At 35.7% G+C, this 144,179-nt stretch overlaps 1 protein-coding gene across 5 annotated transcripts; it reads right to left on the bottom strand.

Moving 5' to 3' along the window:
• Positions 1 to 32,743: 32,743 nt before the first annotated feature.
• LOC132559929 (fibroblast growth factor receptor-like 1) lies at positions 32,744 to 124,166 on the bottom strand. 5 transcript variants are annotated; one of them, XM_060224562.1, is made up of 10 exons: positions 124,129 to 124,166; positions 116,727 to 117,323; positions 115,300 to 115,332; positions 61,267 to 61,394; positions 46,395 to 46,614; positions 45,748 to 45,771; positions 41,916 to 41,954; positions 38,879 to 39,184; positions 38,167 to 38,208; positions 32,744 to 37,194 (listed from the first exon to the last, which is right to left on the bottom strand). In XM_060224562.1, the coding sequence occupies exons 2-10, from the start codon at positions 116,800 to 116,802 to the stop codon at positions 37,070 to 37,072; spliced, it is 993 nt and encodes a 330-aa protein (XP_060080545.1). In that variant the 5' UTR covers positions 116,803 to 117,323; positions 124,129 to 124,166; the 3' UTR covers positions 32,744 to 37,069. The 5 variants fall into 5 exon arrangements, with proteins under 5 accessions (XP_060080545.1, XP_060080544.1, XP_060080546.1 ...); XM_060224561.1 differs by lacking the exon at positions 124,129 to 124,166 and having other exon boundaries at positions 116,727 to 117,474; XM_060224563.1 differs by lacking the exon at positions 124,129 to 124,166 and having other exon boundaries at positions 38,167 to 38,205; positions 116,727 to 117,474.
• Positions 124,167 to 144,179: the final 20,013 nt, after the last annotated feature.

The raw sequence follows: 144,179 nt of genomic DNA, 5'->3' as shown, positions 1-144,179 counted from the left end.
TTGGCTGTGTTCAGGATATACAAACTTTATCAAAGATTTTTGTATACCTTGTGCACTTTTCATTCATATCGATACAGTCATCTTGAAATTGACGTTTTCATGATGAAAGTACATTTACAAATAACTCAACATTTCCGTAAATAAGATATTTATTGCATGACATATATATATAGAAAGGTTAACTAAAATAAAAACCACATTTCAAACTTCCGTGTCAGTCAAGAAACACGTTTTATTGTAAAAATAATTTGTTAAAACGTTGGGAAAAAATCGGATGTTTTTACCAGTGGATGTCGTGAAACCTCCTATATACATGTGACCGTACATGTATACACGTTCTGTAATTGTGTGTTTTTTCCGTTTCACATCCGAACGATGGTTTTAATTAACATTAATCACAAAGTGACACATGTTGAATCGTTCACGATGGCGTACGTGTTGGAGGAAGTACGTAATTATAATGGGTTTCTCCATCATTACTGGTACTGCAGAAAGCTTAAAAGGCCATAAATTGTCAGCACGAGCCCCGTCTTGACCAGACGAGCGTCTATTTCAAGAATTAATTGTAACTAATTAATGATCTCTAAAGCATACATATTCAAAGCTTATAAACGAAGAATGCTGATGTGCTGGAGGAAACTGCAAAAGTAATTGAGAAAACCATAAGGTTAAAGGTTTAATTACAGACAGCATAGTTTCGGAATGCGTATATATATTCAATATACGAGTCAAAAAGTACTCAGCACCGGCGTCACAGGATTGGTGGTAAACGAAAACACCAACACAGCAGCGACGGCAGCGACGATGACAACAACAACAACAACAACAACAACAACAACAACAACAACAACAACAACAACAACAACAACAACAACAACAACAACAACAAAAACAACAACAACAATAACAACGGTTGATATCAGAAAAACTAAGTTATAGAATCCTTATAATTACATAACATGAAATAGATACTGCCTAGAAGCGAGCGCAAGTTGGTCAACAAGATGCACATTTTAAACAAAACATCGGCACATACAAATGTACCAATGTACCAATGTATCATCATCATCATCATCATCATCATCATCATCATCATCATCATCAACACATCCTCTTCTTCTTGAAAACGATGCATTATCATGATCAGGCGGTGGTTTGGTGGCACAGTTGTAACACACTTGTCTTTCACCTAGCCGTCTGGGGTTCGGTTCACCGAAGGTGTACGCATTTCCTCCCAGTTAGACTCATTGCATGCTTACAACAAGTGTGGTTTTTACAAGTTGAAATAATAACGTTTTCATATGTAAGTAAATCATGCACATACAATCATACAACATGAAGGCAGACAAAGAAAAGCAAAACAAAAGTCGACAAGATAATGCAAGGAGTGACGTTATCTCCGCGCCCCGCTGTTTAAAAGGAAGACACACAATCATACACACACACATATATATATATGTTAATATTACAACAAGTTTAATTTCTGTTTGTTGTCTTTAACTGTTCTATACAGAGTACAGGTATTGAAATTGAGAACTTCTGCTAGAGTACTAGCTTGATGCATGTGCAAAATTTTGAGTAACGGGTAATTACCTTGAATGATTTAAGAGAACTTGTGTGAAAAAAACTGAACTTTGTAATTTGGCCTATCTGTTTCATGGTAACAGAAAAAAGTATTTAAATGGTGAACCCATAACACACGATAGTACTCTGGCATAATAAGTGTAAAATGTTTTGAGCAATTATCTTGAATGGGTTTAGAGCATTGGCCCAGAAAAAAAACTTGAATTTATGATGAAGGTTACCTGTTTCCATGGTAACAGTAAATGTATCAATAACGTCTTTGTCAACATATCTAGACTATAAAAACTGATAAAAAAATCTTCAAAATAAACGTGCAAGAGTTTCCGTTTCAGAGTAACAGACATTGCAGAGAGGACTATTTATCACCTTTGCTTTAAAAAGGAAATGTATATAGTCAAAATACATTCTTTATGATTAAATTCAGAAGGTTCTCACCCAACTTTTCCCATTCTCTTTGCTATTGAGAGTTTTCGTTCTGTTAACTAACAAATCATAAAATGCTTTCGAGCGTTCAGTTCTTAAGTAATGTTGACTTGTCTTAGAAGCAAAAAGAGGGTGAAGTTATAAACACTGTTGAAACTATTCTGTTATACATATGTAATTCAGAAAATCAATATAGATATGTATATTTAAACGAAATTAAATGAAAAGTCACAATAGATTTCATAAACTACATTTTTTGGAAAAAAACCTCACCACTAATATTTATCGTATCATTGTGCCTTAAAGTATTTGCCGGAAAATTTCAAAGTTTTTAAATACTTGATAATGATTAATTTCAAACAGTTGTCGAAAGAACATCCACATCTTGCAGAATTAATGTAGTTAGGAGAGGACAGGTTTTTCGCCTAATCAGGACGTTTCGGCTGCTTCCGTGTAAGAGATGACGCATTTCTCGTTTACGAAACGAAAGTAAAACCAGAAATCATGTACATCGGAGAACAAACGTGCTCTAATCTTGAATGGTCAAAATCGCAATTTTTCAACGAGATATTTGTTATATGCGTAACAAACCATTTAAGTATATGTTTGTTCAATTCATTTTAATTATTTAAGACTTTTAGTACGATTTCATTTCCACATGAAATCTTAAAAAGCTATTTTGTCGATCAAAATAATTTTTAATCCATTCATCTGGTCGGTAGTTTTCATTGTGTTACGGTATGTGCATTGTGGGTAGTGAAGTAATATGGCAGACGAAAGAAATACACATGTTAAACTAACCATCATTTATTTCCATGCGATGACAAATAGTTTTTCGATTTTGTTTAAATGTTTGATATCTCATTTCACAATAGTTTACCTTTAAGTGTTTAGGTTATATTTTGAGCCAGGATAATAGAATATGACAACTCAAGGTCATGTAGCATGAACGTTTCCACACGGTCCACATAACATCTTTACAAAATTACAAAATACTGTTTTTCAAAGGTTTCCTGTGTCTCGGAGCACAGAAATAGAGCTTTGCAGTTTTTATATAATGATCTGTAATTGACAATGTGCATTTAGGTATGAATTTAAGTGTCGTCTGTATAACTAATTTGACCCTTTCAGGCACAAAGTGAGCGAGGAAATACCGTATCGGAAGTGAGTGCGACCTCCGGCAGAAAGGGAACGCATATATACACAACCGGAAGTCTGTGCTACCTCAGGCAGACAACCTTGTTTCCTCATCGATCCTCTTCCGTTTCTCATTTCAATGGATTTAGAACGACAGTCGTTAAAATCACAGGGCGGAACCAGTCATTTGTCTTGTTAATATCGCCTTAGTTCCGAATGATGGCGGGGAGAAATATGTCAGATACTTCTTCCAAATAAAGTCCTTTATACATCGATAAAGGCATACCTTTCCGAACCAATATTTCAGGTTTACCACTCAGATACGGAACCATTGTCTCAGGGTACGGAACAACGATCGGCAATAAAGTTAATTTGTCATGTTAATCTTTACCTCGTTCAAGGTTATGGCAACTGTAGTAGCCGCTAACACAATCAAAGCTTCGGACCAAAACAATATATCTCTCTTTCACTTCCAACGTTTATTGTAAATCAATAGAAATGTTAGCGATAAAAAGTAACTTCATTCTCATTTCAATGCTTTAGCAGCTTGTGGGGACTGAAATGGAAGCTTTTTAGTTTACGCCAGAGCTTTGTGTAAAATACAATAACACAATCCAGCCGTCGCGAAGTGGACTTTTTTTCTCCTGATGAATAATTGAGACACCAAAGCGTGTCACAATATCATGTGAACAAAACCGACATATCTTATTTACACAAGATATTCATCAGTAAAACACAGTTTCAAATAAACCAGTGGTTTACGGATGTTTCAGACTGTCTTCTTAAACGTGGATAAGTGCAATTGTAGTATTGGGGTTGATGGAAGGCAGAAACATAAAGAAAACATTCAGAAATCGTATAAATGTCACGTGTCTTCGTCAAAACATATTCATCGAGGGTGTGTAGTGGTTTTTAATTCTATTGTAACTGGAATGTGTCATTAAAATACATACGTAATGACGTCTCCCAATATATATAACACTATCACTGATACATAAATGACATTTTAGTTCATTTCTTGGGAGTGAGACCGTTATTCCTGTAACTTTCCATCAGACCAGACTGATACGTAGCACCACGTGGTAATATTTACACGGAATAAACCTAAACTTAATTCATTTCACTAGGACAAATCTGTTCATTTCCGCGTGTTCACACCTGTGTTTGTCTTTGACAAGTGACATGCCCCGCCACTAACTACACACATCACTCAAACAGTTCCAAGTTAGCTTCGGATGCTTACAATGTATGTAATCTGATCTATTTAAATATGTGGATTTTACGAAAAAGGGAATTAATCACATACATGTAAAGGATGTAAATATTGCAGGCATTTGTTTGTTTGTTTTTTTTGTTTGTTTGTTTTCCGCTGTTTGCATTACAACGTTACTTTCAATCAATTCCCTGCTGTGTACCAACGACAGTCCCTCAAGGCAGAGTCTCTACTACGTGTATCGACGGAAGAGTAACGGATATGAAAATCTCTCGAAAGCAAAACCACGTCGGCCAAGAATATTGATGGTGTGTTGGTAAGTTTAAAATCGAAATACACAAAGTTACCAGGATTCAATTGTACAGTTCGTCCTGAGTTAAATCCGAAAAAGGAAAGTAATAATGAAATTAAGAAATGATGGATTTTTCGATATAAAGATCTGTGCAGAAAAACGTACAAGTTAATTACTGATATCATGAACTGTATTGAACATAAAAAATCGTTACCACAGAGACGAGAAGTTTTGGTACTGCATATCAAATTGTTAGTCTATTAAAGCATATAGGACGCAGACATCTTAATTCAAATAAAAGTCAAACGATGTCTAAGAGATATATATAGCAAACTGGCCACAAACTGTGGAGGAGCTTCCGGAAGGTGGGAAGTAAAGCGCCGGAGACGGCTGAGAGATCGGAATGGTCTATGACTGCTGTCTTTAAAAACACGGCGTAGTGATAGATGTTTCCGGCAAGTCGGACAGCATGTAGTCGCGTGCAGCAGATTTCTAGTGCCACCTTTACATACGGGTATGTTGTCACTATTGCTAGTGAATATGTTGCTTTATTTCCAGGACTCAACACGCGACTCGTTTTCACTAAATAACGAAATTTCACCCACGTTCCGATGAGAAGGACACATATTTGCCGTTTTCTTGTTGCATTATTTACAAAACACATTTCACATTATCATAGGTGATTTACGAGATACACTGACAAAGACACATTATCATAAAGATGAACCTTATACACCACAGAGACACATTATCATTCAGATGAACATTATCAATCACAGAGACACATTATCATAGAGATTTACCTTATACACCACAGAGACACATTATCATAGAGATTTACCTTATACACCACAGAGACACATTATCATAGAGATTTACCTTATACACCACACAGACACATTATCATAGAGATTTACCTTATACACCACAGAGACACATTATCATAGAGATTTACCTTATACACCACAGAGACACATTATCATAGAGATTTACCTTATACACCACAGAGACACATTATCATAGAGATTTACCTTATACACCACAGAGACACATTATCACACATTTATCATAGAGATTTACCTTATACACCACAGAGACACATTATCATAGAGATTTACCTTATACACCACAGAGACACATTATCATAGAGATTTACCTTATACACCACAGAGACACATTATCATAGAGATTTACCTTATACACCACAGAGACACATTATCATAGAGATTTACCTTATACACCACAGAGACACATTATCATAACACCACAGAGACACATTATATAGAGATTTACATACACAGAGACACATTATCATAGAGATTTACCTTATACACCACAGAGACACATTATCATAGAGATTTACCTTATACACCACAGAGACACATTATCATAAAGATTTACCTTATACACCACAGAGACACATTATCATAAAGATTTACCTTATACACCACAGAGACACATTATCATAGAGATTTACCTTATACACCACAGAGACACATTATCATAGAGATTTACCTTATACACCACAGAGACACATTATCATAAAGATTTACCTTATACACCACAGAGACACATTATCATAAAGATTTACCTTATACACCACAGAGACACATTATCATAAAGATTTACCTTATACACCACAGAGACACATTATCATAGAGATTTACCTTATACACCACAGAGACACATTATCATAGAGATTTACCTTATACACCACAGAGACACATTATTACAACAATGAACGTTATACACCACAGAGACACATTATCATAGAGATTTACCTTATACACCACAGAGACACATTATCATAGAGATTTACCTTATACACCACAGAGACACATTATCATAACAATGAACGTTATACACCACAGAGACACATTATCATAAAGATTTACCTTATACACCACAGAGACACATTATCATAGAGATTTACCTTATACACCACAGAGACACATTATCATAGAGATTTACCTTATACACCACAGAGACACATTATCATAGAGATTTACCTTATACACCACAGAGACACATTATCATAGAGATTTACCTTATACACCACAGAGACACATTATCATAGAGATTTACCTTATACACCACAGAGACACATTATCATAGAGATTTACCTTATACACCACAGAGACACATTATCATAGAGATTTACCTTATACACCACAGAGACACATTATCATAAAGATTTACACTTATACACCACAGAGACACATTATCACAGAGATTTACCTTATACACCACAGAGACACATTATCATAGAGATTTACCTTATACACCACAGAGACACATTATCATAGAGATTTACCTTATACACCACAGAGACACATTATTATAACAATGAACGTTATACACCACAGAGACACATTATTATAACAATGAACGTTATACACCACAGAGACACATTATCATAGAGATTTACCTTATACACCACACAGACACATTATCATAGAGATTTACCTTATACACCACAGAGACACATTATCATAGAGATTTACCTTATACACCACAGAGACACATTATCATAGAGATTTACCTTATACACCACAGAGACACATTATCATAGAGATTTACCTTATACACCACAGAGACACATTATCATAGAGATTTACCTTATACACCACAGAGACACATTATCATAACAATGAACGTTATACACCACAGAGACACATTATCATAACAATGAACGTTATACACCACAGAGACACATTATCATAACAATGAACGTTATACACCACAGAGACACATTATCATAACAATGAACGTTATACACCACAGAGACACATTATCATAGAGATTTACCTTATACACCACAGAGACACATTATCATAGAGATTTACCTTATACACCACAGAGACACATTATCATAGAGCTGTCCAATCACTTTTTCACTAAAGGATACGGAGTCTCTGACTACATATTTTTTCCTACACACGCATCTTGATTTGATAAAGCGACAGGAGAGTCAGATACTGAGATAGGACATGATATATCTGTGACAGTGGCATAATTGTTCATGGTGGCATTCTTTATGGCATACGGTTTATATGGGTATCTAAGTATTTTATCATTTAGTAGGATTACTCAGGTTTCGTTCCTTAAAAGGACCATTATAATACATAGCGGTATATTAACCTCTCTCTGAATAGAATAAAAAAGAGGATCAAACACATCTAGCAGGCAATGTTTATAGAAAAGATATCCAAGATATGAATCTGTCTATCTCAGGATGAAATGTTCTGTACAAATAGCTTAATTTTCGCTCCATATTTTGCAAAGTTGTATTTAAAGATAAAAGTATTTGCGTTTTTTTGATAACCTGAGTGTATCTCAATACCTATACACCATACATCAGACATGGAGATGGAATTATTGTGTGTATCTCACTACACCATACATCAGACCGGGAGATGGAATTATTGTGTGTGTATCTCACTACCTATACACCATACATCAGACATGGAGATGGAATTATTGTGTGTGTATCTCACTTCAACATACATCAGACATGGAGATGGAATTATTGTGTGTGTATCTCACTACACCATACATTAGACATAGAGATGGAATTTTTATGTGTGTATCTCACTACACCATACATCAGACAGGGAGATGGAATTATTGTGTGTGTATCTCACTACCTATACACCATACATCAGACATAGAGATGAAATTATTGTGTGTGTATCTCACTACCTATATACTATACATCAGACATGGAGATGGAATTATTGGGTGGGTATCACACTACACTATATATCAGACATAGAGATGGAATTATTGTGTGAGTATCTCACTACACCATATATCAGAAAGGGACATCAAATTATTGTGTGTGTATCTCACTACCTATACACCATACATCAGACATGGAGATGGAATTATTGTGTGTGTATCTCACTACACCATACATCAGAAATGGAGATGGAATTATTGTGTGTATCTCACTACCTATACACCATACATGTGTGTGTATCTCACTACACCATACATCAGACAGGGAGATGGAATTATTGTGTGTGTCTCACTACACCATACATCAAATATGGAGAATGAATTATTGCGTGTGTATCTCACTACCTATACACCATACATCAGACATGGAGATGGAATTATTGTGTGTGTATCTCACTACCTATACACTATACATCAGACATGGAGATGGAACTATTGTGTTTGTATCTCACTTCACCATACATCAGACATGGAGATGGAATTATTATGTGTGTATCTCACTACCTATACACCATACATCAGACATGGAGATGGAATTATTATGTGTGTATCTTACTACCTATACATAATACTTCAGACATGGAGATGGAATTATTGTGTGTGTATCTCACTACACCATACCGCAGACATGGAGATGATATTAGTGTGTGTGTATCTCACTTCAACATACATCAGACATGGAGATGAAATTTAATGTGTGTGTATCTCACTACACCATACATCAGACAAAGAGATGGAATTATTGTGTGTGTATCTCACTACCTATACACCATACATCTGACATAGAGATGAAATTATTGTCTGTGTATCTCACTACCTATACCATATACATCAGACATGGAGATGGGATTATTGTGTGTGTATCTCACTACACCATACATCAGACATGGAGAGGAAATTATTGCGTGTATCTCACTACACCATACATCAGACATGGAGATGGAATTATTGTGTGTGTATCTCACTTTAACATACATCAGACATGGAGATGGAATTATTGTGTGTGTATCTCACTACACAATACATCAGACATGGAGATGGAATTATTGTGTGTGTATCTCACTACACCATACCGCAGACATGGGGATGGAATTATTGTGTGAGTATCTCACTACACCATATATCAGACATGGAGATGGAATTATTGTGTGTGTATCTCACTACACAATACATCAGACATGGAGATGGAATTATTGTGTGTGTATCTCACTACCTATACACCATACATCAGACATGGAGATGGAATTATTGTGTGAGTATCTCACTACACCATATATCAGACATAGAGATGGAATTATTGTGTGTGTATCTCACTACACCATACATCAGACAAAGAGATGGAATTATTGTGTGTGTATCTCACTACACCATACATCAGACATGGAGATGGAATTATTGTGTGTGTATCTCACTACCTATACACCATACATCAGACATGGAGATGGAATTATTGTGTTTGTATCTCACTACCTACACTCTACACCATACATCAGACAGGGAGATGGAATAATTGTGTGTGTCTCACTACAACATACATCCAACATGGAGAATGAATTATTGCGTGTGTATCTCACTACCTATACACATCATACATCAGACATGGAGATGGAATTATTATGTGTGTATCATACTACCTATACACCATACATCAGACATGGAGATATAAATTATTGTGTGTGTATCTCACTACCTATACACAATACTTCAGACATGGAGATGGAATTATTGTGTGTGTATCTCACTACCTATACACCATACATCAGACATAGAGATGGAAATATTGTGTGTGTATCTTACTACCTATACACCATACATCAGACATGGAGATGGAATTATTGTGTGAGTATCTCACTTCAACATACACCATACATGGAGACATTGTGTGTGTGGAAATTATTGTGTGTGTATCTCACTACACCATACATCAGACAGGGAGATGGAATTATTGTGTGTGTATATCACTACCTATACCATATACATCAGACATGGAGATGGGATTATTGTGTGTGTATCTCACTACACCATATACATCAGACATGGAGATGGAATTATTGTGTGTGTATCTCACTACACCATAAATCAGTCATGGAGATTGAATTATTGTGTGTGTATTTCACCTATACAACATACAACAGGAATGGAGATGGAATTATTGTGTGTGTATCTCACTACACCATACATCAGACATGGAGATGGAATTATTGTGTGTGTATTTCACCTATACACCATACATCAGGCATGGAGATGGAATTATTGTGTGTGTATCTCACTACACCATACATCAGACATGGAGATGGAATTATTGTGTGTGTATCTCACTACACCATACATCAGACATAGAGATGGAATTATTGTGTGTGTATCTCACTACCTATACACCATACATCAGACATGGAGATGGAATTATTGTGTGTGTATCTCACTACACCATATATCAGACATGGAGATGGAATTATTGTGTGTGTATCTCACTACACTATATATCAGACATAGATCATACACCATACATCAGACAGAGATGGAATTATTGTGTGTGTATACATCACATACACTTATTGTATACCTATACACCATACACCAGACATGGTGATGGAATTATTGTGTGTGTATCTCACTACACCACACATCAGACATGGAGATGGAATTGTGTGAGTAATATATGTGTGTGTATCTCACTACACCATACATCAGACATGGAGATGGAATTATTGTGTGTGTATCTCACTACACTATATATCAGACATAGAGATGGAATTATTGTGTGAATATCTCACTACACCATATATCAGACATAGAGATGGACTTATTGTGCGTGTATCTCACTACCTATACACCATACATCAGAAATGGAGGTGGAATTATTGTGTGTATCTCACTACCTATACACCATACATGTGTGTGTATCTCACTACACCATACATCAGACAGGAAGATGGAATAATTGTGTGTGTCTCACTACAACAAACATCAAACATGGAGAATAAATTATTTTGTGTGTATCTCAATACCTATACACATCATACATCAGACATGGAGATGGAATTATTATGTGTGTATCTCACTCCCTACTCACCATAAATAACACCCGGATATATTACTTATTGTGTGTGTATCTCACTACCTATACACCATACATTAGACAGGGAGATGGAATTCTTCTGTGTGTATCTCACTACCTATACACAATACTTCAGACATGGACATTAATTATTGTGTGTGGATCTCATTACCTATACACTATTCATCAGACATGGAGATGGAACTATTGTGTTTGTATCTCACTGCACCATACATCAGACATGGAGATGGAATTATTGTGTGTGTATCTCACTACACAATACATCAGACATGGAGATGGAATTATTGTGTGTGTATCTCACTACATCATACCGCAGACATGGAGATGGAATTATTATGTGAGTATCTCACTACATCATACATCAGACATGGAGATGGAATTATTGTGTGTGTATCTCACTACACCATACATCAGACATGGGGATGGAATTATTGTGTGTGTATCTCACTACACCATAAATCAGACATGGAGATGGAATTATTGTGTGTGTATCTCACTACACCATAAATCAGTCATGGAGATGGAATTATTTTGTGTGTATTTCACCTATACAACATACATCAGGCATGGAGATGGAATTATTGTGTGTGTATCTCACTACACCATACATCAGACATGGAGATGGAATTATTGTGTGAGTATCTCACTACACTATATATCAGACATAGAGATGGAATTATTGTGTGAGTATCTCACTACACCATATATCAGACATAGAGATGGATTTATTGTGTGTGTATCTCACTACACCATACATCAGACAGGGAGATGGAATTATTGTGTGTGTCTCTCTACACCATACATCAAACATGGAGAATGAATTATTGCGTGTGTATCTCACTACCTATACACCATACATCAGACATGGAGATGAAATTATTGTGTGTTTCTCACTACACCATATATCAGACATGGAGATGGACTTATTGTGTGTGTATCTCACTACCTATACACCATACATCAGAAATGGAGGTGGAATTATTGTGGATATCTCACTACCTATACACAATACAAGTGTGTGTATCTCACTACACCATACATCAGACAGGGAGATGGAATTATTGTTTGTGTCTCACTACAACATACATCCAACATGGAGAATGAATTATTGCGTGTGTATCTCACTACCTATACACATCATCCATCAGACATGGAGATGGAATTATTATGTGTGTATCATACTACCTATACACCATACATCAGACATGGAGATATAAATTATTGTGTGTGTATCTCACTACCTATACACCATACATTAGACATGGAGATGGAATTATTGTGTGTGTATCTCACTACACCATACTGCAGACATGGAGATGGAATTAGTGTGTGTGTATCTCACTTCAACATACATCAGACATGGAGATGGAATTATTGTGTGTGTATCTCACTACACCATACATGAGACAAAGAGATTGAATTATTATGGGTGTATCTCACTACACCATACATCAGACAGGGAGATGGAAATATTGTGTGTGTATCTCACTACCTATACACCATACATCAGACATAGAGATGAAATTATTGTGTGTGTATATCACTACCTATACCATATACATCAGACATGGAGATGGGATTATTGTGTGTGTATCTCACAACACCATACATCAGACATGGAGATGGAATTATTGTGTGTGTATTTCACCTATACACCATACATCAGGCATGGAGATGGAATTATTGTGTGTGTATCTCACTACACCATACATCAGACATGGAGATGGAATTATTGTGTGTGTATTTCACCTATACACCATACATCAGGCATGGAGATGGAATTATTGTGTGAGTATCTCGCTACACTATATATCAGAAATAGAGATGGAATTATTGTGTGAATATCTCACTACCCCATATATCAGACATAGAGATGGACTTATTGTGTGTGTATCTCACTACCTATACACCATACATCAGACATAGAGATGGATCTATTGTGTGTGTATCTCACTACACCATACATCAGACAGGGAGATGGAATTATTGTGTGTGTATCTCACTACACCATATATCAGACATGGAGATGGAATTATTGTGTGTGTATCTTACTACCTATACACCATACATCAGACATGGAGATGGAATTATTGTGTGTGTATCTCACTACACCATACATCAGACATGCGGATGGAATTATTGTGTGTGTATCTCACTACACCAACACATCAGACATGGAGATGGAATTATTGTGTGTGTATCTCACTACCTATACACTATACATCAGACAGGGAGATGGAATTATTGTTGGTGTATCTCAATACACCATATATCAGACATGGAGATGGAATTATTGTGTGTGTATCTCACTACACCCTACATTAGACATGGAGATGGAATTATTGTGTGTGTATCTCACTTTAACATACATCAGACATGGAGATGGAATTATTGTGTGTGTATCTCACTACACATACACTACATATATCAGACATGGAGATGGAATTATTGTGTGTGTATCTCACTACACCATACATCAGACATACACCATACATCAGACATGGAGATGGAATTATTGTGTGTGTATCTCACTACACCATACATCAGACATGGAGATGGAATTATTGTGTGTGTATCTCACTACACCATATACTACTATACACCATACATCAGACATGGAGATGGAATTATTGTGTGTGTATCTCACTAAAAAAACACATCAGACATGGAGATGGAATTATTGTGTGTGTATCTCACTACACCATACATCAAACATGGAGATGGAATTATTGTGTGGGTATCTCACTACACCATAAATCAATCATGGAGATGGAATTATTGTGTGTGTATTTCACCTATACAACATACATCAGGCATGGAGATGGAATTATTGTGTGTGTATCTCACTACACCATACATCAGATATGGAGATGGAATTATTGTGTGAGTATCTCACTACACATGGAGATGGAATTATTGTGTGTGTATCTCACTACACCATACATCAGACATGGAGATGGAATTATTGTGTGTGTATCTCACTACACTACACACCATACATACATCAGACATGGAGATGGAATTATTGTGTGTGTATCTCACTACACCATACATCAGACATGGAGATGGAATTATTATGTGTGTATCTCACTACACCATATACATCAGACATGGAGATGGGATTATTGTGTGTGTATCTCACTACACCTTACATCAGACATGGAGAGGAAATTATTCCGTGTATCTCACTACACCATACATCAGACATGGAGATGGAATTCCTGTGTGTGTATCTCACTACCTATACACCATACATCAGACATGGAGATGGAATTATTGTGTGTGTATCTCACTACACCATACATCAGACATGGAGATGGAATTATTGTGTGTGTATCTCACTACACCATACATCAGACATGGACATGGAATTATTGTGTGAGTATCTCACTACACCATATATCAGACAGGGAGATGGAATTATTGTGTGTGTATCTCACTACACCATACATCAGACATGGAGATGGAATTATTGTGTGTGTATCTCACTACACCATACATCAGACATGGGGATGGAATTATTGTGTGTGTATCTCACTACACCATACATCAGACATGGGGATGGAATTATTGTGTGTGTATCTCACTACACCATACATCAGACATGGGGATGGAATTATTGTGTGTGTATCTCACTACACCATACAACAGACATGGAGAGGAAATTATTGCGTGTATCTCACTACACCATACATCAGAGAGGGAGATGGAATTATTGTGTGTGTATCTCACTACACCATATATCAGTCAGGGACATGAAATTGTTATGTGTGTATCTCACTACACCATAGATCAGATATGGAGATGGAGTTATTGTGTGGGTATCTCACTACACCAGAAATCAGACATGGAGATGGAATTATTGTGTGTGTCTCACTACACCATACATCAAATATGGAGAATGAATTATTGCGTGTGTATCTCACTACCTATACACCATACATCAGACATGGAGATGGAATTATTGCGTGTATCTCACTACACCATACATCAGACATGGAGATAATTATTGTGTGTGTATCTCACTGCAGACATGGAGATGGAATTAGTGTGTGTGTATCTCACTTCAACATACATCAGACATGGAGATGGAATTTAATTTGTGTGTATCTCACTACACCATACATCAGACAAAGAGATGGAATTATTGTGTGTGTATCTCACTACCTATACCATATACATCAGACATGGAGATGGAATTATTGTGTGTGTATCTCACTACACCATACATCAGACAGGGAGATGGAATTATTGTGTGTGTATCTCACTACACCATACATCACACAAAGAGATGGAATTATTGTGTGTGTATCTCACTACACCATACATCAGACATGGGGATGGAATTATTGTGTGAGTATCTCACTACACCATATATCAGACAGGGACATGAAATTATTGTGTGTGTATCTCACTACACCATACATCACACAAAGAGATGGAATTATTGTGTGTGTATCTCACTACACCATACATCAGACATGGGGATGGAATTATTGTGTGTGTATCTCACTACACCATACATCAGACATGGGGATGGAATTATTGTGTGTGTATCTCATACATACAGACATGGAGATGGAATTATTGTGTGTGTATCTCACTACACCATACATCAGACATTGAGACGATATTATTGTGTGTATCTCACTACATCATACCGCAGACATGGAGATGGAATTAGTGTGTGTGTATCTCACTACACCATACATCAGGCATGGAGATGGAATTATTATGTGAGTATCTCACTACATCATACATCAGACATGGAGATGGAATTATTGTGTGTGTATCTCACTACACCATACATCAAACATGGAGATGGAATTATTGTGTGTGTATCTCACTACACCATACATCAGACATGGATGAATTATTGTGTGTGTATTACTTGTGTGTGTGTATCTCACTACACCATACATCAGACATGGAGATGGAATTATTGTGTGTGTATCTCACTACACTATATCATCACACTACATCAGACATGTGTGTGTATCTCACTACACCATACAGACATCAGATGGAGATGGAATTATTGTGTGTGTATCTCACTACACCATACATCAGACATAGATGGAATTATTGTGTGTGTATCTCACTACACCATACATCAGACATGGAGATGGAATTATTGTGTGTGTATCTCACTACCTATACACCATACATCAGAAATGGAGGTGGAATTATTGTGTGTGTATCTCACTACACCATACATCAGACATGGAGATGGAATTATTGTGTGTGTATCTCACTACACCATACATCAGACATGGAGATGGAATTATTGTGTGTGTATCTCACTACACCATACATCAGACATGGAGAGGAAATTATTGCGTGTATCTCACTACACCATACATCAGACAGGGAGATGGAATTATTGTGTGAGTATCTCACTACACTATATATCAGACATGGAGATGGAATTATTTTGTGTGTATCTCACTACACCATACATCAGACATGGAGATGGAATTATTGTGTGTGTATCTCACTACACCATATATCAGTCAGGGACATGAAATTGTTATGTGTGTATCTCACTACACCATCACTACACCATACATCAGACATGGAGATGGAATTATTGTGTGTGTATCTCACTACACCATACATCAGACATGGAGATGGAATTATTGTGTGTGTATCTCACTACACCATACATCAGACATGGAGATGGAATTATTGTGTGTGTATCTCACTACACCATACATCAGACAGGGAGATGGAATTATTGTGTGTGTATCTCACTACACCATACATCAGACATGGAGATGGAATTATTGTGTGTGTATCTCACTACACCATACATCAGACATGGAGATGGAATTATTGTGTGTGTATCTCACCATATATCAGACATGGAGATGGAATACACTACACCATACATCAGACATGGAGATGGAATTATTGTGTGTGAATCTCACTACACCATACATCAGACATGGTGATGGAATTATTGTGTGTGTATCTCACTACACAATACATCAGACATGGAGATGGAATTATTGTGTGTGTATCTCACTACACAATACTTCAGACATGGAGATGGAATTATTGTGTGTGTATCTCACTACACCATATATCAGACATAGAGATGAAATTAGTGTGTGTGTATCTCACTTCAACATACATCAGACATGGAGATGGAATTATTATGTGTGTATCTCACTACACCATATACATCAGACATGGAGATGGGATTATTGTGTGTGTATCTCACTACACCATACATCAGACAGGGAGATGGAATTATTGTTGGTGTATCTCAATACACCATATATCAGACATGGAGATGGAATTATTGTGTGTGTATCTCACTTTAACATACATCAGACATGGAGATGGAATTATTGTGTGTGTATCTCACTACACCATACATCAGACATGGAGAGGAAATTATTGCGTGTATCTCACTACACCATACATCAGACAGGGAGATGGAATTATTGTGTGTGTATCTCACTACATATACACCATACATGAGACATAGAGATGGAATTATTGTGTGTGTATCTCACTACACCATACATCAGACATGGAGATGGAATTATTGTGTGTGTATCTCACTACACCATACATCAGACATGGAGATGGAATTATTGTGTGAGTATCTCACTACACTATATATCAGACATAGAGATGGATCTGTTGTGTGTGTATCTCACTACACCATACATCAGAGAGGGAGATGGAAGATGGAATTATTGTGTGTGTATCTCACTACACTATATATCAGACATAGAGATGGAATTATTGTGTGAGTATCTCACTACACCATATATCAGACATAGAGATGAAATTAGTGTGTGTGTATCTCACTTCAACATACATCAGACATGGAGATGGAATTATTGTGTGTGTATCTCACTACACCTTACATCAGACATGGAGAGGAAATTATTCAGTGTATCTCACTACACCATACATCAGACATGGAGATGGAATTCTTGTGTGTGTATCTCACTACCTATACACAATACTTCAGACATGGAGATGGAATTATTGTGTGTGTATCTCACTACACCATACATCAGATAAAGAGATGAAATTATTGTGTGTGTATCTCACTGCCTATACACTATACATCAGACATGGAGATGGAATTATTGTGTGAGTATCTCACTACACTATATATCAGACATAGAGATGGAATTATTGTGTGTATCTCACTACACCATACATCAGACATGGAGATGATGGAATTATTGCGTGTGTATCTCACTACCTATACACCATACATCAGACATGGAGATGGAATTATTGTGTGTGTATCTCACTACACCATATATCAGACATGGAGATGGAATTATTATGTGTGTATCTCACTACCTATACACAATACTTCAGACATGGAGATGGAATTATTGTGTGTGTATCTCACTACACCATATATCAGACATGGAGATGGAATTATTGTGTGTGTATCTCACTACACCATACATCAGACATGGAGATGGAATTATTGTGTGTGTATCTCACTACACCATACATCAGACAGGGAGATGGAATTATTGTGTGTGTATGTCACTACCTATACACCATAATCAGACATAGAGATGGAATTATTGTGTGTGTATCTCACTACACCATATACATAATTATTGTGTGTGTATCTCACTACACCACACATCAGACATGGAGATGGAATTATTGTGTGAGTATCTCACTACACTGTATATCAGACATAGAGATGGAATTAGTGTGTGTGTATCTCACTTCAACATACATCAGACATGGAGATGGAATTATTGTGTGTGTATCTCACTACACCATACATCAGACATAGAGATGGAATTATTGTGTGTGTATCTCACTACCTATACACCATACATCAGACATGGAGATGGAATTATTGTGTGAGTATCTCACTACACTATATATCAGACATAGAGATGGAATTATTGTGTGAGTATCTCACTACACCATATATCAGAAAGGGACATCAAATTATTGTGTGTGTATCTCACTACCTATACACCCTACATCAGACATGGAGATGGAATTAATGTGTGTGTATCTCACTACCTATACACTATACATCAGGCATGGAGATGGAATTATTGTGTATGTATCTCACTACACCATACATTAGACATGGAGATGGAATTATTGTGTGTGTATCTCACTACCTATACACCATACATCAGACATGGAGATGAAATTATTTTATGTGTATCTCAATACACCATACATCAGACATGGAGATCGAATTATTGTGTGTGTATCTCACTACACCATACATCAGACATGGAGATGGAATTATTGTGTGTGTATCTCACTATACCCTACATCAGACATGGAGATCGAATTATTGTGTGTGTATCTCACTACCTATACACCCTACATCAGGCATGGAGATGGAATTAATGTGTGTGTATCTCACTACCTATACACTATACATCAGGCATGGAGATGGAATTATTGTGTGTGTATCTCACTACACCATACATTAGACATGGAGATGGAATTATTGTGTGTGTATCTCACTACACCATACATCAGACATGGAGATGGAATTATTGTGTGTGTATCTCACTACCGATACACTATACATCAGACATTGAAACGGAATTATTGTGACGGTATATCACTATATTTCTAGTTAATAGAAGAGAAATTGGAAGTATGAGAATTGGGTTCATCGATCGAGTGACGTTAATACACATATCAAAACTCCAGACCAAATTGCCATCCCGATAGGTTCACGTCTGATACCCCTAGCAATTCTTCATATACAGCTGCAATTTATGCCCGGTATAGTTGCAAACCAGTGTCTGTTTTATATGATCTGTATATGTCTGTAAAAGTTTTGATATGTGCCGTCATTCAGTACTGAAATTGATTTGTGAATATGGGTATAAGTGCAGTCGTCCTCTAGGTTTTAATAAATTACAGTTTCCAATAAATTTCTGATAAGATATGTTTTGAATCAGACACAAGTAATTAAATCCTATACAGTTTTATGATCTGGCAACACCAACATTCTCTCAAGTGAGTGAAAACACTGTCAGTCATAACTTCGACAGATCTTAGATCTTGGGAGTACATTATCTATCAACTTTATATTTTAAGACATATTTGCGAATCCATGATGACGCGAACGCTATTTACTAATGATAAAAAATGAAACAGTGAAAAAATGGGTAAAATAGATTTACACGGGTACTACCGAAAATGTCAAGGAGAATAAGAACTGTTCCGGAAGAATAAGCGTCTTCTGCTTAATCGACGACACCCGCCACCGCAAATCTTGGTAAATTCAAGTGTTCCTGTTATTGAAATTACATGTGTCGCTTCTTTTTTGTGTTTATGTAAGTTAACCTTGCGAACATGGCGATTGCCTTAATCTAGCTGGAAATAATATGATAATTTCATGCATTTAAAAATAAGTATAAATTATTAAGTTTTCAGGAAAACCAGATAAAATAGATTTGGTTGATATTTTTATACATAATTACATATACCTGATAAGACAGTTAGGAAACTGAATATTGAAACAGAACTTGTATAGTGCAGGAGCCATAACAATTCTGTCTTGACGGAAAAAAACAAAAAACACATTAATCACTGACCAACTCATGATTCAAAACAAAGATAGCACACTCTTACTTTACTTATTCATCATCTCAGTTAAACGTTTTAAAACCACTTTTACCAATAACTATCATGCCGGGCCGTATCTGATGCTGGAACCATGTGTCAAGCTAGCTTCATACATTCTAGCAATTGTTATTTCATTTTAGAAATTAAATGGTGTTGCTTACACTTTTGGGCCATTTTCGTCGTCGTGTAGCCCAGAATAACTACATATTTCAATTGCTCGTTCTCACACCTTATTCTTTGTCACGATGTGTTCATTGCTGGCCTAAGTGTGGTATTGAACAGTTATGAACATCACTGTGATAACAAGTCACATTTGTGTCTGCTCAAGTCGAGGACGGCTCCCATTTATAAGGTGTCTATTCTATTTCGATTTTATGTCTTTCCCAGTCCATTTTGTTATGTGGCTTACTTTCCAACATATGGCTCGCCAGATGAAACTGATCATTATCGTTTTGAAAAAAAAAACTATCAAATAAAATGGGTTTGGAGGAGCTGTACAGCTACAGCAGTTAGGTTTGTGACGGTGGAACCTGGAACACAATGTTATACCGTGCTGGAAGGTGGACGCGGTGATATATCGCCTCTATGCTGCTTAGACGGGTAAATTAGAAAGCAGTCAACCAGGATAAGATTCCAGTATGTTCTATAAATATAAAAAGTCAAATCCCTTGCCAAAAATTAAACCATTTGTCAGCTACCGCCAGCACTGCAAGAAGCCTGGAAAGGAAGACGATGAGGTTGAGTCAATTTCAATGTTATTACATTTACCGTTACATTTCTAGACAAAAACATTGATAAAATACACCACATATATATAATTTCAAAGTTAAATCTTCTGTATTGAATGATTCCTACAGGATTCGAAAACATATTGTTTAAACACAAATTTGATATCGGACCCGCAGCTTTCACGAACAATGGAGGATTTATACAAAAGTATTAATCTTATTACACCATTCTCTAGGCGTGAATGTTTGTAGAAAAAGATATGTATGAAGCAATGCCAATGAATAGAAATGCTCCTGATTAACCATGCAGCTGTAATCACCTGCATTCTGTCGGCTTTTTTAAGCTGTTGGCGTTTTAACCAATTGCTCGATAAGTGATACCGTGGAGGGTTGTAACAATAAAAAGCGACGTTCCTAAGCCCGCGGGGGTCCATCTTCCATTCCAGGCTGGATTTGTTCAGATAAAGCCTCCCATAAGAATTCGTGCCATTTGATTTTATTGTTGTGTTTGTTCATGCAACTGCAAGCAAATTGGGTAGTACAAAGACAGAAAACCTAGTTGATAGCCAAGTAGTATAATAAACACTGCTTCGGTGGGATCACGTTTTAATCCACAGGCAAAGCTTATATGGAAATGGCAGTTTACCGCTTCATAAACCCTGTCTACAGAATGGCGTAAATGTCGGGCTGCTGGACACAAACATGCTATCTGTTAGCCGAAGCATTCTGCCCAGCCCACTCTGTTAGACTGGTCACGACAGGAAGTCAAAGAATACATCTTGGCTTGCCATGTAAGATTTTTGGTTTAACAAGATAATTGAAGTAATAGTTATAATGGATTTCAGTTATTTTTAGGGAAACAATCCTACCCTATCAATGTATCGATGCCAATCTTTTTGTTTCATTGATTTTGAATGAAGATTTATTGTAGTTTAATATTCTATTTCAATTTTTTTTTTCTTTTTTTTTTTTTGGGGGGGGGGGGGGGGGGGGGGGGGGTTGGCATGAGGCTGTATATAGATGCCTACCTTATTTGTTGTTTGAAAACAAAAACAAAAACAACAAACAAACATCAAAACAAAATATACCGAAAAAACGCAAGCTATTTAAGTGTAATTAGTTTGATCTAAATATCGAAATCTTTCGAAGGGTCGTTAAAGATAAAGTGAATACCATGTAGAACGAATCCTGTGTTACCCTACATAATCGACTGTATTCATGCAATTAACCGTTCTAAAAGTTGAACACGACAATGTGATCAAGTCAGCATTCGATGGTGGAAGTGGGGCTTAAGGGGCCAAAACATCAAACTCTTTAAAAATGAATGATTACACACGTATCCCTCGTATAAACTATTTAATAACAGATTTATTGACTAAATGTGAAATATACAGAACAAGTTAAATAAAGAAATTCTAATGTTCTGATTATATTGATTATATTGATTAGAAAAGTCACGATTACGCTTAATTCTCCCAAGATGCTTACTGTTTACAAAAATATTCTCACGTCGACACGGTCACGTGGAAGGCGCATTTAATGCATCGTAACTAATAGGGAATACACGATCAGTGTCTTAAAATATAACCTGCATTTTGGCGAGAGCGAGCCTCAGACAAGCCATTTTTGTCTTTCTGTCCCGAGCCAAAATGCAGTTTATGTTTTAAGACACTGACCATGTATTCTATTTATCCTACAACGTTGATTAGATATTAGACTTTCGAAAAAAAGTTTTGTTGTTCAATCTGTGTTTACCTGAGTTTGACATTACGCTGATTTTTGCCTCATGGTGGACGACAAAATAATTGTTCCGCGCGGAAACATAGTTCAAAACGGATATAACAGTGGTTTTATGAATATTCATAAATCAACTTGTTCATTACAACATGTAAAATTGCTTATTTCAACAACCACTAAAATTTCTAAACGTAATATTTAAGTAAATTCTGAGAGTTGTCAATTAATATTATTGATTTCGTAATTCTGAACTGAGCTAGAGTTAGTAAATAATATTTGGCACATCCATAACAAGATCTGGTGCTGAAGAAAGAGATTTTTCTTACCGTGTCACAACTGTCGCTGTCATTTCTGCCTGCCATCATGTGTTCATTTCACGAAATAAAAAGCCTCGATTCGACTTTGAATTCAAGACATGTATTGACAACGTCCATCATTTATATCAAGAAAAATTGAGAATCAATGAATTAAAGTCTTTCTATAGCAGCTGCTTATCTCGTTTGTTTCCCATAATGAAACCAATATCGACATCTAACCACCAAGCTGTATGATAAGCGTGATGCTTGCAAGCTTCCCATCGTGAATTTTCCATTCCCCAACCTTTAGTGTTAACATGTCGCAGTTGATTCGCCCTCAATGACCTGGCCCCTCTATCGTGACTTGCCTGCATGGAGTCGTCAACTTGCGGGAAAAAATTCGTAACACAAGGTTTCAAAAGACACAGGTCGATGAAAATAATAAAAGTAATGAAAAGACATTACTTACCTGGATTTACCAAGATTTACATGGCGGGTGTTGTCGGTGAAGTATAAGACGCTTACTCTTCCGGAACACCTGGTATTTTTCTCCTTGTACATTTCTTTGTAGTCTACGCGTTTATTTTTCTTTTGTTCACATGTTGCCCTTGTTCTTTTTTATTATGAGTCTGGATTATGATTATGTTTGCTTGTTGGTATTTCTTTGTTTTTTGAGAATGAACTTGCCGAGAATTGTTGAGGATATATTACGACCTGAATAATTGTTAAAAAAAAATAAATAATGATAATAGATAAATAAGATAAAATATAACAATATGATAAATGTTACGAGGCTACTTACACCATCAATTTCGTTTTTTATTTGTTGATAATGAACCTAATATTTTTCGGAAAGAAATTTCTCCATGTATCTAAACAGTATATCAACTATTTACCAGTCAATGACAAACATTTTATTCTCGTAAACAAAGTAGTGTAGAGAATTTTAATACAAGTACAAGTAGGACATATGCAATACCACAATTACATCACATTAGTACAAATGACTTTAGTTTTCCAAGTTTAGCCGATCATTAATTATTTCCGAGTTTAGCCGATCATTAATTATCTTAATAAATTTTACGTGATATTAATTCATCATTAGTAACATGATTAAATAAAGTGTTAAATTAAAATGTACTTTCGAAATAATATTTGGATATTAATTTCTTTCTATTAACCAATATTTGTCGGTCACTATAATTAATTAAATAATAGAACTAATCTCCTATTTCGTGAATATTACAAAGGTTACAAATTCTGTTCTCCCTAGGTACATTATTCCATCTGCCGATTTCAACAGCTAATTTTAATATAAGCTCTACATTTACAATAAATCTTACACAATCTATAATTTGTTCCTTTTGGGGAATTGAAAACATCGATTACATCAAGTATAATAAGGTGTATGTACTGGTTCACACTCTAAATGATATTTTAACAGGTATTTTAGACCAGTATCAAAGTTCAAACTACCTTGTTAAGAAACAGTATAAAATTATTAATTCAATTATAAATTATAATATACATTTGTGTTTCTATTACAAAGAGACTCGGAAAATGAATGCAGCATCTAAAATAGGTGTGCCTTCATGTTAATAGTCTGGTTGTAAGGTGACTTGGCTGTAGCAGGTCGCCGAACGGACAGAGAGTTTAAAAACGATTCTGTAGATTTTAACTTTTAGCTCGAATGTCGATCAATAATGGTACTTTATAAATTTCCTGATCTGTTTGTTCCATTATCGTGCATCCATTTCTGTGCTAGCTGTTGACGCCTTAAAGAACTGAACACAGGCTCATCCTTCTTTGTGATTTAACTTAATATGTAATACCCACTTGTACGCTACTTTGTAAAACAACCTGACAATATATTCTTTGAATTATTTACCATATCGGGTCACTAATACATTCAATCCGACTCTGTGTTGTATGGCTACGTCAAGTGTTCTCGTTATTGCCTTCAGGGACTCTGCTAACAGAACAAGATGGTAATTTCAGTATCTATCAACTAAATCACTAAAAATGTGCGAGTCAATTTTCTTTTTTGTCATTATCGAGCCGTAATAACGAGATTTGTGAAGAATTCTGGAGCCGTTCTGAGCCCGCATGGTATTGCTATGGGATGTTCTGGTCCCACAGCTATTTCTATGCAACATAGTTTATAATAATTACACTTAGTATTTAAACACCAAATGTGGGCATGAATTCGCTACGTGTTATCGCCCTCTTTACGGGTCTTATCTCATATTCATTTAAAGATTATATGAAATACCAAATGCGAATTACGAGATAATGAAGATATAAGACGCCGCATTGCGATAGGTAAAAACCGACTTATCGCAGTCTCACTATCACCCAATTATACACGGTATGGCGCAAAATCTGCTTCAGTTTTAAAAACTTGTGAGAAAGTAAGGACATATATTGTCGGAGAAAAACACATATCTTTTCGTAAGCTGCCATTAATGTTTGGTTGTGTTGTAGATAATAAGTAATGAGTTTCGATTTTATATGAGATTTATTAAACCTTGTTTTTGATATCGAGCCTCTTGAGATTTTAACCGAAAAATTGGGAAACATTGTAATAATGTTCGTGACTCCCATATAAAATAGAAGCGAATAAAAGATAAGTATATACATTATCATTTTATTCCGACATAAATGAAAAAAAAAAAAAAAAAAAAACCAGAACATATCGACATATCTTATGATATGGATGTGAGATGACTGGTTGGTTTGACAACATCAGTAAGATTTCGGCTCTAACGTTGATTATATACATTCTGTATTATAACGGTATAGGACTTGTATGGAAGTTCCGCCATCTTGGATCTCGTTTCTTAAATTTTTGTTTACTTACCATATCTGTATCTTTTTCTGCAATAAGTTCTGTGTATTTCGACTGACGGGTTGATTTTGATGACGTCATTAACTTTTCGGGTGTTATATAAAGAGAATACATCTTTATTTATAACGGTATATGTGTGGCGGATTTTGGCGTGTATTGTAGGTTTTTGCATGCAAAAAATACACGTTTTTCAAGAGTCTTGGAACGGCGTAAGCAGTGCACATAGGTGTTATTGAGGTACCGCAATGCACTCTGGGGGAAATTGGATGATAATGTGTTGCTGAGAGTTACTAAGGCCGCCATCTAGATTTCAAGAAGACCGAACTTCCTTAACAACCCACCCCCATCCAAACTCATATAATCAATTGTCAACAAAAAATTAATTCAAAGTCAATAAAATTAATAATAAAAAAGAAAAGAAAACAAAAACAGAAAAAAAAAACAAGAAAATTACCACATCAACGAAAAGATCATCACATAAAAAAAGAAAAGACCAGATATTCGGGAAGAGTAAGCGTCTTCTGCTTCACTGACGACATACGCCATGTAAATGTTGATCAATCCATATAAGTAATGTCTCGATCCCAGATGAGAAAGCGGTTAACAAAACCGGAACTAATAGGTAAATTTCCATGCCTCAAACATGTCCATCTTATCATCTCACATGAAAATAAAGTATTTCAAATCATTCTATTATGACGACCGTTAAAATTCGCCAGTCCCATCAACCAGCATCCCGCGAAACCCTATGTTGTGAATTTGTCTGTCAGTTGTCGACATCTTGCTACTTCATTTCTACGTAAAACACATTAAGCACAATGAAATGTTTTCATTAAGTCAATTCTGGTATTATGTTTTTTCAATCTTACAATAAATTATATTGTAGATCGATTGAATTAAAACGAACCGATTTGTATAGCTATAACACAATACATTTTATACGGCAATGTCATATCAGGATTGAACTACACGTAACGAGTAAATATATGTCTCGTGGGTACAATAGAACAGATACTGTAATTGAGAGTGTACTTGTCCTGTCTACCATTAACCGTGAAATAATATTATAGCAATGTTTTATGCCTAGTTGACATTCATTTAATGAGGGACTTTGGTGCGACCTCGGTACATTATCACACGTTTGGGTATAGCACGTACAAATATCTTCTTAATGACTCCCCAATTACATAATAAAGACATAATTTCGACAAGTTTTTACTTCTTAAACTAACATTAAGAAACCGATTGGAAGTCTAAGAATTTCAACACTGAAATGCCGTTCAATGAATTAATCTAAGTTTCAACCGAAACGGCCACACTGTGATGTTAACTGATACGAAACACGCATATTGTCTTCTAGATTTATTTTGCCAGCATTTATAATATCAAAAACGATGTTTGATAATCAGTGTTCAGTGTCTGTACATCATCATTACGTTTGGAGACACCTGTCGTTCTTATTATTCTAGTCGCCCTGGCGCAATCAGTAAGAGTAATATACAGGATTCTATACTTTTTGTACTCTCGTTTAACATAGGACAAATCTCCACGTAACCATTTGCTTGGCACATCACTTAATTCTGTTATGTAATCAATATACACATATATAGACGTATGTATAGTAAAAGATTGTTTTTGTATGCTTGTTTGTTTTTTCAGCCTACATATACAACTCTCTATTTGGAGACTTACACATGATAACTCACTGATGACAGGTCTGAAACGGAAAGTTCGTAGTCACTCATTTTAATGTTATGAAAGTTCACATAGGAATTTGGTCCTCATTTTGTAATATGAACAATTATTCCTACCATAGGGATATGTACCTGTATATATAATTATGACTGTACTTTATGGTATTGATGGCAACATAATAATTTTTTAATACATAAACGATTATTACCGTCGTTTCATGCGTGATTGAAATATCATAAAATGAATTGAAACTTTGTTAATAGCCCGGTAACATTTTGACAGAATGTATCATGTATCCCATGCCTCATATAATTGCTCATTATTACTTCATCACGTTAGCAGGGCTAAAGTCTGCCTGCCCATGTATGTGAACTTATATTTACATGTATATAAGATTTTCGTAATTTGTTTTAAAACGAACTAGCACAAAAGTGTGACGTCATATGTTTAATCAAGGTTATAGTGCACTGGTAAAATTCACTGCTCAATCAATTTAGTGTTCTCTTTCCAAAAAAAACTGTCCAAAAATAAATACAGGAGATAATGATAATGTAGGAAACACAACCAAATCTCTGAAGTATATCGATGTACAGTCGATATAACACAACCAAATCTCTGAAGTATCTCGATGTACAGTAGATATAACACACAAATCTCTGATGTATCTCGATGTACTGTAGATATAACACACAAATCGCTGAAGTATCTCGATGTACCGTCGATATAACACAAACAAATCTCTGAAGTATCTTGATGTACAGTCGATATAACACACAAATCGCTGAAGTATCTCGATGTACAGTCGATATAACACAAATCTCTGAAGTATCTTGATGTACAGTCGATATAACACTTACAAATCTCTGAAGTATCTCGATGTCAAGTCGATATAATACAAATCTCTGAAGTATCTCGATGTATAGTAGATATAACACACAAATATCTGAAGTATCATGATGTACAGTCGATATAACACACAAATCTCTGAAGTATCATGATGTACAGTCGATATAACACACACAAATCTCTGTCGATATCGATATAACACACACCAATCTCTTAAGTATCTCGATGTACAGTCGATATAACACACAAATCTCTGAAGTATCTTGATGTACAGTCGATATAACACACACAAATCTCTGAAGTATCTCGATATACAGTCAATATAACACACACAAATCTCTGAAGTATCATGATGTACAGTATCATGATGTACAGTCGATATAACACACACAAATCTCTGAAGTATCTTGATGTTCAGTCAATATATCACATAAATTTCTGAAGTATCTCGATGTTTAGTCGATATAACACAAAGAAATCTCTGAAGTATCTCGATGTGCAGTCGATATAACACACACCAATCTCTTAAGTATCTTGATGTACAGTCGATATAACACGCAAATCTCTGAAGTATATCGATGTAACGTCTATATAACACACACAAATCTCTGACGTATCTCGATGTGCAGTCGATATACCACATACAAATCTCTGAAGTATCTTGATGTACAGTCGATATAACACACACAAATCTCAGAAGTATCTCGATGTACAGTAGATATAACACACAAATCTCTGAAATATCTCGATGTACAGTAGATATAACACACAAATGTCTGAAGTATCTCGATGCACAGTAGATATAACACACAAATCTCTGAAGTATCTTGATGTTCAGTCAATATAACACACACAAATTTCTGAAGTATCTCGATGTACCGTCGATATAACACACACAAATTTCTGAAGTATCTCGATGTACCGTCGATATAACACACACAAATATCTGAAGTATCTCGATGTGCAGTCGATATAACACGGACAAATATTTGAAGTATCATGATGTACAGTCGATATAACACACAAATCTTTGAAGTATCATGATGTACAGTCGATATAACACACACAAATCTCTGAAGTATCTCGATGTACCGTCGATATAACACACACAAATCTCTGAAGTATCTCGATGTACCGTCGATATAACACACACAAATATCTGAAGTATCTCGATGTACAGTCGATATAACACGGACAAATCTCTGAAGTCCCATGATGTACAGTCGATATAACACACACAAATCTCTGAAGTATCTCGATGTACCGTCGATATAACACACACAAATCTCTGAAGTATCTCGATGCACAGTCGATATAACACACACCAATCTCTGAAGTATCTTGATGTACAGTCGATATAACACACACAAATATCTGAAGTATCTCGATGTACAGTCAATATAACACACACAAATCTCTGAAGTATCTCGATGCACAGTCGATATAACACAAACAAATTTCTGAAGTATCTTGATGTTCAGTCACTACAACACACACATTTCTGAAGTATCTCGATGTACAGTCGATATAACACACACAAATTTCTGAAGTATCTCGATGTACAGTCGATATAACACGGACAAATCTTTGAAGTATCATGATGTACAGTCGATATAACACACAAATCTTTGAAGTATCATGATGTACAGTCGATATAACACACACAAATCTCTGAAGTATCTCGATGTACCGTCGATATAACACACACAAATATCTGAAGTATCTCGATGTACAGTCGATATAACACACACAAATATCTGAAGTATCTCGATGTACAGTCGATATAACACACACAAATCTCTGAAGCATCTCGATGTACAGTCGATATAACACGGACAAATCTCTGAAGTCCCATGATGTACCGTCGATATAACACACACAAATCTCTGAAGTATCTCGATGTACCGTCGATATAACACACACAAATATCTGAAGTATCTCGATGTACAGTCGATATAACACGGACAAATCTCTGAAGTCCCATGATGTACAGTCGATATAACACACACAAATCTCTGAAGTATCTCGATGTACAGTCGATATAACACACATCAATCTCTGAAGTATCTCGATGTACAGTCGATATAACACACATCAATCTCTGAAGTACCTCGATGTGCAGTCTATATAACACACACAAATCTCTGAAGTATCTCGATGTACAGTCGGTATAACATCCATGCATTGTAGATTTCCAAGTTAACATACAATTACACGCCATTTATGCACTACATAATTATTATTTTCAATGCATAGTGATTATAAATTCCGAACGTACTATGGCTGTCAATAGTGATTTATTGATAATTAGTGTCAATAATTGTTCTTGGATACAAATGAATATATGAACACATATGTTGTATAGTTTGTAGATGTAGACTTGTCACTACTTCTATTGTAGGCTTTCATACGATGACGTATGTAAGATTATAAATCACTTAAGTTTGAAACTATCAACAGCTTCCATTATAATATGGCTGTTTAATATAGCCTGTTGTTGTCCAAAATATATGTATAAAGTCTTCTGTTTAACCTTTGACAGGTATGCGTGGGTACAAAATGTAAAAATGGCAATTTTTCATACATTGATGTAACTATCTATGCTAATTGGTTCCCTAATGTGTATAAATATGAAATGATTCTGGCGTATGATAGAGTTCGATGCAGTGAGAAAAAAACCCTGTAAATCTCGAGGCATTGCGAGCAATGTGATGATGTTTGGTCATAATCCATTAGTGGAGTGCTGAAAAAACTCTCCAAATAGAAACAAAATGACATTGACCATAAAATTCGTACTTGCCCGAGATGCGTGTAAAATGATTTTTCATAAGTGTGTGAGATTTGATCAAACAATCTTTGCCAGAACACTCCAAATCGACCAAGATACAATTGCCTTTTTATAGAGTGTGAGGTTTGATCAAAATCCACGAAGAAATGAAACTACAAAATTATTGACAGGATAAGTGTCAAGTTTTGTGAGGGAATGACCCTACATTTTATCTCCGACATGCGTCGTACAGGGACAAAGAAGTATTGGAACAAATATGTAAATAGTAGGCCAGATAGAGACAGCCGAACATAATCAAACAAAAAACAAAAAACGAAAATTTGGTTTGGCGGCAGGTAGGACTAGTCAAATCTAAATCTGAATTGATCATTATATTCCATCAGGATATATAGACTGTTTATATACTTTGTTCCACTGGTAGATAATTCATTTACAGCCATTCCTATCTAGGTATATTTTGAGGGTGCTTTCAAAAAGGCAAGAAGACATCGGAAATGTATAACAAACAAACCAAAATAACAAAAAAGGGAAAACAAATAAAACAAACAGAAAAAAAAAAAAAAAAAAACAGAAAAAAACTTACACCTCCATTTTTTAAGAAACAGCATGAGATGTTGCAGTTATATTTGTCTTTGTATAAAAAATTTCCTGTAGGATATCAAGCAAATTTTATATCCATTTATACATTTGTTGAAGTTTAATTATGTACAGAAGGACAACGCTCTAGTAATGTCAACACTTGCTCTTTATTTTTCACAATAAACAATAAATAACTCTTTGATTTAAACAAATAAAATAAATGCGAAGTAATATTATATGACAATGATGAACGATATCATTGCCACATGCGTATACAACAGGATTGTAGCGTCACACAATCCAACCGTTCGGCAATGACGTCATCATGTCATGCTATTACAAACAGTGACGTCACCACTTAGGTGATGTAAATATCATGTAAGAAACACAACATCTGACTCATGTGATGATTTAGTGAAAATGAGAAACAATGTCATATCGATGGATCAATTTATACTGATAATACCAAGACTTAAATTAAATATACACCGACAGACTAATGCGATCCCGTGATACATGATAACTTTTAGATAACGATGCGACCATCGCTTAAAGTAAAGCTTGATGAGATTAAAATCGCATCAAATGATAGTTTATTGATCAACGTTCATGCAAATCGAGGGACTAAGAGAGATGGTCAAGACGAACGATTCATTAGGCAATTGAAATCATTTAAATGAAACTTGTTGTTTTCATGTCGAATTCTGTATATATTTACAATGAATGAACCACGAAAAATGTTGTTATATATTTAGGTGCATTGATGTTATGTAAATATATTTAGACTGATTCAAAATGTGAAAAAAAAATATTTACATTAAAATCTACTCGTTAATATGTTGATATTTATTTCAGTGTTAAAGATTATTTGACACATTACATATGGTATAAAGATTTCTTCTTTTTTTTTTGCATATATGTAAATAAACATTTGAGATATTACATTATTATTTCAGTGTTTAACAGAATCAGCGGATTTGTTATCTTTCCTATTTTTAATCAGATTGATATCTATAGAACGTTAAAAATCAAACATTTGTACAGTAGACTGATCTTTTAATGTTACTATATAGAGACTATGAATGTAAGCAAAACGATGTGTGTTGCGAAGGGCTACGTTACAGCATTACAAGTCGATACAAGTCGTGTGCCAAGTCGTTCATTGTCGAAAACCCGCAGACAGAAAATAATAATTTGAAAAATACATACCATGAATATTTTTACTATATGAGAATTACTTAGTTAAAGCCAACAAATATACACGAGTTTGCTTTAAAATGCGAGAGAGAAATTTTCGCGTAGCAATCGTAAATTTGCACCGCTGGTAATTATATTTTCTGTGCACAAAGAAACAAAAAGCAAATTTGTTTAGCAATTTTTACAATTTACACCGGCTTCTGTTTTCTACACAATGATACATTTTGGTATAAATACACGCCAAATATCCTAAACACTTGTTGTGTTTCCGCTCTTGTACTGTTGCATTTAAATGCAACTAGACGAAAGTGCAGCAACATTGGCGAAAAGAAATTAATTGAAATCTGTATCGTAAAAAGGAATACATGACACTATCTTGAAAACGAAGTTTTATGACGTAGTAACTAGCCGTAAAAAATAAGATATAACGGGTTTTACTTTCTGAAGGTTCGTTTTCTGTGAGCAAGAAATTGACTAAGATAATTTAAGAATTTGTCACAAAGACACGCTATTGGACATGGTAAAACAATATTTAATATGTGTTACGTACAGTAACACAGATCATAACACTATCCAGTTTGATATTCCTCACATACTCCTGATTACATTCTCCAAACACATTCAAAACAACTACCTATAACTCATACACATAACTATTTACCTTTCTTACAAACTTCTAAATTCGGATACTGCTGTCGACATGGAATGCTTCTTCAGTGACGTAAATAACATTGTACTACACACATTCATCTAACAGGGAAAACAATAAAATGACGTCATCTTCTTTAATGATGATGTAAATATCCGAACTCTTACAAACAAAAATGAAGTTTCTATATGAAACGAGTACGCACATATTTGCACGAATTAATTAAATATTTGTACAACGAATGGATTAATTCAAAGATTTACGAAGGAGATTCTGTGAAGGTCCGTAGTATGTATTGCAACATATTACTGATGTAGACGCTATACCTGCCATTTTTGAAAATGTATACTGAGTGATTCGGAGTTACTTGTCTCCTCCTCTGGAGACAGTTAAATCTTTTGGTGCTGGAGTACCTTTATTCACAACCAGGAAGTTTACTACTGTCAGAGAGGGGACCGATGACCTAAATAGATTTGACCATCCTTATCCAGCGTTTTAAAGACAGCAAGTAACATAAATAAACCCGTCGTTGTAAGATAGGATTTGGAATGGAATCGTAGATTTATAACAATGATTATGTCTGCATCGTACTCAGTGACACGTCACACTCAGTGACACGTCGCGCACTCAGTGACACGTTGCACTCAGCAACACGTCGCGCACTCATTGACACGTCGCACTCAGTAACACGTCGCACTCAGTGACACGTCGCGCACTCACTGACACGTCGCACCCAGTGACACGTCGCGCACTCAGTGACACGTCGCATGATACTGCTCTGATATCAGGTCTGTACATTTTATTGTATAAGTATTAAAACCATAAATGTACGCGAACGAGTATAAATGTTTCCAACCTAACATCGTCTGACCCTGGTGACGACATCGGTACGGGTGATGCCGACATCTGTACAGGTGACGACGACATCGGTTATATGATGACGACATCTGTACAGGTGATGACGACATCGGTAAAGGTGATGACGATATCCGTACAGGTAATGACGACATCGGTCCAGGTGACGACATCGGTACATATGATGACGACATCTGTACAGGTGACGACGACATCGGTACATATGATGACGACATCTGTACAGGTGATGACGACACCGGTAAAGGTGATGACGACATCGGCACAGGTGACGACGACATCGGTACATATGATGACGACATCTGTACAGGTGACGACGACATCGGTACATATGATGACGACATCTGTACAGGTGACGACGACATCGGTACATATGATGACGACATCTGTACAGGTGACGACAACATCGGTACAGGTGACGACAACATCGGTACAGGTGACGACGACATCGGTACATATGATGACGACATCTGTACATTTGACGACGACATCTGTACAGGTGATGGGCAAGGATTTTTACAGGATTGTTCCTAAATCTATCACAAAATGTCACTATAATATCGATGCTATAAACCACAGAACACTTAATTCACCGCCTGAGGCCCAGTTCTTCAGTAGCGATGCTTGTGATTTAGATGTTTCAAACTCTAAATGTATAAAATCGACAGATTTTGTTTTCTTATAAAATATATAAATCGTCGGCCAAATTCGTAGATAGATTCTGTATTGTACTTCACTAATCCATGCTTGAGTAAATAGTTCAGAAATCATTTCTTGGTTATTGATTTCTTTCTTTCTTTATTTTTGTTGTATGGATTTAAACGATTCCTTTCTTTGTTCTATTAAAACGTTGAAACGTTGTATCTGTAGCATATTACATTACGTCTGTGATACATTATGTCATATTTGTGATCTGTAACGTCACATCTGTGATCTATAACGTCATATCTGTGATCTATAACGTCATATCTGTGATACATTACGTCACATCTGTGATCTATAACGTCATATCTGTGATCTATAACGTCATATCTGTGATATATCACGTCACATCTGTGATACATTATGTCATATTTGTGACGTATAACGTTATATCTGTGACGTATAACGTTTCATCTGTGATCTCTCGCTTTATATCTGTGATCTATCACGTTATGTGATCTTAAATTTATCACTGTGATCTATGACGTCATATCTGTGGTCTATAGACACTTTAATTGGTACGTACACATACTGTGTCGTGGATTTCACTCGTATATATATAATATTTATATATATATATTTAACGTAAATAAATATAACTATATACAAATGTACATCTTTACCAAGTATGTCTTGTCTACCACATATCTACATCCTCCATGTTTCTCCACAGACAGAAGATTTCTATACAATTTTATATTACACTATATACAGGTATTGACGAAAATTTCTTTGACCTAGCAGTTTGTTGGAGGTGATGTTGCAAAGAACATATACGATGTACATGTCAAACTACAGTGTAAGTTGTATCACTTGCGTTGTCCATAGCAACAATAACACAACTTCAGTCCGCGGTCCGTTCCAGGTCCGTCCTAACATGCCTGTTCATTGGTGACGTCACACCAACAGCTTGTCGTTACATCATAAAAACAGGCAGATTCGTGGATTTGATGTCGTTAAGGCACAGTTGTATCAGAATTTGTCGCTAAAATCCAAGGTTATTTCCCGCGTTAAATCTAATGCGCGTGGGATTCTATCAAATGATCTTATCTGTCACGTAATAGCCGATATAACACTTATTAATAATGTCACTAAGAAAACAGAAGTAGAATGTAATTGGCGCGTGCCGCTGTTCCCTCTCGCTCTAGTTTGCTGCAATACGGGATCTTTCTCCAAATCTGAAAAAGAAGATAGAGTCTTTGTTACCCGGTTGCAAGTTACGTATCGTGTCATCAATATGGTGTGAAATGTGCTGTTAACTTGATAAACATACGCCAACATATTTTTAAACAATCTGATATCAATCATATCGCATTTATTTTCCATCTTCACATCAAGCTTTATCGATCAAGATATAAGTTAAATGTTTGTTACTTTAAAACATTTTGTTATTTGTCATATGTTTACTTTTCCTTACTATCTGAAGTTGCATCAATTATACCGTGATTTTTGTAGTTATATGATAAATAAGAAAGAGGTAAGCAAATACAAAAATATCGTGATTGATGGTGACAACAAAAATACAACATAAAGAAATAGAAATTAGGTAGAAAGACGAAATCCTTATTGTTCAAAGCCATGTCAACAGTACTGCAAAAATTCCATCTAGTTATCACATAAAATTTCAAAGAGTAAACGTTGTATAGAACTTCAAATACCATTCCAGACCACTGCAAGTATACGGTAAATCGGAATTTATTTGCTATTCAAATATAGATATATATGTATATGAAAATTGCTCGAGCGCTAGCTATGTTGAGGTGACTTTGAGCAACCCAGGTTAGGTGGAAATCACTATGAGGTTACCACATTAAAAATAACAATATTTTCTCAAACATAATTTAGAGGGGTCGAAAGGAGCGCAATGTGGATTTTTTTATACGTCAACAATTTTGATAAAATGAATAAACGTATCAGCTATTTGGTACGAATTATTTTGTTTCTGTGAAAATGAAATACAGAAAAAAATCGATTGGTTGTTCATAAAGATGTTCTAATTGTTTTAATGTTAAAGTATAAATGCTTATATCGCCATTTGTCGTTTTAAGATCCACATACTTTACAATAACAAGGATCAGGAAATATGTTACCATGGTAACCAAGAAGGGATTGCCTACCGTCCTTAGGGTTGTCTCCGGCGATTGTCTTACCCTTTTTATCATCATTACGCTTTGCTACATTCTTTTCCACTGCTTCAGCAAAAGGAAAAATGAAAAAAGACCATTAATTCACAAAAAATATACATATATAACGAAAACAAATACATTTCAATTTGAAACATGAATATGCTATCTGCCTTGAACATTTGTATTAATATCACTCTGCCTCTTATATACGCGTTTGTTTATAACGGTAGTGTAAGACTTAAACAATAGTACATGTTTGGTATATGTTATAATTTATTATCGGAAATAACATAATTTTACTATCACATATCTGTTGTCGGCAGAATGGGTGACTGGATGTGTCAGTTCATCAGATGCACAACGACATAGTCAGTAGGTATATATATGTATAAATGTGTAATTCCAATTCTGTACATTGATCAGGGAGGAGAGTCTAAATCTGAATATCTACATTGGCTGTCTGCTTGTTCCATCATACTATATACAAACACGACAAAGCTAGAAAGCGTGAGTTCCGCAAATAAAGAGAGCAAACGGACAAACGGTGTTCACGAAAGGTACAGATTATCACAATGTACGAGATATGAAAAACAAAACACAACAATATATATATACATATTTATAAAGGTAAATCGTGGTGAAAACGTAGAGGAAACGTGATTATTTTATAAATAAAAACAAAGCAGTAATTCCATCAGTTTTATTTTAGAAGAAATGTTATTAATCAGATATTTACCGCTTAAAATATGTACGGTTTTACTGGTTGTGTCCAGGTCCGAGCTGCGACACACATAACTGCCCTTGTCGGCATCCGTGCAGCGTTCTATGATAAGTGTGCTAATGAGTGACCTCCCGGGAACCTCGGGGACCTTGTTCAATATCATCAGTCGGTTGGCATATTTTTTATCGCTTGAGTTGATTATGTGACCGTCATGGAACCAATCGACCGCCGCCGGCGCCCTTGTCATGCCCGTGGCATTACATGTCAAGTTCAGCTTCTGGTATATATTGATAAAGACGGCACCGGTTATCTCTATAGCTGCTGAAAGGAAAGACATGAAACAAAGTTGACTCTCATGCAATGAAATGGCGAACAAAATTCATAAAACAATTGTCAATTTCAATTTTCAGAAATGATATAAATCAGAGTAAAGATAGATAATAGCAATGCCAAGATACATTTGCTGTTGTTGGTGATTGTAGTGACGTAATGTAGACTGTATCATTGTATTTTCTGTTATCCTGTTGTTGATGATTGTAATGACGTAATGTAGACAGTGACTGTATCATTGTATTTTCTGTTATCCTGTTGTTGGTGATTGTAGTGACGTAATGTAGACAGTGACTGTATCATTGTATTTTCTGTTATCCTGTTGTTGATGATTGTAGTGACGTAATGTAGACAGTATCATTGTATTTTCTGTTATCCTGTTGTTGGTGATTGTAATGACGTAATGTAGACAGTGACTGTATCATTGTATTTTCTGTTATCCTGTTGTTGGTGATTGTAGTGACGTAATGTCGACAGTGACTGTATCATTGTATTTTCTGTTATCCTGTTGTTGGTGATTGTAATGACGTAATGTAGACAGTATCATTGTATTTTCTGTTATCCTGTTGTTGGTGATTGTAGTGACGTAATGTAGACAGTATCATTGTATTTTCTGTTATCCTGTTGTTGGTGATTGTAATGACGTAATGTAGACAGTGACTGTATCATTGTATTTTCTGTTATCCTGTTGTTGGTGATTGTAGTGACGTAATGTAGACAGTATCATTGTATTTTCTGTTATCCTGTTGTTGGTGATTGTAATGACGTAATGTAGACAGTGACTGTATCATTGTATTTTCTGTTATCCTGTTGTTGATGATTGTAGTGACGTAATGTAGACAGTGACTGTATCATTGTATTTTCTGTTATCCTGTTGTTGATGATTGTAATGACGTAATGTAGACAGTATCATTGTATTTTCTGTTATCCTGTTGTTGGTGATTGTAGTGACGTAATGTCGACAGTGACTGTATCATTGTATTTTCTGTTATCCTGTTGTTGGTGATTGTAATGACGTAATGTAGACAGTGACTGTATCATTGTATTTTCTGTTATCCTGTTGTTGGTGATTGTAGTGACGTAATGTCGACAGTGACTGTATCATTGTATTTTCTGTTATCCTGTTGTTGATGATTGTAGTGACGTAATGTAGACAGTGACTGTATCATTGTATTTTCTGTTATCCTGTTGTTGATGATTGTAGTGACGTAATGTAGACAGTATCATTGTATTTTCTGTTATCCTGTTGTTGGTGATTGTAATGACGTAATGTAGACAGTATCATTGTATTTTCTGTTATCCTGTTGTTGGTGATTGTAATGACGTAATGTAGACAGTGACTGTATCATTGTATTTTCTGTTATCCTCCAAGATCGAGCTGTTTTCCTCTTTGATTTATTCATCAAAATAGGTGTTAACATTACATGAATTGACAAAAATATATCAAATAAGCGGTTTTGAATTTGTAGATGTAATCCGACAAACATTCTGATTAAAAACTTAAATCAGACAAAAGTGTTTACACTTGGTTCTATAGTTAGATCGGACAAATGTGTTTACACTCGGTTCTATAGCTGGATCAGACAAACGTGTTTACACTGGATTCTACAGTTGGATCAGACAGACGTGTTTGCACTCGGTTCTACGGTTGGATCAGACAAACGTGTTTACACTTGGTTCTACAGTTGGATCAGAAAAAACTTGTTTACACTTGGTTCTACAGTTGGATCAGACAAACGTGTTTACAATCAGTTCTACAGTTTGATCAGACAGACGTGTTTACAATAGATTCTACAGTAAGATCAGACAGACGTGTTTACACTTGGTTCTACAGTTGGATCAGAAAAAACTTGTTTAGACTTGGTTCTACGGTTGGATCAGACAAACGTGTTTACACTTGGTTCTACAGTTGGATAAGACAAACGTGTTTACACTCGGTTCTACAGTTGGATCAGACAAACGTGTTTACAATCAGTTCTACAGTTTGATCAGACAACAGTTAGATCAGACAGACGTGTTTACACTTGGTTCTACAGTTGGAACAGAAAAACGTGTTTACACTGGATTCAACAATTGGATAAGAAAAACGTGTTTACACTTGGTTCTACAGTTGGATAAGAAAAACGTGTTTACACTTTGTTCTATAGTTCGATCAGACAGACGTGTTAACAATGGATTCTACAGTTAGATCAGACAAAACGTGTTTACACTGGATTATACAGTTGGGTCATACAAACGTGTTTACACTTGGTTCTACAGTTAGATCAGACAAACGTGTTTACACTGAATTCTACAGTTGGATCAAAAAAACGTGTTTACACTTGGTTCTACAGTTGGATTAGACAAACGTGTTTACACTGGATTCTACAGTTGGACCAGTATGTAAATACGTCATCTCAAACGATACTTATCATTCGCATTTCTGGATGTTGGGATGACTTTACAAATTTGAGGTGAAGGTTTGTCTTTGTTTTCCCCTAACATTGCATATTTTAGATGGACACAATATTAATCTGCAAACTTTATATAAAAAATAACAGTTTGAAGTGGAAAACTGTGGTGACGGAATGCCATCCTTTCGGTGTAAGGTTTTATATGGCATTCCACGTGTTCTTGTTTCACCATATCTACGATGGTGAAGAATCAGGAGTTTTTATTTGATTATGGTCTTATTTATGTACATCTTACTATTTCATGTGTGGTCCGTCAAGACAAAGCTTACCTCTATTAGGAGGCTCCTCAAAAGAAGATCTTTCTTCTCCTGAAAACAGTAGCTTCATTTCAAAAAGAATGTTTGTTTTCCGAAACTGGTTTCTAGCTGGGCAATCTAATGGTCTCTCTCCAGTCAACAGTAGGTTATACATTATAGAATAATAAGCAACCGCAAATAAAACACATGCTAGTGCAATGCAAACTTAATATAGTGCAATAAGGAAAGCAAAGAATAAAAACAGCTACTTTTCATGCATTTTGACCTTTTTTAGACATGTTTTTACATGCAAATAGTCCATCTGATTGGTTTTAACATAGCTGGAACTTGTCATGATCAATACCATTAGAATCAAATGTACATACAATCGTATGATTCTGTTGCTTTCGTCAACAGCATATTTTCTTTATATATTTATATATTTATCATTTCCACATATTAAATCACTCCTTGTATCTAAATCTGGCGGCAACTGTCATGATAACTAGCAGTTAACTTCATTCAGGTAGACACTTTCTTGAATATCAAAGGAAAACAAAAAAAAAAAAGGTATGTTCTTTGATAAAGAGATGATAGACACTGTGAAGGTGTATTTATAAACGATTGATGTATATGTACTGGTTTAAAATTCTCTATAAAGACAACAGTTACTTATCGTGCTCTATTTGAAATAAATATATTGCGTCGCTAAAGTCTATGATACCATGTAATTTGTATATTATATTGGATTATTTTCAAAACAATTCTCAGGTAGAAAGATCTCTATACTTATCTACATAAACTTGTAAAAAATCGAATATCAAAAATGAAATATTTATAATGACTTTTTAGAAATTGAAATAATAGTATACGATTTGTTCAAACGTCCATGCATGAGAAAACACGTACATATATTTACACTAATTGATAGATAATAAAACATCAAACAGTCATTCTTTTTTTATTACAGCACATGTCCCATATCCGGAAATGATACATAGATAGTGTAAATGTTTTAGAAAGATAATAGCGATTTAAGAATCATGCTCAAAGTGATGAAGACATATGAATGCATCGCACCGTAATGTTCTGTGTGATTTGTACAGCAACGATTTTATGGTAAGGCAAAATGCAAAAAAAAAAAACCGTAAAGAGATTTTATGATAAAACAAGCAAACAGGTCTCTGTTTAAAAAAACAAATATTTGTATGAATCAGTAGCAAAGAAACGTGTGAAGTAAATGTATTCAGCTGTTGACTGGAGTTAGTGTTAATGGGAACAGACCATTCCGTTAGTATAGGTTAGTTACCATAGAAGCACTGATTGATTAAACTCGCACCATTTTTAAAATGATGTATGAGGCATGCCTGCAGAGCAACACTATACTTAGAATGTAGGAGTAGAACTTTGGAAATGTGTATCAAGATAATGAACTTCATTTATACACTGTTTATATTCCGAATTGGTACATTTAAAAACTTTTTTTGTATTCCGGATATGTATATTTAAGTTCTCTAATTGTAAAAAAAAATAACGGATATTTACATGTAACACAAGCTCATTGTGTACAAGTATTCCGGATATGTATATATGTATATAACAGCTGTATGATGTAATATCACTGACGAGTCCTAGAAGGACATAGCAGCTGTATGATGTAACATCACTGACAAGTCCTAGAAGGACGAAACAACTGTATGCTGTAAAACCACTGACATGTCTTAGAAGGACGAAACAATTGTATGATGTAACACCACTGACAAGTCCTAGAAGGACGAAACAGCTGTATGATGTAACATCACTGACGAGTCCCAGAAGGACTATACAGCTGTATGATATAACGTCACTGACAAGCCCTAGAAGGACTAAAAAGCCATATGATGTAACATCACTGACGAGTCCCAGAAGGACTATACAGCTGTATGATATAACGTCACTGACAAGCCCTAGAAGGACTAAAAAGTCATATGATGTAACATCAATGACAAGTCCTAGAAGGACGAAACAGTTGTATGCTGTAACATAACTGACAAGTCTTAAAAGGACTAAACAGCTGTATGATAGTGATAAATTCATTGTTTGGCTCTACTTTATCTTCCTAAAGTAGGATCCAAATGTGCTTTTCACTTGTGTGTTTTTGTACAATCTTTGAATTTGCAGCACAGACATACACTGCAGTGTGTTTCCGATAAATCAATCTGACCAAGACTATCCTGATTAGGGATTATGTATTATAATATAAACCTTATCTGTATTTGAGGTTAAGAATCATGAGAACAATATGTAGGCTCAGGACGTAAATCCAACATTAAATATCTATATTTGTATTTGTTCGCATCGTTTATCAGCATTCTTGGTCGCCTCAGTCACGTTTTGTCTCAGCGTTTATTAATAGTGTTCAGGTTTATTGCAAATTTGTAGTTATCAGTGGGTAATTGATGCCGACATCGCTGCTTTCAGCCTTGATACAAGTGTAATTGTACCACAAAGCGATAGAGGTGAAAGTATACTACTTCATACATATTGCTGACAACAATAAATGTTGTGACCGAGATAACACAAAAGGTGTAGAGCTTTATCTAAGATGTTTTATATGCATTGTCCTTGTGGCAAGGTCACGTACTTTGAATACCCATTCATTTATACGTTACATAATCTCTATGTCTCGGCCACATGCACAGGGAAACGTCAGAACGAACGCCTAATGAAAACTTATGACCGGCATCTTGAAAGCTTTTATCTTAGAAACGCACAACTTCTGATAGTTTATGAGAAACTATAGATTTTTTCGCGCTTGAAACCATATAAACTTGGTGTCTGTCGTTTATGATCGTTATTACAATACATCAAGTCAAGTCTATAACACTACACCCCAGTTCTAAATAGGATTTCAAGTTCCTATCCAAACATTACCGTCGCATTATATATTAATGATGCTTTCATCTTAAAACAAATTCAAAGTGTGAAAGACTAAAATATTGAATTTTGTTTTGAATCATAAATAATCGAGTCATGATTTACTCCAACGAATTCTTCTCCATATTGATTATGACGTCATGCTATTTAAAATCATTATTCTCTACAACAGTGAATCTTACCCTGAAATATTTAATGTCAAATATCACGATCGACCACATGTAGTAGTAGGGGAAGATGAAGGAGGGGGTGGGGTGGGTGGGCTGGGGTTGTACGTACGTATTTACTACAGAGCAGTAAAGCTAACATTACACTTTTGAAAATGCAGAAAAATGAAATCAGTTTCCATGTTCATGTCATTGATGTCAATGATGATTTTAAAATATCTTTAAAAGTATTTATCTGAGCTCTGAGGTTCGAATGTTAGTATTGGAAGGCATCACACTAGTCTATAGATATTACATATAACAGGAGTGAAACATATCAGGGACGTGCAAATAAGCTTCTGTTTACTCCTAATTACCCCCAAGACTGTCTATCTACGATGTGCTTTAATTAGAGGTTATATTAGGCAGCAAAAACGACACAAAGTAGATTATATGTGTCATATACAACAGTTATAATGAAACTACCTTACATATTTATATTCAAAGCTCAATTTAAAACAAACTTAACAAGAATAGTTGCACTTTTATAAAATAGAAGTCGTGTCTATGTATAATAAATTTGACATTTATCTAAAATGAATGAGAAATATCGTTCCAAGACCCCTGTTACAGGTTCATCCATATTCATCTTATAAATCTATATATTTGGTACAAATTCCAGCAATCCCGTATCATGTAGTAAGTGAACTTCCTTTTCTCACTGAAGATGCCACATATCCCTTGTAAATAAATCCCAGTTGTGTATAATAATAATTAACTTATATATAAGTAAATACACTTACCTGTCACTATTGGCTTTTCAGTAGCTGAAACAGAAAGATAACTTGTAAAATATGTGTGGAGGATCAGGTGTGTTTACACATCAAACAATCACCTCTTCACGACCTGGGCATTGGAACTATTAATGTGAAATATATGGAAGCTTATGAAAACTGTAAAACAGAATAATGATTACAAAATAACCAGCATAATATCAACATGGTATTAAAATTAATTTACAACATATGTGCACGATTAAGGCCCGATATGTTTAATTTGAAGCATCCCCATGCAGAAACTATAAACATTATATAGATATAATTAAAGACGTTACATCAATGTGTCTTATATGAGATTACAGATGTCTCAACATTACTGTTGATCATTTATTTAAAATGCTTCGAAATCATGTCACCATGATAAACATGATTCAATCAGCATTTGTCTAATATATAGTATAACAGAGGCTGACTAGGTCAGTTTCGGTCAATGGTACAAAAATTACAAAAGTAATCACCACAAAGTTTTATAGTTAGTCTTGAAAGTTTGGTGAAAATGGACTGATAATGTTTTCAATATTGTGTTCAATTAAAGGTATCTTGAATGTAGCATTTATAAAACAATTGAACTAGGAAGGCTGAAAGCTTTACCATTACTGAACTATACTTACATAAAACCACCAGATTAATGTGATATGTCTTTAATTCTTTTGAAACTATCTGACACTCGTATTTGCCCGAATGACTTGGTTTTGTACGTTTAATGATCAGATCCCAGCGCGTTCTATATTTGCCTGCACGTTTAAAATCTACGGACATCTCATCGACTGGAGCATACATATGAGTTCCTATGGAAAGGGGAAAGTCCTCTGACACCTTCCGCCATACAACCTGAAAGAAACAAACATTTAGAAATATTGCTGTATATATCCGGATATTGTGATAAGTTACACCAATAGCCACTAAAACAGCATAATATGTATATCTCTTTATTGTCATAGAATACACCAACAGTGTCACAAAACAGCAAAAATGTAAAAACCAGTAACACTAATTGACCATGTGTGGGTATAAGGTTTATCACACATGTATATTAACATTCAATAGACAAAATCCCACATGATTCTCGTCAGTACTAACATAATCATGACATTAGTAAAATAACTTTTTATAATCAAAATTAATACGTGAAATTATTCGTGCGCGCAGGTCATTAGTGGTTTAAAATGCGTTATTTTAGAGGATCACATGCGTGAGATCAGCGAGTTCTCAAACATGCTTTCCATCTGGATTGCGTAAAAACATTTACAGCGTGGATGGGAAATTTTTTACAGTTCTGGAGAAGAAACGACGACTGTTTATAACGCTCCACTGGACACAAACTATTTGATGAACGATGGAAACTTCCGAAGAGACTAGTAGGCGTTTTACTTGAGCGGTCGGTAGAGACCGATAAAGAAACATTCTTTTGTGTCGCCGACCATTTTATTAATATATTTTCGTTTTTTACAGCAGATGTTGATAACCTCTATATGTTGTGTCTGATGTGTGGAAAAGTCAATGAGTGTTAATATTGTGTATTTTCCTTATCTATACTTGCGGTAAATATAACATGGTTATAACTATTCTGAAAGTGAATAACATAAATTTGTTATCTGTACACGTGCAGCCAGTCCAGATGTAGTTTATTCCATTCAGAACCTTAAGTAATAATACTAAATTCCTATTTCCTGAACATAGGGATACTACCTGTCGTTATTGGGTGTATTTCTGTCATTTTTCTCTCTTTCGCTTTCTGATTCCTTCTGTGGGAATAATAATATTTAAGCTATCTTGTTCCGGATTTTTTCTAACATCGGAACACCTCGGGCCGGTAAGAAGCACAAGTTAGTGCTCTTGGTCCGAAGGGGTCAGGAATGATTTTTATTTCTATTAGTATTCTACTTCCGGTTTCCAGTTCCACTACCGATAAAGTTAAGAAGGTTCAGTACAGACATTAATTATATTGAAGAACAGGCGGATGGTATGATTTTACAGTCTCTTGCTATTTTACTTCTATTTCCTTCACTGTACTTACCTCCTTATTGGTAAATCTACTTTCCTGTGGCTTGGGATGGTAAGGCTAGACTGTAATACTGTTAGCTTGAAGGAAAAGTGTAGGGGTAACGATCATTTCGACTACAGGGAAATGGCAATATATTGTTAAATCTTACACCAATATAGATCTTCTTGCAAGCTGTGGCAGAGAGTATATTGATACTTGTATGAAGAACCGTAAAACGAATTTTGGAAAGATGAACTCAAATGATGTTATTTTTGAACACTTAATATGCTACAGTAATTTTGTTCCAGAGCAGATACTTAAAATTCCACTGTGGCGCTACAAGGATATAAACATTGGCGATTCGGTAGTTTTTTTATAAGGAATTTCATCACAAAAATATTTTTTGTAATTACTGATTTAATTAAGTCTGCAATTAATGATTTAATTAAATTTCGATGAATTCATTAATAAAATGATGTTGATACAAATTTGTATGTGTGTACGTGTGTGTGTGTGTGTGTGTGTGTGTGTGTGTGTGGGTGTGTGTGTGTGTGTGTGTGTGTGTGAGGGTGTGTGTGTGCGTGCGTACATGCAATGTACATGTCTATGTATAATATATGTATGTATGCTGGATTGTATAAATATGTACGTCTAATGCAAATTCCATAGATGCATCAATGAATATAGTGGTAATATTTGTGTGATTCTGTTATGAGATTGGAGATGTGCAAACATAATAGCATATCATAATTGGCAGTTGAAGTGCACATTGTCCCATTATGTATCCTTTGTTGTATTCAACTCGCTGTATAGCATGAAATAGTTACAAAAAATAAAATAATAATATTAAATACATGTATGTCATTATGAAATACAGGTGTGTCATTATAACATACATGTATGTCATTATAAAATACAGGTATGTCATTATAAGATACAAATGTGTCATTATAAAATACATGTATGTCATTATAAGATACATGTGTGTCATTATAAAATACAGGTGTGTCATTATAAAATACATGTATGTCATTATAAAATACAGGTATGTCATTATAAGATACATGTGTGTCATTATAAGTAAATGAATACGTATTAACGGTTAACAGGTACTTGATGACACTGGAACACAATACGTCACTGACAGATGGATAAATATTTGACGTGACTCAACATCCACATATAGAAATACCAGAATAATACACTCCTCAATATGACAACGAAGCTTTTAATTACAAATTAATTTAAAGGTTAAGTTAGGAAAAATAGTCTTCTGTTTGCATGTCATTACGTTTAATGATTTTAAAATACTCCCAAATAAAACCTCAGCTATCTGACCTCTTGGAGATAAATAATGTATTAACATACGCCGTGATAAACTCATGACAGCTTTCTGAATTAGTCTGACACCGATGTATTAGTGACTTACTTAGATCGTAACCTGTTAGATGACCGTCTTACGTAGATTAGACATAAACACTTCAATCCTGGTCAAAACTTTGCCATTCATAATACGGAATGTGACAGTAAAGTGAAAGGTCAGCCCAGATAATAGTGAATGGAGTGAGAAGCCCAATAAAGTAGCTACCTGGACCTCATCCAGCAGAGTTATCATACATCAACAGTCAAATCTAAACTGTTCAGAACCCAGATTATTAGCAGATTAAGTTATGTGAAATTAAAACAATCTAGACAGGTATGATACAAGGCAAACTAATAAATAAAAACGCGTGGATTAACCTGTCTTTTTCATCTTTACTGGAAAGGAAGAAAACCCTCAGTAGAGTCTTTCAACAATGCTGTAACGGGTTATCGAGCAATTTATTTGTGATATTTTATATTTGTTTGTGTCTGCTTTTTTTCGCAAAAATTGTACTGAAATAACCCAGCCAAAACAACAAAACAATAAAAGTACTTTAACGGTGACTTGTACGACAAGACGTTCAATTTACAAGTGTTTACCAAGTCTATCAGACAAAAATCACCATAAACTGTTTTAAATAAATATTGTATCCATATGAAAACTCCGAGAACATTCATGTGACGTAACGCGAACATTCCATTTGTGTAATGTACATTCTTAATGCTATCTGATGTTTAATCGGAAAGATTGAAGATTTATTTATAACATCAAATTAGAGAATGTTATATCAATCATATGTTAGTAGTAAAACGTATGTTCTTTGGAACGATTACAAAACGATACTGCACATATTAAAGATGACTCTATCATTCACAAATATTTACAAAATCAACACTTTTTATGTGTTGCCAAAATGAAGCACGCTACAATGGTTCTGAAATCTAATTTAAGATGCAGTGACGCTAGTTATGTCACTTGCTTTAGATTTGAAGTAAGTATGAATTTACTTATATCATCACTTAACTGATGTATCATGCCATAAGACCAGGCCCTAATCAAAGTACATTGTAATAACAATACGTCATAAATGAGACACGTTTTGGTGATATCTCATGATTGACTTAGTTTTGGAAAAACGAACAGTCAGCGTTGAAATTAGTCTCTTATAGGGAGATTAATTTGAATTTTCGATTATTTTATCACATAACTTGTATAAAAAAAAAAAAAAAAAAAAACAATTTACACAAGTGGTGATGTAAGATGGAATTTTAGACATTAATGTTCTTACAAGACACGTGAGTGACACAAAATAAAACATAAAAAAATTATACAGGTAAAATACATCTGAGTCTTTTGTCCAAAATGATGTTCAGAAATATGTATAATTGGGGGTATGAACACAATATTTTCTTAACATAAACTATTGTATTTCCAAAATAGCATAGTGAATACATACTTCACTTAACCAAATTATTGATGGTTAAACTACATTTACAATAATTTGCATTTACCAAACCAATTTCTTGTAATCATCTATGCATCGAAATGCGAATTATGATACATCATACTCAGGATCCATGTCAAACAATAATACTTCCTCGACTTTTTGAGTCCTTTATAGTAGCTCTCAGCGCCCCTTACAAAATTGTTCCTAAATTAAGTTAATCCTTAGACATGAAGTATTTTGAATGTTCGTGGTAAACAATTTATTGAGACAAAAGTTACTTGAACATTGCCAATATTGCGTTTACGGACCATCTTTCTTCAATTCCTGGTTATATACATATCTCTGTAGCTGTAACCCTAGTTGTACTATATTACCTCATTACGCAACTCACCAAGGACAGTGATTATCATTACTTTAACATCACATTTAATTGTGTGTTATTGCTACAAGCATATGACGATCGTTTACATTGTTGCCAGCTGCTGAGTGAGAGAGTATTTGTGGCAGAAAACTATAAGTATATCGATAAATCACCCTAAGAAATCTGCTCATAACACGTAAAAATATACACAAGACTGACTGGTTTGTGAATATCTGGCAGGACTAGCAGTCATACTGGCGACCCGTCCGCAAAAAACCATGAAATAGATTTCAACTGTAAATACATTAAAAGCAGCTTTCAAAACGACCTCCACGAAGAGGTGCTAGATTGGTATATTAGATGCACATCTGTGGCCTTTGATTATTGTCACAGATATTAACATTTTCAATTTAGGATTAAATACATCCCATTCTGTAGCTAAAGCAGATTGATCTCTGCATTTTTCACAAACTATCAGCAACAAATAGATACTTTCTATCGACTGTATCAACTCGGGATACCGACATGTATAGACATTCCATCCAGAGGTCGTTTGATCACTACTGAAACAGCTATGGTTTCTCCAACAAATCATCTTTAACATGTAGTTTCTATTTATGGGTTTGTGATCGACCGGTGACAAATGCAGTATACTTAGAAATATCAGGCTAATATTGATGTCATTCACAGATAATTGCAATATCAAACATTCAAGTAACAAAGATTTGTAAACATTTATCTCAATTGTAAAATTGCTGTAATTTCCAGTACCAGATACATTTTATGTCTGTCAAAATGGAAAATGATACCACGAGTAGTTATGAACACTATACCATTTAAATGTGGTTAATTATAATGGGAACCAATGGCAACAATGAAGGTTTGTGAGTAGGCGAAGTCTGAAGGAACGGAAGAAACCTACCGCAGTAATTAGTGGCTTGGGACTTGGATTGAAGCAAAACAGAGACTGGTGTTTAGTAAAAGCCAACACACGCACACAATGAACTGATGACGTCGGCATCTCCTCCATAGTGCTATATAGTGCTATAACTTACTGTTGATTTTATCAATAACGGATGGCCTCCTGACAGCTTGGCTTAACTGATCAGTACAGTACAATTCACTTCACATTTCTTCAGCTGTATACATTTATACAAATATCGACAAATCCCCGGTGTAATTCCACCTCCATTTATACTAGCTGTACAGTTTTAAAAGTACAGACTTATCAAAATAATTTCAAACTTCACGTGAAATGTATCCGTTATAGAGTATCTGTGAAAAAATACAATTTATTTACGATTAAACAGCACACACGGCCAACGCACTTCATACACGCACTTCCTAATCTGGATATACAACGGTAAGTGATCGAGAAAAAACGTTGCCAAAGGTATTTGAATAATGAAATTTGAAGGAAAGCGTGAAATACCATGGAGACCAATAAAACTCCATAACCAAATATACACTATCATTCTGTACCAGATCACACTTAAACTACTGACACTGGTATTTGAATAATGATATTTCAGAAAAAGGAAAGAAAGTCCCTTGGAGGTAAGACTGATGTACAGTAATGCGTTGAATTGTTAGATTGAAGTATATACTATTTATGTATAATAGTCTGGGACTCGGACTTGTACACATAAACGACCTGGTCCCGCAGTATAATCTACAATCTGGGGATACGAATTCTATAGAACAAAATTCCCTATTATGAAGTTCAGAGTGGTTTCAGCGCAGACATTTACGAAATATGTAGCTGAATTTTGAAAACATTTAAGGCCTCGCATATATATTAAATATCTAGAAAAATAATGTTGATATCTGCGCTTTAACTTAAATGCTTCTCACTCCCTTTGTCTCTCAGAAACATTTACACGATTTTACGTAATTCTAAAACAAGACGTCCAATTTTCTCTGACAAGGACAAACGATATCTGCAATAAAACAGCCATTTTATTTAAATAGTAAGACACTGCTAATGGTACAAGGAAATGTACTTTTGTGAAACTTGTAATATGCAGACATTAAAGCGGCGCTGACATGTACATTTTTTTTCTATATGATTACACACAAGTAAATCAATTGTCGCGAGATTCGGTAATGGTGTTTCATTGTAGTGGTCACATTATCGTTGAGCGTGCACGAGTCATTAACACAAAGTGTCCCTATCTATGTTGAGTACAGTCCCACGATACCGAGATATCTGTTATCACTAACTTGCCGTTTAATCATTCCCTATCTGACCAGTGATTGTATAGACAACATTACGCCTTCTTGGAGAACTTTGTGCATATGACTGTGAAAAGTATTAAACTACACAAACCGTATCGGAAAGCATGGCGTGTTTGTGTCATACATAACCGTCTGATGACACATGTACCTAAGTAGTGCGATGATGAAGTTTCTTTATGGATGTTAGGTTCGTTCAATGGCAATGTCGAACATTTGTGGGCTTTTTTCAATGTTACGTAACAAATGATGTGTTGTTAAGTAGGTCATACTTGGACCAGCCATTGATACTGAATATGTAGCATTCCTGGAATCGACAAGTAACTGGTTTGTATGAATAGTCTCCCTTGGCATGTACTAAATGTAGAAATGATTAAAAAGTATTGCGCGTTGCTTTCGCAAGAGGCGACACGTGTTTATCAAACATACACTCCCATTTCAAACAAATCCCACATGTGTTCAGGTCTGCTAATTTTCCTCACACCTAAACAAAAGGTCTTTTATTATATTGCTAGAACAACTCGCATGCAGTTCACTGGACGTTCCACTGCAAATATCCTCCGTTGTAACGTATAACTTTTCTGACTACCTTGGGCACCTTTGGTTATGATGGATATCTTCTGAATAACCATCCTCTGATGTGATAATTATGTTTTCCTGATTACTTCGGACCATCCTCTGTTGTGATATATATTTTATTAGTAACTTCGGACCATCCTCTGATGTGATAATTATGTTTTCCTGATTACTTCGGACCATCCTCTGTTGTGACATATATTTTATTGGTAACTTCGGACCATCCTCTGATGTGATAATTATGTTTTCCTGATTACTTCGGACCATCCTCTGTTGTGATATATATTTTATTGGTAACTTCGGACCATCCTCTGCAGTGGTATATATTTTCCTGACTACTTCGGACCATCCTCTGATGTGATATATATATTTTCCTGACTATATGGACATCCTTTGATGTGATATATATTTTCCTGACTACTTCGGACCATCCTCTGATTTGATATATATTTTCCTGACTACTTCGGACCATCCTCTGCCCTGATATATATTTTCCTGACTATATGGACATCCTTTGATGTGATATATATTTTCCTGACTACTTCGGACCATCCTCTGCCCTGATATATATTTTCCTGACTATATGGACATCCTCTGATTTGATATATATTTTCCTGACTACTTCGGACCATCCTCTGCCCTGATATATATTTTCCTGACTATATGGACATCCTTTGATGTGATATATATTTTATTGGTTACTTCGGACCATCCTCTGATGTGATATATATTTTCCTGACTACTTCGGACCATCCTCTGCCCTGATATATATATATATTTTCCTGACTACTTCTGACATCCTCTGATGTGTGATATATATTTTCCTGACTACTTCTCCTCTGCTGTGATATATATTTTATTGGTTACTTCTGACATCCTCTGCTGTGATATATATTTTCCTGACTACTTCTGACATCCTCTGCTGTGATATATATTTTCCTGACTACTTCTGACATCCTCTGCTGTGATATATATTTTCCTGACTACTTCGGACATCCTCTGCTGTGATATATGTTTTATTGGTTACTTCTGACATCCTCTGCTGTGATATATATTTTCCATCCTCTGCTGTGATATATATTTTCCTGACTACTTCGGACCATCCTCTGCTGTGATATATATTTTCCTGACTACTTCGGACCATCCTCTGCCCTGATATATATTTTCCTGACTACTTCGGACCATCCTCTGATGTGATATATATTTTCCTGACTACTTCTGACATCCTCTGCTGTGATATATATTTTCCTGACTACTTCTGCTGTGATATATATTTTCCTGACTTCCTCTGCTGTGATATATATTTTCCTGACTACTTCGGACCATCTGATGTGATATATATTTTATTGGTTACTTCGGACCATCCTCTGCTGTGATATATATTTTCCTGACTACTTCGGACCATCCTCTGTTGTGATATATATTTTATTGGTTACTTCGGACCATCCTCTGCTGTGATATATATTTTCCTGACTACTTCGGACCATCCTCTGATGTGATATATATTTTCCTGACTACTTCTGACATCCTCTGCTGTGATATATATTTTCCTGACTACTTCTGACATCCTCTGCTGTGATATATATTTTCCTGACTACTTCGGACATCCTCTGCTGTGATATATGTTTTATTGGTTACTTCGGACCATCCTCTGATGTAATATATATTTTACTGACTACTTCGGACCATCCTCTGATGTAATATATATTTTACTGACTACTTCGGACCATCCTCTACAGTGATATATATTTTATTGGTTACTTCGGACCATCCTCTGCTGTGATATATATTTTATTGGTTACTTCGGACCATCCTCTGCTGTGATATATATTTTCCTGATTACTTCGGACCATCCTCTGCTGCGATATATATTTTCCTGACTACTTCGGACCATCCTCTGCTGTGATATATATTTTCCTGACTACTTCGGACCATCCTCTGCTGTGATATATATTTTCCTGACTACTTCGGACCATCCTCTGATGTGATATATATTTTCCTGACTACTTCTGACATCCTCTGCTGTGATATATATTTTCCTGACTACTTCGGACCATCCTCTGCTGTGATATATATTTTCCTGACTACTTCGGACCATCCTCTGCTGTGATATATATTTTCCTGACTACTTCGGACCATCCTCTGCCCTGATATATATTTTCCTGACTACTTCTGACCATCCTCTGCTGTGATATATATTTTCCTGATTACTTCGGACCATCCTCTGCTGTGATATATATTTTCCTGACTACTTCGGACCATCCTCTGCTGTGATATATATTTTATTGGTTACTTCGGACCATCCTCTGCTGTGATATATATTTTCCTGACTACTTCGGACCATCCTCTGCCCTGATATATATTTTCCTGACTACTTCGGACCATCCTCTGATGTGATATATATTTTCCTGACTACTTCGGACCATCCTCTGCTGTGATATATATTTTCCTGACTACTTCGGACCATCCTCTGCTGTGATATATATTTTATTGGTTACTTCGGACCATCCTCTGCTGTGATATATATTTTCCTGATTACTTCGGACCATCCTCTGATGTGATATATATTTTCCTGACTACTTCGGACATCCTCTGCTGTGATATATATTTTATTGGTTACTTCGGACCATCCTCTGCTGTGATATATATTTTCCTGACTACTTCGGACCATCCTCTGCTGTGATATATATTTTCCTGACTACTTCGGACCATCCTCTGCTGTGATATATATTTTCCTGACTACTTCGGACCATCCTCTGCTGCTATATATATTTTCTTGACTACTTCGGACCATCCTCTGCTGTGATATATATTTTCCTGACTACTTCGGACCATCCTCTGATGTGATATATATTTTCCTGACTACTTCGGACCATCCTCTGTTGTGATATATATTTTCCTGACTACTTCGGACCATCCTCTGCTGTGATATATATTTTCCTGACTACTTCGGACCATCCTCTGCTGTGATATATATTTTCCTGACTACTTCGGACCATCCTCTGATGTGATATATATTTTCCTGACTACTTCGGACCATCCTCTGATGTGATATATATTTTCCTGACTACTTCGGACCATCCTCTGCTGTGATATATATTTTCCTGACTACTTCGGACCATCCTCTGCTGTGATATATATTTTCCTGACTACTACTTCGGACCATCCTCTGCTGTGATATATATTTTCCTGATACTTCGGACCATCCTCTGATGTGATATATATTTTACTGACTACTTCGGACCATCCTCTGATGTGATATATATTTTCCTGACTACTTCGGACCATCCTCTGCTGTGATATATATTTTCCTGACTACTTCGGACCATCCTCTGATGTGATATATATTTTCCTGACTACTTCGGACCATCCTCTGCTGTGATATATATTTTCCTGACTACTTCGGACCATCCTCTGATGTGATATATATTTTCCTGACTACTTCGGACCATCCTCTGCTGTGATATATATTTTCCTGACTACTTCGGACCATCCTCTGCTGTGATATATATTTTCCTGACTACTTCGGACCATCCTCTGCTGTGATATATATTTTCCTGACTACTTCGGACCATCCTCTGCCCTGACATATATTTTCCTGACTACTTCGGACCATCCTCTGCTCTGATATATGTTTTATTGGTTACTTTGGACCATCCTCTGATGTGATATATATTTTCCTGACTACTTCGGACCATCCTCTGCTGTGATATATATTTTCCTGACTACTTCGGACCATCCTCTGCTGTGATATATATTTTCCTGACTACTTCGGACCATCCTCTGATGTGATATATATTTTCCTGACTACTTCGGACCATCCTCTGCTGTGATATATATTTTCCTGACTACTTCGGACCATCCTCTGTGATATATATTTTCTGGACCATCCTCTGCTGTGATATATATTTTATTGGTTACTTCGGACCATCCTCTGCTGTGATATATATTTTCCTGACTACTTCGGACCGTCCTCTGATGTGATATATATTTTCCTGACTACTTCGGACCGTCCTCTGATGTGATATATATTTTACTGATTACTTCGGACCATCCTCTGCCCTGATATATATTTTCCTGACTACTTCGGACCATCCTCTGCCCTGATATATATTTTCCTGACTACTTCGGACCATCCTCTACAGTGATATATATTTTCCTGACTTCTTCGGACCATCCTCTAATGTGATATATATTTTCCTGACTACTTCGGACCATCATCTGATGTGATATATATTTTCCTGACTACTTCGGACCATCCTCTACAGTGATATATATTTTCCTTACTACTTCGGACCATCCTCTGATGTGATATATATTTTACTGACTACTTCGGACCATCCTCTGCTGTGATATATATTTTATTGGTTACTTTGGACCATCCTCTGATGTGATATATATTTTCCTGACTACTTCCTCTGCAGTGATATATATTTTCCTGGACCATCCTCTGATGTGATATATATTTTCCTGACTACTTCGGACCATCCTCTACAGTGATATATATTTTATTGGTTACTTTGGACCATCCTCTGCTGTGACATATATTTTCCTGATTACTTCGGACCATCCTCTGCTGTGATATATATTTTATTGGTTACTTTGGACCATCCTCTGATGTGATATATATTTTCCTGACTACTTCGGACCATCCTCTGCTCTGATATATGTTTTATTGGTTACTTTGGACCATCCTCTGCTGTGACATATATTTTCCTGATTACTTCGGACCATCCTCTGCTGTGATATATATTTTATTGGTTACTTCGGACCATCCTCTGATGTAATATATATTTTACTGACATGGAACATGTAATAATACACTTTGAAACAATGACACTCTAGTGTTGATTTACATATAATTACATTGTTCCGTTTCCTTGCTTAAACAACCTTGTTAACAGCGTAAAAATGATTTAATCGTTAATTATTAACGCTTTCTGTTGTAACAGATATCTGTTTGTACAACATTCTATTTTTTAATGTCCGCAGGTTAAAACTGCACGCGTCAGCAACAAATGTTGATTGTATGATAGTAATGATACAATCTACCCCAACGACCATATTCCTTAATGGCTGTGACATAGTTTTACATTCCACGTTTAACCTTGGATAAATGACATCAACATTAAAAGACATGGAGAACACAAGTGTATTGATAATATAAGGCACACTATGGAAAATTCGTAGAGCTCTTAGCAATAGGAGAAGTTCAAGGAGCGGACGATATTAACATTTTATACACTGATGATTTGGCTATGACGTTTCAGATCTTCTAGTGCGTGAGGATTGAGCCTAAGATATCTTGACTACGCAGTAGACCTGTTTCATTTCAACAATACATGTTGGGTCTAGATGAAATACATAAATGTCCAAACATCATATTATCTTTATCAGGCCTATCTGTTATGCTTGCATCATAACTAACCTGGATCTGATAACACTATCTGTTATGCTTGCATCATAACTAAACTTTATCTAATAATACTATCTGTTATGCTTGCATCATAACTAAACTTTATCTAATAACACTATCTGTTATGCTTGCATCATAAGTAAACTTTATCTAATAACACTATCTGTTATGCTTGCATCATAACTAAACTTTATCTAATAACACTATCTGTTATGCTTGCATCATAACTAAACTTTATCTAATAACACTATCTGTTATGCTTGCATCATAACTAAACTTTATCTGATAACACTATCTGTTATGCTTGCATCATAACTAAACTTTATCTGATAACACTATCTGTTATGTTATGTAGATGTCGGTAAATATGTTATGACCATCTCTGTGCAATACCACACACCACTGACGGCTATATATGCCAGTCTTTGAGTTATGTTTTGATCTAGAATTAATATAAGGGTTTTGAGGTAATATTAAGGTCTACAATTGATATTAGGGTCTAGAATTGTTATTAGGGTCTAACGGTGATATAAGGGTTTTCATTGGGCTTTCCAATCTATCAGGAGGTTTAGGTTGGCATAAACAAGAAAATGACAACATATATATAAGTGAGATTTGGTTTTAGCAGACATGTGTATATCAGACAGAAGTACATGTAGTATAGTGTATTCTTTTAGGAGACTATTTCTGTTCTATGATTTATTTATATTGCTAAATTCAGACCATATCGACTTACTGGCTAATTTTCGTACAAGTGTTGGCCTTTTGGCTCAAAACCCAGTACTATAATTTATAACTTGGAAATATCATGTCTTATTTTCCTTGCACATGCAGTTTCTGACTATACGACGTATCGTTAGAAGTACATATACAGCCTTCAATGATTTATTGTGTATAGTCTCATCAAGCTCACTACATATAAATTATCCGTGCCTAAAATAAGAATGGCCTGCCAAACAAATATCAGCGTATACCGCAATGTGAAATTGGTCCTTGAAATGAAGTCCTGTAACGATAAAACGAATATTTCTCTCCAAACAAACATTTAGAGCTAACTACCACTATCCATTCACGCTACAATAATACATGTTTGGCAATAATATTTCACGGCAATCATCGAATGGTGCCATTCAAAACAAATAAATAAGATTATGTAACTTATAGACTAAAATCTGGGTAATACATCTCCAGACAAAGAATTTACCTGCCACAAAGACACGATTTCTCTATCCTATAAATGTTAGAAAGTACAGATAGCTTTAGTATAGTGCGTCCATCATAAATACCAGACCAGATTGATGTTTTATTCATGTCGGATAATGTTTCTGAGTTTGACTTTTGGTTCTCTTGTCCTAACCCTAGTTTGGCAAAAAAGAATATTAATATAATTTCTTCAAACAAAATTTTACACAATTTGCTACTGGAGCATGACATTTTCTTCGTTTTTGAGACCCAAAGATTATACTCATATGTCATAATGATTGCAGTTAGAATAGGGACAGAGATATATTATCATCGACAAATTACCATTTCTGATTAGCGTTATTCTGAGATTTTTTGTCTTATTAATTCTGAAACAGAAATAGTGTTACAGTGCAAAACAATAACTATTAATATGTGTATATATGTAATGTTTCCTCTTTAACACACATTGTATCAATTTACTACAAATTAAACATTTCTACACACACTCCTGCTGTACCAAACTTGTATATCTTATTTTACCTTCGACCTCACCTATGTTGATTGGTTGTTGTATAAATTAGTTTCATTCCTGATATCGGAATTTGTGTAAAACGACTTATCTCGGTCCCTCAGGACTCGGGTTTCTTCAGTCAAATTTATTCAATAAATCATGGCTTGGTTTCGAAACTAGTATTACCTGGCTTCCAGTCTTAAAACAAAGACTTTTAACTTAATCTAAAAAACAATTGACAATTCAGTATGTTGACGTATTTTATGAATCCTTGATTTTGTACTTTGTGCTTTTCATTAGGCTTTGGCTCACATTTCTTGGCCAAGTTATGATATAATTTGACTGTTGGATCCTTTCTCCTTCCTTCAGTATTATCCGCATACAATTCTGTATGCCTGGACTCACCTCTCTTGGCCCCAGATTTTTGATGGTACACTTAAGGACAACCGTCTCCCCTTTATGGACCGTTATATTTCTCCGCCCTACTGGGACAAACTCTGTGATTGCCTGACGACGCACTGTTCGGCCGGCAGCTGCAACGAAGAGTTCAAACGTCAGACGAAAACATATATTTCATACAGTGGCCAGTGAAAAGCGCATATTTCATATAAAATAAGATTTATTGGGAAATCTTTCGCAACCGACCAATGCAGTTTTTCATACACATGATTATATGTACATGTACGAAGAAGAGAAAGAAAAAAGAAAGAAAAATGAAACTTTTTAAATACCAGTTCTGTTGATTATAAAACTGATGTAGTTGAATCAAACATCAAACAGAAAATACAGCAAATCATGTGAAAAAGACCTTCCGAGGCATGTAAGCAACTTCTTAAACATAACCTTTGACCTATATGCTGATAATTTGGGGTCGTTTTCGGCATGTGTCATGCTCGTATATTGTACATTGCATGTATTTAACCAAATGAAAGTGTGAACGATGATCACCGAAGGATTTCCCATCTAAGAAACTGATTCAATGATTAACTATACAACTACACGAACATTCAAAATCTGTACACGCATGATACACATAAGATGTGAAACACACACTTTATAGTGAAATGTCTTAAACACGCATGCCGAGGTCAAAAACACAAAACAATTTACCCAACTTAGGATTACAAAGATAAAAAATTCTGTATCATTAACTCTTCTATAAAAAATCACGGGTTTTTGATACGCGATTTTATTATAATTATACATTCTACTTCCGCTGTCAAGCACAGGTATGGCTGAAAATTAGATCTAATAACATTTTAGTCATGACAATAGTTCTGAGATTTAATTACCAATAAAAATTTGGAATTAGCCCTCTGTGATTTGAATGAATTGACAAGTTAGTCAGCCAGTTGATAATTAACACCGGGGACATTTTAACACAGTTTTCCAATCTTAACCAATCTAAGAGTTGATCAAGCTTAATGGATTTTCAGCAAATCCAATCCTGTAAAATTACGGTGTGAAGCATTTGTACGTGCATTAGTTTTCATAACACATTATATCCAATCTCGGTGTGTTACGGGGAGTCCAGTAAAAATAGGCCATGGCACAGATATTCCGTCATTAACCACCCAAAATAAGGTCACACAGCTTTGATAGATTAGATTCGTTTAATTACGCTAACATTTGCATTGTTTTTAAATAAAGTAGGGTAAAGAAATTAATCAACTGCGTTATAACGACACAATGATTTTACACTGTAATACCTAATGAATATCATTTACTATGAAATCTGAACTGCGTTGAACGTCATCATCAGTTCACCGTTATGTGACAAGTAACCAGACCGGCAGAATTTACGATACCAGAAATTGTAATGTTTCCTCCACATTTTTGTTCGTTAAGATATTATAAGGTGATATATTTTTAATTCATCCATCATTTTGATAGCAGTACAATATTGTATGGTATTCCAGGATTTATCATGGATTGTAAATGTTGCAATATGTTATTCTCAACAATTGTAATTTAATCAAATTAAACGTATTTATCTCATAATACAAAAACTCTAAAAGAAACCTTAAGCCAAAACACCGTTTAGGAACTGTTCGAATGTCATTACTCGACAGACGTGTATGGTACTCGTCAACGATGTATATCATTACGTTTATAGGTCATTTGTGGTTGATATAGGTAAACACTAATTTGATATAATTAGTATCAGTGAGCCACCTGCGTGCCATGTTTTAAACACCAGTTCTGTAATAGAATATGTACATAATGTGGTTCTGGGTAAAGCAATCAGTCACCAAAGACAACGAAGGAAATATATATTCTATGAAATGTAAACAACGTTTATTATTAAAATAACAGTTTTCTGTATTATTGATTAACCCGAGGTTTCCTGTTCTGACACATTGCTACGTCGGTGTGGTATACAACTGAATGTTACACGATTCAAGGGTATGCAGGTACTATGTACAATTGTATCTACGCCGACCCTAGGGTATGTAGGTATTGTGTAGAACTGAATCTACTCCGACCCTAGGGTATGTAGGTATTGTGTAGAACTGAATCTACTCCGACCCTAGGGTATGTAGGTATTGTGTAGAACTGAATCTACTCCGACCCTAGGGTATGTAGGTATTGTGTAGAACTGAATCTACTCCGACCCCAGGGTATGTAGGTATTGTGTAGAACTGAATCTACTCCGAAACTAGGGTATGTAGGTATTGTGTAGAACTGAATCTACTCCGACCCTAGGGTATGTAGGTATTGTGTAGAACTGAATCTACTCCGACCCCAGGGTATGTAGGTATTGTGTAGAACTGAATCTACTCCGACCCTAGGGTATGTAGGTATTGTGTAGAACTGAATCTACTCCGACCCTAGGGTATGTAGGTATTGTGTAGAACTGAATCTACTCCGAAACTAGGGTATGTAGGTATTGTGTAGAACTGGATCTACACCGAAACTAGGGTATGTAGGTATTGTGTAGAACTGAATCTACTTCGACCCTAGGGTATACACCGAAATTAGGGTATGTAGGTATTGTGTAGAACTGAATCTACTCCGAAACTAGGGTATGTAGGTATGTTGTAGAACTGAATCTACTCCGAAACTAGGGTATGTAGGTATTGTGTAGAACTGGATCTACACCGAAACTAGGGTATGTAGGTATTGTGTAGAACTGAATCTACTTTGACCCTAGGGTATACACCGAAATTAGGGTATGTAGGTATTGTGTAGAACTGGATCTACACCGAAACTAGGGTATGTAGGTATTGTGTAGAACTGGATCTACACCGAAACTAGGGTATGTAGGTATTGTGTAGAACTGAATCTACTCCGACCCTAGGGTATACACCGAAACTAGGGTATGTAGGTATTGTGTAGAACTGAATCTACTCCGACCCTAGGGTATGTAGGTATTGTGTAGAACTGAATCTACTCCGACCCTAGGGTATACACCGAAATTAGGGTATGTAGGTATTGTGTAGAACTGGGTCTACACCGAAACTAGGGTATGCAGGTATGTTGTAGAACTGAATCTACTCCGACCCTAGGGTATGTAGGTATTGTGTAGAACTGAATCTACTCCGACCCTAGGGTATGTAGGTATTGTGTAGATCTGATTCTACTCCGACCCTAGGGTATACACCGAAATTAGGGTATGTAGGTATTGTGTAGAACTGGATCTACACCGAAACTAGGGTATGTAGGTATGTTGTAGAACTGAATCTACTCCGACCCTAGGGTATGTAGGTATTGTGTAGAACTGAATCTACTCCGACCCTAGGGTATGTAGGTATTGTGTAGAACTGAATCTACTCCGACCCTAGGGTATGTAGGTATTGTGTAGAACTGAATCTACTCCGATGTAGGTATTGTGTAGAACCCTAGGGTATGTAGGTATTGTGTAGAACTGAATCTACTCCGACCCTAGGGTATGTAGGTATTGTGTAGAACTGAATCTACTCCGACCCTAGGGTATACACCGAAATTAGGGTATGTAGGTATTGTGTAGAACTGAATCTACTCCGAAACTAGGGTATGTAGGTATGTTGTAGAACTGAATCTACTCCGAAACTCAGATATGTAGGTTTTGTGTAAAACTGAATCTACTCCGAAACTAGGATACGTAGGTTTTGTGTAGAACTGAATCTACCCCGAAACTAGGATATGTAGGTTTTGTGTAGAACTGAATCAACTCCGAAACTAGGGTATGAAGTTATTGCGTAGAACTGAATTTTAGCCGTCCCTAAAGTATGCATGTGCATTGTAGAACTGAATGTTTAGTATAACTTAAGCTATGTCGACAATTAGTGTTGTCAAAGAAAAAGTTCTTATTCTCCGTTTGTCGCTGTTTAAACGTTTTGGTAATACAATGAGGTAGTAAACGGAGAATATGCCTATGGTCATTACAAAGTTGCTACATTTCGGCCTATCAACGCCTGTTTGTACGAGCTAATGTATCAGAGCAGGTATGTGTTGTTTGATTCTGGTAATTGTATTACAGATCTATTGAACTCACATTGTATTACATATGTGTTGAACTCACACTGTAATACAGATATGTTGAACTCACACTGTAATACAGATCTGTTGAACTCACATTGTAATATAGATCTGTTGAACTCACATTGTAATACAGACATGTTGAACTCACATTGTAATACAGACATGTTGAACTCACACTGTAATACAGATATGTTGAACTCACATTGTAATACAGACATGTTGAACTCACATTGTAATACAGACATGTTGAACTCACACTGTAATACAGATATGTTGAACTCACATTGTAATACAGATATGTTGAACTCACATTGTAATACAGATATGTTGAACTCACATTGTAATACAGATATGTTGAACTCACACTGTAATACAGATATGTTGAACTCACATTGTAATACAGACATGTTGAACTCACATTGTAATACAGACATGTTGAACTCACACTGTAATACAGATTTGTTGAACTCACATTGTAATACAGATATGTTGAACTCACATTGTAATACAGATATGTTGAACTTGCATTGTAATACAGATCTGTTGAACTCACACTGTAATACAGATATGTTGAATTCACACTGTAATACAGATTTTTGAACTCACACTAATACAGATATGTTGAACTCACATTGTAGTACAGATATGTTGAACTCACATTGTAATACAGATCTGTTGAACTCACATTGTAATATAGATATGTTGAACCCACATTGTAATACAGACATGTTGAACTCACATTGTAATACAAATATGTTGAATTCACACTGTAATACAGATATGTTGAACTCACACTGCAATACAGATATGTTGAACTCACACTGTAATACAGATATGTTGAACTCACATTGTAATACAGATCTGTTGAACTCACACTGTAATACAGATATGTTGAACTCACACTGTAATACAGATACGTTGAACTCACACTGTAACACATATCTGTTGAACTCACACTGTAATACAGATCTGTTGAAGTCACACTGTAATACAGATCTGTTGAACTCACATTGTAACACAGATCTGTTGAACTCACACTGTAATACAGATATGTTGAACACCACATTGTAATACAGATATGTTGAACTCACATTGTAATACAGACATGTTGAACTCACATTGTAATACAGATATGTTGAACTCACATTGTAATACAGATATGTTGAACTCACACTGTAATACAGATATGTTGAACTCACATTGTAATACAGACATGTTGAACTCACATTGTAATACAGACATGTTGAACTCACGCTGTAATACAGATATGTTGAACTCACATTGTAATACAGATATGTTGAACTCACATTGTAATACAGATATGTTGAACTTACATTGTAATACAGATCTGTTGAACTCACACTGCAATACAGATATGTTGAATTCACACTGTAATACAGATTTTTGAACTCACACTAATACAGATATGTTGAACTCACATTGTAGTACAGATATGTTGAATTCACACTGTAATACAGATATGTTGAACTCACACTGCAATACAGATATGTTGAACTCACACTGTAATACAGATATGTTGAACTCACATTGTAATACAGATCTGTTGAACTCACACTGTAATACAGATATGTTGAATTCACACTGTAATACAGATTTTTGAACTCACACTAATACAGATATGTTGAACTCACATTGTAGTACAGATATGTTGAACTCACACTGTAATACAGATATGTTGAACTCACACTGTAATACAGATATGTTGAACTCACATTGTAATACAGACATGTTGAACTCACATTGTAATACAGACATGTTGAACTCACACTGTAATACAGATATGTTGAACTCACATTGTAATACAGATGTTGAACTTACATAATACAGATCTGTTGAACTCACACTGTTACAGAATGTTGAATTCTCACACATTGTAATACAGATATGTTGAACTCACACTTGTAATACAGATTTTTGAACTCACACTGTAATACAGATATGTTGAACTCACACTGCAATACAGATATGTTGAACTCACACTGTAATACAGATATGTTGAACTCACATTGTAATACAGATCTTTTGAACTCACACTGTAATACAGATCTGTTGAACTCACACTGTAATACAGATCTGTTGAACTCACACTGTAATACAGATCTGTTGAACTCACATTGTAATACAGATCTGTTGAACTCACACTGTAATACAGATCTGTTGAACTCACACTGTAATACAGATCTGTTGAACTCACATTGTAATACAGATCTGTTGAACTCACACTGTAATACAGATCTGTTGAACTCACACTGTAATACAGATCTGTTGAACTCACATTGTAACACAGATCTGTTGAACTCACACTGTAATACAGATCTGTTGAACTCACATTGTAACACAGATATGTTGAACTCACACTGTAATACAGATATGTTGAACTCACATTGTAATACAGATATGTTGAACTCACATTGTAATACAGATCTGTTGAACTCACATTGTAATACAGATATGTTGAACTCACCTTGTATTACATATGTGTTGAACTCACATTGTAATACAACTTTCTTGTGACTTACCACAGAGTTTTCTACTAGAGAAATAATAAATACGTTGAAAATATTTTCCATCATTTATCGACAAAATGAATATCGTTCGGTACATGTTTTTACCGCTGTGTTGAGGCTGTTGTATATTTTGCTTCTGTAGATCATTTTTATATTTCGATAACAGTAACAAACTCACAACAGACATAGCAAGGGATGGTAATCTTGTAAAATTTATGACACTGTATCGCTAGAATCTACCCTTAAAAGCTAAAAAATGAATTATCCTAGAATAAGAAAACGCATTACACTAAGAGAGAGCATTTTTAATGGTAAGAAAACTTAGCATTATCAACGCAATTGCGCAAGCTTGGATTTGGTCAAATTGCCTTTATTTTCTCTATAGTATAGAGACTCGTAAAAAAAGTTAGAAACCAATGGAAAATTTCTGCTAAACAATGAGAGAAGAGTTCAACACTGAGCATTCAGCCAGGGTCGATACTAACTACATCAAGCACATTATCAGGCCTGGTTGCTCTCCCCCGAGTTCTGAACCTATCTCTATGTTGTCGGTATAAAACATTATATGTATACAAAATCTGGCGGCAAAGGTCACGCCATGTGACGTCCAATACATTGAAAACGTACACAGAATACTTTATACTACAGTAAAACCTTTCATTTGTTTAGGCAAGAAGGTGCAGCTAGGTTTCTTTATTTTACACAAAGAAAAATAAATGCGAAAATATATTGGTTTAAAGATAAGAAATGTGGTACATGAATCGATAGAAGTGTGATAGATATACCCGGAAAGAGTTTTAAGATCTCATCCATTTTATCTCTGCGTGCATCGTTGTTGAACTGATCGCGTGATTTTAGAAGTAGAAACATTCCATGAAGGAATCGTTTTCAACAATGACAGACTGTTCTATGTATAGGCTTTGCTGGAAAGAGCCGAGCAGGAAACACCCATTTAACTGTGACTCCACCGTACAACCCTACAATTTACACTGGCTTAAATGTAGGTTTTCAAAATGCTGCTTTCAGCTCCTAGCTAGTATCAGACATGGAATTCAAAACGGACTACTGGGAAGTAATATTGGAATTGTACTTTGATTGGCGTGACTGGGAATTCAGCAGAAGAAACATATAACAGAGATGAGATTTCCTTGATTAAATAAAGCATGCAAGAAACCGTTCTTTGGTACGTTTTCAAATGGAGCAGTGCTATGTAGTTTTAACAGAACCTGTGTTACCATGGAAATGAAATCGTATAGAACAGAGCTGAAATCGTTATATCATAAAGCTACCCAGAAATTATCAAAGGAATTTTAAAGCTCGTCAGTATATGTCTAGGATACTTTCGAATGGCTTATATGCTGACAGCCGAAACCATACCGATTGTACACAAGACACACAAGTGAAAAGCATCATTTCATAATTTAGAGTGAGATACAGTAGTGCTAAACAATGAATAAAACTTTATGAAATCTGATGTGAATATGTAGAGTAATGCATATGTACTTCAATAATAAGAATAACCAAATTGGACTTTGAAACTACGTACGTACCGGTTGACATCAAGACAATATTAATTTGTGAAGGCCATAACCAATGCAATGTTAGTAAGATGATTTTTATTTCATTACAACATCTTCCAATATCTACAATTTTTTCCAAACTTGTCAATCAAACTTCGTCGTTTCATTACAACACAAAGCAATGCAGCAGACGTTAAAACAGGAGAGAACCATGAACGTCTAAAATAGACTGAGGCTAATATAGACGTAATTAGTGCAGCCCAGTGATCTAAATAGATAGTAAACGAACAAATGAAAACCTCGTTTAGGCTGGTCTTATTCGAGACAATGTTGATTACTTCCGCTTATCACATTGAAAATGACAACGTACCAAACTCCGGCAAAGACATGATGATATATAGGGTTAACATTTTAGGTTTGATAGAGAACGTCAATTTTTCAGTTTGTTATAGTCGCCGTTTATTTACCATATCCCAAGGCCATAACGATCAATTTTGTTATAATTGCGTAAAGCCTATATACCTTTTCTAACATTTCGCAGTCAGGAAACCACTAAATTCACCGTTAAACAGCGAACAGAGAACATTGAGTAGAGATACAACAATAACAGTTGAAAGGAAGACCTTGTTTACACTATTGGTGACACAATTTCTCGGTATTTTTGTCTACCTATGTACACCGTTTGGACACGGAGTTTTAAAATGGTGTAAGTGTCCATATGTGATGGCCTTCGTATTCATGGAAATGTAGCCGATGATCAGATCCTGACAGTGAATTGTGTATCTTATTTACAATTCAGCGTGCACAGAGGGAACTCTGGTAGACATCCTTGACTACATAAGACAGAAAATTGTGATAATCAGACTTCGAACTTAGAAATTTGTTGTAATTAAGGAAATTTAAAGAAAAAGAGTTAAATATAGAATTAGTGATATTATCATCTAGTATATAGTTATCCAGGGAATTATCCCAGTACAAAAGGACATACTGAATGACAGTACACTTACAGACACAATATAGAACAGTTACACAAGCTTGCCTGCTTACGCAACTTCCTCTATCATTACTTATACTGCACAAACGATATTATTGCATGCATATTCTTATCGTATGAGGAAGTTGCGCCGACTGTAGCTAGAGTGTGTTATACATAAAGATTCGACACTGTATAAGCTAACCATAGACACATAAAAGTGCAATATATCAGGACAATGTCAATCTCGAATTTCAATTAAGATTACTACAAATGAATATTATGATTGCTTTATTGTGAAATTATTGAAATTTCTAATTGTTACATCAGATTTGATGCGAGTGTGGCAGGTGATGCCGGAACACACAGGCAACTCACAAATCTGTCTTCTCTGTCAATTCTGACACAGGCGTCCATGCCTTGACATCATCACTGCGAGTGTCATTGTTCATTACAGTGTACATAGAAAAGGTCAAACGTCGTACGTCCCAACCACCTGTCAAGGGCTCTTAAACAGATATTCTTAAAGGGAAGGTGATAAAGTGTAAAGATCGACTCTGAAAATCCTTACAACTGTCTTCTCAAAGCAAGAAGCGAGTTTATATTACAAAAGAGTTCGGTGTGATAGAAGTAAGTATAGACTTAGTTTGCCAATGACAAGAAAACCAGGTTTCCTCTGCATCATCCAACTATTAGGTGTATGTTACCTCTGACTAAGGTATGGACAGTTTAACGGTAATATACACAAATAAAATGAACTTAATAGGTAGTTAGCGATGATTCATAGCAATGGAGAAACTTGTTTGTTAGGGATACAATTTATATTTGATAAAAGGAACATTGATATCGTCAACATCTAAAATGCACCCTCCCATAGTCGACTACATTCGCATTCTCAACCATCTGATACCGCTAGTCCTGAGGTGCACCATGCCTATATCTTGCAGAATACAATGTTATGGTATTTTCTATGTCGTCTCTGAATCAGTTCGCCTCAATATAAAATATGCTTCCTATCGCTCACATTTAAAAGCGTTTAGTAACGGGTTTTATGAGGAGACAATCACTGTAGGAAGCGATAAGACCAGCAACCTATTCAGGAAACGCACACTATATCTTTCGTTTGTATATTTAAGTAAATGGCTTGATTAGATTATCAGCCAACAATCTAGACACACAAATGTACGTGGAACATCTCAAGCAAGTCTACAAGGCTATTAAATAATCTGCATAGTTTTTAATTGTTTTGTAAAATTTGTCTTGCTGATGGCTTTAACATTGTTGCTAAAGTATCAAGGACACAATGTATTCTTGTACATAACCAGTTTAACAAAAAAGTACAAAAACATACAACGCTGATAAAGAACATTGTTTCGATTTCAACATGTTATAGAAAAAATCTAATTGAAAAGGAGGCACGGACTTGTTATACAAAGCAATTACTGCCGTTTGTATATTTTCTGTCGAGTTTTTACGGTTGTTGGGGTTAGTAATATCATATGTGATGTAAACAGTGTTATCTTTAGGTATGGGAAATGAACAGCGAATACCATTTAACCTCAATGTTAAAAAAACTAACTGTCGCCGGAGTACTTCCCAATGTATCATTTGTTTAGACATCGCAGTCTATTTTATCAATTCTCAAACTAAAAATATAATACTTGACAAATGTCAGGCCTAATAAAGCGTTTATTTTCTGAATGTGCCTTTTTGACAACCAAAAATGAGTGAACACAACATATTCAAATTTATTTAGATATACATATATATGATGACGTCGATAAATCCAACATAATGTTAATATGATTTACAAGAATACTAACGTATGTGTTGCGGTGTTTCATGACCCAGAAAGGCACTGATATTTATATTATCAACTGTCGTCGTCTCGAGAGTGCACGGTGCATTCCCTTTGGACGTCTCATCAATGTGAGGTCACCCACTGACTGCCATATAAACGAAAACTTACGTATACATGCTGTAGCATGTAATATCGCAGGATTTAGACACCACTTAATTGACTGTCATTGATGATCGGGAAGTGTTCGTTTTATGATGACTAAATTGTGAGACACTGATGCAATCAGTACAACAAGGAACTTCGCAATATAAGACTTTAGGTATCATACGAATTTTGTAAAGGATAGATGTCATGGGACTTAACCTATATACCGCTCCCACGATTCTTATGGAACACAATACCACTGGGTAAAAAAAATCAAGAAATCATCAACATAACAATTTAAACATAATTCAATCTCAAAGTCAATAAAACTAGGGCAAAATATGAACAAAATGAATTTCCACGGAGATTCCTGAAAAAGTACAAGAGGAACAATACCAGGTGTTCCGGAATAATAAGCGTCGTCTGTAAATCTTGGTCAATCCGAGAACAAGGTAAACAACACCTCGATCATGTCATTTCAATAAGACGTAAACTCATTTGTGTTGCCATTTCTGTTATTAGTGTGAACCCCTATCACACAACCAGGAATGGTCTTTAATACTTATCATCACTTCACTACTGAGATTTTTTAAGTGTACATGTTTTAGGTGGGACCCCTATCTCAATATCCTCATAACCATGGTGGTCTATGTTTATGTCTGAGGTGACATTCTTGAACTCTTTTTATCACTTAGAATCAGCATTCTATCTAACTAAAGTACATTAAACTTTGATAGCGAGCGATTGCAACAGCGATGTTTAAAACTTCATAAACACATAATTGTTGTAAATGTAAAAGCACCCCGCCCAGATTTAGCCTGGAAGTATTTTGTCGTGACATAGTATACGAATACAAGACTTTTGCATTTGTCTATCATACCATATATCTGGCAACTTTTAGGGACTTAGATAGGGGAGGAAATTCATAATTATAAAGGAGACTATAAACTCTCATTCAAACATTCTTTGCAAAAAGTCTACTTCTGATTGAAAGTTATTTAGTTTTACACTACATGTAAAATTAATAATGAACATATGCTAACGCCCGTTATATAAAAGTTCAGTCGTTTTATCTTAATGGGACGAACAGTCACATCTAGCACTGACATTAGCATCTACTCACTGTCATCAATAGGTACGAATGCTAGCCATTCAATCGGTTTGTATGTTTGTGCCAAATGTGATGTTTTGTAAATCAGCAAAACTCAACTGCTGATATTTTCATTGGTCAATCCTTGTTTAACCAGTTAGGGAAATTGGTATATCTTACGTCTTTGCAGGATATGGAGTTGGACGAGTTTCATACTCTTAAGTGAACCTGATAGTTCCGTGGTTGTTTGCACTGTACCCTGTTCGTATCTGGGAACGTGGCGTTACTTACTTGGATTGACCAATAATTAAATTGCGAGTATCGTCGATGGAGCAAAAGACACTTACTCATCCAAACACCTGATCATATTGTCCTTGTACGTTTACAGGAATTTCTGTGTGATGGTCTGTCCTAGGTTATTGAGTTAGAATTATGATTCTGTTTATTCCAATTGATCTTGTGTCATCAGAAATGAAATTTTTCGCTGAACAAACAATAATCTCATTGAAATGGATTTCAATTCCCAGTCCCACTTTAAATATAATCAAACTAAATACAAAAATTATAGAGAAAAAAAGCCGTGTTTATTAAAGATATTTCAATAATGTTGATAGACAGCTGAAGACGCTTTGACGTGTTCTCAGTAGGGTAGTGTTAAAAAACACATATTACAAACATTCAAACGACACAGATAATCAAACATCATTCTATAATTACCTTTTCTCTGGAAAACTTTTTTTCACTCAAAGATATCAACATATTTGTATTTCTCATACTAGATTATCATTTGTAAGTTGTGAATTATTTAATAATAGATTATAAATAGCAGCATTGTTACTTCCATGCCAATTTGTCACCTATCTATAATTCCATTATGTAATCATACTGTATGATAGATGAGAATCCAGGGCTCACTATCCCGCTAGACTCTTTTGACACACTAACATTTGATCTTCCCGACATTTATTCTCCCCGACATTTATCACAAGTTCATTTTCTGGAAAACATCAATGTCAATCTGGTAGTTTTAAGTAAACGATAAGAAATGACGTTATCATAATGTTCATTTATTATCTGGTGTTCTAGGAAAGAATATTCGGATGTGAATGTTATTGATACATATTCATAAATCCTTGCCTAATACATATATTATTCAAATCCGTGCACAAATCTTTTACGGTAAGTATGATACCTATATTGATGTTTGCCTCATTACTATTGTTCCACTTTTCATGAAAAAGATTGCCTTTATGTAATAACGTTGAAAGCAGAGAGATATCTGTGACAAGGAAAACAATGTAGAGGAAGACATTGTAGCGGTCAATGACGCACAATCCTCGACACAGACGGAGCAGTCTATCAATAGTGAGGTGATTGAGTGCATTCCGAATTGTTTACCGAGGTTACAAAGAATTAGCTTTATAACGGGGATTTAACTGCTTTTATTATTAGTTTGACAAAAAGTTGCATTTGTCCTATCTCTATATATGAGAATATTTGATACCCAGACACAAACACATACCATGTTAAAATTTAAACGTTTATAAAGCTCATACATTTTTTTTTCTAAAGTACATCATTTATGTACATGTACATACAATCGATAACGATTTTCTTCTACTTTTATATGGCATTAAGTGTAGTCGAGGGATGCGGTGGTAATATATATGCCTTTTACCTAAACGATCCGATTCCCCAAACCAACAAACAAGGGAGTGCTCCATGACCTCTTCTTCCAAGGTCCATCTCTCACATTATGACCCTCTTACACTTCCATCTGGGGCAAGAAGATTTATTAACGAAAATTGATATAATTACCCCAGTTTCAAAATAAGTGTATATACCAGGTACACCATTGCGAAGGTTAATATGCATTTACGTCAAATACCACTCGGCACGTTGTTGCATGACTCGACAATACAGGGATACGGCGGGGTACACCATAGCAAACGAGTAACAGATTATCATAACACACCGCATCTTCTTCTTATGTTTATTCATTGTAAACATATAAAGACACGTTCCTGATCAATGGTAAGCATATTGGAAAACCATTTTATAATTTTATACTGCAGATATACACACTGGACTCGCTGACAACATGAATATTTATGTATTGTAAATCACTTACATTTCGCAAATTCTTTATTTCGCGAGCTTAACTCTTAAGACATATTCGCGAATACATGATTTCGCGAAAACTAACCTAGCATCGATATCGGTTACCAAAGTAATATGGATGCCATCCAGAGTTATTTGTTTACGGATAATCGCAAAGGATTTGAATTTGCGATCGACTCTTTTTGCGTATTAACGCGAAAAATGAATCCTTCTGCGAAGTTATTTGCATTATATTCGGTAACAATGACTCGTAATCTTATTTTTGTTAAAAATTCGTTTTTCATGTCAGCCTTGACCTGCCATTATAGATAGTGCCAGTCAAGCTGACAATCATTCTATTATTCAGTTGTAAAAAATGACGGTAGTGCGAATCGTTACTACGAGTGAGATGGGCTTGGCTAGAATATATTTGCATATAGCATGATTCGCGGCGAATCCACAAGGAATCCTCTATTAGCACGTCAGTGGAGCTTTTAGATAGTCATATCTGAGAGCAGTCGATACATTCCCCACATACACGTTTAAAATGGGTGACAATTTGGCTGAATCTATCGGGGAATGCTGTTAAAAGACAGAAACACGAAATCGATTTGTAAAAAAAAAATGAAGGAGAAGCAAAATCCAGAAACATATTGCAATAGGTGATAGCATCATAGCGGACGGATTCCGAGAAAAGTACAACATTGGTTTGTACGACTGCTGACGTCTTAGGACTACATTTACAAAAATATATTTAAATGGCATCATTTTATCTCAAGGCTTTTTTCAGTGACATTTGTCGGAGTATGTTTTAGCTGTACAAGATAATGGCACACCATCTACAAAATATCGTTCAATGGTATTCTGACTTATACCATAAAGTAGCATGTTATGTGAATGCCCAATTTCCCCTTGTAAACGGAGGCTTTCCGGATGGAAGACGACACTCTACATAACACACCGCATTAGGCATCTATGCAAATATATCATCGCTGTTTGTTATCAGTAGGTCAGAGGCTTGCTCCTACATTTTCTGTATATCCCATCTCGATACATATGGTAATGACTGAAAGCCTGCTCCCGATGAGCACGTCCTGAATGTGATTTTTAGTGTGTCTGATCAGGATTAGATAAGGTCCGATTGTAGACGTGTTGTGTACCACGCATCGGTGCTTAACCCATGCAGCGGGAAACTGTCTGGACTAATCATTTGAGATGTTCTCTTGAAGGTAACTCTAGCTACACTGAAGTATTGTTTTTGGATCTATGTGACTGTGAAGGTGCATTCCTCGCAATCAATACTGTCCTGTTTTGCATTGCATCTACAGAAAAATATATTGAATTTTCACAAATTAAGTACAAAGCCAAATCAATCAGTAACGGACAACAGTTAATAAGTCAATAAAGGGACAAGTTGGTATTGGACAATTCAGAGACCAAACCTTTCCCTTCACGGGAGCAGAGATAGGCATTGTATGGTCAATACGTAAGGCGAAAGGTTTGATAATAAAGGTAGTTCGATATCAATGGTAAACAATATTAACAGCCTGAGCGTGAGGGAGTTTAGTCCAATTCAACAAATAGCCCTAAAAAGTATTCCGTCAAATCAGACCTATTATTTCAGGGATCAAATCTCTATTATGTTGGCGATCTTCATGCAGTACAAATTGAAGTATTTTCCTGGTAAACGAAATAAAGCGTTTTCAGAGCAAGTTTTTGTATACAGCCATTTATCACTGTTAATGAATTTCAAAATAAATTGTTAGAAAAGTCTGTGGATACATATAACATCTCCATAAAATGCTCAGCCTTCCAACACATATAACACCTCAATTAAATGCTCAGCCTTCCAACACCATTTCAAATACATGTTCAGCCTTACAACACATATGACATCTCAATTAAATGCTCAGCCTTTAAAAATTATTCAAGAAGCAATCGTTAGACAATGGTTTCGGCGGAACACTATTAATGAATCGTCGAACATTGAAGAAACCAGTACACAAAGGTCATATCCAATTTGATACCTATGGACTTTCCTGTCAGTCATTGGCTATCAGCTATCATACATTGTACCAGTACCAAGAGATCAGGAAGTGTGAAATTGATCTCGTACGATGTTTTGTTAAATCTGAGAGGAAATAAAATATTTACAAATCTTAATAAATCGATACGGGTCACAGGATAATTTGCACACTTATTAGCAGACCTTTAATATATGAGTACAATACTACAGGAAACTAAAGCGTGGACATCGCCCAGTACAATACCCTCACACAATACCATGCTCTCACACAATAGCATACTCGTATTTCACTCCGTCCCATATATATTGAAAACCACTAAATGTTAATGTACATCTATCCTACACCCGTGTTCAAACAAGATCCCTCAGTGATTAGCATTAATTTACACCGGACTGCAGTGAAATTACCACTTGCGTAGTTCAACGATTACAATTTAGAATAATATAAAACTTAAAACCTATCACCTAGCCTGATAAATTCCCGTTGGTCATTCACATCCAAATGCCATCATATCATATCAGTTTTGTAATGAATTAAAGATTTTACATCAGATAATCAGATATGTGCTATAAACATGTATTAGTTTTAGGACTATATGTAATTGATATTCAACACAATAACTTGAGAGAGAGAGAGAGAGAGAGAGAGAGAGAGAGAGAGCTGTACTAAACACAATAAGAAATATTAATATGTCAAGAAAGATAATCATAATTCTAACTCGAATTCAATAATACCCGGGCTAAACATAAACAAAAGAAAGATGCACACGCCGACAAGCCTGAAAAAGTACAAGGAAAATAATTTCCGGGTGTTCCGGAAGAATACGCGTCTTCTGATTCATCGATGACACCCACCATGTAAACCTTTGTCCATCCAATAAATAATGTCACGTTCTCAAGTGAGAACAATGTATACCACCAGTGAACCAACATGCAAACTAACAAACAGTTAACACGGGTAGCTTAATATCTCACAAAGAAAATGAATATTAGATGTATATCTAGACATAAAACGTTAGTTGTGTGAGATTAAGTAATTTTTTTATAAGTTTGATGTGACTTCAGCTGCCGATTGATAAGATACATGTTTATGTTTACTTGTGTTTTACCTGATGTACTGTATAACATCAAATGAATAGTAATCATATCACATCACACAGTAACACATGTTTCTACTAGATACAATATGGTATGAACAGATGATTGATACTAACACGAGCTGTTACCAATGTTGACAGTCTATGACGAGAGCCATACATACAAAACAACAATGTACCTATAACCTACCATAAAACAGCGGGTACATATATAAGTGAATGCACTACAAGCATTAGGTACCAAAGCTGTATAAATCAACTTAAATAGATTTCAATGCGAAGCCACCAAATAAATGTTTTTTGTTACATGAATTATTGGTGTCATGCATCTGGTGGTAATTAACACGTGCAATGTGCTGCAAGGTTTTGGAATCCAGATATTTCTCTCAGGGAAATAGTACAGGTATATATTAGTAATTGTAAATCTATTTCATCGTTTGCATTGTTTTGATACATATAATATCAAAAATCAATAATTATAAATATTGAAAAAAATTGGAGCAAAATACAAATATAAAAGGACAAATGAAAAAGTTGCATTACGTGAGCACCAAGCTCTGACGTTTTAGTTTATGTAAGTAGTGGTCTGTAAAATCAGGATTGTACAACGAATTGAGGGGGACGACTTTTCGATTTGATTCGAACATAAAATTTCACATAAACCATAACACAACTCGTTCTGCTCCAAATTATGTTACAATTTCCCAATTCCTGTCGTCGATTCAAGATATTTGTGACATTCAGAACCATCCCATGCGAGCAGAAGTTACAAGACAAAATAAGTAACAAGGACATCTGGCTGTCAGTTTTATGCGGTTAAAGTATAATACTTGTCCCACTGCGAACTTACGAATATAAAACACTTTTTTTCTTAATTTATTGATCTAACGGGATTTCCGTCCACTATTATGGCCTTTTGACCTTACACCGAACGAGCCACAATATTTATAGGACAAAAATTCCGCCAGATGTCACGGAAAAACCATTCGAAAATTTGAAGCAATCAGAAAGCCAGGATTGTTGAACATCTAGGTATTGTGGTAACAAGCTTAACCCGTAGCTGCGTTACGTTTAGTACCACTGAATTGTCCCATTCCAGCGATCCTGGGAGGTCTTTGATTGTATATAAATATGGACTTTTGAACTATCGTTAGTATATGGGGTATTGATACAAAGTATGGTAATACCAAGCCGAATCTTTATCACCTAGGTTATGATAAAAAAAAATGCAGATTTTACGTGAGGGTCGGCCGGCAGGCTCTGAGAACTAGATTAGAGATCTTTAAAGAATACAAATTGGTGCAGCGTACAATGAAGTTGTCGGCACTCTCTTCATTTTTATTTATTTTTTATTTGGTCTTGTGTGCTGATCGCAAATGGATGATGCATTGCCTTTGCTCCACCCATATAATTACGACCTGAATCAAGTAAGAGCATCACGAGCGTATTTGTTTTCATTATCACGTTAAAGGTGATCTGTTTATATTATAACAACATTACAACCGGGTGTGCAACATCAGAAGACGCATACAGGCTATTCACCCTAGTATCCAAGTGAATAACTCCGAGCACAGTGAGCCATTGAGGTGGCATCATCAGCGCGGCTACAAGCTATCCGTGATACTTAGTCTGTCATTATCCGTCATAAACAGCGTGACTTCAATAATATTCGTTAATATTTATTTTATCGTTATGGCCGACGTCATCAGCGTGAATTCCGTGATGCTCATTATATCTGGCTCTTAATTATTCGTCATAATAAGCGTGACTTCAGTATTATTCATTACAGCTAGTCCGTCATTATGGCAAGCATCATAGCATGGTTTCAGTGATGCTAGGTCCGTCATAATCCGTAATAATAAGCAAAACTTCAGTATTATTCACCAATATATACATAGTCCGTCACTATGGCCGGCCTCATCAGGGTAACTTCAGTAATATCAATTGTACTTAGTCCGTCATTATCCGTCATTATTAGCGTGATTTAAGTAATATTCGCTAATCATCAGCGTGTTCACACGTATACCCGTTATGCTTAGTATATCAGTATCCGTCATAATTAGCGTGACTTAAGTAATATTCACAAATATTTAGTCCGTCACTATTGCCGGCATCATCATAATAATTTCAGTAATACCATTGTACTTAGTTCGTCATTATCCGTCATAAATCACGTGACTTAAGTTATATTAGTTTTACTTTGTCAGTTATTATCCGTCATAAATAACGTAACTTAAGTAATGTTAGTTTTACTTTGTCAATTATTATCCGTCATAATTAGCGTGACTTACGTAATATTAGTTCTACTTTGTCAGTTACTATCCGTCATAATTAGCGTGACTTAAGCAGTATTAGTTTTACTTTGTCAGTTATTATCCGTCATAATTAGCGTGACTTACGTAATATTAGTTTTACTTTGTCAGTTATTATTCGTCATAATTAGCATGACTTAAGCAGTATTAGTTTTACTTTGTCAGTTATTATCCGTCATAATTAGCGTGACTTACGTAATATTAGTTTTACTTTGTCAGTTATTATCCTTGTAAGTTAATGTGACATTAATGTTAATCGTTATGATTTATAACTATATTTACAAAATGTATGATTGTTATAATGAATTATCCTCTATAATATGTGAGCTTTATTCGCGAGAGATATACTTAGTATTCTGGAATTTATGTACATATTATTCAAGTTCATGAACATGTTTCGGCCAACGAATACCCAGTACCATCTATGGATCCGTTGGTGAACTTTTGTGCCATCACGAACAACATAAACCTTTTTTTTATTTGATGGTGACGGCCTACCGTAATGGCTAACCTTTCCACTTTGTTCTCGGCCATTAAAAAATATATCTATATAGATCATTTGGTTTACAAAATAGTTTTATCATTTGCGATACACGGGTTTTAGGGTTATCTCGACCTTTAAAATACACATTTATCGTTGTGTGCGGGAAATGTTAAGTCGGTAATGGACTGTCATTACCAAAGAATCAAACCGAGCATCTAGTCGGATCAGCCTTTTTTCAGTTCTGTGTCCTTACAAACATACCTCACAGATATTCTATATTTCTACATCAACATCAAAGATCTGGTAAATTAGTGTTTATTTACTTTGTATGCAACATCAATCGCTTAATCCATTTTTCAAATTCGTTGCAACAAGTCGCTTGAAAATTTGAATTCAGAAACCAGAAAGCAATTTACATGTAGATCCAAACAATTGAATCAAACAAAATATGAAAGATATTGTGATCAGTAAGGATTGGGGTATCGTTAAATCCTTGGCATCAATCAGATTACCAATCATCTTATCAACATAGGGATCTCTACGTTTTTAGAATTGCAATTTAATAATATAAGTAAGACTTTCTAAAACCTTTGCATTTAAATGCTTTAAAAGCGTTTTACTCCATGGTAACTTATTGGGAATGCAATGTCGTTGATATATTTAGAAAGTAAATTAATGATAAATATCATTTTCTAAAATGAAGATAGCTTGCAATGTGCTTTGTTTAATATAATTGTCAATCAGTTTGATAAGTTCAGTCTTTTTAACACACACACTGTGCAAAAAGGTTTTAGATGTAAAATTACTAAGCGCTGCATGTAACATTTTGTTTAAGTGTTAATATCAGTATAATACTGCGTACACACCGAGAAAGGGATTTTTTGAGAACTACTAAAAAGTTCAAGTACGGTCATTCTTCAGAACTAACCAAGTCTGTAACGGCGTCATTTCCGGTGAATTTATATGCACAATACTGCGAAAACCAATTCATTCGCGGCGGAATGAATTATTTAAAACAACCTTTTAATTTTACACTTGTGCGGGAACTTGAAATTGCCTTGCAGTCCCAGGCAATCAAAAACCAACATTTGTATCTAAAGTCAGATTAAATTCGTCAGCAATGAAAGATTGCATTTTTTACAGAATCGTTAATACTCCTCCCACAATATTAAAGAGCTCAACCATTTCGTCCACTCGGCGAAAACAATGATTAACTCTATTAACACGATAACACGTTCGTGTCTTCGGTTGGCGATTGGTTCCAAAGCCACAAATCCATCTGACAATCACATGGTTTTTATTGCATGTGCGCGTCTCCCCGAAAACAAATGCATATCTGATTCGTAAGTGTGCAAATCAACAGAGGATAGTTCCTGTTGTTTTAGGATACAATAATATTTAATGTTTGTGGTTTTTTTTTTTCTAAGTGTGAATTCGTGGAGAGTGTTAACATAACAGGTGAGGTTACGATAAACACCAGGATCTAAAGATTCCGAAAGGCAGGGAAGTAAGAAAGGATAAGGTGAACATCAAAGACAATAATAAAACCCCAAATTAGTTAGTTTGGAACATTATCTTCAGGTTGGTAATGTCAATAGAATGGAAATTCTTACAACACAACCAATAGAAAATCAGAGTGTGACGTTTCGATGACTACACGGTCACATTCATCAGACAAATGACCAGTGTGGAGTGTACTAGCACTGATGTACGTAGTGTGCGAGATCTGCACGGTCACCTTCATTAGACAAATGACCAGTGTGGAGCGTACTAGCACTGACTTACGTAGTGTACGAGATCTACACGGTCATCTTCATCAGACAAATGACCAGTGTGGAGCGTAATATCACTGACATACGTAGTGTACGGGATCTACACGGTCACCTTCATCAGACAAATGACCAGTGTGGAGCGTAATATCACTGACATACGTAGTGTACGAGATCTACACGGTCACCTTCATCAGACAAATGACCAAAGTGGAGCGTACAAACACTGACGTACGTAGTGTACGAGATTTACACGGTCACCTTCATTAGACAAATGACCAGTGTGAGTGTACTAGCACTGACGTTCGCGGTGTACGCGATCTACACGGTCACCTTCATTAGACAAATGACCAGTGTGGAGTGTACTAGCACTGACGTCCGCGGTGTACGCGATCTACACGGTCACCTTTATCAGACAAATGACCAGTGTTGAGTGTACTAGCACTGACGTACGTGGTGTGCGAGATGGTACGGAATCGACCAACCTTTTCGCTTGTACTATAATCTTATGTACGCTAAGGTAGTGTGACGAGATGTTAAACAGATAATTGACATAAAATACATCAGATCAGTTTTATAAATATAAACAGTGGAATATACCTACCTGACATTTTCATCATAATTTTGACAGAATATAAATGTGTTACTTTTGGCTTTCTGAACTGGTTTATCTATACCATTTAACTACATGTCCTAGTTTTATCACATCACGGATTTTATTAATGTGTCAGTATTTTGACTTGTGTGTGGCAGGTATGAACATGTGTATACATGTAGACTAAAACCACGATTGATTAAAATGTTTCAGATCCACGATTGATGAATCTGCTGTAAAAACCCTCTTTTAACGAGTTTTTTTTTTTTTTTTAAACTGGAGTCCCTAATGGTAAATGGGGACTTCGTACACCTGTTTAGATATACCGATTGCTGCAAATATCGGAAATTATACAAATATAAAAAACATTAGCAATCAATTTTTTCGTACTGGGTAGGATACTGTCGCTTCCTTTTAATAGAGCAAAAGTATATAGTGTCAATAATCAGCGTTTTCCCGTGTTCCTCTGGCCGATCAGTATTGACAATTAAGGACCGTCAAAAATTTTCATCACGAAACGATACATGGTATAAGTATATTAACCACTGACTGTTAGAATTAAGTACAGAACATTAATTGTCGTTTTATCACAAGTAGAGTTAGACTAATTGGTAGGTAAGTCTTGACTGGGTATATACATGGGTATATACATGTATATACATGTCACAAGTAGAGTTAGACTAGGTATTGGTATATACATGGTAAGTCTTATTGGGTATATACATGTAACAAGTAGGTAGTCTTGACTGGGTATATACATGTCACAAGTAGAGTATTATATACATGGTAGGTAAGTCATGTCACAAGTAGAGTTAGACTAATTGGTAGGTATATATACATGTCACAAGTAGAGTTAGACTAATTGGTAGGTAAGTCTTGACTGGGTATATACATGTCACAAGTAGAGTTAGACTAATTGGTAGGTAAGTCTTGACTGGGTATATACATGTCACAAGTAGAGTTAGACTAATTGGTAGGTAAGTCTTGACTGGGTATATACATGTCACAAGTAGAGTTAGACTTATTGGTAGGTAAGTCTTGACTGGGTATATACATGTCACAAGTAGAGTTAGACTAATTGGTAGGTAAGTCTTGACTGGGTATATACATGTAACAAGTAGAGTTAGACTAATTGGTAGGTAAGTCTTGACTGGGTATATACATGTAGCAAGTAGAGTTAGACTAATTGGTAGGTAAGTCTTGACTGGGTATATACATGTCACAAGTAGAGTTAGACTAATTGGTAGGTAAGTCTTGACTGGGTATATACATGTCACAAGTAGAGTTAGACTAATTGGTAGGTAAGTCTTGACTGGGTATATACATGTAACAAGTAGAGTTAGACTTATTGGTAGGTAAGTCTTGACTGAGTATATACATGTAACATATACATGTTGATACATTGTAAGTAGTTTATCACACGACAATCCAGATGTTAGTGATGGTCGAGCGATTTCGTCCTAAGGACATCGAACATTTCCTATAGACATATATAGTCTAACTCTAACTGAAAACATGCTTATATGAAACAAAAAACGTCATTGGTTTTTTGTTGAATTCAGAACGCCACTCACAAGAATACATAACGAATGTCATTTGAATCAATTGAGTATAAAAACCAGGTTAGTCTCAAATGATCTCTGATGAAATTTCTGCGTTAACGTTACTTACAATCGAGCTAAACTCCCTCGACAGCAGGTAATGAGTAATTATCGACGGTAGCTTATGATATCATTTACACACAAATCCACAAGGACACACTAATCACATCCTACCTGTTCGTCTATATTATCCTTTACGACATCAGGTCACGCAATCACACCTAACATACAGAGCCAGTATCTAAATAATAAAACTGATGTATCAGATGAAATGTCACCACACATCATCATAACATGTTGGTAAAAACAAATCAAATAAAGAAAATCTAAATACAAAGGATAGAATTACAATGACTAGTGTTTATGTGAAAAATGTTATCATCTGTGATAACACGTCATTCGCAAAGTTTACGGGATTAAGTGTTAAGACAGAATACGTCTGCCATGACAGTGTATGTCACCGGCGTCGACAACAGGCGCTCTGTACGACACCCGCCGATTTTATGGTGTACCAAGCTGTGTACGGACATCGTTATTATGACGGCAACTACAATGCTTCCCAAAAGAAAACATTCTGCTCATAAACGTATTTTGCTTTGGTTTTTATGCTGCTTTAGCATCTAGTGTGACATGTTTTCGAACACCACTTCGTTGTAATAGCGAAGTTTTATTACGAAGATAACGGACTGTTAAACCCACGACAGACGTAGTTCTCAAGTACACTGTAGAATAAAGTGTAAATATACAATTTTAAGCACCATCCTGAGATACGAGTCATTGAGAGATTTTTTACTTTTGACAAACAGTACTTATTTATTGTTCATTAATCATTTCACGCACAGATTTTCTTAATTTGAAATTAACGATAGTTGTTTCAATTATTTTCAATAAAATGCTCAGTCAAACTCTACGATTTTTCCTCCTTGAATTTGAAGCATTTTGTCATTAATCCACCCAGACTGTTGGTATCCATTCTCTCGTTGAGTTTGATTTTAACAGGTAAAATGTTGTTTCATTTTTTACCAACGTAGACAAAATTGAGTAGTCCATGAACTTACGTTTATTCTATGGTAAGTCATCAGTGTTTAATACCTGTAGTCTACCTCTTATTACCGAAGATAAATATTCGTCGGTGGCAGCAGGCCCGACCACCATGGTGTCGGATTATAACTATGTAATAGCGTCATGATGGAAACCTTCCTAGAACATTGTTCTTGAAGGGCAATGTGATTACGGAGAATTAGATATGTCTCGGAAACGCTACTGTGTCCTTAATGAAACATGTTTAAATGTAAGTTAATGGGTAGAATGAATAATTGAAGCTTTCGCCTGTTGTCTGTTGTGTTTCCTGCGTACTTAATCGATCTTAACGTCTGAGAATAACGTAATGGAAAGTGGTATAAATCATTGCCAGCTATTTAATGCCATTGTTCAAACCCATCCCCACTATAATCCACGATATTTAGTGAGTATAACTTTTCCTCTAACCTCTATTATCACCGTTTCCTTATGACTCGCTTAAGGAAGCGTACAGACAGCTCTGTCTTGATTTACACAATTCGAGGACAACATGTATGGCGCCACCTATTCTTGACGCCATTTGTTAGTGTTATTATGTCACCATTTCGCAGTTTTCCGTCTTTCTCTATAATACAATTGTATTAAAGCCCATATGCTAAAGGTATTTGTTGTCGAGACATCGCTACTTCGTTCCATCCTCTGTCAATTCGGATTCCGCCGCCAACTTCAATAATGAGACGACAGTGTCGCACCGGAAGTGAAGTTGGCACTTTTCTAAAGAAACTCAAAAGCGTAGTTCCCAGTGTAGTTAAGTTGAGTTAAAACTTGTCAACACATCTGGATAATTTTCTTAATGTACGGGTTATGTACAGCATAATAATATATGAAAGAGAGTCGAGGTTACATATTTCTTTTGCAGGATCACAGTTTAATACACTGGTAAGCACCACGTAGATCAAATGCGACAAACAAATTGACCTTTGACCTCTGATTCGACAAGTTCTTTTCTAATACACATGAGTCATTTGAAAAGAAAACAAACTAAAACAGCAATCCAGAATTCTAGTTTAGTCATTTGTTGAATTTGTCATAAACACTCATGTATATATGGAGGCATCCAATCAGGTATAAGATCGACATATAGATATTGAATCTATTATTTACTTCGCCTGTTGACATGTAGAAGTGAGCGCGTGTATCAATTACCTTCCTGTAGACATCAGTCACGCGTAATGACTTGCTGCTCCAATTAACAGCGCTGATTAATAAACATGTAATTCATAGTGTTGATGATAATCGCTTGTTTACAACCTACTACGTGCTGTTAGTTCCGTGTACAGCTTGCGTAAGATAACACTATGACATTCCAGTCCCAGAGTCAGAAGTCATCTAGGATTTTAATTATGTAGACAGCATTTGTTAAAAAATACCACTGTTATTGTAGATATAACATTCGTCACTTTACTGTAGATTTGCTACATATGAGATCAAAGCCTGATCAGAACTACCATATCTATAATATCAGCATACCATACTTTATGTCCTTAGAATAGTGGCACGATTCACATTTGGTTTGAAATGATCAAATGTATGGAAATTAAGGAATTCATCGAATCATGGGGCTCCTTCGCATGTGATATCAACATTTATTTAGATCACTTTGAATTTCCCTGAGACGACTCCCAGACTTCTCATTGAGGTCCTTGGTATGACTGATGAATTCTAGAAACAGCTGTATGATGTAGTTGATTTCATTGTTTGGCTGTGGTATATCTGACTTTAAGTTGTAATAAAACGTACTATGAACTTGCGTGACGTTTCGATATCGTGTTTTCTTCTCTATTCGGTTTTCAAAATCTGAGTTGATTATCCCGCCTTGCCGATCAGGAAGAAATTTCCAAGTCAATATCCTGATGGCTTAATAATAGTATGTGGTGAGCTGCTTTCAGTTACTTTCTGCTTTCCATTAATTGTCGTCATGAACCCAGAATACAAACAAATGAATAACTGGTATTGGGTACAGCTAATGAAATGCATAATTCATAACCAGATCACATTAATAAAGACAAAAGTTCTTATATAACAAGTAGTAAACACAAAACACAGCATAATCAGAACATGTATTGATTGGCTATTTCTGCTGACCAGGACAAGGATTGTCCAGTTTCTATGTCATATTCTCACCCCTTTATGATATATTCAGAGTAGATCCATTCTAGCAAGAATATGACGGAATTCGACGTTAATCCTCGGCTACACCACGGTAAACAGTACAGGCTTCCCATGTGTCTAAGCGATGGACCTCGGCGTCTGCTTTTTATATTACCAGGACTATATCTCATTCCAGCACTTGATTGGTTTCACAAATCATCCAAGTCACGTTATTTGAACACGACATGGACAATGCATTGAAGCGTATACACGATAGTGACTGCGTTACCTAGGCAACCCCCATGTAAACTACAGATCGGTAAACTAGGTTAATACATGTTAGAAGTATCGTTAAAAATATTGTTTGTTGTTTTGTAGGTTGCTAAAATAGATTTTATCATATACATATAAAGCTATCTGATACCCGATTTCGAAAGAACTGCAATTAAACACAATAAATTTGTCATTTTTATTTTAATTTCTCCCCAACAGATTTAGCAACGGTAAGTAATTTGCATTGCAATGTAATTGATTTTAAAACTATATGTATATGAATTGATGTCATACTCACTTGGGGCTCGTCCTCGTCCTATCTCAATTAATCGTTTAGATTTGAGAAATGAGCAAATGTTTCTGGCAAATTAGCATGTGTAATAAAACCAGCATTTCTTTGAAATGATCTCCTCATCTGCAAACATTTGAATGCTTGAATGCGAAGGATTATCTCAGTGAATTAAACACATCTTTTATATGTAAAGTCATAATGTCCTTATGATTGTAGCGTTGTTCAGAGGTTTACGTCCTACTATGATTGGGAATTTCAAGCTTATACTGTTATGGCCCTAAGAACGTGTATCCAAACATAATGGAGAACCTGATGATTTGTTTTGTCTTCATGGCGTCTAACGTCCTCGTTATAGTCAGGGACACATGTCGTAAAGAGCAGACAGCAATGTCTCTATACATGTATAGAACGATCACAATATACATGGAGTTATTTCCCTCCGTAAATGAATTAAGCAGACACTTTAAAAAGTGTAGAGGATCTGGCCTTGACGTTGTACAATGGAGAGGATCTGACCTTGACATTGTACAGTGAAGAGGATCTGACCTTGATGGTGTCGTTGTACGGTGTAGATGATCTGACCTTGACATTGTAAAGTGTAGAGGATCTGACCTTGATGTTGTCGTTGTACAGTATAAAGGATCTGACCTTGATGTTGTCGTTGTACAGTGTAGAGAATCTGACCTTGACGTTGTCGTTGTAAAGTGTAGAGGATCTGACCTTTGCGTTGTCGTTGTACAGTGTAAAAGATCTGACCTTGGCGTTGTCGTTGTACAGTATAGAGGATCTGACCTTGGCGTTGTCATTGTACAGTGTAGAGAATCTGGCGTTGACGTTGTACATTGTAAAGGATCTGACCTTGACATTAACATTGTACAGTTATAGAGGATCTGATCTTGGCGTTGTCGATGTACAGTGTACAGGATCTGACCTTGGCGTTGTCGTTGTACAGTATAGAGGATCTGACCTTGGCGTTGTCGTTGTACAGTGTAAAAGATCTGACCTTGGCGTTGTCGTTGTACAGTATAGAGGATCTGACCTTGGCGTTGTCATTGTACAGTGTAGAGGATCTGACATTGTCATTGTCTTTTGCAAGGCGTGAAGCACTAAACCATAGGTATAATGCAATATCTTATTCAGAATGCCGAAAATAACATTATAGCCACATTATATGTGCAATCAATAACACTGTTAAAGATCTTAATGAGACAGTGTGTCATGACCATAACTCTTCATTAACGAATATTATACATCATCCTATTTCAAGTAACGTATTAGTTATAACCAGCCAAACATATTCTATGAAATCACTTTTGTATTTTTATGTCCCATTTCCGTTTCATAAGTGATTTATGAACACAACCGATATCAATAATAATGATCAGTTATTGGAATACTTAAAAACATTAGTAGTTCCCTTCGGTGTTTGTGTCTATCATATACGGTAGTCCTATGTGTAACCCTTGTAGAACTGTAGACTATCACTGGTAATGACAATGGTCGCACGTGTAACTCACGTAGACCTGGAGACTACCACCGGTAATGACAATGGTCGCACGTGTAACCCATGTAGAACTGTAGACTGATAGGCGGTTGCAGCTATCGTGCTTATAAAGTCCTTGTTCAACTGTACATAATGAAATACAATACCAATGAAATGTTTTCTGTTGTTTGAAGCAGTCGACGTTACCGGCACAGCACGTGGTTCTTACTGGTGGTTTGAATGTCTATAAACGGTTGCAGTGTAATTAATACACGTATTTTAAAACATGATTTAGACGATCTGGGCTGACAGAGTTAAATAGTTATCACTGACTCGTTTAATACCCATAGCCATTTGTATCAAATAAAGTAACGCTTGTATACCCTGTGGCTATTTACTGTGTCAGAGTTGTAAGACTTAACCATGTATAACACTCACACTTCTCATTGGCTGGTTATCTTTTTACAGAATATCGGGCGGTTTACAATTTATTGGATTGTGGTAGCTGACTTTCCCTATCAACGGCGTTTTGCTATGCACGCATAATGCTTTCCATTAACGTGTTGGTCTTTCCGTGAATTTCTGTGGAATGAAAAACGCTTGATTACAAGCGTTCCAGTTCCACCAGGGTAAAGCGAACGTGTGAATTTACTCAGTATTAATATCTTCATGTCCAGTAAGATCTATATTACATTATAAAAACACATGGAGGTAGACAAAACTTAGCAATAACATCAAATATTTTTTCTATACTGATGTATTTCCTGAAATTAATGATAAAATATCAATTTTAAAAAATCTGAGTTGGTGATTATTTTGAATCCCTACCAAGTTAGGAGTGGCATGTCTTCCAACATCTATAAATAGACGGACCAAGGTGTCAGGTGTCAAAGTGAATTATTGGTTAAAGTCGGGTTCTGATATTCAATTAAACTCTACATATTGACATGGTGTTTCTTTTGAAATTGGTTACGTCTGGATACTTATTTCAAGGTAAACGCTGGACTAGTAAAGAAATACTTGACAGGGTGAGTAAGTACAGTCCTCCATCTATGTAGCTTAATGTACAGTAATCACTTTAATTTGTCGGAAATTGGTCGAATTAGCGAAAGTAGAACGCAGCTGGCGACTTGTTCGTGTCAACGTAAATGTTTTATGTTTTCTATATTTTCTGTTTTGTTAGTGAACTATACACCATTAATGATAATACGTCATTTTTACGTATCATAGAAGTATCTAGATGTTCATATATGTAGTATCATTCTGTTCTGCAGGTGTTATACGATTCTGGCTTGTACTTCCCAATCCTTACGTACTTATGTAGGTGTTTCACAGTCCAGGCCCGTACTTCCTATAATGACAAAACCTCCCGAATTTATGTAGGTATTTCACAGTCCAAGCCCGTACTTCCTATAATGACAAAACCTCCCGAATTTATGTAGGTATATCACAGTTGAGTCCCGTACTTCCTATAATGACTAAACCTCCCGAATTTATGTAGGTGTTTCACAGTTGAGGCCTGTACTTCCTATAATGACTAAACCTCCCGAGTTTATGTAGGTGTTTCGTAGTTCTGGCCTGTACTTCCTTTAATGACTAAAACCTCAAGAATTTATGTAGGTGTTTCGTGGTTCTGACCCGTACTTCCTATAATGACTAAACCTCCCGAGTTTATGTAGGTGCTTCGTAGTTCTGGCCTGTACTTCCTTTAATGACTAAAACCTCAAGAATTTATGTAGGTGTTTCGTGGTTCTGACCCGTACTTCCTATAATGACTAAAACCTCCCGAATTTATGTAGGTATATCACAGTCCAGGCCCGTACTTCCTATAATAACAAAAACCTCCCGAATTTATGTATTGGTTTCACAGTCCAGGCCTGTATTTCCTATAATGACTAAAACCTCCCGAATTTATGTAGGGATTTCACAGTTGATGCCCGGACTTCCTATAATGACTAAACCTCCCGAATTTATGTAGCTATATCACAGTCCAGGCCCGTACTTCCTATAATGACTTAAACCTCCCGAATTTATGTAGCTATATCACAGTCCAGGCCCGTACTTCCTATAATGACTAAAACCTTCCGAATCTATGTAGGTATATCACAGTCCAGGCCCGTACTTCCTATAATAACAAAAACCTCCCGAATTTATGAATTGGTTTCACAGTTCAGGCCTGTACTTCCTATAATGGCTAAAACCTCCCGAATTTATGTATTGGTTTCACAGTCCAGGCCCGTACTTCCTATAATGACTTAAACCTCCCGAATTTATGTAGGTATATCACAGTCCAGGCCCGTACTTCCTATAATGACAAAACCTCCCGAATTTATGTAGGTATTTCACAGTCCAGGCCCGTACTTCCTATAATGACTTAAACCTCCCGAATTTATGTAGGTATATCACAGTTCAGGCCCGTACTTCCTATAATGACTAAACCTCCCGAATTTATGTAGGTATATCACAGTCCAGGCCCGTACTTCCTATAATGACTTAAACCTCCCGAATTTATGTAGGTATATCACAGTCCAGGCCCGTACTTCCTATAATGACTAAAACCTCCCGAATTTATGTAGGTGTTTCACAGTTCAGGCCTGTACTTCCTATAATGACTAAAACCTCCCGAATGTATGTAGGGGTTTCACCGTCCAGGCCCGTACTTCCTATAATGACTAAACCTCCCGAATTTATGTAGGTATATCACAGTCCAGGCCCGTACTTCCTATAATGACTAAAACCTCCCGAATTTATGTAGGTATATCACAGTCCAGGCCCGTACTTCCTATAATGACTTAAACCTCCCGAATTTATGTAGGTATATCACAGTCCAGGCCCGTACTTCCTATGATAACAAAAACCTCCCGAATTTATGTATTGGTTTCACAGTCCAGGCCCGTACTTCCTATAATGACTTAAACCTCCCGAATTTATGTAGCTATATCACAGTCCAGGCCCGTACTTCCTATAATGACAAAACCTCCCGAATTTATGTAGGTATTTCACAGTCCAGGCCCGTACTTCCTATAATGACTTAAATCTCCCGAATTTATGTAGGTATATCACAGTCCAGGCCCGTACTTCCTATAATGACCAAACCTCCCGAATTTATGTAGGTGTTTCGTATATTGACTAAACCTCTAATGCGTTCTTCTATTGTATAACAGTTATCAGAAATACAAAATAAGGCGACCTGTTTTTATGTGTATTCATTTTGTTTACAGAGAGCGTTTGGGTCTTAATCCAGTCACATCGTGTATCGGTTATCAGTAAAAGAGATATTCGGTATGCATACTGGTCGTATGGAGAAGAATTACGGGCGCTTTGGTGCCATTGTGAATCACATGCTGCATACATATGGTACAATAGAATGCACAGGCCAGTAACAATGTTCTACAGCTGATTCAATGTAATACGACTTAAACATCACACTAGGTGTCACAGTAACGAACACGAATAGTTACAAAATGATGATACTTAAATAATACAACACAGCAGTGGCATATTGTAATAAATAGCACTGATAATCCGACAATATGACTGTAGCATATTGTAATAGTACTGATAATCCGACAATATGGCTGTAGCATATTGTAATAGTACTGATAATCCGACAATATGACTGTAGCATATTGTAATAGTACTGATAATCCGACAATATGACTGTAGCATATTGTAATAGTACTGATAATCCGACAATATGGCTGTAGCATATTGTAATAGTACTGATAATCCGACAATATGGCTGTAGCATATTGTAATAGTACTGATAATCCGACAATATGGCTGTAGGATATTGTAATAGTACTGATAATCCAACAATATGACTGTAGCATATTGTAATAGTACTGATAATCCGACAATATGGCTGTAGCATATTGTAATAGTACTGATAATCCGACAATATGACTGTAGCATATTGTAATAGTACTGATAATCCGACAATAGGACTGTAGCATATTGTAATAGTACTGATAATCCGACAATATGACTGTAGCATATTGTAATAGTACTGATAATCCGACAATATGGCTGTAGCATATTGTAATAGTACTGATAATCCGACAATATGGCTGTAGCATATTGTAATAGTACTGATAATCCAACAATATGACTGTAGCATATTGTAATAGTACTGATAATCCGACAATATGGCTGTAGCATGTTGTAATAGTACTGATAATCCGACAATATGGCGTTACCATATATATTCATTTACATTTGATGTTCTGTGACAATGGGAGTGTTTTGTGGTAATATTCTTTCAAAAAATGGAAGCTCAGAATATTGCTGTATGTAAGTAATAAGTAATTTGAGAAGAAGTCGAGTAAAGTACACATATGCTGACAGACAGATATTTTAAATACTGACACGTTAAATGATGTGATTAATGCATTATCAGTGGAATATTTACTGAAAAATGTCGAATGGTTAGGACATGTTAACGGTTCAATAGATAGCGTGGTCATGCTGGGAAGCCCCGGGACATATAAAAGTCAAAACCCTGAATCATAACGACGAGTTATAAATTATGACCGATTAGGTAGAAAAAAATCCTTTCTGTTCACTGAAGTGGAATTCATTCGTCATTTTACAAAGACCAAAGCTGATACAATCCTTTTAATGTACGTAAATGTCTCCTGTATCCCGATACTAGTGTAGCTTACGACATCACTATAATACACAGGCTTAACAGGATATTTACAGATACACGTAAATGGCCGATAACGCTGCTGAATTTCAGCTCAATTAAAAAGGTTTTCGAAGTTATGATAAAATTCGTGTTTTTAAATTATGAAAACAACCGCTAAAACGCTCTGTTATGTTGCGTTAGTAAGCATGAGTCGGAAAACGACACGGGTAACTGGCAACTGCATAGCTGTATGAACCCGGTGTAAACACTTTCTCGTTAATTAAGGATGACAAATTGATTAATTATCTGTGCAGACAGTCTATAAGCAGATCTAGAGCAATGTGGAATATTTCTAGTCTTCACGTGCTTTAGCACGGGAGTTGTCCTACATTTTCTCTCACTTACGCAACTACAGCTGCTGATGTTCAGTTGGAGGGGATTAACCGTCAGAGCAACCTGTCACTATGTCAGGTCGGTGAAAAGTGCACGGAGATCCTTGCCAGACATCTTTCACATCTACGTAAATATCTTATTTATTACACATACTTGTTGTGTACGAAATCCTCCATTAAATCAGTAAGGTTGCAAAATCGTGATATCGTATTTTGTCTTCACAAACAACACCACGGGTCAGAAATCTGTGTAATACCTACCTACGCATGAATCAATAAACATGTTGACAAAAGCTTTAGAATATGAATTAAAAAACTTGTCAGACCTCACCTACAGACACGAGTGTAGACGATGGCGAAATTTTCAGGTACAGTGATGTTTCTACTATGGTACTACAGCCAGTTTGTGCAGTATATTTTATCATCGTAAATTAGAGATCACGAGTAGCTAAACCACCCGCCCTACGTCTTTATAGTAAAGTGACCGATCTTATCAGCTGAAGGGTACTATATAGATACAATCTTACCCTCACCCCCTACCCAACCCAACCCCACCCCCAAAAGGCTTTTCCGTCCTTTTAGCCAATAGAATGCAATTTCGGAGGCTTTTCCGTCCTTTTGGCGAGGAGTAACAACCAGGTATATCTTTCCGGTCTTTCGGTCTAGAATATAACATTTTCAATTCCCTAATCGCAGTGTGATTTATATCGCTGTACATCATAATCAACAAAGAAAATCCTGACATGTGAAATTAATCTCATCCAAACTTAAAACCCTGAAACTAAAGGAAAATATGAACATGGATTTATATACATATCACTGAAAGCATGTTTCGGGGAGGACAGAGCAGTATCTGTTTCCAATTACTTATAAATCTGCATGGTTAAAACAAACATATATTCTTAAACCTAGTGATGTCGTTGTTTATTCCTAACAAATTAAATCCCTTGACTTTTAGATGACTGCGATCCTGTAGCTACATGTATATCTGCATGTCACTGTTGTAATCACCACAGGACTCGATCTGAGATTGGGTTAAAAAAACTCGCAGAGATTTACAATACCCACCCTAGTTTGATCTTCAACATTCTTACGTAATCACCCCAAGAGATGAAAGTGGTCACAAACAAATGGCGGCCACGCATTATCTAGATATCCACTGATAAGTAAACGTGGTGCGGGACTAAATGAAATGATATTACATTCGTGCTTTTTGCTAATAGTTTCCATCGTCAGTGGAACACGCTTTAGTGCAGCTAGTAAACACAGTAATCACAATAAAATGAATGCTCTCAATATACTTACTCACACACTCGTATTTGTAGCTGGGAATATGTTAGATCCGTCACTTAGAAGGGGATATATGTAATTAGGTTTGGTTGTTTCCACATGGAATACCAGAACAAAAATTGCAAAAAGCACGACCTAATCACATACTGGTGTATCATTTCTTGTAATTGGTAATTGTATGAACACTAACAGCAGTGTTGTTGATAGTATATACCAAGTCAGGGAGGATAACAGCGATCTACGGTGACGCCAAACTCGTTTATTTGTAGGTTTTTAAATGGTTTCGTGGTGACAACATACATATCTAACCCCTTTATATCGTACTACATATTCTCTGAATTAATGGTGAAGTGATATCTCCTAACACTACTTATGTATGAGTGCTGATTTGTACTACACACAAGTGTCACAAGTGGTAACATGCACACACGTGCTACTATTTGTCTTTTGCTAGCTTTGTTCACAACTGTTACGTCACGACAATACTAGTGTGAAGTACATGCTTTGGTTCTGATTAGTGTGTAAAAAGATCTTCAATCCGAATTCAATGTTGTGTTGATTTCAACCGCAGTAAAAATACACGTACTATTATATTATATCAAAATATATCACTGTAATCTGTAATATATGACAAAATTAAAATTCCAAGTTATTTTTTTGTCATTTCGACATCTTCTAATCGTATCACATAATGCTCTTGCCATCACGTACACTACGTACGTCAGTGCTAGTTCGCTCTACGCAAGTTATTTGTCTGATGAAGGTGACCGTGTAATAATCGAAACGTCACACTCTAATCTTCTACTGGTTGTCTTATAAGATGAAGGTGACCGTGTAATAATCGAAACGTCACACTCTAATCTTCTACTGGTTGTGTTATAAAATGAAGGTGACTGTGTAATAATCGAAACGTCACACTCTAATCTTCTACTGGTTGTGTTATAAGATGAAGGTGACGTCACACTCTAATCTTCTACTGGTTGTGTTATAAGATGAAGGTGACGTCACACTCTAATCTTCTACTGGTTGTGTTATAAAATGAAGGTGACAGTGTTGTATTTTCCTGTTAACATATTTATCAACATATTTTCCTTCCTGTATACATTTATGTTCGTGCACTTTGAACTGGTTGTCATGACGAAAGTCATCGCATCACACCATAAATCCATTCATTAAATGGTGCAATAATTTTAGATGTCTAATTCCGTAATGCATTAATCAGAATCTTGTTCTGTTTCATTACTGCATTTAAAGTTTCGGTACCTAAAAAGTATTTACATTTAATGTCACAAGCAACTTTACATATCGATTAATAGCTTCGTGAGAATGATATACAGTGAAACAATACGCTCCAAATGTTACTGATCAAGGTCGTCATATCATAATATAAAAATATCCACGAAGACAGAAAAAATAAATATCCTTACCATTTTTTTATCCATTGACCTATGAAGTAAGTAAACAATTATTTGGACACTTTTGTTAAAGCGGATAGGATTGCAATTTCTTTAAGAATTCATTTTTCCTAAGGATTTATACAATTTCACATCCGTGATCGTGTAACATCCTTTCACAATTACACCTGCACTATAACATCTATTACAGCGGTTCCTAAATTCACATTTCACTTTCTGCACAGCAGCTACCACGTCTGTTACTGTTGGTTGTCCATACAGTGTAAATTTTACCAACATCTCTGGCCCTTCTGGTTCTCCATACGTTATAATCATATGGATACATCTCTATATGAAAATATACAGAAGAGATACCGTCTCGTCTAGATTACTCCCTGGAGGGTGCTAGCCTGCTTTACGGCCCGTACCCATTATTTGATTGCACGGGATAGTAATTACTCTAGTTATGCGAGACGCGTACATATTAAATAAATAAAAACCTTTGTTTTCGCATAGAGGAGTGAGAAATAATTTAATTAGATTTAATTTCTTTGAAGTGTGGTGTGGATACCGTATGCTATGTACTATTGTTGTATGTTGGTATGACGCTCCCGGCACAGCCAGAATACTTTTATCGTGTTCAATACCCTTATTCCTTACATGAAATGCCAAATTCAACACGTCATGTAACTTTCATCACCACGTATTAACCACATACACTTATCTATCATAGCTTACAGATGGTAATTAAAGTGACACAAACACATCCTGAATGAACACGCAAGTAATTGTACACGACCGCGATGGGATATATAGGTCAGGAAAAAAGACCTCCAATCACAGATGACCATGTTAATGAACTCCAGACATAATACATCCCGTCTAACCAGCTATTCCAGAGACTATCCGAACCAAGACAACATTGAACTCTTTCGATTGCTATCTTGGGTGTAGTTGCAATAATTTGACATCATTTTGATTTCGCTTAATTAACCTGACGAGTATTTATTTGTCCAGACCTCCTTGTTAATGTTTTCAGAGAATATATATACTAATACTACTTCAGTGACAATTCGTCCTAGTTTGAGTGATCTGTAAGTAGAATGACGGGTTTGTTTGTAGTTGTTCACCTACGTAAAGCCTACATTTATTTTGTAGGGTGTGGTGGGGTGTGGCGGGGTGTATTGGTGTTGGTTTCTATGTGATATGGTGGTTGGCGATATCGCGGGTACAAAACTAAATTTTGGAATGCATACACCTCTATCCATACACATGTACACATAGATTTGATGTAAAACACGATTAGTTATTTTTAGTTCCAAATATTGCGGTTTTTCTAACAGTACAACACAGCTTCGCAAATCGCATAGTATTCAACACATGTGTACTAAACCCTGATTTACTCTTCTTTGAACACGTTTTTACACCAATAACTACGTGCAGTATAATTTCAGAATGTGTTTGATGTTAACATGGAAGTAAAACATGCAGCTGTGAGTTTGGGATTGATGATAGAAAAAGACTACGATTGCGATGTTTCATTAGCTTTGACAGACAAATTCACAACCTAGGGTTTCGAGGGATGCAGGTTGGTGACAATTTTGCCAAGGTTTACAGTCGTCATATCGATCTCATTGAGAAATGTGTGATGCTCGTTTATGTTGCTGGTGGTTCTGTTGTTGTTTACCTTGTTCTCATTTGGGAACGTAACATTACCTACTTGGATTACATAGATTTGTGATGAATTAGAAAACGCTTACCCTTGTGGGATATCTGATCTCATTCTCCATGTATTTTTTCAGGAGTCCCCTTGTATATGTATTTTTTTTTCTTTTGTTCTTATTTTGTCCCAGATGCATCGACTTTGTGTTTGAAGTAAGATTCTGTTAATAAGTCAGGATTTTCTTTGTTTTGTTGTTTTTCTTACCAAAGCACATATTGCGATTTTTTACAGCGCCTTTCATGTTGCGATTTCAAAGTAGATAATAGTACTATAGAGGCCATTAAATAATGAGAATCTGCGAGCTCGGCCACACCAACTGTAAAGTGACGTACGGTGTACTGCTCGACGAGACTAATCAGTATCAATTATGTATTATAACAGATGCTCAACAAGCAGCACTCTTATGCACAGTGACGATATGCAAGATTAAGATATAAAAAAACCACCAGAAGACCTTGGTAGTAATCAAGGTTACATGTATAAGGTACCTTATGTCAGTGATTGCACTCTCCTTAGTCATACACTTACTACAGAAACAAATTGGTGCTAACAGAAATATGTATGTGTTATCATTTTATTTCTTGATATGTTGTCCAAGCAGTTGTTGCTGACATGTACCATGTTTTGTACCAGATGCAGAGCGATTTTGTTCGTGATAATTACCTCAGGTCTTTAAAATGAATCAACTAGTGTAACTGACAAGCTACAAATATTACCAGACATTGCTAGCAAAAGACTCAATGGTAAAAAGACATTTCAAAAATATCCAGTCCATACTCCACTCATCGAACAGCTATTGACTTGTAACCAAAGACAGGGTCAATGGTGGCAACTCCGCATCATATCAAACAATGTATATGACTTCCCACAGGAGATCTCGTTCTGTTTCAGCAAACTGATTCACCATGGGATATATACGACAAAGGTTAGCCCCATGTTCTGTGTCATGACTGCGACTAGACACTATAGCAGACAAGCGAAGGAAGCACTCCATCATAACCTATATAGTGTTACCTCTGTCTAATATATTCCACTAGCATCTATATTGTTTTTAGGGCAAAAAGCCAAATAGAGAGGGAAACTTCGCGTCCAGAAGACTACCGATTCATACAAGGAAACCTGAACTGGTTTTGTCTGCAACATAACGCTAAATGACCAGCGATCATACCGATCGAATTCGAAGGACGTGGTTGATCCGATTAGGTACCAAACATCAATAAAATGACACATACCCAAGCATCAGCCGATGTGATCAAATGTGTAATTCCCTAATTGATGTATTTACTTGCTAATTGGATCTGACACAGTCTGTATTATCAATGAAATTCCCGAAGTAAAACATTCTCTCCAGTGTACGGCCAGAGCACTATCCTTTACGATTTACTTCTATGGTGTATGAAACATAGACAGAGGTCACAGCCCTTGTGACGCCATGATTAGGTAATAGATTTTAAATGTAATATGACATAATCTCTTTCTGCAGGAAATTAATCTTCATTAGCAAGATATACCATTTCTACTGGTATTGTGAAATAATTATATCCAGTGTGATTTTATGTCGACACAGACATGTGCATGTTTTTATAGAACATCCAATTACTGACAGTATAGAGACGCGTATGTTTACACCCAGTCACAGTTGTCACAAGGTAATTGTATGGACTACAAGAATGAACTTCATACGGAAAAACAAATATGATATTGTAATAATTTATTAACACATGTTGTAACCAATATCCTCGGATTACATGAAACAGGGCATGTGGTACAGTACATCACTTACAATAGAATTTCTGATTAATCAATGAGGTTATATCGAAACAGAAAAAAGGTTTAAAAAAAAGAACCCTGCAGAATTTCATCAGTTTTGCGAACACTAAAGTCACATCGAAAAATCAATATCATAACTGGCTAAGATAAGTATTATATATGTTTACATGAGCGCACATGTCGATTGAAACCCAATTACGTCGCCCTCCTCTGTTTCTCGGCCCCCACGAACCACACACGCTCACTACATCCCCTATTCAAGCGTATGCAAGTTGTATCGAGGCACCTTGTCAGTTGTGACTTATCTTTTACTTTACGTATGGTTGGGTTTTGGCATGTCAAATAAAACTAGACAAGTGCCTATAGATTCATATGTGTTCTATTATTATTGTTCTTAGCGTATCACCGACCCTCCTGTCTCTAAGGAAAAACCGATAGTGTATGCTCCATCATGCATGTTTATTAGAAAAAGGCAAAGCCATAATATCAGTTATTGACAAGACCATGTGTTACGGATCCGTTCCTAAATACAACATGGCGTACCATTAAAAAATCCTATCAATGGAACATCATCGAATACATCACTAACCATTTGACATGGCCTGTCAACATTAAACACCTCGTGATTAAGGGTTATCATGATATACAGTATCGACATGGTATACAATTAATATATAGAAGTGTTGTTGGTATTACATTCGGGTGTTATGTACGTAAATGGTCCGGCCGGTATAACTAGATCTGGTGAAGGTGTAACTCTATACAAATGTCAATAAATGTTGACATATCAAAGCTTTAATCAAATATTTAATCCTTTAATCAAATGTGCTTACGAATGAATGAATCTGGATAATCGCCTCTAAACTATTTTACAGTCTACCCTATACATTCTGGCTCACTACTGCTCGTGGTCGGCTGACATCACACTGTGGGTTTGGAAAAGGTGTGTTCTAAGTATCAATAGATCGATGCTGTTACAGCAGAATGGGCGTCCTCAGAGAAAACAGTATACATTAGTTTCTGAATTTTTTCAAGTAGAGGTATAACCTTATACTCGTTCGTAGACAGAATAGAATCAGAAATACAAAAACCCCGAAAATATTACAATGATAACAGAATCTCAATTAAAATACATATATGATGAAACTTTAGCAAAAATAAACAAAATTCAAATATTACATGGATACCATTGAAGTTCAAATGTGATTAAAACCAATTGTTCCAAAGGGTAAACGTCTTGTACTTCGTCGACGACATCCGTCATGTTAATATTTCTCAGTCTAAGTAAATAATGTCACGTTCCGAAATGCAAACAAAATAAACAACTATGGATACAAGGTATACCAAAAAACATCCCACACGTCAAGCTTCAAATCGTACAAAGAGATCAAATGGTTCATAATTAGATCATTATGACGATCGCAAAGCTTTTCCAAACTTCATTTTTTATCTCTCTAAATTATGTGATGTACGTTTGTCTTTTTGGTTGCCGATATCTTGCATAAATAACGTAATATTCGGAACAGGTTCTAGAATACCGAATCAACTGCGACATGTAAACGCCATAGGTTGGTGATGCAAGAACGTTGCCGTCCAGAAATTTCAAAAAAGATCTCAATAGGTAAATTGAAAATCATCATTCATATCATACTCCTTTGTGAAAAGTTGTCCATGTTGGTTTCGTTCTAGGGAGTGGTAAGCGACCGATGTAAATATACAGCCCCTGATGCCTAATTCCATTCCAAGTAATGCCATATTTCTTTATTGATAGCACCCCTTATGCCAGTGCATTATCTTTTATCGTTTCACAGAGCCTACGAGGTTGTATGGTTGTACGGCCAAACGATTATGTTTTTACAAGGCATTCTAGGTTATGTAGTTTAACAAGGCCCGCGTTAGTTTAGTTTATACGGCCAATCAATTGTGTGTTTTTTACAAGGCCTCCTAGTTTATGTAGTTTACCAAGGCATGCGTTTGTGGTGATTTATTTGTCCAAGGTTTGTATCTTATACACTGCAAAGATAATGTATTGTTTAACAAGACATAGAGCTCTCCAAGATTCTGTTGTTTTGCCTTTTTTAAACACAATTCCACAGTTGAATTTACAAAATGTAACTATGAGAAAGCAGTGAGGTCACCTGCCCAAGAAAATCAAACAATTCATTGCCATACGAGAAAGAAACGCACCATTCTTTGATTATAAAACCCAGCAGAAAGCGGCAAAACACACCGATATACATACAACAATACGCCAAAGAATTTTTTTCATGTTAGCTTCATGATATAGAGGAAAAATGTGCGTTGTTCTTTGTCTAGAATTAAACCATATATTTACCATTGCAGACCAGCGTTCTTAAAAAGGTTTTGATATTCCTTGAGAAAGACTCGGTGTCCGGATTGTTCAGAAAATCATGTACGAGTCATGTTTTACTGATTAATATTTGTATTTTGCTTTGATATATAACCCTGCCACGATCCGATTCCTGATGTTTATCTAATCTTATACATGGTCTAATGAAATCCTAACCAAATCCAATCTGGTTCTAAAACAGCTAAATTCAGATCTCCGTACTGTTCAAATGCTTTTGACCTAACATTTATTTGACATGCATGTTTTCACTAGCACATGCGACTTGTAAGTCAACCTTGTTATCTATATAATACACCATAGGTGTTACTGACCGCCACTGTTGACTATCCTTTATATTGATGTGGAATCCATTCATTAAGATAACTTCCTGATGTTGAACTTGAATCACCATCTAGCATTTCATCTATAGTGATAACATAGTCTACAAGAGTTTGGATATAAACATAACGAATGTTTTTTTTATGGAATGATATGTTTAGTACACCTCCCTATTTAACTTTTGGCATTTCTCTCAATCAATTTTGATTCTCCTCAGTCATCAAAAGTGAGGGCCTTATCATCACTGGGAGTCCTGGAAGGAACAGAACCGTTGTATGATGCTATTTGATTAGTTATTTGGCTCGAATGTGTCTAATTTACTTGTACAATGCCCACAACTAATGTGAAAAAAAATGTCAAATTCACCTTTTATATTGTGGTTATGATATACCTAAGATAAAATATTACATGTATTCAATAAAACATTAGTGTTATTGTCTCCCGAAACTTTTTTGTATCTCTGCAGTTTATAAAGATCTAAAACATACATAGTTCGATAACAGTGTTTAAAATATTAAATACCCCTCCTACCTCCTTCCCCAAAATAAAAACCAGCGGGAAAAACTGATATTAATAACTAATTACAGATAAATTAACATCAATACCGATGGGAACTAACTGCGTCCCTCTGTTGGCTGATTTGCGTTTGTTACGAGACTGAATGTTTCTGGAAAACTTATCAAAAGAGGTCACAAATACCGTTCTTAGATTTATTGATGACGTCTGGAAATTGATTGACCACGTCTATCACAACCAGAACTGAAAATCAAGTGCGCTACAAAACTCTTCTTCTGTTTATCAGCTTTTTATTGCGATCTTTTACTCAAACGAAAACAACACGGGCAGCTTTCAATCAAGCTATCAATTCAATCATTAAAGCGCGATGATTGTACTTTACTTATTTTGAGTTTTCCATTTCTGGATAGCAAACATCTCGGCATCCCCGACTTATTGTGTTTACAAGTCGCAGTTGATTCGATATTCTTTGGCATGCTCTTATCACCACGATTTTTGTGCAAGAAGTCGTCAACTGGCGGACAAACTCATTATACGGGGCTTCAAATGATGCAAGTTGATGAAAATTACGGGGGTTTCATGTCATTCTACGATATGAATCTGGACTTTTTCTATGCTTTTTAGTTTGCCTGTTGGTTCTATTGTCGTATACCTTTTTCTAATTTGAGGACATGACACTACTTATTTGAATTGACCAAAATTAACATGAAGGGTGACATCAATGAAGCAGAAGACACTTTCTCTTCTGGAACACTTGTACTTTTTAAGGAGTATCCGGGTAATTCGTTCTTTTGTCCATATTTTGTCCTAGTTTTATTGGGTTCGAGTTTGGGTATATGAATAGGTTGACATGTTGGTATTTCCCTGTTGTTATGGCATGTACAGTTTTGAGATATGGTAATTTACTCAAAACAGCTACAATTATAGTTGTTCTAACCTGAAATCGATTGTAAAATCGTTTAAAGTCTGGGATGATTTTTGTTAGGGTATAACACGTTTAACTAAATGATAATATCATTACAGATGCCATGCATTACCTTTACCATCAATACCGATAGCATGATACAGTAATATGTTCCCAGAGGTGTCTGAAAAATCATTTATGTTTATGCGTAATCAGATTTCCCGGTTGCTATAACAAGCAAGAATGTATCACAGTCGAGTCTGCCAAGTCGGTTCTGTGACTTTACGAATCACTTTATTGCTTAAAGATGGCATATCTATAAACTCACTAATTAAATAGTCCGCTCGTGCTTTTCTGAATGTTTAACATCTTAACGTTTATTTGGGTTATGCTTTCTTAATTGGTTCTTATTACAAAGCAATATCTAGATATGAAACTTATAAACTTTCGGTATACGCTAAATATGAAATTTATAAACATTCGGTATACGGTAGATAAGAAACATATTAACTTTCGGTATACAAATGTACAAAATATAGCTTGATGCCCTTTATATGTTGAATACATAAGATACTACCATTCTTTGTAAGGGAGTGTGCTTTCTTTTCATCAAACAAATATGAACTGGAGACATTTACTGTTAACCAGATGTAAACGCAAACTCAAAAACTGTTAATAAAAATAATTATGGCCTTTGATAAAGATACAATTGCAATTCAAGATTATTTATTTTCAATTAAGCTTTGTGTAGACAGGCTTAATGTTTAAAGGATTAAACATGTATACAGGTGTTCTGCGTCACTTTAGCGTGTCATTATTTATAGAATTATATCGTTATTCAAACAACGGTGGTTTAAAATGCGTATTTTAAACCATGCAACAATTTATACAAAGGAGACAAAGGAGAAACTTAAATATTTCTAAACATTCGTACGATACTGAAGGAATCGCCCAGGTGTCAGTAAGTCATTAATACGTTGGCCAATTCGATATATAACACATGTAGATAGAAGTCCTATCTACATATCAGCTTCAAAACAAGTTTTGTTCAAACTTTCGTCGGAGTAGAGTACAGAAACGTACACACATGATACATGTCCTAACCAAGACAATTATTAGTTTTCAATAAACATTACAATAAATATCAAGAAAATACCAACACGGCATCATAATCATAATTCATTCTCAAATTCAGTAAAAATAGGGGAAGCAAATAAGAACAAAAGAAAAGGACTTATGAAAAAAGTAAACGTAGAATAAGATCAGGTGTTCCGGAAGAGTAAGCGTCTGTTGATTTATCGACGACACCCGCCATATAAACTTTGGTCAATCAAAGTAAGTGGAAATGTGATATATTCAATTTGTAATTAAAGGTTATTTACAGTAGACCTTTCCTGTTTTTATGTCTTTCAGTAAGAAGGCTGCATTTAAAATGTGCACGTGTTTGTGTTTGTATATATCATAGCCTGATACATACATAAAATGATAGCATATTTCAATGTTTTAATTCCAGTCGGCGAAAAGAAAAGAGAGAACTTTTATGGTTTATTACTTAGAATATTTTACGTTTTTTTTATTGATGTTTATGCTGATACTTTTCAAATCACAAACGATTGTATTGATTTCCTCCAATCGCCAAAATGAAATATAGATTATGCTTAGCTTGAGACGTATTCATTTTATGTGTCGTTTTATCGTCATCAGTATGAATTATCCGTACAAATATCATGGCAAATACAGGCATGCAGACACATATGTTTAACTAACTGAACGTGCGTGGAACTATTAGTGTCGATGATACATTGAAAGCAGCAATAGAAACAAGTATATAAGTGAGTACAAATGGTTGATATACACGTATTTCGCTCGTTTACATAACTTTGATATCAAACCTATTCGTTTTATAATTTTATGACTACAGAACCAGCGACATAAGACATCCCTTGTGATCAACGCAACAAAAGACACATCTTTAATCATAACAAGACATGAAAAATATGGATTTTACAGGCAAAACAATGAAAATGATCATGCCTGGCAAAGGCACCACTCAACATTCATTAAGAACTCGGAAGGTACAAGGCCTGATTTAATCATGTAGAAAGACATTTATTTTTAGTTATTTACAAGTTATGGTTTATCTAGATGTTTGATTAATATTCAATCATTTTTGTTGGAGGTATTATCCAAGGGGACCACGACATGTAGTATGTGATATCATATTTCTCGGGTGTAGGCTGTTATTTCATATGTTTTTAGATAGGAGTCAATCCCTCTAAAAACTGGAGTATTTATTACAAGGCAGCAATTTCTTTTGAGTCAACATCTATATCATACCCTGTTTAAAGTGTAAGTATCGATTCATTAGAGTCAACAACTGCAGTAGATATAAGTTAAATAATGTGTCAATAATTCAAAGTCAACAACAGTGGTATAAAATATTTAAATGTGAGAGCTTATTCCCCTTGATCAACATCTGTAGTACACACTGTTTAAATGTGAGAGCTTATTCCCTTGATCAACATTTGTAGCATACACTGGTTAAATGTGAGAGCTTATTCCCCTGGGTAAACATCTGTAGTTTACACTGGTTAAATATGAGAGCCGATTTCCCTGGTTCAACATATGTAGTGTACACTGTTTAAATGTGAGAGCTTATTCCCCTGGGTCAACATCAGTAGTATACACTGGTTAAATGTGAGAGCTTATTCCCCTTGATTAACATCTGTAGTATACACTGTTTAAGTGTGAGAGCTTATTCCCCTTGATTAACATCTGTAGTATACACTGTTTAAATGTCTGTCGTATACACTGTTTAAATGTGAGAGCTTATTCCCCTTGATCAACATCTGTAGTATACACTGTTTAAATGTCTGTCGTATACACTGTTTAAATGTGAGAGCTTATTCCCCTTGATCAACATCTGTAGTATACACTGGTTAAATGTGAGAGCTTATTCCCCTTGATCAACATCTGTAGTATACACTGGTTAAATGTGAGAGCTTATTCCCATGGTTCAACATCTGTAGTATACACTGGTTAAATATGAGAGCCGATTTCCCTGGTTCAACATATGTAGTGTACACTGGTTAAATGTGAGAGCTTATTCCCCTGGGTCAACATCAGTAGTATACACTGGTTAAATGTGAGAGCTTATTCCCCTTGATCAACATCTGTAGTATACACTGTTTAAATGTCTAAAGTATACACTGTTTAAATGTGAGAGCTTATTCCCCTTGATCAACATCTGTAGTATACACTGGTTAAATGTGAGAGCTTATTCCCCTTGGTAAACATCTGTAGTACACACTGCTTAAATGTGAGAGCTTATTCCCCTGGGTCAACATCTGTAGTGCACACTGGTTAAATGTGAGAGCTTATTCCCATGGTTTAACATCTGTAGTGTACACTGGTTAAATGTGAGAGCTTATTCCCCTGGGTCAACATCTGTAGTATACACTGGTTAATTGTGAGAGCTTATTCACCTGGGTCAACATCTGTAGTGTACACTGGTTAAATGTGAGAGCTTATTCCCCTGGGTCAACATCTGTAGTATACACTGTTTAAATGTGAGAGCTTATTCCCCTGGGTCAACATCTGCAGTGTACACTGGTTAAATGTGAGAGTTTATTCCCCTTGATCAACATCTGTAGTATACACTGTTTAAAAGTGAGAGCTTATTCCCCTGGGTAAACATCTGTAGTATACACTGTTTAAATGTCTGTAGTATACACTGTTTAAATGTGAGAGCTTATTCCCCTGGGTAAACATCTGTAGTATACACTGTTTAAATATGAGAGCTTATTCCCCTTGATCAACATCTGTAGTGTAGACTGGTTAAATGTGAGAGCTTATTCCCCTTGAGATCAGTGACTTCTGCTATCTAAAGGTTTAACATAATCTTCGATAAGATGTATTGTCTACCCCAATGGGAACGTTAGGTCTTTGACAGAAATGTTTCGGAGAAAAAATATCAAAATATAGTGAAAAACAAAGTTATGTTGATTATCGTGAATTTCCCATCCCCCTAAAAAAAGAACAAGAAACCAACATGTCAATACAATAAAATACAGATTTATATTCACTAAATCCATGTCATAACATGGTAATTACAATTTTCTCCGTATTAGACTGGTGTAAGCAAACCGATAGGCTTTCTATCTGGGTTCTAATCATTGTCTCGTTGACAGTTAAACACAAAATAGTTTTAGCTCAAGAATCAATTATTTCAAAAAAATGGAAAGGGAAAGCACATACATCACACATGTCATTTTTGTGATATCCTTGTTTCACTGGTGTCATATGTCAGAGAAATAGAGTGACGCTGTCGGTTACTCGGGCCGGTGATTAATGGACTTCATTGCAAGTAGCCAACGGAATTGGAAAAAACGAAGGAAATTCGGTTTAATCAATTTACAGTGAAATTTTGCAATGCAAATATGCAAAGTTTTGCTCATTTATAGAAATGACATGAGATGTCGTTTTAGAAGTATTCATATTTCATGCTGTTAGATTGCTCTTTTAGGAAATGTACACAATACAATCAAGTCTATTATCATGTTACTGTGGAATATTATCAACAGTAATGAACATCGTATATGGTCGTAAGTGTGGTATATAGATTTTGTAGAATATCATTTATATATTATCAATACAAATTTATATAATAGTAAAATGAGAGTATGGTATATACATTTTCAATACTGAATATAAAATATTGATGTATAAATAAATGTGGAATAATATCGGTATAATTGTATAATAATAAGTATCATATATAACAGTAAGTATGATATATATAATAGTAAGTATGATATGTATAATAGTAAGTATGATATATATAACAGTAAGTATGATATGTATAACAGTAAGTATGATATGTATAATAGTAAGTATGATATGTATAATAGTAAGTATGATATGTATAACAGTAAGTATGATATGTATAATAGTAAGTATGATATGTATAATAGTAAGTATGATATATATAATAGTAAGTATGGTATGTATAACAGTAAGTATGATATGTATAACAGTATATGTATAAAGTAAGTATGATATGTATAATGGTAAGTATGATATGTATAATAGTAAGTATGATATATATAATAGTAAGTATGATATGTATAACAGTAAGTATGATATGTATAATAGTAAGTATGATATGTATAATGGTAAGTATGATATGTATAATAGTAAGTATGATATATATAATAGTAAGTATGGTATGTATAACAGTAAGTATGATATGTATAATAGTAAGTATGATATGTATAATAGTAAGTATGATATATATAATAGTAAGTATGATATGTATAACAGTAAGTATGATATGTATAATAGTAAGTATGATATGTATATATATAGTAGTATGATATATAACAGTAAGTATGATATATATAATAGTATATGATATGTATAATAGTAAGTATGATATGTATAATAGTAAGTATGATATGTATAATAGTAAGTATGATATGTATAATGTAAGTATGATATGTATAATAATAAGTATGATATGTATAATGATATATATATAATAGTAAGTATGATATGTATAACAGTAAGTATGATATATATAACGGTAAGTATGATATGTATAATAGTAAGTATGATATATATAATAGTAAGTATGATATGTATAATGTAAGTATGATATGTATAATAGTAAGTATGATATGTATAATGGTAAGTATGATATGTATAATAATAAGTATGATATATATAATAGTAAGTATGATATATATAACGGTAAGTATGATATGTATAATAGTAAGTATGATATATATAACAGTAAGTATGATATGTATAACAGTAAGAATGATATATATAACAGTAAGTATGATATGTATAATAATAAGTATGATATGTATAATGGTAAGTATGATATGTATAATAGTAAGTATGATATATATAATGGTAAGTATGATATATATAACAGTAAGTATGATATGTATAACAGTAAGTATGATATGTATAATAATAAGTATGATATGTATAATGGTAAGTATGATATGTATAATAGTAAGTATGATATGTATAATGGTAAGTATGATATGTATAATAGTAAGTATGATATGTATAATAAGTATGATATGTATAATAGTAAGTATGATATATATAACAGTAAGTATGATATGTATAACAGTAAGTATGATATATATAACAGTAAGTATGATATGTATAATAGTAAGTATGATATGTATAATAGTAAGTGTGATATGTATAATAGTAAGTATGATATATATAACGGTAAGTATGATATGTATAATAGTAAGTATGATATGTATAATGGTAAGTATGATATGTATAATGGTAAGTATGATATGTATAATAATAAGTATGATATGTATAATGGTAAGTATGATATGTATAACAGTAAGAATGATATGTATAACAGTAAGTATGATATGTATAACAGTATATAATATATATAACAGTAAGTATGATATGTATAATGGTAAGTATGATATGTATAACAGTAAGAATATATGTATAACAGTATATGATATGTATAATAATAAGTATGATATGTATAATAGTAAGTATGATATGTATCATAGTAAGTATGATATGTATAATGGTAAGTATGATATGTATAATGGTAAGTATGATATATATAACGGTAAGTATGATATGTATAAAGTATGATATATATAACAGTAAGTATGATATGTATAACAGTAAGTATGATATATATAACAGTAAGTATGATATGTATAATAGTAAGTATGATATGTATAACAGTAAGTATGATATATATAACGTAAGTATGATATATAATAGTAAGTATGATATGTATAATAGTAAGTATGATATGTATAATAGTAAGTATGATATATATAACGGTAAGTATGATATGTATAATAGTAAGTATGATATGTATAATAGTAAGTATGATATATAATAATAAGTATGATATATATAACGGTAAGTATGATATGTATAATAGTAAGTATGATATATATAATAGTAAGTGTGATATGTATAATAGTAAGTATGATATATATAACGGTAAGTATGATATGTATAATAGTAAGTATGATATGTATAATAGTAAGTATGATATGTATATATATATAATAGTAAGTATGATATATAAATTACAGTGGAATAATATAAACATAAATGAAAGTAGAGAATTGTGTTTAGAATTATATTCCTAAAAAAGGACGTGTAGTAGATAAATCGTTGTGGAATATTATATATAGTATAATAAAAATATATATGATTATATGTATGGTGCATATGTATCTTCACTCCGACTTAATTCTCCGTTCACGTATGTAGATTTATGTTTTTGTTTTTAAACATGATTACAAAAAGCTCAACTTAAGATGTATTGTGGTTTTATAAGTACAAATGTTCATCAATATCCATCAGTACAGGGAGATTTTTAGTATATATATATCCGATTTACATCTAGTACCGTCATGGATTTCACCATTAACAATGTTAGAAATACTAGATATATGTATATATTATTAGATACTACGATTAGTACAACGAAACACCTTATTAAGAGGTATTTACATTTCACGTGCGAATCAATATGTTTCATCAGCATTCTAAAAACAAATACTCTTAAGTAAAATCAATAAGAAGACATCAACGAGTTACCACAGGCAACATATTGTCTGATACAGTTTGATATGTATGCTGATGATTTAGAAATAAAACATATTGTTATAACAGGCGATCGCCACATATGTGCTTTGATTCAAATAAACCAGGTTTTTTAACACAACCCTTTACTGATAAATGGATTCTATTTTTTCAGTTTTATAAATATACATTTATTTGAAGTGAAAATTATATACATCTCGATAATTTTCTTTAAGACAAGAAATATGCTCTCGTACACGATATTGAACGATATGTACGTCCTCCTATAGTCCGTTTCTCGTTGATATTCATATACAATAACACAACTGTGACGATGTAACACACTGGTCCGTTCCAAATATGGAATTAATATTGATAAGCTTCTGAATATCATTATCCGTAGGCCTTTAATTCCTATTTAATACCACTGGGAATGTGACACATTTATGTGAAATATTTTTTCGAATGCTGATCAATACGGGACATAATGTGAAATATATAACCTACTATATGTGTGCTAATGACTTTCCTGTCTAAGTCTACCCGGTCTGAGTTCAGTCCCTTCTTACCTAGCCACGGTGACGGGGTGATATACATGTATATATATATTTAATGAAATAATAATATTTTATACTTACAGTGATTGATTTTTATATATATATATTAAAAATAAAGTCTTTATGATTTCACAATGGTGACTATTAAATGTTACAATGAACAACAGCGAAACATATCTTCCCCTACATATGTTCATTTATATGTGAATGTGTAGTCCCCCTTCCATACAGAGCAGTGACATCATATACAGCTATTAGCTGTATATAAAGCCTACCGAACCAACTTGTAAAAAGCCCCTTCCAAAACTGACACCTCAAAAGTAGTAGTCTGGTTAGAAGCTCGTAGAAAGGTGGAGCAAAGTGGCTAAGACCTGACAAGTGTAGAACACGTTCAGAGATCTTGATTATACGGGAAATCTGTATGTTAGACATACTGCTACTATTAATGGTTGCCCAAGAAAATGTCAGAAAAGTATTCAAAAAAGGCTGAGTAGTATTTTATAACACGAAGAGTGTTATAGTTATCATCTGGTTGCGAGTTCAGTTAAAAGCCCTTAAGGTAATCATGTATACTAATATACCAACACTGAACAGCCACATACTGCAAACTAAACGGAAATTATCACTAATAAATCTATTATCACAAAGGCATTAAAGAAGTCAATACGAATTGTAAATATCGACAGGAGTGATTGAGCAGATTTGGAACCAAAATTTCATGCTGAATGTCGGAAGTGTTGTTACAGGAAGTTAGGACGAGGAATATATTGATGACATGTTTGTCTAATGAAACAACAGGCATGACATACAGCTATACAAGTAGGCAGTATTGATATATACAGAAATCTAATATAAACTGGGTCTTACAGCTGATAAACTATTTGAAATACAAGTTGAATTCACAGTACGTTTTTGTCTGTTACTTTTCTGTGATTAATTACTTCCAGTTTTGTGACAAGGAAGCATATGAAACACTTAGGAGAATTGGCGTATCAAATTATACGGTACGTTTAACAACGAAAACAAGATTTACATGTAGAACATGATAAAACAGTCAAATGTTGTAACAGAATGAAGTTTGTCTTGTGTAGGTTCATGCATGTTGTGTATAGGCGATGATACAATCTGATACCAAAAAGCAGACGGGATAATTAAACAAAGCGAATCACCATCACATCTGTTTCTTTATCTATATATACATCTAAATTTCGGGGCAAAATTATATATCATGCATTTTGGATTTACCTTTTTTGAACGACGCTTTTTTTCGGCTTAAACCTGCATTAAGAAGAAATATTGCATGCATTACTTGTAAAATTCACTACGTGTATGGTGTTTCTATGATGATAATGACGAAAGACTGAAGTATAAAAATGTTGATGACAAATAGAATGTTGTTATTATTACAAATGTAATAACGAATTATCAAACAACGAGAAGTGAATATGAAAGTCGCGGTTTTTTAATGTGAAACTGCGGTTAGAAATTTAATATAATTTATTATCTGTCATGATAATTGTACCTCTCGTATAACTGCGCAGCAATGCTTGTTTAGAGTGCATACATACATTTTAGTTTACAAACGTATATTGTACAGGTCTAACATCTGAAGTATTTATATTATTTTCAAATACCTGACTATACAGACATAATTTTGTAAAAGAAAATATACATTAAAAATCGTGTAGGTACTTATATATGTTTCAGTTTAATTTCATCGCACTCCGATATACTGACGTACGTTTATGGACTGATCGCCAGTAAAGGTTTTCCCTACACAGATAACATAATCACTAATCCTTTTATAGGCTTGGCATCAACTGTAATGACGAATCCATTACCTACTGATGTTGAGGACACCAATTACGTTTGTTTAGTCCAAAACACCGCACCAACAGAAGCACTCGTTTCATTGATAAAAATCCTTTTTCTTACGCTCAGTATGTTAAAAGGTTGACTGAACACCATAATGATACTAATACAATATATCATGTTTACATGTCAATGCGATATTAAAAACACTTTTTATCCTGTGTATTTTACAAAAGTATTTTGTTTGAGATATTCATTAAGTGGAGTTATTACATAATACGGCTTTTAAATAAATTAATCTCATCCTTTTAACTCCTTAATCGTTTACGCAGAGAAAAAAATACATATCAATCCACAGAGTAAAATGGAAACCGTGACTTATTGTTTAATTAACAGGATCAATAGAATACATTGTTTTCGGATTTAGAAATAGAAATATACCATCGTTAAATATTACAGTGGATATTAAGGCTTACAATGATCGTGTTAATCTCCCTGAGAAGTGAATGAGTGAGTGAGCATTAATTAATGTTATTGTACATGTTATTCCTAATTGTACTCGAGTTTAGTTTTCAGCTTATTTCTTTAACCTTCCATTCTAAATATCATTTTATTTTCATCACATGATGCAAAGTCAAAACTTCAGAATTCTTCTTGGTAAAAATTGCGATAAAAAGAAACACATATTTGGTAACAAGTGACATGAATGGCTTATGAAATTATTTTATGTAAATATTTTGTACGATGTTGTATAGCAGCAAAAAAGCTTAAAGTACGTCCTGCACAGCAGATGTATGTAGACGGAGAGTTACGTAAGAACACGTGTATTATCAAAGTGTAAATAAAAAAATCGCACTTACCTATTGAAAGTGAGCAGTCGAGAATAATCCAGAAGAATAGAATATAGTATCTACAGAGAAGTCTGTGTAATTCCATGTTTCCGATTTACGAAACCATTGAAAGCTTTGAAACAAACGTTCTCCATATGAGCACATTTAGCTAGAGTTGTTTATTGAATAATAGGTATTAGGTATTGTCGACAGTGTAATCCAAATGAAAGCGTTTTCCATCGGGCTCACCTTAGCTTGGCAAAGAAACTATTATTCCTGTATATTGATCCAATGATACTCGGCTCTCAACACTCCGCCTCACTGTAGAGCGCGGAGACACCACACGCTGGATCGCTATAGACTTATTAATAAAACTTCGCTTCTCTCAGTAGTAAATGACACTGTTGTAGGATGAATGAGATCACACATACATTATCACGCCAGGTATTTATCTCTTTCCAACTGCATGAATATGATATCTCTTTTTTCCTCTAAATTCCACAGGAACTTACTGGTTACTTTTAGTAGACTTCAGCATCCGTGTAGTCTCGTCGACTGACTGACGAGCTCTGAAGCAAACAGGGCTTCGTAGCAGAACTTTCTCATAGGCGGATGACACAAAGCACACTGGAAATAAAAAGCAGAAAAACGTTTCTAATAAACCCAGTGGGATTTAGCGCTAACGGCACAATGTAATAGAAAAAGAAAGTTAGGCCCTGCCCTATGTAAGCGGGAATCATAAAACGCTATAAACGTATACTGGTTTTGCTTCGTGAAATACCGACTATATCAGATATTAAAGTAAACCAGCAAGGCCAGTACGCCCGAGTAGGTATGAATGACTACAACCGGGGCCTTCCTAGATTTGACAGCTTGACTGATGTGAACAGGAGTGGGGGACGATACCACTCAATGAATAATTTGTGACCAAACATTATTAAATGTTTCAATTGGAAGAAACATTGAATAAACATACACCAGAATTATTGCTTGCTATCCCTGGCCAGTCACCGTACCAAAGCTTCTGGCGCGGACGGAACACATGCATAAATGTATTAGTGTAATAAAGAATGTTTATTACTCCTATGGGGTGTACATAGATTTGAATACGGTGATATATTTTTTTTATTCATGACCAAACAAAAGTTAATTGTTGTATACCTATAAAATATTTGGAGACAAATAGGAACCTACTATGATTAATATGCTAATTAATAACACGTAAATGGAGTAGGGAGTGGCGGGTACGGATTGCGGGAAGACAACTCCACACACACGAGGCAAAAAATTACAAGCCCGATAAACAATGGATTAGCACTAAATCTTAAAATAAATTAGAAGAATAAAAACATCTACATGTATATAAAAAATATTTGTATAGGAGCTGCTGGTGCCTATAAGAGCTCGAACAGGCCATTACCATGACATATTGAATTAAATTATAAATATGAAAAGGTGTAATTTTAGAGTTAAGATCCAAAGAAAGGGAATTGATATATCAAACGTCTATACTTTATATGTTCCATTTAGTCCGGTTGAAACCTATGCAGAGGTAGTTTAGGGAATGTGAGCGAATCGGCTTTGAATTTGCCATTACATGTTTTGTTGTTGTTTGTTCGTATTAAAAATAAAGATAAACTTGTACAAAATTTCATTTAGTTTGTTTTCTAACACCTACTGGATATCTTCTTCAGTATAGTTACAAATTACTTGACCCGTTCTTTATAACACAGTCTTTGACCATTGATTACAGCGGACTTAAGACACTCCACATTGAAGAGTATCGCCTACGAGAGATAAATGTTATCAGATAACCCTCAGCAGAAGTCAAAAACATCATAAGGACGAGGAGGTCAGGGTAGTTCAGATTTCTATCTCGCTGATCAGTGTAAGCCTTTAACCACTTCGGTCTGTCAACGGGACATCGAGCTTAATGACTGAAGTTTATTAGAATAAACCGTTATATCAAATCACGCCATCACAAACACATGTTTTACGGCTGAATTTGTAAACGCGGGGACAAGTGAGGCGCTCATTGATGTTATCAAACAAGACACACCCTAGCGGAAACATGCATGCTCAGCTTGGACTGTCCAAGTCATGAATATGTTTTAGGGTATCGACTTGATCAAGATAATTAAAACATGAGATTAAATCATCAAATTCATGAGTTGATTTTCTGTGTGAAGGTGTGATTTAAATAAATCTAATTTACCACGAAACATGAACAGATATGACGAATGTCTTCGCCCAACATACTCCTGTAGGCCGAAGGGAGTGGTGTTTAAAGGATCTTGACCGGCCACACACTACAGACTTTAAACCGGATCAATTGAATTCCTGCTTTATTAGAATGATATGTGTGTCACGCATAAATAAAGTAGATTGATTTGGTTTTCTTGTCAACAGATAGATAACAGTAAAAGGACATCACAAGACACACACCGGGCGTGGGACGGGAAAATCGGTCCAATCTGAAGTCGCGCTTGGCTGTCTCGTCCCAGGCCCCAAAGGGGCTTAGGTGATATTACAATACCTTACATAGTGTAACTACTGTCTATACAACGTAACACTATCAAACTCTACAACTCCGAAAGCATTAGTAGGGCTTCATTGCATCACAGAATAATCACATTCACCATCATGATGACTCGCATACAGATGTACTATCACAGAGCGAGGAGAGACAATATTACTGCAAATCCCATGTGACCTTACTGTGACCGTAGATCATCGTAAACGACCATTAAACATAACATGCGCGCAGAATGGACCCCCCCCCCCCCCCCCCCCCCAAAAAAAAAAAAAAAAAAAAAAGTGGATATTTGATACGCGTATTAGAATATTAAGGATCCCCAATGAGTTGTGATAACTTTTCACAGCTACAGGATTCGAGTATAATATCAGAACTAATAAGGAAACATAAATACACTGAATATGGAAACTAATTGAGTCACCAATTGTTTTACAGGTAAGATTTATTGTTTTGTCAAAATTGGGCGCACTTTGTTTACCATCGCAACAGATGCACAATTAAAAAGTGCGTTTAAAGTTATTCCTATCACATTTATTAATATATTGTCTCAACGGTGAGTAGTGAATTTAACGACAATAACATAAATGCTGGCAAGTTGACGACACAAATACTCAAACACAGATTTGATAAAAATAGAGTAAAATATGACTGTCAGAAGGATTTACTCCGAGACTCATCAAAATATTACGTAAGAATAAGAGCAAGCGTTCCGGAAGGGTAAACGTCTATTGCTCGTCGACGTCACCAGCAATGCAAATATCAATCCAAATACGTATTGTCATATTCCCAAATTGATTTAAATAACCAACATCGGCATCAATAGGTATGCTAGCGAGCAAGAAACACCAGATATTCATACTAACGAACACAAACACGTCCAGACTCTAATCGAACCCAGAAAAAGAATATTTCTCAATGATATCAGAACGATGACCGTTAAATATTCCAATTTTAAGATTTTAGAAATTCGATGTGTCAGTCAAACATGAGGGGGTGATCTATAATTACCAATCCTACCTCTCACTTTGTGTTGTTATTAAGACATATGACGTTAGTTTGCGTGGATAACTATGATTAAGACATTGGCGAAGTGCTCATTGTGTCGCCTCGGCAATTTTGTTACCACAAGTCAATCACGCGGTTTCACGAAACTCTCAGACGGATAAATGAGAGGGAGGAAACAAGGTGGATACGTCGCTCTTTTTGTCACGGAACCTTAGCACAGGACCTTCAAATCATCTAAACGAGTATTGTCATTTCAACACTACACAATGGCAAGGATACTTCTCATTACCAATGCCCTTTAAATAATACCTTTATACCAATGGGTAGCAATAATGACAAATGGTTGGACTGATATAACACGTCAGGTGATAATATATCATATTGAATGGATATTAGTATTGTGTATTATCCCATTAATATTTGTAATAAATTCAGCCAATGATATTAATTAACATAATCGATTTAATATATGAAAATTAAATGTTTACTATTGAGTATATACAACAGTACAGACAATATCAGACACTATACAGAGAACATACAACAGTACAGACAACACCAGACACTATACAGAGAACATACAACAGTACAGACAACACCAGACACTATACAGAGTACATACAACAGTACAGACAACACCAGACACTGAACAGAGTACATACAACAGTACAGACAACACCATACACTATACAGAGAACAGACAACAGTACAGACAATATCAGACACTACACAGAGAACATACAACAGTGCAGACAACACCAGACACTATACAGAGAACATACAACAGTACAGATAACACCAGACACTATACAAAGAACATACAATAGTACAGACAATATCAGACACTATACAGAGAACATACAACAGTACAGACAACACCATACACTATACAGAGAACAGACAACAGTACAGACAATATCAGACACTACACAGAGAACATACAACAGACCAGATAACACCAGACACTATACAGAGAACATACAACAATACAGACAACACCAGACACTATACTGAGAACATACAACAGTACAGATAACACCAGACACTATACAAAGAACATACAACAGTACAGACAACACCAGACACTATACAGAGAACATACAACAGTACAGACAACACCAGACACTGTACAGAGTACATACAACAGTACAGACAACACCACACACTATACAAAGAACATACAACAGTACAAGCAACACCAGACACTATACAGAGAACATACAACAGTACAGACAACACCAGACACTATACAAAGAACATACAACAGTACAGACAACACCAGACACTGTACAGAGTACATACAACTGTACAGACAACACCACACACTATACAGAGAACATACCACAGAACAGACAACACCAGACACTATACAGAGAACATACAACAGTACAGACAACACCACACACTATACAGAGAACATACAACAGTACAGACAACACCAGACACTATACAGAAAACATACAACAGTACAGACAACACCACACACTATACAGAGAACATACAACAGTACAAGCAACACCAGACACTATACAGACAACATACAACAATACAGACAACACCACACACTATACAGAGAACATACAACAATACAGACAACACCAGACACTACACAGAGAACATACAACAGAACAGATAACACCAGACACTATACAGAGAACATACAACAGAACAGATAACACCAGACACTATACAGAGAACATACAACAGAACAGATAACACCAGACACTATACAGAGAACATACAACAATACAGACAACACCAGACACTATACAGAGAACATACAACAATACAGACAACACCAGACACTGTACAGAGAACATACAACAATACAGACAACACCAGACACTATACAGAGAACATACAACAGTACAGACAACACCAGACACTATACAGAGAACATACAACAATACAGACAACACCATACACTATACAGAGAACATACAACAGTACAGACAACACCAGACACTATACAGACAAAATACAACAGTACAGACAACACCACACACTATACAGAGAACATACAACAGTACAGACAACACCAGACACTATAAAGAGAACATACAACAGAACAGACAACACCAGACACTATAAAGAGAACATACAACAGTACAGACAACACCACACACTATACAGAGAACATACAACAGTACAGACAACACCACACACTATACAGAGTACATACAACAGTACAGACAACACCACACACTATACAGAGAACATACAACAGTACAGACAACACCAGACACTATACAGAGAACATACAACAGTACAGACAACACCAGACACTATAAAGAGTACATACAACAGTACAGACAACACCGGACACTATAAAGAGAACATACAACAGTACAGACAACACAAGACACTATAAAGAGAACATACAACAGAACAGATAACACCAGACACTATACAGAGAACATACAACAGTACAGACAGCACCAGACACTATACAGAGAACATACAACTGTACAGACAACACCAGACAGTGAGGTTGATATTGCACTTGAAAAAAGGGAGATGGTATAACCCATTTAACTTGTTAAGTGTAAAGGGACTGATGTTAAAAATTCTGAATATTAAACTTTGACTAAATCTCAAACGTGAAACAATAGCTGCGTAGAGTGAAAAATGGATTAGTCGTGGCGGAGTAAGTGACGCTTTATTTTATTGTGACAGATACAATCAGAAATAATCAGGATCAGGCTCCGGGGAATAAAACAGTAATTAACAGAACTTTGATACATAAGAGATTTTTTGTCTAGCAAATCCTACACCAAAAGAATCTAGTGACATGTTACAGGGAGTTTGTTTATAGAAACAGTATAGATACATATATATCATTGACCGATGTGGACACACTTTTTACCTTATTTCATTTGCAATAAAGTAACTTGTTTCGTCTACTTAAATGTCTGACATTTATGAGAAAGTCCATTAGATGTGTGACCTAATTTCAATGTGTCAGATACCATCCAATCATTCCAACTGTTTTCAGTATAGAGCCGTGCGAAGATCCACATTGGCGTCATTTGTATTATCGAAATGCCTTTTTATGTGATCAAGACAGTACATTGGGAGTTCTACCTTCCTCGCCACACACTTTTGTACTACGGAAACATGTTTATAGCTCGGTGTTAAAAGCACGTCACTAATGTCCGTTACAGTTCCAACATAGCAACATCCACTGACATTCCATAGTGTATCGTTTCTGTGCAAATATCACCTCTCGCTATAGAAAGTAAATTAAAATTAATGGCCTACGTGCATGTATTACGAAGATGTGTAAACCGATAGAAAATCCCAAATCTTGCTACTAGCTATTCTGTTAATTGGCAGGGAATAATAAATTGCATTTTCATTTGAAGGAAATGGTGCGAGAATATCTATGGTTTTCCTTTGGAGACGGAATGGTTTTCGGCGAGATGATACTCCGTAGGGACGAACTGCATGTATGCCGACCTTCTCAGTAGTGTCTGGATGAGAAGATCACAATATTTCATCTTTTGATAGCAGAATGAATTTATGAATGCAGAAGACACTGATCAAGATATATTTACGCCAACATTCTAACTTAAAAGCCACATAGTGAAATATACAAAAAGTAGATATTTATATAATGATATAAAAGGTAAGAATTTATTATATATCCTATTTTATAAGTCCTTATATAAAACAATGCTCTATTAAATTATATACAAATTACCATTAACATTAACATTTCATAAGTTCCTGGTTCAGTCTGTCGATCATAATCATTTCAAATGACGACAGTGAAAGAGTTTCCTTAAATCTCCGTGTTACTGATATAATATTCTGCGCTATAGTGTCCGCGAGTCCATACGGTAGTTCCCTACGCATTAAAAACGACATTAAGGTGATATATATACTGACCTCTATTAGATATATCCCATCGGAAGCATAACAGATATCCTCTTTAAATACCCGCTATTACACCAAGGTTTTACGCGTATTACAAGCTTAACAAAAACCTTTTCGTCTGCTAGCCCGTAGCTAAAAGCACACAAATATATTCACTTGATCCACTTGTATCGGTGTTGTTTGATTAGTATCACACCAGGAATACCACTTTGCATCCTCGTCCATACATATTTGATATGTTTGTTTGATCTGTGTATCCACGCTGCTCTTCGCTGTTGGTCCGAAGTTTAAGTCTAGTCACACATCTGGACACCAGGCTAACAGCTATACCGAATGAGTCAGCTGGATTCAAACAAAGCCCTTAATAGCAGCAAAATTAATAGGTTTTTACTTCACTGATGATGGCGAACCAGCAACCTGTCACTGAAAATCACTTCGATCGATCTCTTTTGGATACACAATGGACGTGCATGCGTGAGAAATAGTCACGTGCACGATTGCGTTATAATACTCACCTTAAGTTTAATGCTTGCGTCAAATGATTCAAAATATATGTATATAATTTATCTTTTGCTGGAATCAGTCATCATTTGTGGAGCATGCTTGAACAAAAGACACCTATCGTATCAAGCTGACTTATTTGTAAAGATATCTGTCTGTCTACAGAAAAGTTCTATAGTTAATCAATAATTTGAATTATAAAAGGTTCTGGACCCCTACCGTATGGATCAACATTTCAAGGGACTCGATAATTCTATAGTTAATTACAGCTTTTGAAGTGTGTGAATCTTGTACATTTTCAACCGCTGTCAAACCAACCCCGGACGTCGTGGTCCGGCATCTGTTGAAGGTTTTGCATTTAATCTCCATTCATGTAAACAATTACATCACATGGGAGTGGTTGGTGTTTTGTGCATAAAATGAACATTTTCTATGGTCACATACATGCAATTAAGCTGTTGAAAAGCTAATTGTGGGCAGACCATTGTGTTGTGTTTTAACCTGTTTATCTAAAGAACATTTTCTGATCTTGAGTATGTCCTATCATTTATTCATTTGTACTAGAGATTACACGATACGAACCTGTTAGGAAATGCAACAGACATCGATTTTAGGTCTTAACAGCGGTTTTTGTATAAATATTGACAGTTGTTTTATGCTAAGGGCAAAAACTAAAGCACAGCATAGTCCGTGGCCAGAGAAATAAAAACTGCTTGATTGTCACTCGATAATTTTACACAAATCTGCCTGCTTGTTTGTAATTTCTGAGATGTATTGCTTACTTTTCTGGAACATGTTGTTCATCACGTTCTTTGGCATGCTGTCTTGATACACAACAGAGATACGACATGTTCGAATCTTTCGGAATAAAATATTTCAATCAAGAAGTGGTATAATATACAAATGGAGAAACAGAATCACTTTGTCCTGCTTATTATATAAAATAACAAAATATCTATTTGTGCTTTGATGACGTGATCCAGTGAAGTAATGGCGAGGAAAATGACATGCTGCGTTCTATCGCCAAAGTTTCACGTGGTACACACACATTCTTTCCGTCCTGGATACGCGGAATACATTTTCGGAATTAATGCTACACCCTTGTGTGTGTATGCACAGAGTGATGTAGCAGCGCCCTGTGTCGGTACGATGTTGTAGCATAGATCAGTATAAAAGAAATGGTAAGGAGAATGTATTCTTTTATACACCTTCCAGGTGAAATACATGTTAAGAGAAAAAGAAAGATTAAATTGTTTGTGATATCAACTTAAAACTTAGATCTGTATACATCATATCAAATATACGTGTACATCCCAAAACTAACAGAAACTCCTCAACTGTATTTGTAATACAACTTATTTTTACATAGGTGAGTGATAAAAACACGAAAACGAGACCTATATCAAAGGTAGGATCAATATTCATTCATATTTTAGGTGTGTGACAAATAAAACACCTGTTATACTACACACAGTTGGCACTAAAGTATACTTACTCTGGACTTGTCCGTATCCTGGACACCTGAGGGATGGCTATTTTGAACTGGTATTTTATCATACCTTTTGATTGTGAACAGACTCAACAGCGAATATATAAAGATGTAATACAAATATCAAAACTTGTTTTTACATAAGTGAGTGATAAAAACACGAAAACGAGGCCAATATGAAAGGTAGGATCAATATTCAATAATTTCCATATCTCTTATCATTTTAATCGTGACAGGGTGTTTACAATACAAAATCAATCTGCATTCAGTCATTACGATTTTACAAACGTTCCCATGTACATGTAATAACAAGAAGGAACAATATAACAGCTGATGTTGTGGATAATTTGTAACATTATTCCTCATTGATTGTCCTGACTCACCGACGATAACATGAGGTCATCACTTTGAGTAATCGTAGGTGTGTGGCTTGAAAAACACCTGTTATACCACACACAATGGACACAAGGAGGTCGTATTGAGTGATTCCGGGTGTGTGACAAAGAAAACACTCATCATAGTATACATAGCTGACACACGGGGGTCAAGTTGAGTGATTCTAGGGTGTGTACAAATAAAACACCTGTTATACTACACACAGTTGACACACGGGGGTCGTGTTGAGTGGTTTTAGGTGTGTGACAAATAAAACAACTGTTATACCACACACAGTTGACACACGGGGGTCGTGTTGAGTGATTTTAGGTGTGTGACAAATAAAACACCTGTTATACTACACACACACACGGGGGTCGTGTTGACACAGGTGTGTGACAAATAAAACACCTGTTATACCACACACAGTTGACACACGGGGGTCGTGTTGAGTGGTTCTAGGTGTGTGACAAATAAAACACCTGTTATACCACACACAGTTGACACACGGGGGTCGTGTTGAGTGATTCTAGGGTGTGTGACAAATAAAATAACTATCATATTACACACAGTTGACACACGGGGGTCGTGTTGAGTGTTTCTAGGTGGTGTGTGACAAGTAAAACACTCATCACAGTACACACAGTTGACACACGGGGGTCGTGTTGAGTGATTTTAGGTGTGTGACAAATAAAACACCTGTTATACTACACACAGTTGACACACGGGGGTCGTGTTGAGTGGTTCTAGGTGTGTGACAAATAAAACACCTGTTATACCACACACAGTTGACACACGGGGGTCGTGTTGAGTGGTTCTAGGTGTGTGACAAATAAAACACCTGTTATACCGTACACAGCTGACAGACAGAGGTCATGGACAATTTCGTATCATAATTGAAAAAAAACAATCCAAGTCGGATGTACATCACTACTAAGTATCTATGTTGAATCTTACTTCAATTAATTACATGTACTTTACGACATAGATGTAAAGCAATGATAAGTCTTATTAGGTATCAAGTAGCATTTATATCGGCGTTGATTGCCATGGTATTTACCAAGAATACGGCAGGAAACAGAATTTATATGTGATATCATACATACATTGTATTGATATATCTACCCATATTGACAAATACGTTATATTTTTTTTGAAGTGGATGGAATTAAATTCAAATCAAATATGACATCCCTTCATGGATTGTCATCTTGATTTCATCTTTAAACACTCTTGTCGTATATGAACTGTATGACCCAAGTATATATTTATGATAAACGATACATCGGTATTCGCTATAAATTACATACACATGTTCGGAGTGAACAATTTACTGGTACCAGCACATTTCACCTGAGTAGCATGAATCTATTATCAGTATCTATATCATAACATCAGTTTATCTGTACTATTATGTATAAAATGTATTAACTATTTATATGATAGGGTGGGTCACGATAATGATTCGGTCGCACTTGACGCCATGTTCACGTGCTACTGTTGCTACATAAAACATTAAAATGGATTGCAATAACTGAACCTAGAAATGTGTAAAATTGGGCAAATATCACATAAACATCGCCTTGATTACCCTGATTATGCAAATCCTTACTTGCAATATATCTGCTAATATGTTTACCTCTTTTGCCACAGGTGTTTGTATCACTTTAACTATGTACTATAACACACACTCCTAAACTTAAATGAGTAAGTGATCTTTAAACCTGAAACAATCAATTAACCCCTAGCGCTAATTACTTCACTTGTATGCTGATGTCTCTATCAACTCATCAAACTCAAAACGATAATTGATGTGACGTTAATGTGTACAAATAGAAGACATTCCTGCTATCATTTCCAATGTGAGGAAATCTTTAAAATACTTACTTAGGTAAACTAAAATTAGACAATGACCTACACTGTACAGATAACAACGGCACAGACAATGTCTTACACCGTACTGTAACAACAAGACAGACAATGTCCTACACTGTACTGTAACAACGGGACAGACAATGTCCTACAGGTAACAACGGGACAGACAATGTCCTTCACTGTACTGTAACAACCGGACAAACAATGTCCTTCACTGTACTGTAACAACCGGACGGACAATGACCTACACTGTACTGTAACAACCGGAAAGACAATGTCTTACACTGTACTGTAACAACGGGACAGACAATGTCTTACAGGTAACAACAGGACAGACAATGTCCTTCACTGTACTGAAACAACCGGACAGACAATGTCCTTCACTGTACTGTAACAACCGGACAGACAATGTCCTACACTGTACTGTAACAACGGGACAGACAATGTCCTACAGGTAACAACGGGACAGACAATGTCCTTCACTGTACTGTAACAACCGGACAAACAATGTCCTACACTGTACTGTAACAACGGGACAGACAATGTCCTACAGGTAACAACGGGACAGACAATGTCCTTCACTGTACTGTAACAACCGGACAAACAATGTCCTTCACTGTACTGTAACAACCGGACAGACAATGACCTGCACTGTACTGTAACAACCGGACAGACAATGTCTTACACTGTACTGTAACAACGGGACAGACAATGTCTTACAGGTAACAACGGGACAGACAATGTCCTTCACTGTACTGAAACAACCGGACAGACAATGTCCTTCACTGTACTGTAACAACCGGACAGACAATGTCCTACACTGTACTGTAACAACGGAACAGACAATGTCCTACACTGTACTGTTACAACGGGACAGACAATGTCTTACACTGTACTGTAACAACGGGACAGACAAGGTCTTACACTGTACTGTAACAACGGAACAGACAATGTCCTACACTGTACTGTAACAACGGGACAGACAATGTCTTACACTGTACTGTAACAACGGAACAGACAATGTCCTACACTGCACTGTAACAACGGGACAGACAATGTCCTACAGTGTTCTGTAACAACGGGACAGACAATGTCCTACACTGTACTGTAACAACGGGACAGACAATGTCCTACACTGTACTGTAAGAACCGGACAGACAATGTCCTACAGTGTACAGGTAACAACGGAACAGACAATGTCTTACACTGTACTGTAACAACCGGACAGACAATGTCCTACACTGTACTGTAACAACGGACAGACAATGTCCTACAGGTAACAACGGGACAGACACTGTCCTTCACTGTACTGTAACAACCGGACAGACAATGACCTACACTGTACTGTAACAACCGGACAGACAATGTCTTACACTGTACTGTAACAACGGGACAGACAATGTCTTACAGGTAACAACGGAACAGACAATGTCCTTCACTGTACTGAAACAACCGGACAGACAATGTCCTTCACTGTACTGTAACAACCGGACAGACAATGTCCTACACTGTAGTGTTACAACGGGACAGACAATGTCTTACACTGTACTGTAGCAACGGGACAGACAATGTCTTACACTGTACTGTAACAACCGGACAGACAATGTCCTACACTGTACTGTAACAACGGAACAGACAATGTCCTACACTGTACTGTTACAACGGGACAGACAATGTCTTACACTGTACTGTAGCAACGGAACAGACAATGTCCTACACTGTACTGTAACAACGGGACAGACAATGTCCTACAGTGTTCTGTAACAACGGGACAGACAATGTCCTACACTGTACTGTAACAACGGGACAGACAATATCCTACACTGTACTGTAAGAACCGGACAGATAATGTCCTACAGTGTACAGGTAACAACGGAACAGACAATGTCTTACACTGTACTGTAACAACCGGACAGACAATGTACTACACTGTACTATAACAACGGGACAGACAATGTCTTACAGGTAACAACGGGACAGACAGTGTCCTTCACTGTACTGTAACAACCGGACAGACAATGACCTACACTGTACAGATAACAACGGGACAAACAATGTCCTACACTGTACTGTAACAACCGGACAGACAATGTCCTACACTGTACTGTAACAACGGGACAGACAATGTCCTACAGGTAACAACGGGACAGACAATGTCCTACACTGTACAGGTAACAACCGGACAGACAATGTCCTACAGTGTACATGTAACAACCGGACAAACAATGTCTTACACTGTACTCTAACCACGGGACAGACAATGTCCTACACTGTACTGTAACAACGGGACAGACAATGTCCTACACTGCACTGTAACAACGGGACAGACAATGTCCTACACTGTACTGTAACAACATGACAGACAATGTCCTACACTGTACTGTAACAACATGACAGACAATGTCCTACAGTGTACAGGTAACAACGGGACAGACAATGTCCTACAGTGTACAGGTAACAACGGGACAGACAATGTCCTACACTGTACTGTAACAATGGGACAGACAATGTCCTACACTGTACTGTAACAACGGGACAGACAATGTCCTACACTGTACTGTAACAATGGGACAGACAATGTCCTACACTGTACTGTAACAACGGGACAGACAATGTCCTACACTGTACTGTAACAACCGGACAGACAATGTCCTACACTGCACTGTAACAACGGTACAACGGGACAGACAATGTCCTACACTGAACTGTAACAACGTGACAGACAATGTCCTACACTGTACTGTAACAACGGGACAATGTCCTACACTGTACTGTAACAACGGGACAGACAATGTCCTACACTGCACTGTAACAACGGGACAGACAATGTCCTACACTGTACTGTAACAACATGACAGACAATGTCCTACACTGTACTGTAACAACATGACAGACAATGTCCTACAGTGTACAGGTAACAACGGGACAGACAATGTTCTACAGTGTACAGGTAACAACGGGACAGACAATGTCCTACACTGTACTGTAACAATGGGACAGACAATGTCCTACACTGTACTGTAACAACGGGATAGACAATGTCCTACACTGTACTGTAACAATGGGACAGACAATGTCCTACACTGTACTGTAACAACGGGACAGACAATGTCCTACACTGTACTGTAACAACCGGACAGACAATGTCCTACACTGCACTGTAACAACGGTACAACGGGACAGACAATGTCCTACATTGAACTGTAACAACGTGACAGACAATGTCCTACACTGTACTGTAACAACGGGACAGACAATGTTCTACACTGTACTGTAACAACGGGACAGACAATGTCCTACACTGTATTGTAACAACGGGACAGACAATGTCCTACATGCCACAAGTAATAAGGGGAAAGACAATGCCCTTCACTATACAGGTCATACCGGGAGAAAGAATTTCCTACACTGCACTGGTTATAACGAGGAACAACGTGCTATATTGTGCATGGTATAACGGTTGTACTGAACGTTCCAGACTACGCAGTGTCGTACATCTCACAAACAGTTATGTGACACAATGACATGGGTGACCTGAAATAACACAGTCATTTACCTCCTGAATCTCCACTAATTTAACATTCTTGAATACGTAAAAATTGTCTATCTGTGGTCTTAATGGTTGTTGTGACAAATTATCTGTGTTCTAGATGATATAAATTTTCGTTCATTCTCTGATTTTGTATTCATCTATGTTACGAATAAAACCTGCAGATTTCAGGAAGATAATCTTCGTTTATTTGATAATACCTACCGACAATAACCTGTATAGTCTGACCAATCCATCTACAGATTAGGTTTCGGACATGTGGGTACATCTAGAGGTAGGTAATCGACTTAAATCTAATATGTGCAGTGCATCGCGCCCGCCCGCAGGTCTCGCAAATGAATTTATCACAAATCTCATAAAACACCTCTATCCCTTTCAGTATGCTATCAAACCATGTACATGCTCTATCACAGAGCTATCACGGGCTATCTCAGCAATTGTGTACTACTAAGCTTATTTACAGAATACACACAGTCAATTGATATTACAAAAACATCCTTCAGTAGTCAAACATGAAGTATCATCGTATATAAATACACGTTAAACAGTATCACTACACAACATAATAAACACAATTTGGTTTCAAAATGAGCCGAAACAGAAGTAACTTCAAATAAACGGATAGACATTCTGGAACCTGAAAAAAACTTGAAAGGGTTTGTAGGTCTTGTGACTATTATTCTATGCTTTAAGTACATAACACCACAGTTGAGGAGTATTTTCCAAGTTCTAGCGAATAAATACCACAGAATTAATCCATTGTTTTTCGAAGACAAAATTATATATCTAGCATAGAAGGTTAAAAGATTAAGAAAACATAGAGAAATCAAAGGTTCAATGTTGAAGAAAACAGACCATTACCTTTGTGATAATCCCAACACGAATGCAATGAATTGTAAATGAAAGACTTACCTTATCCTTGTGGCATGGTATCAGAACAAACTCCTTGTGGGCTAACTTAGTTTCTATGAGCAACTAACAGCTGCGTATCGAGTTAACTTCTGCTAATATTACCGATATCTCCTAATTCACAGGCGCCATAGAATACCTCTGTGTTTATGACTTGGTGAGTCTTTTGATTATAATTTGTTTGTTACGGGTGATAGGACAATGGCCAATCTTCATTCTCATTAATATATACAAGAACGCTGAACTGGCACACTTAACTGTTCTGGGAAAACCATACATCATATAATTAGTGAAAAAAAACCTAAATCTGATTGTTTTAAAACATGTTACAATCTTTAGCATTGAGTTCGCCTCCTAGCAGTGTTTCTATGTGTTAACCACACCTACGTATTTCTAGCGAAAGACTTTCTTCTGTCTTTTACTACATATAATAATAAATGTAGATTGTGAGAATACTGTCTACAAATACACATTTATCTTGGAATCACAAGAACAGACTGCTGTAAATCGCGTACTTCTCGCGAGAAATAAAATTTCGCGAATACAAATCCCCTGCAAATATACTTTAGTTGATGTTGTTTGTAAATAGATTAATTTTGTAGTGTAGTATCCGCAAAATCCCGTATTTGCGAATAACACAGTCATTTTTATTTCACAAAATTAAATACTCGCTCATAAGTGATCTACCATATCGTTAATTAGGAAAATACGAGACTACAACAATACACACAATCACCCTGAGGATATTTTCATATTTCACTAGCGAGATTAACCCTGGAGCATTTTTATTGACTGTGCCAGTCAAAAATAGGTTTTGATGCTGTAATATGGACAATTATGTTGTGACTTGCAAGACCTTCTAATGAGTTTAAATTGTTTTTCATGTCACTGTTTGTGAGACAAGTCGAGATTCTAGAAATGGTATTAATTATTTTTCCTCTAAAGTTTTTTTCAAAGAAATATTTTGAATATGGAGTTACAGATACGTTCTTAGATATACAAGTTCTGATAATGACTCGCCACATACACATAATATGTGTACTGTGCAGCAAACATCTGCCAATAAGGCGAAAGTACCGTGAGAATCTTGTTCCATTCTAACATTTCAAGCTACATGTACATTTTAGCAGGATACGGTACTATCAGAAAACAACCGTCTTATTTATTCTTAATCATACTTAATCGTCGCACAGGATAGCCAAATTAAGATTTAGGATAGGAGATAGTCTGTGACGTATAAGTAAAGATAAAACCAGTAAGCCTTGAACGATGTCGCCTCGGAAGTAAACACATATGAATGTCAGCGTAATGTCAGCTCTTCCATGTCTGCAAACTTTGCGATGAAGCGGCACACGAAAATGATGTCAATTCCAGTCCCGTTTCATTATTTAACAGTTTGCTTAGAATGATCAATATTCCTGTCCCCGTCTTTTCTCTTGAACTTTGTATTGAGTAGCTCGTTGTTTATGCCGAGATTGTTACCAAATATAATACTAGACTTTCAGCTAGAAACATGGACGCTTACAATAAAAGTATACCGACATGCCCGAGTCTGACGGGAATCCTCAGGTGTAATTTAGAAGCTATGTTGTTGATGATTAGATTCCAAGGCGCTCCGAAGGGAACCACGCTAACAAACTGTTCGAAAATAACGCGTACCAGAATGTGTTGCATCGGCTACGTTAGGACGGAAGAGTACCGCTTCTAACGCTAATGAAATATGCAAAACATCATCCACATTCTCATGTCTTCTGCCAAGGGGTAATTCATGTAATCAAGATTCATAGCCGTTATATTATTTAGTTTCACCTTAATTGACTTTCTGATCAACGTATATAGATGTTGATGCATAAGTACTGATTTGGTGCAACAAAATATTATGATGACGACATCACAACTTCCTGAATAAAAACTACGTTGTTGACACGCATACACACGCATAAACACGCCTTGCATCTCTAGGAACGATGTTCAAAGATATATTACAAAATCACGATATGTTAATTTATCACTGCCATTTATGTCGATATACGGTCACATGTATTTCACATTTAAAAAAAAAAGAATCTTTATACTCTTTGTAATTCTAATTTTATCTCAATGAAGTTTCCTGAGTGCTTTCATGGATTATTTTTACGATATCAATGAGGAATTATCTCCTGCTTCATCTCCTGATATTGTCATTGTTTTCTGTTGTATATGACCCGGGAAATCATAATTCATTTACAACATGATTTTCGGGACGCCATTTTGACGTTGAAATTAGCAGTGTAGCAGCCAATTTTGTATTACTCTTGCAATAAACAACGGAAAATGAAATGAATATCACGAAATGAAAAAAAAATCGATATTACCTTACAAAATGACCATTTATTGTTAAACTCTATCCTTAAACGAATAAAAAATGAAAACAAGTTGGAAATATAAGGAATATATGGTGAGAGATAAGTGAAAGACTTTGGTACGTCACGTCACTGTTAATTCCAAAACACACCCATATTACACAACTGTATTATTTAACCATCGTACAATTTGTACCTGGATACAAATCGGTGTCCGTAGGTACCTGCCACAGGTAACTGTATAGGATTGAGATGTTATGACGACGTGAACTTACTTGTTACCCTTGTGAAGTCTTCTCCGCCAGACATTACCGGCTGATGAATTTAGAAACGTGTTTAAAACACACATGTTATGAATGATTGCTATGTACATTTGGAAGATTCAGTGTTTATACAAGTGCATATTTTAGTTGCATTGATCTCACCCAACATTTATTCGTTAAACCCGTCTGTAGCATTATGGTAACACTGGTATGCAACTAGCAAGCATTTCTCAAATGTGTTTGTAAGGCAGTGTTTTGCACGGAGCATAAAACAGTGACTTCCGCTGTGTCGTAATGATTAATAATGAAAATGAGGCCATGATGGGTCACAAGAATGCCTACTGGGGAATGCAGGAGGGTTGTGATATCATATGACAGAGAAAGCCAGGTTTACATCCACCGGTAATTAAACCAACAGAACATTGAAAGCTACAGAACATATGAAGAGACATGGATATGACGTACTGTTAAGATGTTAGCGTTCTGTTCACGCCGTCCTACATCTGAGAGAGTTGGTCATATGATTGATTTATTGTTAAGACGACAATTTGTACACATTGTACTGAACATAAATATTCTAATATGATGTGTAGGATATATATAGGGCTTAAAAAGTGCAGGACAAACATGATATCGAAATTTAAAAAAGGGAGGAGCTGGACAGGGTGAGGGGGATGAATTGAAAAGCATGAATTGGAAAGTACAATGTATACAGTCTTTAAACGTGTCATACCGGTCCTACTGGAACCGTCTGACGTCTGCACTATACATACTGTCCATATGATATACACAATGGTGAATAACGTCGCACAATATACGTTATAAAACCATCCTACGTATTGCTTTACACAAAGTTATTGTCTCCCTTGAAAAAAACCCACAAAAACAATAAAAAAAATATGCAACTATTTGAGAACCCCTTGCTGCCGTGGATGATTTTTCGTCTTTTCAATGCGTGAATATGAAATGAAATCGAAGAATGAAATCGGTCTGCAGCATTTGTTTGCATTTTTCTTTACTACATTATTCTTTTCTAAATACTCACCTGGCAATACCCAGATTTGTTAAATGAAGTAAATCGATACTTAAAGGGGCCTCTGTGACGTTCCGTTTTAAGTGAGTTGGCGAGCCTGTTGTATGTAAATATAACCATAGTAGTTATTCGTTTCATCGCAGTGTGGTTAATGACTTTCAAGATATTGTAATTTTCAAGGACACAATCTTGTGATAAATATGTTTTGAACTGTTACATTGAAGTAAAACGCATACTAGTAACTAGAACACAATCTGTTGTTAAGGTGATATTATAGTGGTGATGCTCATGGCCACTGTTAAACCATGAAAGATTTTTAAGGAAACCAGTTATGCAGCTTACTTTCGGACAACACATTGATGTGAATAAGTCTTCCTGATCGAGGCGATTTGTGTTTGTCTAGACTTCTGACTATAAAGCAACGTGCACGGAGAACCAAGAAGTGTCTCGCTGAAACAGATTGACAGCGATTAGCATCGCCATTCAAAAACTATAATGTTAGGCCAATGACCGCTTAGCAAATTATCAAATGCGAGCGTAAATCAGAAAGTACCTAGTTTCAGAGTTCAATGGTTGATTATGTATCACATAAAGTATTTACGCATTATTTGGGAATTAAGTCAATAGATATCAACACAGTCCATCACATTCCGTTAAAATTATTCTACATACATGTGTAGTGTAAAGACATTGTATTACATTTCCAGGATGTGTAAGTCATGTGACGTACGTTGATATAGACTACACTTGTATGCGATAAATAAATGAAGCAGTTTCTTTATTAGGTGTATACTACGACAGCCTCTGACTCTGTGTCAATGTTTATATAAGTTAGGTGTACACTACGACACCATCCGACTTTATGTCAATTTATATAGAAGTCACGTGTACACTACGGCATCCTCCGACTCTCTGTCAATGTTTATATAAGTCTCGTGTACACTACGACATCCTCCGACTTTATGTCAATTTATATTTAAGTCACGTGTACACTGCGACATCCTCCGACTCTCTGTCAATTTTTATATCAGTTATGTGTACACTACGACAGCCTCCGACTCTCTGTAAATTTTTATATAAGTTAAGTGTACACGACGACAGCCTCCGACTCTGTGTCAATTTTTATATAAGTTAGGTGTACACTACGACAGCCTCCGACTCTCTGTCAATTTTTATATAACTTAGGTGTACACTACGACAGCCTCCAACTCTCTGACAATGTTTATATAACTTAGGTGTACACTACGACAGCCTCCGACTCTCTGTCAATGTTTATATAAGTTAGGTGTACACTACGACAACCTCCGACTCTCTGTCAATTTTTATATAAGTGAGGTGTACACTACGACACCCTCCGACTCTGTGTCAATGTTTATATAAGTCACGTGTACACTACGACATCCTCCGACTCTCTGTCAATTTATATATAAGTCACGTGTATACTACGACATCCTCCGACTCTGTGTTAATTTTGATATAACTTAGGTGTACACTACGACAGCCTCCGACTCTCTGTCAATTTTTATATACTCCGACTCTCTGTCAATTTTTATATAAGTTAGGTGTATACTACGACATCCTCCGACTCTCTGTCAATGTTTATATAAGTTAGGTGTACACTACGACATCCTCCGACTCTCTGTCAAAATTTATATAAGTCACGTCTACACTACGACATCCTCCAACTGTCTGTCAATCTTTAAATAACTTAGGTGTACACTACGACATCCTCCGACTCTCTGACAATTTCTAAATAACTTAAGTGTACACTACGACACCATCCGACTCTCTGACAATTTCTAAATAACTTAAGTGTACACTACGACAGCCTCCGACTCTCTGTCAATTTTTATATAACTTAAGTGTACACTACGACACCATCCGACTCTCTGTCAATTTCTAAATATCTTAAGTGTACACTACGACACCATCCGACTCTCTGTCAATTTTTATATAACTTAGGTGTACACTACGACATCCTCCGACTCTCTGTCAATTTTTATATAACTTAGGTGTACACTACGACATCCTCCGACTCTCTGTCAATTTTTATATAACTTAGGTGTACACTACGACATCCTCCGACTCTCTGTCAATTTCTATGTAAGTCACGTGTACACTACGACATCCTCCGACTCTCTGTCAATTTTTATATAACTTAGGTGTACACTACGACATCCTCCGACTCTCTGTCAATTTCTATGTAAGTCACGTGTACACTACGACATCCTCCGACTCTCTGTCAATTTTTATATAACTTAGGTGTACACTACGACAACCTCCGACTCTCTGTCAATTTTTATATAACTTAGGTGTACACTACGACAGCCTCCGACTCTCTGTCAATGTTTATATAAGTCACGTGTACACTACGACATCCTCCGACTCTCTTTCAATGTTTATATAACTTAGGTGTACACTACGACATCCTCCGACTCTCTTTCAATGTTTATATAACTTAGGTGTACACTACGACAACCTCCGACTCTCTGTCAATGTTTATATAACTTAGGTGTACACTACGACAGCCTCCGACTCTCTGTCAATTTTTATATAAGTCACGTGTACACTACGACATCCTCCGACTCTCTTTCAATGTTTATATAACTTAGGTGTACACTACGACATCCTCCGACTCTCTTTCAATGTTTATATAACTTAGGTGTACACTACGACAACCTCCGACTCTCTGTCAATGTTTATATAACTTAGGTGTACACTACGACAGCCTCCGACTCTCTGTCAATGTTTATATAAGTCACGTGTACACTACGACATCATCCGACTCTCTTTCAATGTTTATATAACTTAGGTGTACACTACGACATCCTCCGACTCTCTGTCAATGTTTATATAAGTCACGTGTACACTACGGTATCCAGCTCTCTCCGACTCTCTGTCAATTTTGATATAGTTGATAAACGTAACATTCATTGCTTTTTTGAAATAATCAATGATCTGCCAACTAAGTATTAAACTGTATGACAGGCAGGATAAAGGATGTATTATAGAGGAAAGAGACTCGACTTCAGCCATAAATACAAGTTGAGACAGATCAATGATATTCAAAGAAAAACAAATGACACCCTAGCTTCAGTTACGAGGGTGAGTGTAACACGTGCGTGACGATATCAGGTATCTCGTAACAGGTGATACAAATACCAATAAATACCACCTGAATGTCAAGCATGATTATCAATTATAAGTCCTTAATCAAGATGTTATCAGTGTAAGCTCGTGTCTATCATCCTATTGACACATATCGATTTGTCTAGTCTCATTGTATATCTGCTAACTCGACCTGATTTGATTAATATTCTAAATAGGCTGATGGTATAGCTGCATCCTGTCACATGGGATTAGTACCGTTATTAGAATAAACAGCTGATAGGCTAATTGTAATATACTTTTCAATTACAAAGCCTGCCAAAATGTTTAAACAAGTCATTTCATAATCAGTATAATCTTGTTAAGGCTATATTTGGTACACGTATTTACGTGATGCGGAATTAGAAATGTTTGTCTGTACATTGACGAGCTGTCATGATTTATTCAAAGCTTTTTCATCACCATGTCATCCTTTTTTGCCTTTTTAAAAATACAATTATTTCTTATGAATTTGTCCGTTCATTCATATAACTCCTATACATTGTGTATTTGTGATAAAAGTTCGTCAGCTGTGTTCAACAGAAATGCTGTTAAAAATTCAATACCATGCATTGTCGCGATGTTTTGTATGTGATATGTTTGTGATATATTAGGTTGCTGCTTATCGTCATATAGAACATTATAATGGATACTCTAGTTCTTTTACAACACAACACATGTATACAAGACATAGAATGCAAAATGGAATCAAAATCAGCCAATCATAACATTAAACAACAATATACCATCATGATAACATAATCATAATCCAAACTCAAATTCAATAAAACTAGGGCAAATTTGAACAGAAAACAAAAAAGGTATCAACAGTATCATGATTTAACTCAAATTCAATAAAAATAAGTTCATTATTGAACAAAAGAAAGAATTAAACGGAGACTTCTGAAAAAGTACAAGGAGAATAAGGCCAGGTGTTTCGGAAGAATAAGCGCTAGTAAAGGCAATGCTCCCACAAATAACCTCATTACACCAATCAGGACGTTACAGTAATTTACTATTTGTCTCCAGGACCAACATCGTGGGCGTGCATATAGTGTGGTATCGTGTCATGATTAGCTAAATGCATTATAAAATCAAGGTTGAAACATTTAATTTTTTCACAAAAAAATGCTTTCTTTGGCCTGAACTATGTCTCTCAACAGATTTCTCCTGTGAACTGATTAACTTTCATAAACATCACCCACTATATATATATATAGACACTTTGTAGCATATCATACGTGGTCGGAACACTTATTTAAACTTAACGTTGAGTCCCCATAATCACCACCAACATTCCATATACATGCTTTTCGCGCATTTACTTAGTATTACACACATCGTTTGTCACGTACTAAATTTCCCTAAGAGTTTGTAAGAATCTTGCTTTGTATACAGGTCTTTGAAAGTAAGTGATCCTAGTCTTTGAAGTGTTTGCCAGTACAGTAATGCGCATTCTGTCTAGCGCAGCTATCCAGGTGTCGGTGTGTTTACGGGGCTGTTAGACGCTTGATACGACGTTGGTTTCAGTGCGAAAAATCACCGCCTACAGATGTCTACACCTGTGTTCTTCAAACGTTCTCCTCTCCATACCCAGCAGCAATTTCAAGATGGTACAGGTTGTGAACGTGGCTGATATTGAGATTGTCGCTGTGTTATTATCATATCAGCCAATCAGACTGTGATAGGGTCACGTTTTTGTGTACGCTGATATCGGCAGCCAGGGAGGATCTGCTCTTGTTTTATAACAGCTAACACTAATGGACCAACGTCGTTTAAATGCCAGTGCATCATGACGGTATTCTTCTATTGTGGCCGATATTAATATCAACATGACATGTCAGTATGATTATTATTATGTCTATGCATCTATATAATGATATACTGCATATATCACATGTGTTGGATGGATCCATTACACAATATGTGATATGATAAATGATGTAAAAATGCCGGCAGCTGACATTGCACTGTCAGATGGATATAGACCAGGTCAGTCGATGATAAAACAACGAATGCTATTGCTATGTTCAAGGGAGTGTATCTTCATCAAGCTTCTGGTTTCGGTGTTAGATGTCAGACGTTCAAGACACCTTAAGGACCGGAGTGAACCTGACATTTCCCTGGCCAATCTATAACTTGCACTGATGCATCACAGCCTGTGACAATAACGTATTGGTCCGACTTCTATATCGACACGTTCTCCAACAGAAGACGTGAAAGCCGACCAGACATGCCAGGTGGAACTCAGCTGTCTCCCAAGCTTGACATTTTCCTACTCATCATGTTATTGAATAAAATCTTTGGACGATTTTACTGTCTGTTCCATAGTACTGAAACAGTATGTATGTTCAAAGTACCGGTGATGTACAATCTATACCTTTAAAAGCAGTACAAACACTTAAAGAATCAAACGTTACACGCATATTTGTTTAAATTTGGTCTTGGTTGCAGGACCACTCGACGTTTCAGTTCACATAAGTCTTAAAACACATTCTAGGTACATATATGTAAATATCAATAATTTTAGCGCCTTGTCGTACACTGATATCGGATCATTGCTTGTTGCGTCTCATCAAAGGTCAGAGAGTGCATTTAGCTGCGGTAACAGTGCATGTACGCTAACAGCTACTAATACTCTGTACCGGAAGTGTATTGGGTGTCTGTAGTTCAAACAGGTAAGCAAAAGAGCAAATGTTAGCATTGATGATGTTTTCATAGCTGAATTGCTGTTGGTACAACATGATATATCTTCAACAATAACCAGAATGTTTAGTTGATGGTGAAAGTTACTTGGTTGTCTGAAAATAATCGTTCATATCTTTGGAAACCACTTTGGAGACTTTTTTTGAGTCTTCGGAGACACGAAATTATTGGCGATGTAGCACAAATATGGCCTTTTAAACCTGTCCGTACGGATATCCGAGATTCTCCAGCAACTGAGTTAGCAAATAAGGGAGTGAATGCTATTAACATCGTCAATAGTTTACACCAGAAATTAGACTAATATTCCACCATACTTTTAATGTAGAAATACCAAAGTAATCTCCTACAGTTGTTCCATGCCCTTTTTATCCAAACATTTCAACAACAAACACTGAAGCAACTGGATGCAGTTGGCCCACGTACTACGTTTCTGTCAGCCTGTTTGTATTCTACCTCTATATATAACTATGGTCTTTAAGCTTGTGTTCCACACGTATTATATGCATGTGTAGTATTAATGAATATTGAATAAAATATTGCTTAAACTAACCAATGATCCAGCTAGAAGTCGGCAAATTAAACATTATTGAATAATTACGAGAGCTCTTCATGAAGGATCCTAGATATAATGAAACCTAGTCTTTTAGTTTGAATATGAATTTAACAAATTTATGGATTCCAATGTGTAAACAAGCACATGCTGCGATACTTTGATGCTCGCTAGTTTGCATGTTGGTTCCGTTATTTTATACCCCAATCTCATTTGAGAACGTGACATTACTTAATTGGATTGACCAAGCTTTTTATGTCGTCGATGAAGCAAAAAATGGTTACCTCCCCAGAAAATCCTGTTTTATTCTCCTTGTACTTTTCATGTCTCCATGTAAATATATATTTTTTGTTCATTTCCGGGGATTTGGGATTATGCTGATGTTTCCGAGATTTTTTAGAGTGGATGATGTCCATTTTGTCCACCATTATTACAACGACATGCAACTTGAAAATAAAATGAAAATGACACACCGGCAAGAGTTTCTGGATCAGGATGTTATATCCACACTTTAATATTTACATGACAGGTATGTAGTTGTGCTTGTAGATATAATACCTAGTAACATGATTCTTGTCTGCAGACATTATTGCATTATCTGTGTAAAACACAGGACATGCTGGATATCGAAAAAAAAAAAAAAAACCAAAGTAGAAGAAAAATGCTAGCTTATCGTTATTGTTAATCTTTCTCGTGCTCATATTTTGCCCTAAGAATTTGAGCTTGGATTATGATTCTATGAATATGTTGGTAATATCTTATTTTTATGTACACTTATATTGATTAAAAACTGCATCGGTCGCCTGACATCATGAAGCAATGACGTGGAGTGGTACTGATATATTGGGGGACTGTTCAGGCACAGAAAACCATTGTAATGGCGTGGAGTGGGTACTGATATAATGGGACTGATCAGGCACAGCAGACCATTGTAATGACATGGAGTGGTACTGATATATTGGGACTGTTCAGGCACAGCAGACAATTGTAATGACAAGGAGTGGTACTGATATATTGGGACTGTTCAGGCACAGAAGACCATTGTAATGACGTGGAGTGGTACTGATATATTGGGACTGTTCAGGCACAGAAGACCATTGTAATGACATGGAATGGGTACTGATATATTGGGATTGTTCAGACACAGAAGATCAGAGCAATAACGTGGAGTGATACCGATATATTGGGACTGTTCAGGCACAGAAGACCATTGTAATGGCGTGGAGTGGGTACTTATATAATGGGATTTTCAGGCACAGAAGACCATTGTAATGGCGTGGAGTGGGTACTGATATAATGGGATTGTTCAGGCATAGAAGACCA

Source organism: Ylistrum balloti, unplaced genomic scaffold (genome assembly GCF_031769215.1).
Source record: "Ylistrum balloti isolate Yb309-2 unplaced genomic scaffold, AGI_CSIRO_Ybal_v1 Utg370998, whole genome shotgun sequence".
NCBI lineage: Eukaryota > Metazoa > Mollusca > Bivalvia > Pectinida > Pectinidae > Ylistrum > Ylistrum balloti.
The sequence above is the reverse complement of the archived record's forward strand: the minus strand, read 5'-3'. Positions and strand labels throughout refer to the sequence as shown.

Coding starts and splice junctions, on each gene's coding strand:
- LOC132559929 (XM_060224562.1), bottom strand. CDS start 116,802: ATGGAATTACACAGACTTCTCTGTAGATACTATATTCTATTCTTCTGG. Junction 115,333..116,726: donor CGACTGCTCACTTTCAATAG/GTAAGTGCGATT, acceptor TTCTTAATGCAG/GTTTAAGCCGAAAAAAAGCG. Junction 45,772..46,394: donor CATTAATCTGGTGGTTTTAT/GTAAGTATAGTT, acceptor TTTCTGTTTCAG/CTACTGAAAAGCCAATAGTG.